Source organism: Juglans regia, chromosome 13, assembly GCF_001411555.2.
Source record: "Juglans regia cultivar Chandler chromosome 13, Walnut 2.0, whole genome shotgun sequence".
Lineage (NCBI taxonomy): Eukaryota > Viridiplantae > Streptophyta > Magnoliopsida > Fagales > Juglandaceae > Juglans > Juglans regia.
In genome coordinates, this window is record NC_049913.1 from 5995873 (window position 1) to 6114664 (window position 118792).

The 118792-nt window shown below is 37.3% G+C and overlaps 14 protein-coding genes across 17 annotated transcripts; 8 read left to right on the plus strand and 6 right to left on the minus strand.

Annotated features, from left to right (window-relative positions):
• Positions 1–3164: 3164 nt before the first annotated feature.
• Positions 3165–3980, minus strand: LOC108986931 (aquaporin PIP-type-like). The gene has a single exon (XM_035684154.1). The coding sequence runs from the start codon at positions 3975–3977 to the stop codon at positions 3165–3167; it is 813 nt and encodes a 270-aa protein (XP_035540047.1). The 5' UTR covers positions 3978–3980.
• A 4071-nt stretch (positions 3981–8051) lies between these two features.
• Positions 8052–9686, minus strand: LOC108987002 (aquaporin-like). Of its 2 annotated transcripts, none has more exons than XM_035684734.1 (3): positions 9561–9686; positions 9305–9398; positions 8052–9136 (listed from the first exon to the last, which is right to left on the minus strand). In XM_035684734.1, the coding sequence occupies exons 1-3, from the start codon at positions 9620–9622 to the stop codon at positions 8324–8326; spliced, it is 969 nt and encodes a 322-aa protein (XP_035540627.1). In that variant the 5' UTR covers positions 9623–9686; the 3' UTR covers positions 8052–8323. The 2 variants fall into 2 exon arrangements, with proteins under 2 accessions (XP_035540627.1, XP_018815377.1); XM_018959832.2 differs by having other exon boundaries at positions 8053–9136; positions 9565–9686.
• A 9806-nt stretch (positions 9687–19492) lies between these two features.
• On the plus strand, positions 19493–24860 carry LOC108986981 (5'-methylthioadenosine nucleosidase-like). The gene is made up of 8 exons (XM_018959799.2): positions 19493–19813; positions 19974–20034; positions 20577–20668; positions 21255–21361; positions 21743–21817; positions 22079–22153; positions 23122–23214; positions 24483–24860. Exons 1-8 carry the CDS (start codon positions 19729–19731, stop codon positions 24678–24680), a joined length of 786 nt encoding a protein of 261 aa, XP_018815344.1. The 5' UTR covers positions 19493–19728; the 3' UTR covers positions 24681–24860.
• Positions 24861–25041: 181 nt separating this feature from the next.
• Positions 25042–27260, plus strand: LOC108986980 (type III polyketide synthase B-like). The gene is made up of 2 exons (XM_018959798.2): positions 25042–25699; positions 25944–27260. Exons 1-2 carry the CDS (start codon positions 25516–25518, stop codon positions 26939–26941), a joined length of 1182 nt encoding a protein of 393 aa, XP_018815343.1. The 5' UTR covers positions 25042–25515; the 3' UTR covers positions 26942–27260.
• Positions 27261–28212: 952 nt separating this feature from the next.
• On the minus strand, positions 28213–32260 carry LOC108986989 (ER lumen protein-retaining receptor erd-2.2-like). The gene is made up of 6 exons (XM_018959812.2): positions 31820–32260; positions 30412–30611; positions 29247–29387; positions 29074–29154; positions 28590–28714; positions 28213–28472 (listed from the first exon to the last, which is right to left on the minus strand). Exons 1-6 carry the CDS (start codon positions 32040–32042, stop codon positions 28424–28426), a joined length of 819 nt encoding a protein of 272 aa, XP_018815357.1. The 5' UTR covers positions 32043–32260; the 3' UTR covers positions 28213–28423.
• Positions 32261–33318: 1058 nt separating this feature from the next.
• Positions 33319–37968, minus strand: LOC108986996 (probable alkaline/neutral invertase B). 3 transcript variants are annotated; one of them, XM_018959821.2, is made up of 6 exons: positions 37574–37926; positions 37350–37362; positions 36658–37141; positions 35787–36218; positions 34429–34987; positions 33387–33872 (listed from the first exon to the last, which is right to left on the minus strand). In XM_018959821.2, exons 3-6 carry the CDS (start codon positions 37084–37086, stop codon positions 33577–33579), a joined length of 1716 nt encoding a protein of 571 aa, XP_018815366.1. In that variant the 5' UTR covers positions 37087–37141; positions 37350–37362; positions 37574–37926; the 3' UTR covers positions 33387–33576. The 3 variants fall into 3 exon arrangements, with proteins under 3 accessions (XP_018815365.1, XP_018815366.1, XP_035540597.1); XM_035684704.1 differs by lacking the exon at positions 37350–37362 and adding an exon at positions 37363–37449; XM_018959820.2 differs by lacking the exon at positions 37350–37362 and having other exon boundaries at positions 33319–33872; positions 37574–37968.
• A 5640-nt stretch (positions 37969–43608) lies between these two features.
• On the minus strand, positions 43609–45381 carry LOC118344173 (protein FAR1-RELATED SEQUENCE 5-like). Its single transcript, XM_035684156.1, has 4 exons — positions 45308–45381; positions 45018–45216; positions 43816–44916; positions 43609–43734 (listed from the first exon to the last, which is right to left on the minus strand). The coding sequence occupies exons 1-4, from the start codon at positions 45379–45381 to the stop codon at positions 43609–43611; spliced, it is 1500 nt and encodes a 499-aa protein (XP_035540049.1).
• A 2345-nt stretch (positions 45382–47726) lies between these two features.
• LOC108993358 lies at positions 47727–58728 on the plus strand. Its single transcript, XM_018968245.2, has 10 exons — positions 47727–48076; positions 48323–49970; positions 50311–51762; positions 51900–52285; positions 52370–54132; positions 55776–56217; positions 56702–56864; positions 57685–57788; positions 58113–58204; positions 58288–58728. The coding sequence occupies exons 1-10, from the start codon at positions 47814–47816 to the stop codon at positions 58362–58364; spliced, it is 6390 nt and encodes a 2129-aa protein (XP_018823790.1). The 5' UTR covers positions 47727–47813; the 3' UTR covers positions 58365–58728.
• A 16471-nt stretch (positions 58729–75199) lies between these two features.
• Positions 75200–75946, plus strand: LOC108993360. Its single transcript, XM_018968247.1, has one exon. It carries the CDS (start codon positions 75311–75313, stop codon positions 75701–75703), a length of 393 nt encoding a protein of 130 aa, XP_018823792.1. The 5' UTR covers positions 75200–75310; the 3' UTR covers positions 75704–75946.
• A 3406-nt stretch (positions 75947–79352) lies between these two features.
• LOC108993359 (triosephosphate isomerase, chloroplastic) lies at positions 79353–83703 on the minus strand. Its single transcript, XM_018968246.2, has 9 exons — positions 83406–83703; positions 82413–82439; positions 82084–82153; positions 81587–81710; positions 81148–81232; positions 80904–81036; positions 80613–80786; positions 79822–79904; positions 79353–79730 (listed from the first exon to the last, which is right to left on the minus strand). Exons 1-9 carry the CDS (start codon positions 83589–83591, stop codon positions 79674–79676), a joined length of 939 nt encoding a protein of 312 aa, XP_018823791.1. The 5' UTR covers positions 83592–83703; the 3' UTR covers positions 79353–79673.
• Positions 83704–90103: 6400 nt separating this feature from the next.
• On the plus strand, positions 90104–94838 carry LOC108993434 (protein XAP5 CIRCADIAN TIMEKEEPER-like). The gene is made up of 12 exons (XM_018968356.2): positions 90104–90351; positions 90504–90569; positions 90672–90736; positions 91149–91261; positions 92101–92179; positions 92271–92347; positions 92433–92494; positions 92612–92743; positions 92852–92905; positions 93579–93644; positions 94012–94086; positions 94447–94838. The coding sequence occupies exons 1-12, from the start codon at positions 90181–90183 to the stop codon at positions 94495–94497; spliced, it is 1011 nt and encodes a 336-aa protein (XP_018823901.1). The 5' UTR covers positions 90104–90180; the 3' UTR covers positions 94498–94838.
• A 906-nt stretch (positions 94839–95744) lies between these two features.
• LOC108993420 (translocon-associated protein subunit alpha-like) lies at positions 95745–100754 on the plus strand. The gene is made up of 8 exons (XM_018968334.2): positions 95745–96035; positions 96872–97036; positions 97127–97177; positions 97331–97419; positions 99079–99156; positions 99314–99517; positions 99934–100005; positions 100388–100754. Exons 1-8 carry the CDS (start codon positions 95969–95971, stop codon positions 100436–100438), a joined length of 777 nt encoding a protein of 258 aa, XP_018823879.1. The 5' UTR covers positions 95745–95968; the 3' UTR covers positions 100439–100754.
• A 7396-nt stretch (positions 100755–108150) lies between these two features.
• On the plus strand, positions 108151–110628 carry LOC108993369 (proline-rich protein 4-like). The gene is made up of 2 exons (XM_018968255.2): positions 108151–108427; positions 108914–110628. Exons 1-2 carry the CDS (start codon positions 108262–108264, stop codon positions 110266–110268), a joined length of 1521 nt encoding a protein of 506 aa, XP_018823800.2. The 5' UTR covers positions 108151–108261; the 3' UTR covers positions 110269–110628.
• A 5272-nt stretch (positions 110629–115900) lies between these two features.
• On the plus strand, positions 115901–116810 carry LOC108993371 (peptidyl-prolyl cis-trans isomerase). Its single transcript, XM_018968258.2, has one exon. It carries the CDS (start codon positions 115996–115998, stop codon positions 116518–116520), a length of 525 nt encoding a protein of 174 aa, XP_018823803.2. The 5' UTR covers positions 115901–115995; the 3' UTR covers positions 116521–116810.
• Positions 116811–118792: the final 1982 nt, after the last annotated feature.

A 118792-nucleotide genomic window follows, 5' to 3' on the forward strand; every position in this document is an offset into this window, starting at 1 on the left:
CGAGACCGCTCGATTGAGCTCACTGTCGAGCGGTCTTGAGCTCACTCTTTGACTTGCATTTGCTCGAGCTCACTGTTGAGCAGTCTTAAACGAACTCTCTAACTTGTACACTATAAGGTTCAGCACTTTTACCAGCGATTATGTATCGCTGGCATACATGTACCCCAGCGATTTATAAGTCGCTGGAAGATCGCCGGTATTAAAGCCCCACTTTACATCTAGTCCAACGGAACCCAAAACTCGCCGCCATAAGTCGCTGGAAGATGCGCATCTGCTCGAGTGGTGTGGACCAAACTCCACAGTACTTAACACATCATCACACATTTGATTACTAGAAAATCCATATAATTATATAGAAGCATAGGCAAGAGTTATAGTACCCTTGATTGTTACCATGAAACTCATAAAAACTCCTGCTCGATGAAGAGAAGAAGAATCGAAGAAGAAGATCCTTGGTCATTGATAAATTGTTAAAAATTACATAATTAAGTTGCTAAATGAATGATTTGTTTAACAAAAAAATGAAGTAAGCACTTAATTATATAATAAATTTTAATACTTGACTCAATGTTAAATTCTGATTAATATCTCAAATTTTATTCTGATATTTTGTTAATGTTGCAGGGCATTGTGAGAAAAATGTTAAAAATATATGGGTATTCTTGGAATTACCCAACTGACACGGCAACTACAAAGAATGTTCTGAAAACTCACGCAAAACACTAGTGACTTGAGGGGCAGACATGCGGATGGTGGCTTCCAATAGATGCAGCACGCAGGATGAACCTGGGCTGGATCGAGCTGCTCAAAGTGCACTGCAGAGGCTAGAATGGTGCAGGGCACTCACGCGTAAGAGGAGCAACTTGAGACGCGAATTGCAGTTGAGGATTGGAGTCAAAACGCAAGGGGCTGAGGATGAAACACGGATCTGTGCTAGGCTGAGACGTGCGCACTGCAGGACGAAACGCGCAGCAGAAATGGAGAAGTGGAACGCGAGCGGGCTGGAGCAAAACGCACGCAGAGGTGACCACTCACGTGAACCTGGACCGCACGTCAAAACGCACGAAAATGGATGCGAAACAGCATGGCACTGCAGGACGAAACGCGCAGCTGAGAAGGCTTAGACGCAAAACAGAGGGTATAAAAAGAAAAAGAATTTTCGTGCGCCGGCTAGTTTTTTTTTGGGAGTTTTCGTCTGTGTGTTTTTTTTTCTTCGGCATTTTTACTCGGAGACATTTTTTTTTCTTTTCTGGTTTTATTTCCTTCGGCTTGTTCTTCTTCTTCAGCACTTTGGTTTTCAGCAAGTTTTGCATTACAGCATATTTCTTTTCCTGCAATTTTCGTTCAGTAAAGTAGTTAAAGATGTTTGAATTTAATCTTTTTGAGTATTTTGTTAATCTAGAGATGATAGGCTAAATTTTTAGCTTGGAATTCAATGAGTAACTCATGACTATTTGGGATTGGATTTTCTTAAATATCTAGTGCTTTTGATGATTAACTTGATGGATTATATTTCAATGTGCATCTAGAAAAGATTAGAGTTCTTTGTTCTTGGTTTAGATCAATTGTATACGTAAAGGCACAATTGATACTTGAACAAGTAACATGACTTTGATGTTTTTCTTTCACTTTTCTATGATTGTCATATAATTTGTCAAGTAGTTTTATTATAATAAAATTGTGGTTCATTGCTATATTATCCGACCATGATTTCTAGGAATGAGAGAATGGTTGAGAGAAAATGAAAAGAGAAGTAAATCCATCACCAAATTTGTGGGCGAAAATTACATCCCAAGTGTTTGTTTAATTGTTTCTTACAAGTTTAAGTCAACTTCCACACGATTTCTTTAAATCTCTTTAATCTTAGCAATTTTAGAAAAATAGATTCTCTTTTATTTTCAGCATTACTTATGCTTGAACGTCCCGACAATTTCACTCATAATTCATTCCACACTCCCTTAGTAAATAGCCCCATTTAGGTGTCAATATTGTTAGTGGTTAAGTTTAGAAATTTATTTCTCTTTGCTTATTATTTTTGTTCATTACTAGCTCATTTAGTTTACTCTTTTCTTATCATTTTAAACTTTCGTGTCACTCCAAACGGTAATATGTGGTCTTGCAAAAATGAAATGTTTGCTGAATTCTCATTGTCCTTGTGAATTCGATCTTGGGATTTACCCTTGTATTACTTTGACAGCTTCTACGTTTGGAAGTCGAAATTATAAGCTGATCAGTCATCTGGCTGAAGGCATTTTATACATCTATTTACACATGCCCGTCATTGTGTGTGTAAGGAAGTCTTCCCTTCCCACTTGCGCCACTCATGTTGATGCTTTGAAGCTTGTCACCTAACTGTCGTGTCCCCTACTCATAATGTGGCTTGGTGGCTAGGCCTATATTGGACTTTATTGTTTTTACCCCCTCACAAGAAGAAAATTTGAAGATACAGCCAACACCAGACTAATTGGCTACTTTTCGATGTTTTAGAGCAGTGGAGGTGGCCGCTGCCAACTGGCCGTGCTCGTTTCTGGCATTTCCAGACTGAATATATATATGCTTCATTATCCAACTGATTTTCTAATGCCTCGCAGAAGTCGAAATAATGTGTAAAACCAAGCTTTGCTGGCAAGAATATTCATGAACAAGGAATTCTGTTTTTAGGTAAAAGAAATGGGTTTAATAAGCCGAAAAGACGGCCGGCAATTTCACGACAAACTCATAGTTTGGACATGATACACTATTATTAAAACATCAAGATTTGTTTCGATGGATGTAATTAGAAGTTAATGAAGCATTTTACCCCAAAATGCTATCTTTGAACTGATCCCGTGTGCATAATTTTGAATTGGATAATCACCCATGGTTCAAGTACTGCATATACATGCATATGTATGCATGAGAAATTAGTCATGCGCGCATATCCGCACAAACGCTCAAATTAACACATGCATGATGCATTCTAGGAAGACAACCTCCAATTAAGTAGGCAGTAATTAAGGTCGACCCTCAAATACCGAGTCTGCATAACTCAAATTAGTTGAAAGCAAATTATATTTTTACGAATCTATTTTTATTTTATTCATTTTTCAGCCTATGTTGCAGCCATTTCCCATGATATATATAAACTTCATAATGCTATTGGAAATTACACACGCATAACCTAATTAAACTTTCGCTTGAGAATAAGTACTGGGACTGCCACTTCCCCCCAAAAAAGTCCCAGCTAACCTTAAAATGTCATGCTCCCCCTCTACCCATACCAAACCCTCCTTTGGCAAGTTCACGGAGTAACCATAATAAACAATACAGGCCAAAAATGGCCCAACCCAGAAAACCCAGTGCCCATCCCACAAATGGCCTCCTTGAAACAGTGCTGCGCCCAGGCACCTTGCAGGGTTCAGACCCACACCTGCATAACCAGCATGTCCGGTAACCGTTACTGATACAAACACCGCTAGTGCCATGGCCCCTGCCACCACCACACAGACCAGTGGCAAGCCAAGTTCCTTGCACCTTTTCTTGTCAAATGCTACTGTCACGCCCACAAAGAGTACCACAAATGTGCAGAAAAACTCTAAGATTAATGCAGTCTCTCGGCTGAGTGCAGACATTGCTCCATTTCCGGCAATTGTGCAGCCCCCTAAGGAATATTTCTGAGCTGTTTGAGCGTCCATGACATGTTTAATTACAAGAAAAGCCGTTATTGAGCCAAGACATTGGGCAAAGAGATAGACGGAAGCACGAGCAAGAGTTACAACACCCTTGAGAGCTGCAATGAATGTGAAAACCGGGCTCATGTGACCACCGGATAGAGGAACTGTCGCCATGAGGAATAGGAAGGCTATGATGAAGACGGCGAGCGGGACAAGAAGCTTGGGATCGACCTCGTGTGATTCCAAGCATGCGATAATGGTAGTGGTAAGGGAGAACACTAGGGCGGCAGTTGCTACTAACTCTGTAAGGGCTGCCCTCCACATCTGAAAGATTGAATCAAAATTACAAAAAAAATGCTGGAGATGTCATATATATTTTGATATAAAAAACAATAATAATTAGCATGCAAGAGCTACCTCCGGAGAGAAGAATTCGTGGGCACCTATGAAAATAAGAACTTTTGTTCTTAAAGAGTTCCTTCCAAGATTAGTTTCCTCACTTTTCTCATATTTTCTTGGGAATTCCTGATCAGCTTCTTTGGAGACAACCATATCCATGATTTAAACTATTCCTAGAGACAGTGATCGAGACCAGCCTGAATCAAAACTTATAGAAGAGATGGGAAGTCGTACGTAGCTGCCAAAGCCAAACTTGGCTACTTCCAGATCATGTAAGTTTTGGAAGTACTGAAGATGGTTTAATTTCTTCCCGTCGTTTCCGGAAGACTGTACTAGTTAGCTAGGAGCATATATTGTGTTATATGCTTTATAAAACATATCTTTCAATGGACGTACGTGGAAGTCGTCGAAATAAAGAATAAAACTAAGCTCTGCAATTAAGAATATCCATTCTACATGAACAAGGCCGGATGCCTATGTTAGAATGGGAATTCATAGTATGATTTTAAATAAATTAATGCGCACAGATAATCGTTGCATTGGTAACATGCATGGTAACCTAATAATTCTATCGTATAATTAATTATATATACTACAAGAAAACTGTTTATTTGCGACCAGTTAATTCCAGCGAAATGACTATTTGCAACTAAAATTAGTTGCGAAAAATATTTTGATGGCAATAAATTAGTCACAAAAGCCTGTTTTTCTTGTAGCTATAATGACACTTGTGAGCGGTTGATATAACTATATATATAAGAATAATGCTACTATAACTTCTCAATAGGGCTGCACAACACACCAGAAAATTGACCGGAATCGACTCGGACTGGCCGGCAGAGCTCGGAACCTGCCGAAACCGGTGGAGAACCAGTCGGCGTATGGTACAAAATTGAGAAAACTGATATCAGCCGATTCGGCGTCGATTCGAACCTGATTCAAACCGCAGAACTGGCCAACTAAAGAAATTAATTTTTTTTATATACTCTGTACTTAAAACGACACCGTTCTACTTAAGTTTAAGGGGAACGACGTCGCTTAATCCTATAGTTGTGTTTTAAACACAACTGAAACGACGCCGTTTTATTTATAACGTATTAAAACAAATAAGTAGACGTCGTTTCAATATCAATCTGTCTTCTTCCTCGTGTCTTCTTCTTCGCGTCTCAATTCTCATCCTCTCTCTCTCTCTCTCTAGTCTCTACTCTCTCAGACGAAGCTCGGTCTGAGAACCAACCATGAACTGCCATAGAAATGAAGCATCGATTGGCGTCGGTGTTTCTCCTTCCCACCGATCGGCTTTGGCCTGTTTTCTCCCCCAAAACTTAAGTGTCAGTCGGCGTCAGTTTTGCCCAAAAACCGAGTCAAAGGGGTTGGGTTTCACCCGTACTTCTCAATTTGCTCATGATTTTAACTGTTCATGCATTTAATTTTTTTTATTTTTTTAATAATTAAGAAAGTGACTATTAGTGTATTTTTTTTTTTTTTTAATTTTTTATATATGTTTAAAAAATGTTTGAATTAAAAAGTAAAAAAAAAAATACAATTTGCACTAAGAAGCACATAAAATGGACACCTACAAGCAACAGAGTGGCACCACTCTATATATAATGTACGTGCTTCGCTTTGCATGCATTTGAAAGAGATGAGAGATAAACGAAACATCTATTTCCTTTCTAGCAATAAGTACTAGGAATCCGGCTACGAATCAGCCGCACTCTCTGCACACTGTGATTGTTTTTTTTTTAAAAAAAAAACTCAACACATTCAGTGTGTTGAGGATTACATCAACAGTAGGCTGATGTACGTAATTTCTCTAAGTACTAGATTTCTTTCAATCTCTAGTACTATTGTTAATTAATTTTCAAAGTCAATGTTTATGATATTGCCACATCAAATTATAATATGGTAAAATATAGTAAGATAATTAATAAAGGTTAGGAGGTTGTTTGTATAATTAAATGATAAATTAATGTTGAATATTTGGCAAAATCGAAGACCATAGAATTAGTGTTTTAATTTCCCCCCTAAAACGTCTATTGAATTAAGCTTAAAATAATGATTCGAAGAGTAGGTTTATAAATTTCTTTTGCTTAAGAATATCCTCATTCCCTTAAAGATAGTCTCTACTTATCCGCGAATAAGAATATGAATAAATCATATTTTTAACAGATTGAGAATAAGGAATGTGTATTCCTATTTTTAATGAAATGGACGTTTGATCGATTCCTGTACTATCCTCAAGGAATAACAATTAATATATAGATATTCCTATTCTTTTGTTTAGGGACAATCATTATGTATTAATTGGAATTAAATCAGAATTTCTAAAATACAACACCTTCAACTTTTTTCTCAAAAAACAGTCCAAATTATGGTTTAAAAAAAATTTTAAAAAAAATGGTAGTCGGACGTATACGTACGTACTAGTGGGAGGGGCCCAAGCTAGCCACCTTGATATGGCAAGGATGGTGTGGACCATCCGGCCTAGAGGTACTTCTTCGGGGTACTGGGCGACCTTTGAAAATGTCCGGTGGCCGCCGGAAACCATGCAGTTTTTTAAAAATATATATTTTTTTTAATATTTTGTTTTCGACTTTTTTTATTACTTTATTTGAAAAGAAAAATCTAACGGGGATTTTCAATATTTTTAGTATTTATATATATATATAGTAATGTTAGATACAAGTTTCAAATAGATAAATTTTATATAAATCTTTTATAAAATAATAGATCTCCCTAATAAAAAAATAATTTTTTTTTATATCTTTTTAAGATGGAGTTCATTTTTTTATAAGAATTTGTATGAGACTTGTACAAATCATTTCTCATATATATATTACAATATTATTCCAAGATTTTATCAAGTGAACCAAATGTAGCTCAAGAAATCATGAACTAAGAACTAATTATATGTTACAATTTATAAATTATTTTACCCCGTGATCATGGCACGTTATATATATATATATAATCAAAATATAAAATATTGTACCTGATCTATGGAGAAAAATTCATGGGCACCTATGCAGGGAGGCGGACCTACATTGATGCTTGATAGCCCTCCAAAAATTTTTAAAAACTTGTTTTAATATATGATTTTTTAAAGATGTCCTAATATATAGATAATTTGTCCCCTCCCAAAACATTTTTAAACATCTTATTTAGTATTTAATTGTCTAGGTTTCTTTTAGTTTTTCAACAATTTTTCATACTCATATCTATTTTTTGTTATTAATAAAATCTCACATTCTCATTTTTTTTCACATCTCATAAAAGATAAGAAAATATCTTAATTTATTTTTATAATCTATTTGATAAATCTACAACCTCATTTTTCTTATTTATTTATATTTTTATTTTCAAGTCTTCCACTAGCTAATTTATTAATTTGGATTAGTTAATTTGTTAGTAAGTACATATGTACTACTAATTAACAATTAAAAATGAAGACAAAGATAAAAGTACATAACAAATTTTTATCGTTTGTTTACTTAATTTTTATCGTTTATTTACTTAATTTGTTAGTTGCCTCATGTTTCCAACGATCAAATGGTGTCGGAAATTCCTGATCATGATCAGCTTAATTTCTAATTAATTATCTGGACACAACATGATTAATTAATTAATATCCATGACGGCCTTAATTAATTTTTTTTCTCTCTCTCTCTCTCTCTCTCTCTCTCTCTCTCTCTCTCTCTCTCTCTCTCTCTCTCTATATATATATAAATATCGCGCGCGCAGACATATAGTACTGCCAAGTACTACTCCGACCTAATTAATTTGCTGCTGACTCCCGATCGATGTTGCTTGCATGATAATATTTCTGGTGTTTCCCAGCACGACACAGTTTTTGGATTGTGTTATATGCCTCATGATCGAACCTATTTTTTTAATGCCCAAAGACAAAGGGACGTGGAAGCCTACCATACCATGTCAGCATCGAGATCATAAATAATTTTATTTTCCCTAAATTATTTCCTACAGAGTTAATCTTCTGATGGGATTAATATATATATATATAAGCGGAATCTCAACTTATTACATCCACATCATATACAGATTTATTTCCCCACATTCTTTTTTCACTAGAAACGAAGTTATAATCATGAAAAATACATGCTAGCTGAACCTTGCGAGTCCATCCCACACGTACGTACACGATATGATGAGGCCTCAAACACAAAGAGCTATCAGTGCCTGCGGCTGCCTTTGTTTAAGAACCTTCAGAACATGTTCTTTTCTCAAGGTAACTAACAATCCATTTGATCTCACTTCCTGTTAACACGGTCTGATGGAAAGAGAGCCTTCAAAATGTTCAAGAAATCGTGTTTGTATTCATGTGCATGGAAATGCTGAGGTGGAATAACCTTAGTGTACAGATAAAATGCCACGCAAGCAATACCAGGCCCAGCCCAAAACACCCAGTGCCCATTCCAGAGGTGGCCCCCTCGAACAAGTGCCGGGCCCAAACACCTTGCCGGGTTCATTCCTGCCCCAGCATAACCCTTGGCGGCAGTGACGGAGGTCGACACAAACACAAGGAGGCCCACCACTATTCCGATGATAGAGAAAATTTTAACACGGCCCAGATTTCTGGCTTGGCGAAGATCAAAAGCCATCCATATCGAAGTAAAAAGAAACACAAATGTACATATTATCTCGAGCCAAAGGGCCTGGCTTGTTTCGAGGCCAATCACAATGGGGCCATTTGGACCTGGTGCAATGACAGTGAGAGTGCAGCCTCCAAGGGAAAATGTTTTTTCAATGGTGCTGTTCACCACGGCTTTGAGTGCTAGTGCACCAAGCACAGCACCCGCACACTGTGCTAAAATGTATATGGCAGCCCTTGAAAGGGAAATGAGGCCGATAAGGGCAGCGGCTAAGGTGATGATGGGGTTAATGTGGCCGCCGGAAACTGGATTAGTGGCAAGGAGGAGAATTGCGATAATGATAGCGATAAGGATCGACATTAGAAGCTTTGGAGCTTTTATTTCAGCATCGTAGGAGGAGATAACTATGGTGTCAATTGCAAAAACAAAAATTGCTGTGCCAATCAGCTCTCCCAAAGATGCTCGCCACACCTGATCAGCTAATTCAACGTCATGATTTCGTTACTCTATATATATATATATATATATATATATATATATATTTATATCAAACCCCAAACCCCAAAAGAAATAGCAATATTAATGATGGCAATCTTATTAATTGAGTACTACATGATAAGCATGTAATATCATACTAACATTCAAAGAGAACAACTCCTCCAAGCCCAAAATCTCGCTCAATTTAGACGTATCATTGCGTCTGTTCCCTCCCTCGAACTTCTCTTGCTCCGACCTGCATGCAAAAATTATAAAAAGAAATTAGGAAAATGATGAGATATATATATATATATATATATATGTCACCCTGATCAGTTAATTAATTATATAAATTACCACTAGAATTTAGAAGTGGGAATTAGGGAATGAATGAATCATGATGCAGCATGTGGAGTACTTGCATTGGTGTAGAGGCCGAGAAAGGTTGGACTTTGCTCCCACCATACACATTTTCTTCATCCTCTACGACTGCCGGCACATAATTTTCAGCCATCTCTAATTAACCGCCAAATACTAATTGTTAGCTAGCTTTCTTGGTAATTACTCTCATCTTTGTAATCTATATATTTATATATAAATATATATGGCCGGTCAGCTTTGATCATGTTGGGGAGTTGGTCGTTTACTCATAATGCCTGCCCGTGCCCATACTAGTCGTGCATGCCATCAATTTCAACTGTTTTTCTTTTCCAACTACATTATCGGCTACTGCTTCCTACTTTCTTTTCTATAAATTGGGGTCCAAAAATCAACTTTAATATTATATTACAAGATATTAATTAATTTAGGACTCAGTCGTTTTCTATATATAGCAATAAATGAATGTATCAAAAAAGGAGACGATATCTTGTCGTAAAGGGCATGCCACGTTCATCTAGTGATCATCTAAGACATAAAAGTTTCACGAGTGTGCATGGCTCCCACACCTAGCTAACGTTACGTGTTACATGATTATAAGATATTGATCATCTCGATCGCATATATATATTTTATCGTGGCATAAATTAATTAACGTCAAAAGCTTTATATATATATATATATGCATGTCTATCATTAATTCGAGTAGTCTAGTATGGTAAAGAAAACGTAAACAGCACCATGCATGCATAGCACTGGAATTACTACTGTTTGTATCGACGTACATGATGCGTGCAGTAAAGCGTGAATGGTATGTGATGATCATAATGAATGGTATGGTGTTGCATGTAGCTAGGAATGGAACTGAAAGCTGGGCTTTATTAATTGGGCTGTCAAGTTGGAGAGTGTAATAAATTAGGGGCGGTACTCCGTCAACGTCGAGCAGCTAGCTAGCTAGCTAACTATATATTCTATACACTGCTGTAGATCAGCCATTGGCCCATTAAAGACATCCATTAGCCAATACATTATTTAAATTGTATTATGTTAATACATTTGAGATTAGACGGAATTGCTCCCATGGACCACTAATACGTAAATATTACCATAAGGCGGAAGCTATGGCAATCCAGAAAATATTGCTGTAAAATTATACGTTTAGGGTGTGTTTGGAAATACAACTATTTTTAGACTACTTCAGTATTATTATTCATAAACAGTGAATTATTATTTATTAACAATTTTTTATTATTTATAAACTATTTATTACTATTCACAAATAATATGAGATATTCTAAACATAAAAAACGGAGTCTTATGAAATATATATTGAGATGTAAATGCAAGACAAAATGCATGCATGCATGCATGCATTGGGCTTCAAATTAAAGGAAATGTATAGTTGCCTGTATATATATAGCCAATATTTATTGTGGGAACTGATGTAAGTACGTACGTGGGGCGCGCGGCCGCGCGGGTAGTAGGGGCCCTACTGTAGGGCGGCACTGACTATTGTAAAACAATAAACCATCAGCATTATGACCAAACTATCTTAATTATTATATAACAGTTTTACTTCGTACAATCGGCATGCACAAACGGGATGCAACCGGCTGTACGTGACAAAATTAATGTAAAAGAAAGAAAACAAAAAATAAAAACAAAAAACAAAAAATAAATAGAACAGAGATCCTACAAATAAGAAACTCATGCATATTTCCACCATGAACTCATGCATATTTCCACCATGAAAACACAGGTAAATACCTTCTAAAGTATTTTATGTGTTTCTGTGTTTCCTAGCTTTTCTTTATTCCTTTTGTTTTTCTTTTAAGCCATAATGTGTTGCTTCTTGTATCTTGAAGACCTCAACTCTAGTTCTGAGATCCTCACACTAGGACTCACAGCCATAAAGTTCAATCTTGAAAACCCGTTGACTCAATTTTCATGAACCTAAAACCCACTTTCCTTTTTATCGGAAGAGAATAGGCAAACGTAAAATGAAGGATTCATGGAGACCAGATCTAAGTGGAAAAAAGAAGGAATTAGTCTGAGTGGAGATGATGAAGGGGGCTTCGACGGTGGCTTCGTGGAGACTAGGTCTGGAGGGAAGGGTTGGCTTCGTGGAGAAGACGTGCGCATGAGAATTCGAATGAAACGGTGTGTTTCAACTCCACGTGGGCAGTGGTTCCCCAACGGTTCCCAAGGACGGTTGCATACCTCATTTTTCATTATATATATGGTTTAAACTCTTAAGACAAGAATGATCCAAAAATCAAGACGAGGGTGGGAAAAAAATATCATGAATCAACCAACTTAAGCTACGTTTGGATGTTGAACTGAGTTGAGTTGAGTTAAATTGGGTTGAGATAATAAAAAATTGTTAGAATATTAATTTTTAATATTATTATTATTTTGAAATTTGAAAAAGTTGAATTATTTATTATATTTTGTATTAGAATTTGAAAAAGTTGTAATGATGAGTTGAGATGAGTTTAGATAGGTTTAGGAACCAAACGAAGCCTTAAAATTAGCTATGGATCAAGCAATCCATAGGATTAGGTTTAACATGTGGCTATGACTAACAACATAGCAAGAAGTCTCCAAAAAGTAGCAAAATCTATCTTAGACTGTGTTTAGATGTTGAGTTGAATTCAGTTCTTTATGAATAGTAGTGAGTTAAGTAGTGGAGGGAGTTACGTAGGGCCCATCAAAACTGAGTTTAAAGTGTGTTTAGATGTTAGGATGAGTTTAGTACTTTTTATGGGAAGTTGAAAAAGGTTGTGGATTCTATATATAAAAATGTGTTAAGTTGAAAAAAGTTGTGGGTCCTATATGTAAGGGGGTTTTGAGTTGATATAAGTTTAGTAATTTGAAAGTTTGGTATTTGGATGTTAGACTTAGTTTAAAATTAAACTAAGCTGAATCTTGCAACCAAACCTTAGTTTCTCAATCAAAGAGAGAGGAACAAAAATACTATAATACAAACACGCACAGACATTGATACATAAAGATACATAGATGGGAATTCTTACACTCTAAGAAGGGAAAGGCCAAACCTCCGTTCTAATACTTGGATCAACACCCTGCATCAGAGCATAAGGAATCAGATCTTCACAGCAGTAACAAATACAGGATAAAAATCAGAGGAAACTAAAAAAAATAAAATAGATTTTGAAAAAAGAAAACAAGGTGGTCTGAGAAAATTCGATTGCTTACCCCACCACGAGCTTTCTTAAAAAATTTGACCCCACCATCACTGAGATTTCCATCTGGTGTAAAGAAACTCCTCCATTGTTTTGGCAGAAGTGTATGTTTTCTTCTTCTACGCGACCAAGGCGATTTAAGACTAACCAAGTGAAGGAGAAACTGAGGCACAAAACATTTATCTCCACCTAAAAACAAATAAGGTTCATATCAAAAGCAAATGTATGACAGTCATAAAAATCCCCATTTGCAGGCATAGTAATGATAAACAGGAAGTTGTAAAACTAATCCACCACGGTACTCATTTAGAACGAGTAAAATAAACTTCTACAAGATTGCACAAGTAATAATTTTGCCACAAAAGCTGATGAGCATGAAAAACATATTGAATCTGTAAGGTTCAAGCTGCTGAATTCTTGAACCAGCACCAGGAAACCGTAACAATACCTCAGAAACAATCAACACACAGAATAGACTAAACAAGATTTCATTCATAAACCTTGTAGAGAATTTTCGAGGAATTCTCAACCTCCCAAACAGACTCTCAAGATTATTCAATACCTTTTCATCCTACTTATCTCTGCTTTTATAGAAGCAGATGTCTAACAACCTTCTAAACAATCGCAAGAAAGCAAATGTAAAACGCAACTATCAGTTTACATCATGAAATGCAACGTTTCACTAAACTCTAAACGTAGTTGCTAAGAAATTAAAACGCAACACTTCCGTAAGAATTAAAACGATTCGTTTCATTAAACCTCAGTTTCCCTAACGGCTAAAACTGCTGCAACTAACTTCCTAACAACCTCATAACAGACTTCCTCCAAGCCTTACTGATCTGCACCACTTCAAGGCCTCTGCCAAGCCCCCGTGACAGAATCCCAAAGCATTTTTTTTTTTTTTTTTTTTTGCGACTTTTTCATGACAGTCGGAGCAGAAAACCTACTCAGAAATTCTGATTTTGAAATCCAAACAGTTAATTATTAGATATAAATAGTAATAATGAGGGGTTTTGTGAACAAATTCATAATCAAACAGCGAGTTCATTTCTATCATTTTTAGTTATCAGCCTAAGATTTTTGTAAAAATGAGGAAAACAAAGACTGAAAAGGAAAAGCTTACCAATATACTATCAAACTTAAATTGCTGTTTTCAAGGATATTTGTAAATTCTATTCTTTTCCTTTCAACATCATCCTGATTCTACCTAAACAAGAACCCTTTTTAATCTTTTGAAGACATGCAAGAGTCACAAGCAACTGAGCATACCTATAATTAGTCAGGGGGATAAAGTTAGCAAGTTTCCCAGAATCCAAGTCATCCTCAAGATTCTATGTGTCAAGAGCAGCCATTCATACTTCTCCGTCATGCCACACGACAAAATCAATGACAGGCCCCTCGTCATCAAAGCTCTAAAACATAGAAACATCCCAACTTAGTAACAAAGGAAACTCAAAAAATATAAAAAGAATAAGACACTTATGACTTACTTCTGCTTGCTTTTGTAGAATGTCAATTATGTTTTGGAGGTCTTCGAGGGCCCTTTTCGGGACTCCCGTGAAAATTAAAGGAAGTGGCTTGATCTGAAGAAAATAAGTGACCCGAGTCATGATCACACCCACTCATGGATGACACATTTCTTGCATGTTTTGATATGGCATAATCATCTATTGCATGTTTTCTAAATCTGATAATTAAAAATTTCACAGATAACGCTTCATATTCTTGTTGGGTTCACAGTGCTGTAGTGGGCTTTTGTTTTGTTTCTTGAAACTACTGGCTATTTTATGGATTCTATTGTTGCTCTCAAGGCATGTAATGCGATCTACACTTTCTTCAAACACGTTCTTGCACATAATAAATCATCAAAACAGAGTTTTATTGGCATGTTTACTAGTTGTTTCTGGGTTAGCTTTGGGCATACAATAGAATAAACAGAGTGATATATAATAGAGTACTCATGGGCAGAGATCTCATTTTAAGGAGATCAAAAGCTCCCCAACAGAATAAAGATAAGGATAACATGAAAGTAATCATTCTCATGTATTTTTTTTAGAGTTTGATCTAAAATTGAACTTTACTAATGTTGATTAGGAATGACTCAAATACTTTGAGCTTCTCAAGTGTATTGTATAGCTAGCCTGCTTGGTGGTATGACTCCCATCTCACTCCTTAGTACTCTCTATGTTTCTGTCATGATCTTCAGCACTTTTCCCACTACTTTCATTTTATTATTTTTTTTGCCCCAAGTGTGATGACTACAGATGAGACCTTTGATCTTATTGTAAACGTTGGCATATTTTCTGGTTTGTGAGGATATCTTTATAAAGAAGGGGATAGATTAATGCTCTTACTTCTGGTGGTTGTGGGGATTTGCTTCTATTGTTTGTAGTACTGTTGGTTGGTGGGTCGACTTTTAGTGCTAACATCGTTTGTGGTTGTGGCTGCCGGCTGGGTCCCCTGTCTCCTAGCATATATGGATGTACTCTCTTTATTGATGGCAAACTTCTGGCTAGTTTTTAGTGTAGCATTATGGTGTTCGTGCTGGAAAAGGTATTGTTGTGGAAGTGTTAGCCTGCCGTGTTGATGGTGGAAATGGTTCCATTTCTTCTGCATAATTTGTGTTTTTCTCTACTGAAACACATTATTTCTCCTCAGTTTGGGTGGCTATAGAGAATAGACTAGAAATTCAATGTGACGGTTGTCTTCAGTTTGGATAGCTACAGAGAACAATCTTGAAGGCTATTTGGACTGATTAAATCACTGATGGAAGACCATGTTATTGATATGTAACTCATATCTTGTAATTTTATATTTTGTAATGTAATGTATATAATACAAAATAATGTAATATGTAGTAGATTGTGTAGTATGTTGCATGCATTTTATATGATGAATATTGGAATTTTTTTTTTTAAATGCATTTAGTTAAAAAGGTAACTAGTTGTTTCTAGCTTTATTTATTTTTTGACATCAAATTTAATTTTTCATTTTTAATATATTTTTATTATTATAGACAATGTTCAATGTATTAGTAATATGGTTTTCAACATGACTTCTTGAAAACAATTTAGTAAAATATAGGCTTTTATGTGTAAAAAAAAAAAAAAATTATGCTTTTTAACAACTTTTTTTTCTTAAACAAATTGTAATGAAATATAGGTTTTTAGATTAAAAATAAATAAAATTATGCTTTCCAGTTTCCAATACCATTTGTGAAAAAAAAAAAAAAAAAGAAACTGGTATTGCTCGAAACCGAGATTTTTGAGTTTTCATAACTCGGTTTTATTTGGGTGGGTCATAATCGGGTTAACCCGGTATGGATTCCGAACCGAGTTTGAAATCCGAATTTCAGATTGGGTATAATCAGCTATCGAGTTTGGATGAACAGTCCTATTCAGTGGATTGCAAGCTCAAATTGGATCGACAGACATTGACATGTTAGACAAAGGCCCCAATCAATAACAGCCTTATGGACTGAAGCTACCCTTCATCACTGCTTGGACCATCATATTGGGCTAAAAACATCTATTGGATCATCTTAACTAATAGTCAATGTCTTCAAACGTTGATCTTATCCACGACACTATTAAGTAAAAAAAAAAACAAACAGAAGAATTATGGCAGAGCACATGGTTTCAGCCTCTGGACAGAAATTGTTGTCTAATGTAGAAGCCTTTGAAACCTCTGCTGCAGCCTTTATGCGCACACAATGATCATACTGCTTTGAACTGTTTCTTTTTCGTCTTTGAAGGTTGGGATACTGTTTGGAATGCATGTGCTGATCGGCCCTGATCAAACTCGTATGCCACCACCTGTTCTTTTTCGGAAAAATTATAGTCTATACTGTAAATTGTTTTAATAATAATTCTAACCTTTTTTAATTGTTTTTCTGATATTTGGGATGGTAATTTACATTTCAATAATATTTTTCTTTTTAGTATTAATCATGTTTACATTTAGAGAAATATTTTAGCAGACAATTTCGCTATTTAGAGCACTCTCATTGGATTAACTAAAAGCTAAATCTAATGAAAATTTAGCTATTGAACCATTAAATGTATCACATTATAATAGTTATATTCCAAATATTTAGAATATAGCTACAATAACATCTAAAATAATTTATAAATTTGAAACACACTGTTTATTCATCAAATTTATTTTATATCATTTATTTCTCTCTCCCAAAGTTTACATCAACTACGAAAGTTGCCATTTTCCATTTCCCACGGTTTTATCCCTTCCCTCTCAAAACCCAGACACCATTCGCACCAAGACCCCGAGTATTTCATCTTCGACCATAAAGACCCACCACCACTCCACGTCTCGTCGGCAACAATTACACAGAACCACCGCGCCACCGCACTCCTACTCTCGATAGAAACGACTAAAACCCCTCTTTCTCTTGCCGATCTGCTTCTCCGAAACTCAAGTAATCTCTTTCCATGTATAAGATTCGATTCTCTTGATGATCCCTAACTTTATTCCACACCTCGCCGTCCCTCGCATTCCTCTTCTCCAAACCCTACTATTTGATTGTGGATGGGTTTAGCTGTTTGTGTATATTGAATTCCGTCTCTGTTTATGATTGAGGGATTGCATGTAAATCTGTTTCTGTGAGGATCATCTGTTTGTGTATTGCGAGAAAAATTTAGAATTTATACAAATCTGTTTGTGTAAAAATTATCTACTCTGTTTCTATTTGTGTATATAAAGAAAAAGTAAAAATTTATATAAATCTGTTTGTGTATATTTCTCTACTCTATTTTTGTGAGGATTACACATAATTTATACAAGACCTATTGTAATAGAATATCAATAATTTAAATTTCAAGTTTACATTTGAATAAACTACAACTACGATAGTTTCTCTACTTTGAAATTTAAAGTTTGTGATATTTCTCTACGGTAAACTTGCTTGTTTGGTTGCTATTGCATTGCATGGAATGCTACCTCTAGGTTAGGGAAAAAAAAAATAGATTCTTCTATCCATTCGTATATGAAAATAAGAACTTGTCCATTGCATCACTAATGTCACTAAACAGTTCTCCAACTGAGCTGGAACTGAGCATGCCATGAAGATAAGCCACTCGACCATTGTAAATCTGCAAATTGTAAGTTACACATGCAGTTACTAGTTTGTAGATAAGACCTGAATGTATTTTGTGGGAATGTGGATAAGACCTGAATGCATTTTGTGGAAATACAAAGTCCTACCAATGTATTTTGTGGATGTAAGATCAGAATGTTTTTTGTGGAAATACAAAGCTATATTTTGTGTATTTTGTGGATAAAGCTAGATTTAATATTTGAAGTTGTACAGATAGAGAGATATTCTATTATTTGCTTGAAATGAAGAAGTTGTACAAACTTGAAAAGAAAAAAAAAAAAACAAAAAGAAAGTTTGGATAGAAGAAAGTTTGGCAAAAAAATATTGTTGAATGGAAAATAGAGTACATATGGTTGTTTGATAGAAGAAAGTTTGGTAAAAGAAGATGGTTGGATGAAAAATTTAGTACATATGATTATTAGATAGAAGAAAATTTGATAAAAAAACTATATGGTAGAAGAAATTTTGGTAAAAAAAAAATATAGTTGGATGGAAAATATTGGATTGGTTTGTAAATTAAGACAATTATATAGAATTTTAGATAAGTTTAATTAGACGTTTGTGGTTATAGCATTAAATGACAATTGAAAAAATAATATTTTTTTAATCCATAATTTAATTAGAATATGATTACTAATTAATATATAATATTATGAATAGTAAAGTATGATAAAATAAAATAATTTCATAATTAAAAAAATAAAAATATTTTTGAAAAATTATTAATTATTCATGAATAAATGGATAATTCAATGTAGAGATTTAATGTGAATAGCCAAAGCCAAATTTATCTTTTATTATTTTATTGTCATATAATAAAAAAATGACTATTCTAATGTAAAAATTTATGTGAATGAAATAGTTAAAAATTAAATTCATCTTATATTTATAATAAATATACTTTAATTTTAACTAATCTAATAAAAGTGCTCTTAGAGCTTATGATCGTACATCAAGTTTTTCCTCTATTTTTGAGCTTCCCAAACATATGGCAGCCTTTTCGTTTTGAATTGTGAAGGTATTCCTAATTTTTACATTAATTTGTAATTTTTGTTTTTTAGTTATTAATGATTTTCTGTTGTATCTATTCAGCTATTTTCTCTAATAATATTTTTTTCTAAGAGCTTAGTTTTGAGATAATTTTTTTTATGATTAATTTTATATTATATACAATCGTGAAATATATAAACATTACATAATTATTTTGAAAAAAAGTGAAATTTATTATTAAAAAAATTAAATTTTTTTATATGAGTCTCATATTTTATTCACTTTTTTCAAAATGATTACGTGACAGTTGTACAATTTACAATTATAAATATATTTTCTTTTTTTTTACACAGAATATTCATTCGTCCCAAGTAAGTGTTTATCAATAAATTTTGGATATAATATTCTCTTTTTAAAAAAATTACAATTATTGAATGAAGTTGCATTCTCTTTCTAGTTTTTACAATATAATCTTCATCAAGTGTAGTGAGTATAAATAATTAAGATTTTCTATTATATTTTTATTTCAATGGATTTTTAAATTTAGACTTTGTTATATTCAAAACCAGAAATTATAGACAGTTTTTTAAAAAATTATAAAAAAATATTTGGATGAGAAAATCAGGAAACATCTTCGTCTCACGTTTGTGTTTGAAAAACTCTACAGGCAGTAATTCTTATATCTGAGTACAAGGTCTTTGTTCAACCAAAATATCAGGGCATTGAATTTACTTTTGCCTTGTCTTCTATTTATCGGCCACAAGGTTACACTACAAACAAACGAGCAAACACTCGAACGTACAAAAGTATCTTTCCAATCTTCGCTACCCGAGATTTTCCCAAGAAAACGCAAGAAAATTGAATTGGCCACAGATTCTCGAGAGACTCAAACGGCGGTTATGACTCCTTCTGGTGACCAATTGGAGGACGCCGTCGTTTCGCATATAGAAGACCGGCCCATTTCCTCCATTCTCATCATCATCGGTGCTTCAATATTCTCTTGCTTACACACAACGCACACACATATGCATGCATATAAGTTTTGCTTTTTTTCTTTTTGTTCTCTTTGGATTTTGTTATCATTGCTGCTTGTGGGTTTGTTTATTATTATTATATATTTCGTTTTTCAATTTTGGGATACCAGCTATGCAAGCAGAGGCGCTTCCTTTAGTAAACAAGTTCCAGCTTACCGAGGAACTCTCCATGTGAGTTTCTTATTCTTTTTGTTTTTAATCTATTTGTTTATTTTTAAATTTCAGCATACACTCACTAATAAGGGCTTAGGATCACAAACTCGGGTTTTACGTTGTTGATGTGATCCACAGAGCTACTGAATGCGTTTTCAGTAGTCTCCCCTTGCGGAAGAAAGAAAGAAAAGAAACGCATCATTTTTGGGTGATTTTATTTGCCTAGGCTTGTGCCTACTTTTAGCAGGTTTCGAACTTGATAAAACAAAAAAAAAACTTTCTTTACGAGTTCAATCCCTGATTTGATTGGGGTTTTGGGATGCTCTTTGTATTTCCTAAAGCAATTTTCTTTTTTTTTTTTTTGTCCGTGAAGGCTGATCGTTGACACTTGACGTGTGTATGGTGAAGTGGGTTTCAGTAGCCGTTAGTGATAGTTCATCGACTGCTATTTGACGTTTTGATATGTGTAAAAATGGACGGTTATCATATTCTTTGGCATACAACTTGAGTACGATAGATATTGATTGTTGGGTCGTAATTGTCAATGTGCAACGGTGCAGGTTACCAAAGGGGGTTCCTTGGGTATGTTATCGTGGTATTTACAAGAATCTTAACATCAATTTGATCTGGCCAGGGAAAGATTTATCTTTGGGTAGGTATTTGATTCTTGTATGTGTGTATGTCTGTTTTGTATTATGTTTTCTCAAACACATGATTATGGCTATGTTGTGTATATGCTTTTCTGTGATTTTTCATCACCTCTTGCAAACTGCTTTTAGCAAGAGGAAAGCAAAAGGGCTAAAATAATGATGGACACTAAGTGCTTATCGAACAAACTCTCCTTCTTACCATTATATTTTGACATTCAAAGGTTTTGTATTAGTTAAATTGTGGTTCAAGCCATATTGTAGGATTATTTGATTTTGCTAGGCACTTATTTTGATTCAGGCAGCCTGGACCATGTTAAGAAAATGTACTTTTCTGTCTAGTCCATTTACCCACCAAAATATGAAACTTAAGCAATTCTAACACAACTTCATCCCCGTTATGGTCATTGATGCAACTGTATCCATCAGGCTTAGCCCACCTATTGACCTGATTCAGCTCACCTAGGAAGTATACTTAGTTCAAGGCCACTTTAAGGTCAAAAGTGCCCCCGTTAAAGCATGACGTTGACACAGGTCTGTATTTTTATCAGTTTTCTGTTACTGATCCTTAAACTGCGAACCCTTTTTCAGGGGTTGATAGTGTAGGTACAGTGTCGGCTTCTCTTGTAACCTATGCATCTATCCAAGCATTAAAGCCGGACCTAATTATAAATGCAGGCACTGCCGGTGGCTTTAAGGTATGTGTTTGTGGCAAGATTATTTTGACTGCTTTGCGTTTTATTTTTTTAAGGCCTGAAATTCTCCAGGGGTTATCAATTTTTATCTGCTCATTTGTTGATTAAATGATTGCCTGCTGCACCGAAATTTTTGCTTTTGTGTTCATTGTTAAAGGTGAATGATTTTGACATTTGATAGTGTGGAAGGGGGGCATCCGCTAGAAAAGGTCACTAAAATGTTGCACATCTTTATTGCACTATACAAAAATTAATGACAGACAAATTAACTTACGGTGGGAACAGAAATACACACACTCACGCATCCACGAACATATGTTTATTTACAAAGCATGAAAGATATAATTTTAGTTAAACTTATAAATAATTCTTGGATGCTTTCAGGCCAAAGGAGCAAGTGTTGGTGATGTGTTTCTTGCATCTGCTTGTGCTTTCCATGATAGAAGAATACCTATACCTGTAAGCATACCGTACTTTACAGACAGAAAAGGGAAAAAATGTGCTGTACTCTCTTCTCATGTTTGGTGAAGGAGATCAGCAGTGGCTTACATGTTTATTCATTAGTTAATGATTTTATTCTCTCATTTTCGTGGCATGTAATTGGGCAGTTAATGAATTAGTTCCAATCATTTGATTGACAAGTAAGCGAGTTAACTGCAAATGTTCGTTCATTTTTTGTTTTTGCATTTAAATTTTATTTGCCTTAAATGTCTTCTGCAGGTGTTTGATATGTATGGAATTGGTTTACGCCAGGCCTTCTCCTCTCCCAATCTTCTTAAGGAGCTTAATCTAAAGGTGATTACTATATAGTAGAGTGCTAAGAGTTATGATTATTGAACATCTCAAACCTTTCTTTGCTTGCTTGATGATGTTTACAGTCATCCTAAATTAATCATATTCTTTCATTGTGAACATTGACTATGATCTTGTGGAAGGAAGAAGAACTGAAAACAAATGCATTCATGTCAGAGGAAGGGATTTTGTTTATCCTATGTGATAAGCCAATGGGATGATCCTGTAAAAGTAAGAAGAAGAAGTAACTGAAAACTAAAGCATTCATGTTGGTGGAAGAGATTTTGTATATACTATGGGTAATCCAATGGGACTAAGCTATTGATTATGGATGCACATGCGAGGGTTGACATTGGAAAAACAACTTTTTCCTCTCTATACAGATAAAAGTTACAATAAGAGCATCATCGTAGGACAGGAGCAATTGTTTTCTTTTGTGATGTCTGGAAATTATATATCAGTATTTTTGGGAGTATACATATCATCTTCTTAGGAGGTACATATGATTTTATTTTTCCCAGCATTATAACATCTTATGTGCATGAGCTTATGGCTGCTGATGTGAATCTTTTCCCAGCATTTCTGTTTTCTATTGTGGCTACAATTTTGTCCATATTGCTTTAGTTGGTAATCTGTAAGTTGAAAATATTGAATCTCTGGTCATAACGAGTTTATAATAGGTTGGAACTGACCATTACGCCATTTGAAGTCCAATACTCAAGTATATGTTCACCTTAGCATCTGCAAGCAATGAGCACATTGAATTTAGTTGTGGACGCTCCACAACCATGCATCTGTGCATGTTGTGTGCATATGTTGGTGTCTATTAATGCATGCCAGTATGCTTGCATAGATAGTTTTTGGTAGATATTCTCAATATAATATAAGATGAGGCTGTCTTTTCCATATTGTTTTAATTTAACAAGACCTAAGATCTTTACACTCGAGAAATCCCTTTCTACATGTTTCAGGTTGGGAAATTGTCGACTGGTGACTCTCTAGATATGTCCCCACAAGATGAAGCATCTATCGTTGCAAATGATGCTACAATTAAAGACATGGAGGTAAACTTTTACTCTTAAATGATCTTGTTGGTGAATTAGGTGGGGCATCCTTGCGCATCCGTACGGACTTTGGTATCCATTGACCTTTTCTCAACAGGAGTCACAGGATAGATATTTTTGGCCTTATTGCATGATGATGATACTGTTGTTTTCATGGAAGGCAACTAATTAACTGGCAGTCTAAGTGAGCACGTGCGTTGCTTTGTTTTATCCTGAAATGAACGACTCTGAGATTAGAGTAAAAAATATTTTCTCTCCGTCCCCTGCCTCGAAAGACCGTGTAGTGAGATGCATGATAATTCTCTGGACTGTGATCTTCAAGAAACTTGAATTTCCAATCCTGACTCGTGTATGTAGACTATTCCTTTTTGAATCTAGTGATTTGGAGGCATAAGGCAGTTGGAGGTATAAGGCAGTACTTGGCATTTCATCCTCCTTATATGCTTGGAAAACAAAACATCAAAATCCATGTGGCCCGGTATACTCACCAAACATTGTATGCGAAATACAGGTGTTGAGCAGGTTTCAAAGTCCATGAGGGGATAGACTTTACAACTGAAGTCGTTCCAAACTATTAAGGAATCATAGATTGCAATCATGGTTCATGTCCAATCAATCCCCATTGGCCTGTGTCTCTGTGTATTTGTCTGTCTCTTAGACTGCACTATTTGTCATCCTTCTCATGGCCAGTGCCACTGGACATATGCCCGCCAGATTTTGTAATGCATTGTATTAGTTGCCCTGTGTGGAGCACGTGGTAAAGGAGTGGCATGGGTAGAAAACTAAAATTATTAATGAAAATGATTTGATGCCCCAGTTTGTGCTCTTTTGGCCTCTTTGTACTTTAATCATCAATTATCGTTATCTCTATTTTGTTGCCTAACATGATTTGAATAAAACAACACATTTAAAATGAAAAGGAAACTTTTTGATTCTCAATTTCTCAGTCTGCTTGAATCAAATATTTTTTCATTAGGCTTTATGTAATTTTTTTTTTAATTATTATTATCCTTTGGGGTGAATTTTAAGGTCATTAAGATTTGATGACATTATGTTTTTGAAATCCTCAAGAAAGTCATGCTTGTTGGCAGTATGGTTGATCCAAGAGAAATCGAGTGGAGCATTTTTTTTCCCTTAATTTGTGGGACCTGTAATTATGCTTCAAAGATTAATAAATTCAAGCGTTCATAACCATTTCTGGGATCTAATTATAAATTAGAAATACTATGTTTCATTAACGCATTTTTGCTTTGAAATTTGGGTTTCAGGGAGCCGCTGTTGCCTATGTGGCTGATCTTTTGAAAGTCCCTGCAATTTTTGTAAAAGCTGTGACTGACATAGTGGATGGTGAGAAACCAACTGCAGAGGAATTCTTGCAGAATTTGGTTGCTGTGACTGCTGCACTTGATCAAGCAGTCACTCAGGTTCTTGATTTCATCAACGGAAAATGCCTCTCTCAACTTTGACGCTTGTTGTCCTCAAGTTCATAACGGACCAGATTTGATTGGAGTGTGTGCTTTTATACCCAAAATAGCAATGGTTTATAGTCAAGACTTTCGAATGGGTTTCATTTTTGTGTGCATAAACATATTGAATTGCGTTATTTATTTATTTATTTATACTTCAAATCAGCGTTTACACCTTAACCTTGTCTAGAGCGGAGTTTTAACTTTTTCCTGTGCCAAATAATAGTGGTTGGTGACCATTCACGTCTTAAGAAAATGCTTTCGGACACCAAGTTTTATTTTTATATTACAAAATCCAGTGGAATAGAAAGAGCCTTTTCATGGAGTGACGTATATCTTTAACCAGACATGCAAACACAGTACTTTGTTTGGTTTGACACCATAAAGTATACTGAAGCAATGCTTAACCAAGGGATTGGAGTTTCAGTGACAAATTGGGAATTTGCACCAACATATTCTGAAGTCTCGAGAATACTGAGACAACAACTAGAGGAGGCCCAAACCCTACACCAAACCTCTACCGAACACCTCTAAACATTGACTCCATGAATGGCTTGCTCTTCAACTAATCGATTACTCTAATATATAATAAGTAGCACACTTCATGTCTCTCCCTTCTCTGAAACTCTGACAATAGTCATCTTGTTCATAAAAAATTGGCTCAGTGGTAATGTTAACCAATTGAACCTCATTAAGCTTGCTTTGATGGGTTAAGTGTGCGGTTGAACTGTATAAATGTGGGTAGTCCGGTACTTGATTCACTTGCAACAACGTAAAAGGGTCTTCGTACGTTACAACCAATTCTACTAGCATATTTATCAGCATCTCCTCTTGGATGGGAACTGTGGGTGTTGCAGGAGGAGGTTCCACAAAAGTGGCCAACCCAGGCAAAGCTACAATTTTGGCTCTTGGAAAGGCATTCCCTCACCAGCTTGTTATGCAAGATTATCTCGTTGATGGGTACTTTAGAGACACCAACTGTGACGATCCTGTCCTCAAGCAGAAGCTTACTCGACTCTGTAACTCACAATAACTTATGCTCATATTATTTGCTGCTATTGTTTCTATTCATTGTCAGTGTAAATGTGCAGTGCAGTAAAAGATTGTTGTGCTGTTGGGACGATCTAAGTTATTGTTGTAGAATGCATCGATGGTGTCAGGAATGGCTTATCGGAAAAGTTGACAGTTGCTTCAGGTGGTATATGTAGTTCTGCAGATATCCTGACTATTACTATTTTTTGTTGTTTATTGAAAAATCTACAGGCAAGACAACGACAGTTAAAACGAGGTATGTTGTGATGTCAGAAGAGATCCTAAAGAAGTACCCGGAGCTTGCCGTTGAAGGCTTACCCACTGTAAAGCAAAGGCTAGATATCTGTAATGATGCCGTCACAAGAATGGCTGTCGAAGCTTCGCAGGCTTGCCTCAAGAATTGGGGCAGGTCTCCTTCAGATATAACGCACTTAGTGTATGTCTCATCAAGTGAAGCTCGGCTACCCGGCGGAGACCTTTACCTAGCAAAAGGCCTCGGGCTTAGTCCTGAGACTCAAAGGGTCATGCTGTATTTTGTGGGCTGCTCTGGAGGGGTTGCTGGCCTTCGAGTTGCAAAAGACATTGCTGAAAACAACCCTGGGAGCCGGGTTTTGCTTGCAACTTCTGAAACTACCATTATAGGGTTCAAGCCGCCAAGTGCAGAGAGACCATATGATCTGGTTGGTGTTGCACTCTTTGGAGATGGTGCAGGAGCCATGATCATTGGCTCAGACCCAGTTTTAGGCTATGAAAAACCTCTCTTTGAACTGCATACAGCAATACAACAATTCCTACCAAACACCGAGAAAACAATTGATGGACGGCTGACAGAAGAGGGGATCAGCTTCAAACTAGCAAGGGAGCTTCCTCAAATAATTGAAGATAACATTGAAGGATTTTGTAAGAAGTTGATGGAAGTTGATGGGTTTCCTGACAAGGAATACAATAAGATGTTTTGGGCAGTTCATCCGGGTGGACCTGCAATCTTGAATCGGATGGAAAAGCGGCTTGACTTGTCACCAGAGAAGCTAAATGCAAGTAGACGAGCTCTAATGGATTATGGCAATGCTAGCAGCAATACCATTGTGTATGTGCTGGAGTACATGATAGAAGAGAGCCTTAAGATGAAGAAGGAAAACCAAGGGGATGATGATGAATGGGGCCTGATACTGGCTTTTGGACCTGGGATTTCCTTTGAGGGAGTTCTAGCAAGGAACCTCACTGGCTAGTGTGAGAATATTGCCGTTTCTCACAGATCACTTGAAACTTCCATTTTAACAGGTTATTGTATTCCAAAATCTATAGATCCATATTCTCCAGCAAAATAAGATTTGTTAATTTAATGAGTTACTTAATCTAAGACATGCAGTGCTACTACTGGAACCAGTGAATCACTCCCTTAAAAGAAATCAAGTTAATTCTGAAATTTACTTTCAACAAGACATGAATCTCAAGCAGCAATGAATTCCAACTCTTTTAATGGCAGTTCCTACACCTATTACCTTCATTTATATGGGAGAAGACGAGGAATAAACTGATGTGTCTGTGATAATTCGTTCTTCTTCCTCCGTTATATCTATCGAGCACACAACAAAAAATATTAACCAACATCCTTCCAAAAGAAAGAAAAATGGAAAAAACACTTCATTCTTTCTATTTTTCTCTAAATAGCTAAATAGAAAGAGTAGGAGGAGGGGGCACTGGAAATAACTCCCCTATCTGCGCCTGACCATAATAACACCTACTCATTGGAAACTGGACAAGAAGGACTTGAACGGCAGGAAATTGCAACCGCTCTCTCAAAGGTAATATCTATAGTCTAATGTGAACTTATATTCAGATTCAATCCTAAGAATTAATAGATGCCATGTTATTTGAAAGTAGCCTAAAAACATTGAGCAGCACGCTAAACGGTGGAAAATAGCTGCAACAAAGGCAGCAGAAGAAAGAGTAAAATACAATGGCATTTATAACGGGCATAAAAGACTGATGAAATCATGTCGTCACTGGCGGAGAAAACTAAAGGGAGAATGAGGACGTTAATTGTGAGATGAAACGATCGACATATATGAAGGTGATTCGTTTATTCCTTTCTTTCTTCTATTTTTTTTCCCAACCAAATGAATTTTGTTTATCTAACTGGGGAATAAATAAAAAAACCAAAGACGCTGACTGAAATTATATATTCACCATGCAAGTTGAGAAAGAAAAGAGTCGCATACTCTTACTATGCATGAGAAAAATTATTATTTTTTTAATTATATTTATAGCTTGATTGTGGAGTTGTTCATACATGACCTTATTCAATCAACAATGCTAATAAATCAAATACAAACAGAATAAGATGAAGTATCATAGATAAAATAAGATAGTTCTAACAGAAAACGTGACTCAACTGATTAAAACATAGTGTGATGACTTTGGAATCATCTAAGTGATTGATAAAGGCAAGAAAATGGCTTTATTAATCTAAGTTTTCTGCATATTAGAAGAATTAACATGAAACATAAACCAACCATGAGAATCATTTCTTAATATATATAAATATCAAAGTTTTCTGCATCCCCCCGTCTTTACAGCCAACCCTTTTGTCAAATAGTAATAACAGGGAGAAGAAAACATATGAAGACAAAAATCCGTGACTTAAACTAGAATAACCCGCCGCATTGGCTGATTAAGTTAAAATGGACTGCGAGTATTCATAATCCCGATCATACCACCCCAGAGGGAAGGCGGAGGACAAGCTGCCCACCAAATACACTGCCAAGCATAGAACAAAGTTTACGATAATTTGAGAGAACACACAAATTATACATATAAGGTAAATCATCGCATGTAATTATTCGAGGAAAAATACATAAAAGTGTGCAAACCAACCTTTTGACATAGTAGTAACAGAAGTCTGCTAAGATGAAAGTTTGAACAATTTCTGAGATAAGAACCATAGAAGGCCATAATCCATAACCCAGCGCTACCAGCAAGTGTCCACGACTATCTAAAACCTGTTGAAAGCAATAGCAACAACACATGACAGCTTAGATATCCGAGTAGTGCACACCCCAAAGAGAAACATTTTTGTAACTTAAAGAAGCCACAGTTTGGCAACAATGCTGAATGCCATCTAAAAATAAATCTAGAATTTTAACATCGGTGGCACATGTGAACCCATATAATATAGCTTATTGCTCTACTAGAGAAATTCCTGGAATAGTGATGTTGTTCACCTATAACAGAGAAAATCATTTACCACCAAATGTGATAGGGAGGTAGGGAGGGAATAATAAAAGCGGACCTCATTAAAAATCACCAACAAAGTATAAACCTAACTCAGACATAAAAATTCAGCTTTTCAAGATCAAACCTGGAGAACCCAATGGGCACAGCTCAAGAACCTTGCCACACCTAAAGCAAACACGTAGTGAGCAGTGAATGGTTCAACAATCTGAACGGACAGAAATAAGATGAATTTTAGAGGCTGTAACATCTGTTTATATGTAAAACCTAAAAACACATCCCAATCGTAAAAAAATGTACCTTTGTATTCTGCATTACCCGCAACTGGGGTAGCACTGAAACGGCCTCCAGATAGACACAGAATGCCCAGAAGATCCGGTTCAGTAAATGGTGAGAAGTTGATGGATGAATGAACAAAGCTAACACGACACAGGGTACCGCCTACATCCAAATTAAAAGGCAAGGATACTGTGTTTACAAGAAAGGTTAAAAAAAAAAACGTTCCAAAACAGTGTATCAAGCTGGGCATAAAAGAAGACAATTCAATAGAGAACCAACCACACTTGGTTCTATTTCAAGCAATAAACTCATAGAAATTAGAAAGTTGGTATGGGAGAAAGGCGTTCGGCCATTTCACTCCTTTTTTTAATCCCTGGGCATTGATTAGCATAGAACCTAAGCCCTTTTGGTCTCAAGGCATGCATCTAACTCGGCAGAAGCACAACATAGATCGTCTAAGCCGCCACGGATTGCCTTGCAAGCTGGATGTCTGTTACAACTACAATGGTGGAGAAAAAAAAGCCAATAAAGCACCAGAATTGCTGAAAGTGCACAGTTCCGGAGGAACCAACCACTGAACTTCTAGGGGAAGGTCTAAAATAGTGGGAGGGTAACAAAATGGCGATTACCACTCAACAGAAAAAGGAATCGAAAAATTTTTCAAGTCAGAAACCTCAAAAGAAATCCACAAAGTACTCTCTTGAAAATGGGGACAATTTTGCAGTGTCTACAAGAAACTTCCAGGAGTATATACACATGCATATATTGAAGTGCTGCTGGATGCTGGAGTCCATTCCAGAAAAATATAATCAGTGTACAAGGAAATCAAATAATTTGCCTCCATATGCATTCTCAATATGTCTAAGATCTAAGGGGAATGTTTCCAATAAAAAAATTTTGCTATTGCAAGGGGAATGTTTCCAATAAAAAAAATTTGCTATTGCATATCTCTTCTTTTTTTTCCCCAAATTGTTATCAATAGAAATTCACAGGTACATATCCTAACATGACCATCATATCCTTGCTTTATACACAACCATGACTCTCACAAATTGTTGCCATATTTAAGAAAGTATTGAAAAGGGGAGAAATGGGACTTGGATCTAACCCCCTAAAAAAATATAGGATCAGTGCTTCAGAGATAGAGCTTAAAAATGAGATGATATAGAAATTATGGAAAACATACCACAAAATATATTGCAAAATTGTCTTTGTCTTCCATGTAACTAGACTTTAATTTAAAGCGGATCATATAAATAACCCACAGGGTTGTTGCCAATGTAGCCAAATCAAGCAGGGTGTGTATATCATATTCCATAACAAAACTGCAGTAGAGCCTAACAGCTAAAAAAATAGCTGTTAATTCCTGGGATTTGAGCGATAGTCCTGCACATCATTAAAAGGTGATATATCATAAGGCCCTAAGAGCAGACAGAGAAACAAAAGATGTGCAGTATCAGGAAAACCTTTTAACACCCAATTCCTAAGAAATATAGCATTCTACAAGTTGAAATAAATAGGATTTTACATATAGTTTATTGTAAAAGGTGTATAGCTATTATTAAAAATGATGAAAAAAAGGGACCAACTTGCCTCCTATCAACTACTACTCGCAAGTAAGCAACATTTACTTTGAAGCATGAAATAGTTCATATGGAAAAAAATAGCAAGGTACGAAAATTTCTTGTTACTCTGCAAACAAGCCGTGTTTTCAGAATGAATCTCTGAGTGTTTGAGTTTGGTCCAATTCAAAATATAAAAGCTTGAGATTAATGGACATTCATCGAATGAAGATCTGTTAGGAACCTAACTGGTTGAGTGGGGGTAAGGGATGAAGTGAAGTTGTTGCAGTGGTCTGTCGAAGGATAGAAAATGGAGATGAATTGTAGAAGTCTTGCAACACGGCACCGTTCCAAGCTTCTCTAAACTCTCTCGTTATGAAGCCGAGATATGATCTCCCAGCTCACGTTTCCCTTCATTTCTTCTTCCTCTATCCTTCAACAGACCACTGCAACAACTTCACTTCATCCCTTACCCCCACTCAACCAGTTAGGTTCCGAACAAGATCCGGTCCTCAAGCTCGACTTCCGTGACAACTTTGAAGGCAAGAAAAAAGAAATCCAGCCTGACTCGACTCAACCATCAATCTAATCCACAAGAAATTCGGAAATAAAAGAAAGAGCCTCTCTTTTATATCTAAATTTACCATTAATGAACTCTGAAATAAATAACCAAAACCAGAGCCCACTAACTGAACCATTAGAAAAATATTCGGAGCTCTCAGCTGAATCGGGAAAGTTATGAGAAAGAAAAACAACAATTTTTCCATATGGAACTCCAGTTCATCAACCCGAATATACCCAATTCCAAAAATAGAAAACGGAAACTAATCAAACGCCAAACAATCCGGCTCGTAAAATCGCCAACCGGAAAATAGTCAAAAAAAAAAAAAAAAGAGAAAAGAAGAAAACCTAGCATTAGCAAACACTCATCTTTATCCAGGCAAGACTAAAATTAAAACCCTAGATTTACCACCAATTACACAAAAACCAAAACGTAACAAAACCCCCCAAGGAAAAAGTTCGAAACTTTACCAGCGCAAGAGTTCTCCTTCATGAGCTTGTAGATGAGTACGGATATTCCGATGGAGTGGACGGCCTCGGCGGCCACAAAGAGGTTGTCGTGGTCGTGGACAATGAATCGAAGCAGGACCAGCGCCGCCATGCCCGAGACCACGGCCAAGAAGGCCTTCACTTTGGGAGGCTGTCGCCGCACCCATGTCGACACGGCGTGGATCGGCTTTCGTTGCGCCCTCATGAGGGTTTCGCCAACCAGTTAGTTCCCAGGAAAGGTGTGGGCGAGAAAACGTGGGGAAAGCGAAGGAAAACAATATTAATGGACGTAGTTTCGGACTGTTGATTTGGATTGATGATCGAATTTGCTTGGTCTTTTGCCTTTTCGAAGTGGAAGGCCGGAAGCATCGTGCCACCGAAGTGGAAGGAACGTTGTTGGGCTCCGTGACGTGTTTCGGGCGTGTTACTTTTTTCATCTTAATGCTATTTGTATTTTTTAATTATTTTTTTTTAACTTATCCAGAAATTATTGTAATTTCTGGAAAAAAAAAATTATCATTTCCAATAGTGTTTTCTAATGTTTTGAAAAAATAAAAAACTAAAAAATGAGATATGCTGACTTGAATTTTAGTGTTAAAATAGTTTTTAGAGTGAAAATTCAAACTTAGGACTTCCTTTTATATAATGTTAAATAATTATTTATTATAAAAATTTTAATTTATGAAACAAAATAAACTTAGTTATTTAATTTATATTTTTAAAAAATGTATTGTTAACATTTTTTTTAGAGAAATGTTTTAGCAGCAAAGAAATTATATAAAAGTAAATTCATAAACTGATATAGTAATTTGATAATCTAACATACCGTATCAAATCACGACAATCTGTCTATTTATTTTTATACAATCTCTTTATAATTATATCATTTTTTTTTAATCAGGATACTGCTATTATTATGTATCTTTATATATAAACATATATATATATTTTTTTTTTCTGTTTTGCAAGAGCATAATCAAACGCGCAATGAAATTCACACATCTAGTTTTTATGTAAAAAAGAAAGGGAAAAAAAACCCGTTGTCCCTCTTTAGGAGTAGAAACAATTTAAAGGGACATCAGCAAAATATTCACATATCGTCCAGTGAATGGAGAAAGAAAATGCTCCAAAGGACTTCGAATTCTTACATTCTTAAAGGTTTTCCTTTTCTTGCTCTTAATCGAGATTAACTGAGGCTGTAACTCTAAATAAAATCCTAATGAAATATGAAGAGAGTGTGTAGTTAGAACATGTGAAACGTTTATAATTAGCTTGATCAACAACACCCGTGGCTTCACAGAGTCCAACAGTACTGGTTTAAAAACTGGAGAGCTGTTAACTATTCGCCCAAAAGAAGCTTTATGTATTGGTATAGGCTTGAATTTGCCTAGTTAAGGTCCTTCATTCTTTATCTCTAAAAGACATCTTGGCTGATATTTTGAAAGATTAAAAAAAAAAAAAAAATCGTCAGAAGGATCTCCTTTTTTCCAAAACAAAACACAGCTAAACTACAACTACTTAAATGTCCACCAGAGAGAGAGATGAAGAAGAAAGAACTAACATACCATTGCAGTTATGAACAAGCAAAGAAAGAACACATGATACGTACTACAAATGGCTTATTGGTAGGAATCTGAAAGCTAAAAGGAAAAGGTGGTCAGCTTCAATTAGCTCTGTCCCTCCATCATTACAGAACAGGCCTTCAGTGGATAAACTCGAAAAAAAAACGATAAATGGCATCAGAATGTCCATGAATTTGATCTTCTGAGCAGGGGCTTCGTCTGCTTGTCTTCTTCAAGGGCTACCATACCCAAATGAGATGGATCTTCAAGCATCATCCTTGCAACCAAGTAACCAGCAATGGACCAGGTCTGGGATTTACGGGCTTGCTTCCCAATATATCGACCAAGCTTCCCGTCATAATATTCGGGCCAGTTATCCTTTAGCAACCTGCTTTCAGCAAGTTCAATGGCACGTCTGGCAATCTGGGGGCGCCCAGTCTTGATACATGCCGCAGTCAAAAGCCATAAAAGCACTGTACACATTTGACAACCACAAGATATCATCTAGAGGAAAACCTCTCAGCTGGAAAGTCCAATAAAACTAAAAGAGGAAAAAAAAAGTTAGGCACTTAAATTTTCATATCATGATTGTTTCAAGGAGTTACTGTTCCTGAATTATCATGATGAAAAGCCTGATAAAGTACGTATGTGGGATAGTTGGGTTTGAAAAGCTTAAACGAAAGAATATAGCAATTTTGTGAACTATTAATTCCTCCTAAACTTTAGTAGCAGATATTCATGAACTACAAAAATGACGGATTCAAGACTGCTAGACTTGGGAAATTACAAAGTATTGTCAGGTGGTCTGGACTTTTATCTTTTCTTTTTCTTCAGAAATTTTGTGAGGGCAGAATCATGTCCTTACTTCCAACGTCTTCAGTTAAGGCATCAAGGAGTTTATTTGCATTGTATATAGACTATAGTTTCACTAGCATCATATGAAGTGTGGCACAGTTTGTAGTTTGTGTTCTCTCATGAATTCATGCAGAGGTCAACTGTATAGAGGTCAATTACAATGCAAAAGCATACCTGGCCAAGATCCACCGTTGTGGTAACTCCATCTCGTATTTTTCGGGTCACATCCTGTTACAATCCGCCATTCATGGCCTTCTATTGCTGGATAACAAACCTTCAGTGGCATTTCTCCAACCAATTCTTCCCATCGTGATTCTATAAGATCCATAATTGCGGTGGACTGTTCAGGGGTTGCCAAGGATGACAGGATTGCAATGCAATTGCCCATGCAAAACCAACGAAAATCCATTCTTGCAGGACTGACATTCCCAATGAAGTAACCGCCACGACTTGGCATAAAATCAAAAATCCATTCTGGAAGAGAATCAGGTATTACATTAAACTTGTTGACAGCAGTGTGAGAATATTCTTCTGTTTTATATCGATATATATCATTAAGCTGCTTCAAATCTATCCAAAAATAACTTCTCATGTGAAAGCTTAAGGCATGAAGGCGTTTCACGATTCGTTCTACAACCTCCTTCCCTTCATCATCTTGCTTGAGTAAAAGCAAAGCACATCTTAAAGCCATGAAGAAAAGTGCTTGAATTTCAATAGGATATCCATAAACACCCTGAAAACATGCATAATCGACAATGAAGTCAAATGAAGGAAGTTTACCGATAGGTTCAGGACAAAAGCAATTTAATCCAACATGTCTTTAAAGAGAAAATGTTACCACTAGATACTAGCAAACATCAGGAGAACCTGGAAGAGAAGTTTCTTTATCATGTCAATCACCAGAAATTCCATAAAGCAGTTGGTTCATTCCCTTTTTCTTAATTAAAAATAGAAATTTGTTTATGGGGCAGATAGAATTCTCAAATTCCAAGAACATTTGAACTCCTTAACCCAATGGAGCCATAAGCCCCACAATAGAGGGGTTGACCACACGAATCCACTTTCACTTCTTGAAGAGGAAAATAATTTGGAACATTCATTATGGCTGGCATGTTGATTGTAAGCAACTTATCTGGTCACTTATGCCCTAACTTACCCTTCATGCATGAACCATCATGCTTAATGACAAGAAAGTGTTAATGCTATACTGAATTTACGTGCAAGAAGGTGTTTAGAGAAGATTCTGTAATATTCAAAGTTCCCTTTTCTTTAGCACTGAAACAGAGGCACTACGGGTGAAAAATAAGCCCTACTGAATTGAAATAAAAGGGTATGAAAGGTACTGAAGTTTTATTTGCCCTTTCATCCATTTTGCAGTTTGAAGTTAAGTTAATGATATTTTTCCAATAACAAATACAAATCTTAGATGAATTTTCCTGACAGAATTAAGAAAATCATACTAGTGCCGCATGCTTAAATTCTGGTCCTTTACTGATTATTAGAAGGCATAAACATAAATTTTAAGAACTGACCATTCTACGATCAATCATGCAGCATCCATCAGCACAGAGAAGAGTTGGGAAAGTGTCAAACCCCTCTGAAAGACATAAACTCAGAATTAAGCGCATGCCCTTCTGGCATTCGGGCAGCTCAGCCAAGGAAGTGTCTCCTGTAGATTTTGTGTATGCCCGAAGCAATATAATCCACCAGAATCCAGAATCAACTGGAGCAACTCTTCCAATTGCACTCTCACCAAAATCTGCCATCAAAGTCTCATTGTTCCTGACTGGATCGTGTAATACTTTGAAACTGGCAGGCATTACTCCTTCTCCTAGATGGAATCTATCAATCTTTTTCTCCCATGACTGAAGGCGCAGAGTCTTCAAAAGAAAATTTTTCACTATCTCGGGCTCCCCATTCATCAAAAAAGCCAATGCACTAGGGACAAAGTCTCTCACAAACACCTAGACATATAAAGAATGGTGCCGGACATCAACTAATTAAATAGTAATCATGAATATATTAGACAAAATATCAAAAGGCAGCACATGATTGACAGACTTACACAAATGGGATTAAACCCATGGCATTCACAAATATAATATAATGGCTCATAGATAGCTAGCATGTGTAGAAGTATCGACTATCAAGAGTCTATGTGATGCATCATGAAGCATCAAATGTTTATTGCAATAACATGCTTTGATAACCAGAAGATTGAGCAAAAGTAGATAGATCAATAAACAAGATGACTTCAAGTAATGAATCTTTAGTTTCTGCCCAAATCACAAGTAGCACTACTTCATAGCTTGTGTCTTAATGCTTGAAAAATTGAGTTGGTGTCTAGTAGCACCACTTGTGATTGAATTATAAAAAAAACAACTTCGTATAAAGAATATTCACCTGATCATAGTTGATTTTTTCTTCAGAATTATCCAATGCAGCAATTGTCCCAACTGGTTGACCACGGAAGTGCACCAATGATCGCCTCAAAGCATCCCAAGCTTCAGCAACCATTGGATGTGGTTCGAAGCCAAAGAGTGACCTTGGGGTATTATAGCCTGATCTCCTACCCGGTGAAAATGAATATTCAAGATGGTCGGTTATTCGGGAAGGGTACTCATCAGTTCTAGATAAGGGCCCTGGGGACAAGCCACTAGTTAATTCGTGGAGCGACCTTTCGTCATATGATCTCTGTCTCTCCATATTCAAAGGCCTTGGCCTGTCTAACAGTTTTGAGAAATCAAATTCTTCAATTCCACCAACGCTAGATAAGGTATCAGTGGTTTTTATATGCCCATTCTGAGATAGGTCCACGTTGGGAGTAGACATTTTCAAAGATCTCAAATGCAAAATAAGGGAGGCACTATGTTGAGTTCAGCACACCCTGCAGTTAATTAGCAGAAAGTAGTGACAACAAATTCTTTGATGATCAATAAAAGGCTATTGAGACATGGTAGAATTAGCCCTTCTAACCGATTACACAACAGGAACAGATAAAAGAATCAATCTCCAGTTTCAAAGGAAAAAATCAAGAATCCTATACATTCTTCATGTATTACCACTCCATAAATGACAAGAAAACACGTACGAACCTCTGAATCGAACCTGTTACAAGCATATGCATAGGTTTAGGTGGGTTTCCCATTTTCTTGATTCTCTTTCCTCTTGATGAAATCCAAACAAACACGGGTTCTTGCCAATTCAAACGAAAATAAAACAGAAGAAAAAAAAATGCGCGAATGTTCATGCAGATTGCATACTAAATCTGCCACTAATAAAAGAAAAATCACCTAACAAGAAAAATTAAAGAACCAACCTCAGAGTCGGTCGCTCAAAGATTAAACCACCTCCAGGGATCGAACAGTAATGAAAGAAACCACCTCACTTTCTGAGTGTTCAGAGTCTTTAGACTCGTGAATTCTTTGTCTGATACTATAATAAGTGGGGGCCAGAGCCAGTACTCAAAACCCAACAAATCCCATGACGTATCATATGGGAAGATGGTGACCGTCTAGTACCAGAGCCCCTGAGCGTCGTCACTCGTCACGGTGACTTCTGGGAAAAGAGAATGCGACTCTTGGGGAAGATCAATCTGTCTTTTGGCTTTGCCTATTGCCACGCGGGACGTTGGGTGTGACTGAGAGTTGCAGGTGGAGGCAGATGCTCGTAAATAATATGATACTGTTAATTAAAGTTTGTATCTTACTCAAACTTCAACTCTATATTTTTATCAGGAATACTCTATATTAAAGTTTGATCGAATAATCTCTCCTACACGTGACAATATTAGTATCAATATAATATTAATAATTAAAATTTATATTATCGGTAAATTTATCGTGCGTTTAGATGTTAAGATAATTTTAAATAATTTAAATTGATTTATAAATAATAATATTTTATAAATAATTGATATGTATTTAAATGTATAAAATATGTTGACATAAATTAAAAATTTTTTTTTTATAAAAATTTAAAAAATAATACATCTTGTCAATAATTAATTTAAAAAATATAAATTGAAACGAATTTGTTGATTTCAAACCAAACACACCCTAACCACTTCTAGATTCCAAAATGGCGGAAAGGGACGCTTGCGAGCATGATTGCAGGGCCACGTTATGAGCTATGAAACAGTCAGAGAGAGCGCCTTGGGACCTCGACTCACGAGCTCTTAGAGAACGACCAAGTGGACCGTCGTGTAGCAACAACAATAATGCAGGTGTTTCTGCTGCTGCAGGGGAATCTGTCTCTTTGTCCACGTGTACGGTCACTAGATCCCATGGAGCTAGGGAGGGTGGGAAGGATCATGGATGCTTCAGCTCCACCTTTGTTTCTTTTTGCCTGCCAAAGTCTGTCAATACAGTAAACGACTTGTAGTCTGAGTTAGAGTTTCGTGACATCACACTTTCACACCTTCTCGTAGTTGGGACTAAAAGGTAAAAGGTATATAGGATAAAGAAGATATAATGAATAGAAAAGTTACTCTAATCCTGATTAAAGTATTGGAAAGTGATAAAAATGCAAGGAATCTTCGAGTTTGGACTGAATCCTTTTTCTTTTGAACCCAAAAAGGCCATAAAGTTGGTAAAATATAGAGAGACAGGGAAAGACAGAAACAAGTGCAGAGATGAGCCAGAATAATGATGTGGGGTTGGGAAGAGATTCCATCACAGATTCGCAAAGTATTTTAAAAGCTCCAAAGGAAGGGTTCAAGCAATCACTCGTAAGACTAATGACATAATTAATATAACGAAAAAGTTTGTTGCAAGCGCCCCTATGCAAGCGGCGTGCAAGCGGGGCCTACGTGGCATAAACAAAACGAATCGTTTTGTTTTTGACTGTGTTTTCGTCTCCTCAGTTCCCCTCATTTCCCTCCCACCCTCTCTTTTCCCTCAATCAATTCCCTCCCTCCCTCCCTCTCTCTTTGTTCCCTCAATACCCGCACTCCCTCCATCTCTCTCTGTCATACACCCACACAAAGCTTCCTTCCTCGACTCGTCGGCGCGAAGCGGCTACCTCGGGTAGACGTCCCTCCCCATCTGGGCCATCCCTCAGCAGGTCTATCCTCGGTTCGTCTCCCGCAGAATCGATTCCACCGCGGCTCTCGTCTCCCACGAATGTGAGATTCTGGTAAGTTTCCCTATCTCAAACCCTAACCCACCCTAAGCCGCCTCAATCTCACCCATCCCGAAACCCTAACCCGCCTCCCAAAACCCTAACCTTAGCCAAAGCCCTCCCCAATCTCGATCACCCAGAAACCGTAGCCCTAGCCCGCCCCGATCTCGTTCATCCAGAAACCCTAGCCATAGCCCTCCCCAATCTCGTTCATCCAGAAACCCTAGCCATAGCCCTCCCCAATCTCGTTCACCCAAAAACCCTAGCCCGTGCCCGCCCCGACCTCGTTCATCCAGAAACCCTAGCCCGCCCCTTCCTGTTCATCCCGAAACCTAATCCAAGCGGTAATATTGTTAGGTCAGAGGTAATATTGATATTGAATTTATGATTGGTTGTCGAATCTTTGATGGGGCAGATGAGATTCTGATATTCCTATGGTAATTGTTAGGTCAGAGGATAGATTGAGATTGAATTTTTGTACTGTTGTCGAATTTTTCATGGGGCAGATTTTGTATTTACGCTGTGAAGTTCTTTACTTTATTGTTTTTGAACCCGTAAGGGTAATACTGACAGGTAATATTGAACACGTATGAGTGAATCAGTTTATTATAAGTTTTTGTTCCTATGGTAATTGCTAGGTCAGAAGTAATATCTCTTGATTGAATTTATTTATTTGTTGTTGTCCAATTTATCATGGGGTGGCTTAACGTGGATTTATTCTTTGACCAAGTTATCTAGTTTATTGTATTTGAACAAGTATTGAGACTATTGTAATGAAATTATTTTTTGTTTAAAGTGACTATTGTAAGTATGAGACTACTCTGCCTCATGGGGCAGACTATTGTTTTTTGTTCATTAGACTAAGGTAACAAGTAAGTTGTCCTCTAATTTCTGTGAAGTTATCCTCTAATGTTTGTTCAATATATTTTCTGGATTTTGATCCTCACCCCAGCTTCTGTTTGTTTGTTCTCCTGTTTATTGCCTGTCTATTGTAATGTTGACAGTTATGCTGGAATTTAAACTCTGTCCTTCTGTTATTTTACTTATTCAAATGAACAAAAATTCTGGCAGCTTAGATTACAGAAGTTGGGGTTTTTTTTTTCTCCTTCTAATGCTATGGTAGGCTAGGTATAACTACAACAGGCAGTAACACCATTGGTTTCAGTGACCCTTAAGTTTTCATAAATATGTATCTTTTGATATGTGTGCCTTTCCACTGTGCTTATTGTTGAATGTTAGAATGTCGTCATCAACTCTATCTTCTTCATCCTCTGGTATACGTACTTGTCAGCCATTGTGCTTCTGCGATCTTCAAGCTACATTCAGATACTCAAATACTCCCAGAAATCCAAGACGATCATTCTTTGGTTGTCCAAATTATAACACGAAGGTAACTACATCACTTGTAATGTAACATGTTTAATAAATTGTTTGCAAATTAAAAACATCTAACATTTTTTTATATATGTTTGCAAATATCAGGGATTACCATATTGCAAGTTTTTCAAGTGGGTAGATGGTGATCAATACATGCAGCTGGAATTACAAGATAGAAAAAATGAACTATTAAGGAAGGAGAAAGAGGTCGATGAGAGACTTCGCGATATTGAGAAGACGGAGATTGAGCTCCGGAAGAGGGAGGATGAGATTGAGAAGAGAGAGATGGTGCAAGATGGTCGAGATGAGGAGTTTAAAAAGAAGGAGTTGATGCTCATTGAGAAAGAAGCTGGAATAACACGTTCATGGAAGCTTCTTCGGCTGTCTTGGACTTTTTTAGTTGTTGTTTGTTGTTGCTTAGTGAGTTGGTAGTGGTTTTTGTTGTTTCTTAGTTTGAATGTGTAATTTAAGTGTTAGAAGTCATTTTCATTGTATGATGAAAAGTTTGTGAATGTGCTCTTTATATGAGTGCACCTGCTGTTAGGTAATATTTACTCCATTTGGCTTGTATATTCTATTATTATGTTGATATTGTTAGGTAATATTTATATGAGTGCACCTGCTGTTAGGTAATTTATTTTATGGTATTAGTGTTGATATTGTCCTAGGCCTTGTATAAAACGTGTTGTTCCACTTGAGATGTGGATGCTCTATTAGTGTTAATGGATCTTTGGGGTTCACTGAATAATTTGATTTAGGTTCCACCTCATGTATTCATGCATGCGAACACTTTCTTTTCTGTCAATGGCAGCACGTGTTATATGGTATTATATTAGGATCCCTTTTTATCCTCCAATTCTGATAATCTAATTCTACTTATAAAAAAAAATCTGATAATCCTTTTCTCTTCTTTTATTGACTATTTAAAATAGTCACTAGTCACTTCTCTGTTTCAGAGTTCAATGCATTTGATATTTAAATTTGTCATAATTCATTCCATACCAAACATAGTCTATGGACATAATATTCCAAAATTATGTGATAAACATTGACAATAGCTCCTGATATTATGTAATGTTGGACTAGGACCCAAAACATTGACAATAGCTCCTGATTCCAAAATTCAAGTGTTCAATCTGTATACAAACAATCTAGCAGCCCCTATCATGTTTTCAAAGATCCATATTAACAACGTTTTTTTAATGAATAAGAAAATAAGATCCATATCAACAACTTCATCATGTATCACGTTGCAATGACAATATTTGATTTGAGAAATCTTTGTTTTCTCCTGTCACTAGTACAGGATAACTACATTACTTGGCACAAGGACATTGGTGTTTAATCACCAACAAGCATCAAGATACTAAACAACCAGTACATCTGCATAAGCATGTTTGCATTCAAGTAACATCACCAAAATCAGAAGTATGTTTACAACATCACCAACAGGACACTATGATGTTCTTACATTTACACCAAATCCCAACACATACTATAATAACATTAACTAATTCTACATTTACACAAAAATGCCCATTTAATTAATCCAGTTGCTCAAGTTGTGATCCATCGAACCCATGTTGTACCGGTTGATCTCCATCCAACCCAAACTGTATCTGTAAAGATTTGTACGCAAAATGTGAAAAGTGAAACTAACTCAAAATGTGAAAAGTGCAAAACTGAAATTATTAAGTGAAAATATTTGAAATTATTACACTTTCTTGACTTGCAATCACTGTTTCCTGGAGCTGGGTTCCACTGTCTCGAACAGGCTGTTGATTAATAACAAAATGGTATATTATTAATCTATTTTTTTGCATTTACTTCTTCCATAGGCAAACTAAAATATAATAAAATATAACTTCTAATTAATATACCTGCATTTGTCTAGGACTGGTGATATCTACATCTGATAGGCGAAATAAATTTCTACACACATCCGGGAGTGGTGTATCTCCTTCATCTCGCTAATGGACATAACCATGTAATTACGTTATAAATCTAATGTACATAACCATGTATATATGTAATACCATTAATATTAAGACATGCACCTGTTTACGTTTCCCTTTGACTGGTGCTTTTTTTTGCTTGGCTTTAACCTTCCGCATGTCTTTCTCCATCCTGGATGCTCTCCTTAGAGATGGAGGTCTTCCTTTCCCTCGCACAACATTTGGACTTAGTACGGGTTTTGAACTACCACCAGCATTTGTGTCCAGTGTTGTAAAACCAGCATTTGAACCTGCCAAGGGCGTAGAATTGTTAAATATGACATACTATGAAGAACTACTTAAAATAAATAAACTGTAAAAATTCGCATACGAACCTGTTTGGGTCATAGATGGGGGGGTGTTGATTCTCACGATAGAGGTCAATCATTGAATATAACTTCTTTTTTGCATCTTCAAACTGCTCACTGGATCCCGCTGCATAAGTTATCATCTGATAACATATATTTAACAAACTTGAATATCTATTACCATCTGGCCTCTGATCCCTAGCATCATAGCTACTGTGGATTAACGTGTATCTCCTCTTGATGTCCTTTCTCCATCGATCTAAAATGTACCGGTCTGGTAATAACTTTATACCGTTAGCTTTGAAGATGGCTAAAATATGCCTACACAATATCCCTTTCATCTCGAATAACCCACATGAACACTTTCCATCGCAGTCTTCCACATTGAAGTTAACTGTATAGGACACAAGCTTAGTGAACTCTTCAACACGAACTTCATCTTCCACCAGATATGTTTTCATTACACCATCCTCACTGAGTAGACAAGGATCCATATCGAGCACACCCATTACTTGCTGCTGGACTTCCCTAAATTTAGAATTCGTGTACAACTCTTAAAATCTCTTCTCAATTGGAGATCTAGATATACAGGGAATGGTGACACTAAATGTGTGGAAGTCTGCATTGTTTTCATTCTCAATTTTCTTCCTCAGCGCACTGTCAAACTGGTCGACAAACTCCTTCAAGTTTGTCCTCACATGAACATAACCATCAAAAAAAGCATTCATACTTTCACTGCGCTGGGTTGTACTCATTCCAACCCAGAAGTGCTCTTTCAAGAATACTGGTACCCAATGGTGACGCTCATCATATAAACTTTTCAACCAGACATTCTCATGTAAATCATATGTGTTAAGTAACCCATCCCAACATTTCTCAAACTCCTCAATTGTTTGAGTGTCGTACACAGATTTCATTAGGTGACTTTTTAGTCCACTTTTGTAAGCAGCATATGACCCAAGCTTCTCGAGAACTTTTTTCAGTATATGCCATAAACAGAATCTATGCCGACTTTCTGGAAAGACTATAGCAATTGCGTTTTTCATTGCTCTATCTTGATCAGTAATAATAGCTTTTGGAGGTATACCATCCATACACTGCAACCAGGTCTGGAATAACCATGTAAAGGTCTCTGTATCCTCACTTGAAATCAACCCCGCTCCCAAAAGAATGGATTGTCCGTGGTGGTTGACACCAACAAATGGTGCAAATGGCATCCCATATCTATTCGTGAGATATGTGGTGTCGAATGTGACGACATCACCGAAATACTGGTAGGCCGCCCTACTGCGTGGATCTGCCCAAAATACTTTCTTTAGCCTCCCATCATCACTTAAGTCCATCGATGTAAAAAAACCATTATCCTTGTACTGCATCCTCAAAAAATAATCTCGAAGTGCTCCAGCACCACCTGCACCAAGTCGTAGATGACGTGCCTTGTCTATATAATTGCGACAATCCTTTTCCAAAAACGGGAGGTTCTCGAAGCCACCTACACCAACGACAAGAGATCCGAAACTCTTATTCATCCGGATCCCAGCCAAGTCGTTTGTATCTAGGACTCTTTTTACAGTCTCACTCACTTCTCTGTTACAACGAAAGAAGCGAGATTTCTTTGGACTGAGGCCGTGATTATGTGTATTATGGACTGTTGTCAACCGCATCTTTCCATCAACCTTTAAGGCATTAATCCTTGCCTTACAATCCGTCTTTCCCGTCGGGCGTGGTGCTGCGACGTTGAAACTCTTAACCCGGGCCTTCCCTCCACGGGCACAACCAAGAGTGACATATCTGATACTTTGATCATCTCCCCTCTCACTCTTTTGTGTCATCACCCCAAACCCGCTTTTCTTAGCATAATCCTTATAATAGATATGTAAATCTTCAAAAGAATTGAATTACATCCCCGACCTTGGCTCCTCAATTATATCATCACCATCCGTTTGCACTAACTGTGGTGAACCAGTAGTGCAACCGTCGGTTTCCCGTGATTCGGGTCTATCCTCTTGACTTTCTTCATCAACCATTGAGTTTGTACATGGCACTTCAGTTTCCCTACAATCGGGTCTATTATCTGAACAACCCCTTGCGCTCGTTGTGGAGCTTGTAGCGATGTGAGGAGTCGGAGGCCCAAACCCATATTGAAATGGGTAACCAACATTCTGAAAAAAAAAAAAATAATAATAATACAAGAGCAATTAAACTCTAAAAAACCCCAACTTACATAACAAACAAACAGACGTTGAAAACCACCTGAATGTTACTGGGATATTGGCTGCCATCTGGATATGGCAGAAAAGCTGGTGACCATGTAGGCACTGGTCCATAGTAACTGTGCATGTGATTTGGATTTGGAAAGTTTGCTAAACCCGTTTGAGGGATGTCCTAACATAAAAATAATAATGATAATTCGGATAAAAAACATTGAGTAGACCATTTCCAATAAGTTTTTGAAATATAAAATAACATACTGAGGTATGGGTGTTTGCGTGAGATGGTGTTAGCGGGTTTGAGTGTTCTTCCCCTTTTTCAATGCCCTGTACAAATTGTTCAATATCCAATGTCACTCTTTGGGAAGAATACTACAACTTCTGACATGCTAGGGTCCAAACCAATGTTTCTTCTATATAGAAATCAAATACCAAGTTTCATGCCCCAATTCCACAACATTGTAAATTTGTATTTAGAGGCACCCTTCCTTTAAAGGGTTTGTTCCTATTAATCTTTCTGATTGACTGAATCAAGTGCTTCGATGGGCTCCGAGTTCTGTGGAAATTATTCTCAACAGACACTGCCCCAAATGGTATGGCTATGGTCGCAGGCTTAAATGGTTAGAGAGATTCGCATATCTGAACACCACCAGCTTGCAGGTCTTGTATTTGGCTTAAAAATATTTTATGGTGAATATTTAAATTTGCAGTAGGAGTTCACATTTCCACAATTAACATGACATGCATTATTTTATTTTACCTCTTAAAACAAAGTAACATGGCATGCATTCATTATTTTGGGATAGCGAGATTTACAGAGCAGTGATTTATTGGGAAAGGAATGCATGCTTTTCACAACCTTCACACAAATGCTCATCATATAAACTTTGTGAACACACGAATATTATGCGTTTTTTTTTTTACTCAGAACATGAATTTCATTCACATGAATATACATTTCTACGGCATAAACACATCTTCATTCATCTTCCTGGGTTTTCAAACACACACAAACAGAAGTTGCTTTACCCAACTTTCACACAAATGCTCATCATATAAACTTTGTCCACACACGAACATTATGCATTTTTTTTTTTTTACTCAGAACATGAATTTCATTCACATGAATATCTACGGCATAAACACATCTTCATCTTCCTGGGTTTCCAATCACACACAAACGGAAGCTGCTTTACCCAACTTTCACACAAATGATCATCATATAAACTTTGTCCACACACACGAATATTATGCGTTTTTTTTTTTTACTCAGAACATGAATTTCATTCACATGAATATACATTTCTACGGCATAAACACATCTTCAACTTCCTGGGTTTCCAAACACACACAAACAGAAGCTGCTTTACCATTGCGCACCGAGCCCAGTTGATATCCACCGTGCTGGACCAGTTACTCACAGCTCGACTTGAAGACCACGAAATCCCAGAGTAATCGAGAGAGTCGATTTGAAGCCGAAGACCCCAGAGCTTTCGAGAGAGTCGATTTGAAGCCGAAGACTGTTAGACCTCCCTAACTCCTGCAAACAAACAACACAAAAATGTAAGACCTGACCCAAGAAGATGAAGAACGTGCGACAAAGACACCCACGCCGAGCAAACCCAGGAAGATGAAGAACTTGCGACACAGACACCCACCCACGCCTCAGATCACCCACGCCGAAAATCACCCACGCCAAATCACCTACGCCGAAGACAACACAAGCTGATCTGAAGGAAAAATACCAGCCGAAGATCTTTGTTTCGACGTCGACCACCGAAGCGGGAATCTCTTCACACCAGCCGAAGGCGAAGACGAGAGAGGTCGAGCGGGAATCCAAAACAAACGAAAGAGAAATGAAACCAGTGTTCTGTTTTCTTTCTTTCTTTCTTTTTTTTTTTTTTTTTTTTAATCGGCTGACGTGGCATAATACCACGTCAGCCGTTTGCACGCCGCTTGCATTCGGCGACTGTGCCTAGAAGAAGTGTTAATATAATATGTGAATTATGCTGCGTTAAGGGCCCGTTTGGATATAGAGGTGCGATATAACTCATCTCATCTAATTTTAATTAATAATTTTATTATTATTTATAAACTATCTCAAATCATCTCATTTCACTATCCAAACGAACCTTAAATATTATATTAAATATTGTACACATTTTATATTAAAGAGATTGAGGTATTGTATCAATTTTTATTTGAATTGAACAAGATATTTGGGTCCAAAGATTATAATAGATCTTGGTCCAAGTGGACAGGCCCAAGTAAGGGCGGCAAGTTCGGACAGAGCTTTGTATTGGGTATGAGGTTTCTGGGTCGGTGGGGAGACTGGTGCTTGAGTTTCCTGTTGGGTTCTTCGACTACCATTGGGTAATAATATCTGGGCCTCTGGCCCCTGCTTCCCTACACCCAGTAAATACCACCCTGAAATAGTCCCTCCCCAAAACACGACCCAAAAGTCTAAAACCCTACTGGGAACGGCCAAAACCCTTCCTCTGAAACAATATCCGAGACACCTCTCTCTCTGAAGAACGAATTTTTCAGGAATGGCTGATTCGGAAGCAAAATCCAAGGAGGGAAATATGAAGAAAAACAAAAAGCGGAAGCTAAGTAGTCCCGAAGAAGCCGAAATACCTCCCAAAACGCAACGTATAGTACTCTCAGAGAATCGCAGAGAACAAACAGATGTAGAGCGTGCCGAAGAGTTGGAGCAGAGAGACCCGAATCAGGAGCTCATAGAAGAAGGTTCCCCGTGGAGGAACCTGCAATTGATTTTATCGTTACAGAACAAAGAGCTCGATCTTCATAAGTTAGTCCTTCCTCTTGTCTTTTTATATGTAGCAGTCTGTTTGGTTTCCGAGAACTGGGAAAAGAAAGAAACTTGAAATTTGGGAAATTTACTTACCCAAAAAAGAAAGAAACTTGAAATTCGGTATCGCATTTATGTTTATGTTATTGGTTTTAAATCATAAAAAGTCCGTCCGAAATATGAGGACTCTATTTGTTTCATGTAGCATTTAGTATTTGTGTAACAAATGATGGAATTTCAATGCAGGAAACTGGAATTAGCTTCTAGTTTTGTGAAAACGAGGGTCGCGGAAAAAGGCAACAGTGCTGACCAAGATTACGAACCTGTAAAATTATCCCGTTTGGTAGTTTTCCTTAATGATTGGACCCAATCAGTGTTGATTTCTTCAGAAAAGAAAATGAGGGGTGACGGGCAGAAACCTCAGGATGAAGTTATCGAGACGTGTCTAGATTTTAGATGCTGGGAGATTTTCAAATTTTGTTTGGAGGAGTCGTCGAGACTACAAGTTCCTTTAAATTTTTCGCGGAACCTATTACGGCCTATTCTTTATATCGCAAAAGATGCAGTGTCTCTAATGAATAATACGTTGTCCTGGTCACGAAAATCTGTTTTTTTCGACGCAAGGTTTAAACTGTACATTGCCGTACTTGATTGTATTTCTTTGGTCTTCTCATCCCATGATGGCTTGTCGAATGAAAATTTAGACTTGTGGATGTCAACGGTTGATGCAGTGCTCGAGCTTGTCTTCAAATTTTACACCAAGAATCTTGATGGCGACAATATGGGTGTTTTTGCCCTCCGGTTTTCGTGCTCAGTGCTTGAGCCATTTGCCATGTTCCTGAGGGCCCACCCAACTCGGAAAACAGGATTTCATGATTTTATAGATAAACTTCTTGAGCCACTGATGCATTTGCTGGCTGTCTTGCACCTACAAATTGGCGGAAGTAATTCTCATTGGACAGGAAACTTACTGAATTTGGTTGAAGATGTTTTGTCTAATGGGCTGTTTCATCCAATCCATATTGATGGGTTTCTGAGCTTGCACAGTACAGATAAGTATGCCACATCTCATGATGGGAAATCAAATAACAAAAAAACTGTCATTAAGAGTTATCATAGACACTTATTTGATAAATTGGAAAGAACTCTGACAGAAAAGGTATCAGCAATGGGTAGCATTGGAGAACTGTTCCACTTGCTTGTTAATCGTGTGAAGTTGTTAAAAAAATCTTCAGTGCTTTCTTCAGGTACCAAGATGAGAGCAAGGCACTTGGAGGATAACTCATTGAGTCATGCCTCTAAGATGTCTTTTGATAGTAGTAGCTTGCTTATAAACAATAGCTATTACTCGGGGAGATTTAATGCAGACACACGAAAGTCTCTTTTTGATTTTTTTGTACAGATTATGGAGCCTCTTTTGCTCAAGCTCAGTGTCTATCTTCAAGATAAACTGGAAGTGGAACCTGAGTTGTCGCAGGTTCATGGAATACTCCAATCTATTAATAATTTACTTGCCAGCTTTATGCATGAAAAGATATATGTAAGAACAGAGGACACATCTGAAGGAGCTTGCCTTTATTTCTTGAAGAAGGTTTATGATATGGTTATTTCATCATTCACCTACTTAAACCGGTTGTCGAAGTTTGATTTGGATAACCATAGACACATTGACATGTTAACTTTATCAGTCAATGAGGTACTTGTTGCCGTGGGTTATCTTCTGGAAATTGAGTATGAGGTTACAGGGAATGACTTGGTAAGCTTGTGGCTTATAATCTTTTCTTACTCAACAATTGGCCTGTATTTGGCGGGTATGTTGGATCAAAGCTCATTATTTTCCAAGATAGAAGCTCTTGGATGCCAACTGATTAATCTCTATGGTCAGCTACGCCAGGTTTGTAGATATCCTTCCCTGATCTCATCTGATCACATTCTATTTTCTTCTCTTTTTTTTTTAAAATGTATATACTTGAAACTTCTGGCATTACATGTGGTTTAAGTGATGGGAGTGTGCGTGCGCGCTCGTGTGCACGTGAGTACCTTTTTTTCGGTTTGTAGGAGTTGCAAAGTGCCATGGGGCCATCATATTTTTTGGGAAATGGTTTTGCCCCTCATACTATTCTATCACGATCTGTTTCTTTCTGTTCTTCTTTTTTTACCTCAAAATATGGTACAACTTATATCTGGTTTTGCATTGAGTGGTTTCAAGCCTTGTTCTTATACATTTGATGTAGGTGAATAGCTGTGTCTTTGCACTGTGTAAAGCATTAAGGCTTGTAATATCACGAGTTGATGACGGTGAAATAAATTGTACTAGATTTGTTGCTGATTTACCTACTGAAGCTTATGCAAGATCAGTGGGAATGCTATTATGCTCCCAAGAGTTTAAATGTACCATTCGTAATGCCATTAAATCTATTCCAGAAGGGCAAGCGAGTGCATGTATCAAGCAATTAACAGCAGACGTATCAGAAACCCTGGGATGGATGAAATTTAATTGTTCAGAGGCCAAGGGAAAAGAAGTTGGCAAACTGAAAGTAGATAGTGTGCAGAATCCACCAGCAGAACTTTTGGGGAGGGGATTGTCTGAATTGTATGCTCTAGTTCTAGATTCGGTGACTGTCACAACGGGTAACAGTAACCTCCTCGGGGTTTCTATCAAGGACTTGATGATGCTACTAGAACCTTGCATGAATAGCCTTGTTGCAATACAGCCAGATACCATCAACATGTTTATTTCTTCTGTCACAGGAATAATTTTTGATAATAGGGCTGTTGGGAGTGAAGGTGATTTACCGAAATTTGGTCTCCCCACTTGTTGGATCTTTATATTCTTCTTTCAGTTGTACATGTCCTGCCGAAGCTTATATAGGCAGGCAATAAGCCTTGTGCCTCCAGATTTATCAAGAAAGATGTCAGTTGTAATGGGGGATTCATTCACAGCATACTCTGGAAAGGAGTGGATGGAGAGGACTGATTGGGATGATAAAGGCTATTTTTCTTGGATTGTCCAGCCTTCAGCTTCTCTTGATGTTGTTATACAATCGGTTTCAAATATTTATCTTCAGAATAGTACTGAAGATTGCTCTCCTTTAATTTATGTATTGCATGCTATGGCTCTCCAGAGGCTTGTTGATTTGAATAGGCAGATAAAGTCCCTCGAGTATTTGCAGCAGAGTAATGATAAGCTGCTGGAAAATAAGTTGGTTGACGCTGCTGGATTGTCATTATTTCGTAAAAGAAGTAGAAAGTGGGAAAGGCACATCTCAGTTTTGAGGCAAGAGGCAGCAAATCTTACTGATTTCATAATGGGACATCTACCTTTAGTTGCAAAAGATCAACAATCGATCTCTTCTGATGTCGCCACTTGTATGGATACACCTACCCAAGCTGTGCATGAAACTGAAGAGTGGGATTTTGGGATTTCCTCTGTGAACAAGAAGTCATTGCCCACTGCTCTTTGGTGGATTGTATGCCAAAATATTGATATTTGGTGCACTCATGCTGCTAAAAAGAAGTTGAAAATGTTCCTTTCAATTTTAATTTGTACGTCCATTCCTTCTTTAACAAGCAACTTTCTGAAGGTTGGGAAACAGTGCATCAATGAATCTAGCCAGCCGAAGAAAGTGACTATGCATCAAATCTCTTCAGCACTTCTGAGGGACTCAATTTTGTATGAACATAAAGTAAGATGCTTATGGAATAACCCTATTATTATGTAAATATAATATTATTTTCTTCAAATTTTCCCTTCCTGCCTGATGTGCTTATGCTTCAGTTTGCTTGGTGTAAATTTTTGCTTTCATTTGATCTGTTGCATTAGTTTGTTTGCAGGTATTTTGCATCAAGATTTTGCCGTGTATTGGAGAAATCGGTGTCACCGTTACTTAGAGATTTTTCATCTAGCAATGTTGATTTGAATTCATCTCCTCATTGGCCGGAGGTTCTTGGTGCACTTGACAAGTTACCAGTAAATATTTCCAGCAAGGAACATGTTACATATGATCATTTGTCAGATTCAAAACTGATTGCCCATTCATCTGATAAGCTGCCTACCAAAATCTGCAGTGGAAAAAATGATTTACCTTCCACGAATGTGAACTTTACTGCTTGTCAAAGTTTGCTTAATCTTCTGTGTTGGATGCCAAAAGGATATTTAAATTCTAGATCATTATTACTTTATGCAACTTATATACTCAACCTTGAAAGGTACACTGTCTTCCCTGCATGATTGATCCTTATATGTTATGATGTGGGGTGATTTTATGTAATGATTGGGCAATCATGTTTCAGGCTTGTCGTTGGCGGCTTGTTGGAATGCCAGGGTAGGTTGTGCTCACACAGCCAGCGTGATCTTTTCAGATTGTTTGTTTCTTGCCGGAAGGCCTTGAAATATATAATTGTAGCGGCTTCTGAAAAGAAGATAGAAACTAGTCAATCCTTATTTACTCCTATATTCCCTGAGGATTCATTTTCTGCTTTATGGCTTTTCAAGTCAGTATCTGCAGTGGTCGAGCTTCAACAGGCAGTGTCAGAAGATAGCACAAGTCAATTTAATGATTTAGTATTTTCATTGATGGATCACACATCATATGTCTTCTTGACATTAAGTAGATATCAATTTAGTCATGTTGTTCATCTCCTTTTAGATGCAGAGAAGCCTTCGAACGAGCAGTCCTTTTCTGGCAATACCAATCAACAGAATGACTTGATTGAATCTGATGCTTGTTTGGATTCCACCAACTGTATTGAGGCCTGGAAAAGTGCCTGCCTCGTTGCCAAGATTTTGAAAAAAGAGATGCAATGCTTTGTTCTCTCTTTGAAGGATGCTCTTCATAGTGAAAAAGTGGGTCTCGGTGTCAATGTTGTAGATTTGACTAGATTTTCTCCTATAGTTTCTTGCTTTAGTGGGTTTTTATGGGGTCTAGTGTCTGCAATCAATGATAGAGCTGCAAGATACAGCGATAATAGAGGAAAACTATTATGGTGGAAATGTGAACCTCACTCAGAACTCAACTTTTGTATAAATGTGTTTGAAGAGTTCATTAATCTTTTCTTGCGCATGTTTCTCCTTGATGATCAACAGCACACAAATTTCTATGATGCTCAAAATCATAAAAAGTCAGACTATAGCCCAGATTTGTTGGGCACAGAGGATATTTCACTGAAAGGCACTGGTGACTGTGCTGAAATTTCAAGTGGTATACATCAGCAAAAATCGGGTGCTGCAGTGACCTTCCCTGTGTCGTCTGACATTGATGATGACCCTGTAAGTGCTAGTGTTAAAGGGTCGTGGTTGAAAGATGCAAACTTTGCTGCCAGTATTTTGAATGAGGTTGATTCTTTTGACTCCCAATGCATAAACAGGCCTTTGTTGCATAGGTTGCTCAATGGGGATTATCCTGGAGCAGCTTTTTCACTCAGGCAACTATTAATTGCTTCTTCAGCTTTATTGAGGCTAAAATTGCAGATCAATAGGAGTTCATCATTCCCAAGCTTGGTACCAATCTTTGTTGGCATCTCACAAGTCTTGTTACTGGAATTCGTGCATATAGTTGAAATACCACAACCACATTCTTTTGTTTGGTTGGATGGTGTTCTGAAGTATCTGGAAGAGTTGGGAAATTATTTTCCTTCTACTAATCCTACCTTATCCAGAAATATGTATGCTAAGTTAATAGAATTACATTTAAGGGCTATAGGAAAATGCATAACTTTGCAAGGAAAAAGAGCTACACTAGCATCTCATGAGACAGAATCAAGCACGAAGACACTCCCTGGTCACATGGGATTGTCTGAAGCATCTTATTCTCCTGCACCATATTGCTTGGATGAATTTAAAGCTAGGTTAAGGATGTCGTTCAAAACGTTCATAAAGAAACCATCAGAATTGCATCTCTTATCTGCAATTCAGGCTATAGAGAGAGCACTAGTGGGGGTCCGGGAAGGATGTACAATGAACTATGACATAACTGTCGGAGCAGATGGTGGAAAGGTTTCCTCACTTGTTGCAGCTGGTGTTGATTGCTTTGATTTGGTTCTTGAATTTGTTTCAGGTAATGTTGCACATTCAATTTGGACAATTATGGAAATTAATTGTATTGATCCATTCTTTAGCATGTCTGTAAGTGGGCTCGCTTGTTTTTGGCATCTACCGTAGGGTTCAGCTATTTGCATTTAAATAGCTACTTCCAGAGTGAGTAAAACCTTTCAAATGCTAGGGGTAAGAATGGAAGATAATCCCTTTATGTTGCGTTTAAAATGGATTTTATAAGAGAAGATCAAGTAATTTCTGCCACGTTCTAGTGCTTTTCTTCAATGGTATAACTGCTTCTTATGGAAAAGAAAATTGAAAAAGAAAACACAAATATGCTGTGTTTGGTAAAAGATTTCTTTTTAATTGTAATTTTTTGGAATTATTTATGCTTTTTTCTTGCTTGGGTTAATATGAAAGTTATTCTGAAGCTATGACTAATATGTCATTATGAAAATTCACTAACATTACCATTGTCATACCACCTTTCCATCCCTCTTTAAACTGTCACTACTGCCGTAGTTGCTACTACTGCTGCCACTGCCACTACTAGCACATGCCACTGCAAGTTCCACCATCACCACCACTGTTACTGACACTACAGCCACCACCACGACCATCAACAACATACCATTGTGACCTCTACATTATTGCCACACCATCACTATATCGTTATAAATTCTTAATTTGAAAATATACGTCCAAACATTTGAAATTTAAATTGATAAGATTAAAGACCTCATCAATCCAAATCTCTTCATTTTGAGAATGCTTAGAAATTTTCAAATTCTTCTTTTCATGAATACAACTCTATAATTCTGTCAAAATCTCATCTTGGTATTGCAAAGGTCATTTTTAAAAGAACTCTGGAAACTTATTGGGAAAAAAGCTTAGAATTGGGAAAAAAGCTTAGAAGTTAGCTATGGGTTCCAGATTTTTTTTTGGAATTTTTTTTGGAATTTTTTTTATAAGTAAGAAAATATTTTATTGATACAGAAATAGGCATAGCCCAAGTATACATAAAGTATACATGTCATTACACCTAGTTAGGAACTAGAAATGGTTTCAAGGAAATCATGAAAGTGGAGACCATTAAAGTCTATAACAATGGCCCACATAAATAAAGTCTTCTAGGAAAAAAAAAAAAAAACTCAAAAACTCATCCAAGGAGTGCTCTCGATCCTCGAAATTTCGGTTAGTCCTTTCACTCCAAATGCACCAAGTAGACAAATGGGAGCCATCTTCCACACAGTTGCAATCTGCGGTATCCCCGTGATCCCTCTCCAACTAACTAGTAGGTCAACCACCCTCCCTGGCATAACCCATGCTAATCCCAGTTTGCTGAAAAAGTAATTTCATGAGGCCCTTGCAAACTCACAATGTAGAAGTAAATGATCTACTGTTTTGCCACTATTTCTGAACATACAGCACCTGTCAATGAGGAGAAGCCCACGTTTCCTTAGATTGTCAATGGTCAGAATCTTCCCTAGGGATGCTGTCCAAACAAATTTGGAATTTCTTCACAACATATTTTAATGTTGTCCTACTCACATCCTAGAATTTGTACTTTTGCAGTACCAAAATATGAAGTACATCCACAATTTTATTGAATTTCCACTTTAGGGCTCTCTATCAATCCGTTCTGACCTTTGACTTCCTCTTCAGGACGCAAACGTTTGAGTGTTGTGAAAAGACACATCCAGAGCCTAATTGCAGGCTTGTTCAACATAATTCTGCACTTGCAGAATCCTTTAATCTTCTATGGCAGATTTATGCGTAGTGAAGGTGACAGTAATCCGGATCCAGGATCAGTCATTCTTATGTGTGTTGAAGTACTTATAAGAGTTTCTGGAAAACATGCCCTTTTCCAAATGGATGCCTGGCATATAGCAGCGTCTTTACGTATACCTGCTGCACTTTTTCAAGATTTCTGTCAGCTTAAAGATTCTGAAGCTCCCATTTCATCTCATCCTTCATTGGTCTCGGATAACCAAGTCGCCGATCCACTTGCAAGCATGAATGTTTGTGTTGTAGATCGGTACTTCTCAATTGACCTATTTGCTGCATGTTGTAGATTATTGTATACCATTCTCAAGCATCACAAAAGGTATGGTCTCTCTCTCTCTCTCTCTCTCTCTCTCTCTCTCTCTCTTCTCTCTCTCTCTCTCTCTCAGGTACACAAAAAACTTGGTTATAGTGGTTTGTAATTTTTTACAAGTAAATGACCCAAAAAAATGGAAGTGGAAAACAGCAAACTATAAAAAATAAGGGTACTAAACCCTTTGCGTCTTTCTTGCAATTTTGTATTGAAGGGCTTCTGATAGTCTATACAACAGTATTAACTAGTGTTGACATATTGATGCTCTAGTGACTAGTTGATTAAGGTCAGAATATCTGCAGTTTTATTTGCATTAACCCCTGCTTTAGTTTGATCAATGCCCACTTAATCTGTACCTATATTTGAAAAAAAAAAAAAAAAATCTCACTTAGTCTGTATGAACTGTCCTGCTTTTTTTTTGCCCCCACCCCATCACTGGTGGATGAAAGTAGGCGTTATATGTGATTATGCTGATTGTTCTCATTACTTCTAGTGAATGCGAGCGGTGTATTGCTCTACTTGAAGCTTCTGTTTCTGTTCTTCTTCATTGTTTGGAGACTGTGGATACTGATTCAGTCACTAGAAAAGGATATTTTTCATGGGACTTGGAAGAGGGAGTAAAATGTGCTTGTTTTCTCAGAAGGATTTACGAAGAGGTATGTGATGTTTGTGTTGACATGTATTACAATTGAAATGCATCTGAATTTGGGATATCACAGAGGAAACCTTACTTCATGGCCTTAATTCTTTTCATGCATAGCAAAAACTGCCTCCTGTCAGGGTGAGTTTTTGAGACATGGTGACCGAGTTGGCTCATTTAGCAATGCCATTGATGTTGAGATAAGTTCATCTGGTCACTATTCTTGGGACTTGGAATATGGGAGTGCATCATTATTCCCTACTCAAATCACTTTTCACTATACCCATTAAAGAAGAAAGAACAAGGAGATACATGCATTTGATATGTTATATAATGAATTGTGGTTCTTACGTTGCAAGAAGTTTAAACATTCTTGTGATGTTTATTAGTGCAAAGGGATCATTCAAGCAATCAAAGTACTTGAACCTACCATTCTGTACTTTATGTCAATGCGTTTTACAGCTAGTTTGAAATAGTGGACCCAATATCCTTGTCAGGACTTTTCTTTGGTGAATGGGGTCACTAAAGGCTTTAAATCAGAGCTTATCTTGGGATAAAGCGTTTAGTGCTCAGGAACTGCCCACAAGCTCAGCTTGCTTGTTCAGTAAACCTTACACGTCCGTAAAACTTGTTCCCCATCTAAAGTTCGATCCATTGGGTTTGGCTTTAGTACGCAAAGACTAGGTGGCAATTTTCACCATACATTTTTTAATAGGTATTTTGTCATTTATGCTTTAACATGGTCCTCGGATAAAATGTCATCTATTTCTCACACAAAGAAGATCTTACCCTTAATGATTCTCATCCCCCTGGTTTAATTTTCACATTTATGGCAGATAAGACAGCAAAAGGACATCCTTGGCCGCCATTGTTCCCAGTTTTTGTCCAATTACATATGGGTTTTTGTGGGATATGGCTCTAGCAAAACTGGCATCAAAAGGTAATTTTTTTATATCCTTAAATCTGATTGATCTCATTATGAAGAAGTGCAAATTTGTTTCTGTTTAAACTACTACTTCTGTCGTATAATTCCAAAACGCTTTTTTATTTCTAAAGATGGTGCATCTTTCCTTGCTGGCCAAAATGTCCCCTCTAAAGATCTTATTTCCCTCTTTCCGTAGTTTAGAGTTAAACCATGGGAGGAAAATATTGGAGAAATGAGCCAACCTTAAAAAGTTGGCTCTTCTGAGAGGAGAAGCTGAGTGGGGGATAAGAATCTGCTCTCGTGCTATAGTAGCTGAACCCTTTTATTGTGAATCTGCAGGGAAATAGATGAAGCTCTAAGACCAGGTATATATGCTTTGATCGATGCCTGCTCAGGGGATGATCTTCAATATCTTCATACTGTATTTGGAGGTAAGGGAATCTCAACTTGATATAAAAAATTATTTTTAGAAAGAAATGCTCCATTCTCACTTAATCTCTTATCACTTGTGTAGAGGGTCCTTGCAGAACCACACTTGCAACTTTGCAACATGATTACAAACTGAATTTCCAGTATGAAGGAAAAGTCTAGTCGAAATATTTTGCCGTCTGGATATGATTCATCTAATCGATACAATACAAGTCCTACCGGTGTTCTAAAAAAATATCATAAAGGAAGCACAATCATGTAAGTAGGAGATAAAGGCAGCCATAGGTTTTATAATGTTGTATAATGCAAATTGTTTTTTCTTTCTTTCGCCCCACACCTTAGATTCCTAAATTGTAGTTTGTTTGAAGTGTACATATGAACCAAATTTGCTTTCAGGATATCTTGGTTCCGCTGTTGTCTTTCAGTTATAATGGCTTCACCAGTGTTGTAAATTGCAACCTTTTTTAAAAGCATTTCCAAATTTTAATCGGTACTTTCTCAATAATATGCTGAATTGTTCTGTTAAGAGCCCTATCATTGGATTAGCTATTCAAAGTAAAAATTTGGCAAATATGTGACTTTTTGGCATTTGACTAATTACTCAAAACTTGAACTCTAGATTGAATTAGCAATCTCATTTTCTATAATAACAAAATATTATTAATTTTTAAATATATTTTTTTATACAATTTTTTTATTTGTTTAAATACTTTATTTTTATTTTAATAATCTCCAACTCTCCCCAACAAACTCTAACAATTATTTTCATTTTTATTTTCACAACTCTCCCCAACAAGCATTTCTAGTTGAGCAATAAATTGTGCTGCTACTACTATAATTTAAGCACTACCACCGGTGTTCATAATCCAACAATCTATACTTTTAGCTAGGGTTGTACAGAATTCGGTCCGGATCGAAAAAATCGACCGAATTGAAAATTTCGGTCAGACTAGACTAAATATTGTATTTGTATTGGTCGGTCTCGATCCTAAAAATTGTGGACTAAAGGAATTTGGTCTGGTCTCAGGGTTTATAAATTTTAGACCAGATTGAACTCCTATATATATTTAAAATATTATTAATAATTAAAATATTATTTTTATATAGTAATTATATAAGTTAATGATGTAATTTTCATCTAATTATTATCATTGACTATATAAAATATTAAATAATATATGATACCAATTAATAATAAATTATAAATCATGTGATAATTTGTCATTATATGTAAATAGTTAATACATCATACATTTATACATATTCTACTATTTACACTTAATTAAAGTAATTAGGTAATTTTTTTTTAAATACCTAAGTTGCAAGGAGGCATGAATAATCTACGTACAATGAAATTATTTGATATTCATTAACCATATATAAAATGTATGACATTATTAATAATTATGCATCATAAATATAACTATAGTTAAATAATTTTTTAATGAGTTAGTTACATAATTCACATTAATAATTCTTTTAATTTTAATTTTAGTAATTTAAATAATCTTTTATTAATTTACTTGAAAAAATAAATAAATAAAATAATTGGGCGGGACCGAATGGACCAGATCAGATCGAATTGGACTAGACTGATAGACTACCAGTCTAGTCCCTATGGGTGTTCGGCCCAGGAAAATGGTGGACTAAAATTTCGGTCCATCACCTCCCGAACCGGATCAAATCAATTTACACCCCTATAGTTTCAACACTATCGCTATTGTTGCCCAAAACTTACAAATTAAATAAAATCACAACTACAAATAGACTACTCAAGACAACTACAAATCAAATCACAAGTTTTACAAAGAAAGAAAAAGAACATGTAAGGATATAGTTGAGTTGCTGCCCAAAATTTATACAAATTATCACAAAATGTTGTTGCCCATATATAACAGTAACACATAGTTGCTGCCTACATATTATCACAAAAAACACAGGAGCATATAGTTACTGTCCAAAATTACACAAATTATCACAAAACCAAGACGAGCTAGCCATGGAGTTGTTTATGGTGATGAGGACTTGTCTTGGACATAGTTGTTTATGGAGATGGGGACGAGCTAGAGAGAAAAAACACATTTTTTAAATAAGAAATGTGTGAGAAAAAAGAAATGTAAAGACCCATTTTTTAACATCAAATACTTGGTCCAACTGGGATAAGAGAGAAAGAGAACAGGTGGGATGAGAGAGAAAGAGGAGAGGGCGGTGCGGTGGTGTCTTCAAGACTAGATGAAACAATCGTGTGTGGGCAGTGGTGATGTTCAATCAGATATGTTGCCTGAAATGAGGGCAGAGGAAGGGCTCCGTTGAAGGGACGCCGATGACAGAGGTGATACTGGTAGAGTTGAAGTTGAACCAATGATGATGAATGATGATACTGCCAAGGGAGCTAATGTTGGCAAATGGTGCCTCTGGTTGGGGAGAAAATGGTGAAATTTCTAATGCATGGGAAAGAAACTGAAGTGGAGAGATAGAGGAGAAGTCTGTGGGAAAGAAACGAAGTGAAGAGAGATGAGAAGTGGGTTTGGTTGGAGAAATATTCACTAAAAAATAAGATGACCCAACTACAGTTTAAGTCATATTTGAAGAACAATTGTAGATGAAAACTCGGATAATCTTGTTATGGCTAATCCAATGCTAGCAGACTTAACCTCAAATTCATCATATTTGACTAAGCATTGGCATTTGGCTAAGCCAATGCCAATGCTTAGATGATGTTTGTATAATTTTTGTTTTTTCCTCTTCTAGAAAGAGAAACTGTCTCGTCTCTCTAGAAAGTTTACTAATCCTTTCCGATCAGTGTTTTCATCATCCTCTCCATTCCTTTTCTAGTACCTTTTGTGTACAAGTTTTTCAACTAGTGTTTTTAGTCCCTCCTCTCCAATTTAGTTTCTTTCCCATGCATTCGAAATTTCACCTTTCCATTTTCTAATGCGTGGGAAAGAAATTGAAGTGGAGAGATAGAGGAGAAGTGTGTGGGAAAGAAACAAAGTGAAGAGAGATGAGAGGGTTTGGTTGGAAAAATATTTATTAAAAAATAAGATGACCCAGCTACAATTTAAGTCATATTTGAAGAACAACTGTAGATGAAAACTCGAATGATCTTGTTATGGCTAATCCAATGCTAGCAAACTTAACCTCAAATTCATCATATTTGACTAAGCATTGGCATTTGGCTAAGTCAATGCCAGTGCTTAGATGATGTTTGCATAATTTTTATTTTTTTCTCTTCTAGAAAGAGAAATTGTCTCGTCTCTCTAGAAAGTTTACTAATCCTTTTCGATCAGTGTTTCCGTCGTTCTCTCTGTTCCTTTTCCGGTACCTTTTGTGTACAAGTTTTTCAGCTAGTGTTTTTAGTCCCTCCTCTCCACCGATTCAGTTTTGATTAGATCTACTGCATTTTGGCAACTGACGGCCTACACACGCCCCACCATGCAATCCCCATCCGCAGATCTACCGAGACGAAGCGAAACCGCAGCAAAAATTTTTGCGCATGAGGCTCACGTAAGGCTTGTTCCTCGTGTGGTCCTCATGCCCCACTGCGACAAAACCCGTTTGGTAGCTACACATGCTACCACAGGTGAGCTGAAGAAACTTGGTCCGCTGCAGTCCACCCCATTCAATACTGGTCTCCTTACTATGTTTCTGCTTTCTCTAATCGATGATCTTAAGGAATGGAATATAGGTTTATTTAAGAAACATATCAGGACAACAAATTGCAGTGCACTTTCAACATCCACCGCCTCCAGCGGTGGCATCATAGTTTGCACAACTATGTGAACTGTAAATAACCATCATTTAAGACAGCGTCCTCTTTTACAAGGTACGGTTGGTGATCAGGTTTTTTGTCCCAAAATCCGATTTCTTTTTCAGCTTTATGTTGCGGTTATTATAATGGAGTGTTTGTTGAGAAACTCACGTCCTCTTCATGTATCTCGCTTTCCTATTTTTTAATTTTAAAGCAACATCTTACTCTCTCTAAGATGCTTTTGGACAGAAGGAAAGAAGTTTGGCAGTACTTCGTTTGGAGATTAGGGAGGTTAAGTTATGACAAGCTCATTATATATGTCCAGTTTCTTGGTTTCGGATTACAAAAATGATAGCTAGTCCTCTATTTGACAATGAAACTTGATTGAATTATTGTGGTACTCCTGTTTTATCACTCGCCGATTGTTAGCTTTTATTATTATTATTTCATTTTAGAATTGTTTTCATTTCCGAGCTAACTCTCTTCTTTTCATTAATGACGTTGTGGTAGTGAGTTGGCATTATCACAGCCATTTGCTCAAAATTTAATTTTCAAAGCGAACCTTTTGTACAGTTTTAGGGTATACTGTATACAAGTCCCATGTACATAATTTGTAAAAATTGGATAAATTTAAAATCTATATAAAAAATTATATTTTTAACTATAGACTCCATTTTTTTCCCAATAAAAATAAGCAAAGCTTGTATATCTTAAAATTAAATCTAACATTAATATTGGCATTGTTGTTATCAGTTGGCTAGTGGAAGTTGATGCATTTATGTTACAGGTTTTAAAGGTTGTTTGGTTGTTAAACTAAACTCAACTCATCTCAAACCAATCATTGATGAGACTTACTATTTTTCAAATTTCTCATAAAAAAAGTAAAATCATCTCAACCTACTTCATACATTTTAACCTAAAAAGTTAAACTATCTCAATGGGACCCTTAAAATACTACTATTCACAACTCAACTCATCTCAATATCCAACGTAGTAACATGATCAGTGATAAATCTAAATTGAAGTATGATTTTGTGATGGAACATAGAGTTGAGACCTTTTGTTTTGCAATGTAAACTGACTTTGTGTGGAGAAAATTAAATGATTGGTTTTTCCATATTGAATTATGGTGATTAAGATGTAGTTTGGATAGTAAGTTAAGATGAAAGTTAAGAATTAAATAAAATATTATTATAATATTATTTTTTAATATTATTATTGTTTTAGAATTTGAAAAAGTTGAATTATTTATTATATTTTGTATGGAGATTTTATAAAATTTTAATAATAAAATGAAATAAAACATTTTTTGTATCCAAACCGAACCTGTTGAAAAAAAATAGGATCTTATTGGTATAATAAAGCATAGCTATTATCTAATTATAGCCTACAAGGTTAAGATGAATGTGTGTTATCCATCTGCCATCATAATAATAACTAATCGTTTTAGAATACAGTTCTGCTTTGGAGCGGTAAGGCTATTTTCAACCTTATAACAGCACCCAATCAAAAACTGACATCTCAACATTACACAAAGTAAAACTATGAGGATGACTACATAAAATTTCTACCTAAAATTTAAAACCCTAAAAAGTATTTTCCATTTCCTCTTTGTTGCTACCCCGACGTTGTACCTCTTTATTCCCTTCACCACCTGTCGTTGCCACCTGCCAGTCCGACGCTAGGCAGCCCGCCACCACTACCACTAGCCAATTCGACGCCAGGCAGCTCGCCGCCACCAGCCAGTCCAACGCAGCCACCACCATCGTCCTCCATGGATTGTTTTCATGGTTTGTTTTGAATATGCATTTTCATTTCAGAGTCATCCTCACCAATAACATTAAGATTTTGCTCCGATGATGCAGCCCATGGATTTCGAGTCATCTTCATTTCGGAGTCATCTTCATTTTTAGGGTGTTCGCCAAAAACTAAATTACATTTTTAGCATACCTTTGAAGATGCATTTTTCATTTTGAACACAATTTTCCAGTATACCCATGTCCAATTGAACAAGATTTTCAATAATGCAGTACTCTTTAATTAATAATGCATTTCACCTTTCGAAGTCAATCTGGGCAAAGGACTTTCATATGGAAGAGAGGTATGGGCTATTTGGGCGAGGAGAGAAGACGCACTGTTTTTAGAGGAGAGGAATTTTCATTCTACTATATCGCGCATCCACTATTAATTCATGGGTATTGTTGATGTCGAGTTTCACAGCCTGGACAACTCTACACTGCTAAGCTCGGTCTGGATCTTGTTGAGATAGAGAATGGGGGGCTTGGGGCACCGTGGTACCTTCGATGCCTAAATCAGTTGTTGGGAGAGAATGGCAAAGTAAGTAAAAAAGAGAAGTATCCAATCAGAGAGCGAGCCCCCCCAGAGGGTATGTGGGGGTATTTATATACTTGGCCAAAGTGATCTTCTGACGAAGGGATTCTAAGTGGTGTCGTCTATACCTGTCAGCTGGGTCATGGGGGCGTTGCCCATATCTCCTTTTGTCGCGTTTCGTGTCAACCTTTCGTCAGGTGGCAGGGCCCCATGCCTAATCATGGCGACCACTAACACCTCAATCTCGGTCATGCCGTGCTTGGCGTTGTCTTCCATTTAATGTAGCATGGCCATGGTCAAGAGAGCTCACCGTCAGTACTCGAGTGCAGGGGTTGTCCTTAACACCTTGCTTCTGAGTTGTCGGCGCCTCCGTCTGTGCTGCTTTCAAGGTCCGGGGTGTCAAGGTCCTGCCTGACACCTCGATTTGGCCCTGGCGCCTTGATCGTGGGCGGTCAGGGGCAACCCAGGGCCCTACGCAAGGCACGTCTTCTACCTTTTCCCGCCATGGGCCTTCTGGGTCGATCAGACCCTCCTCGGTCTAGTTTTGGCCCATGTTGCTCAAGTAACCTGGGCTAAGCCCGTTCAGTCCAGCTCAAGTCTAGGGGATTACTCCCCTCACAGTACCCTGCGAATTCCTAGCATATTTGTAGAGTAGGAATTGAAAAGAAAAGAAAAGAAATGTTAGGGTTCTCTCATACCCGCGACTGTCCTTTTGCAGTATTAAATTCTTGGCGGCGTAACCGTTGCTTCCTGTCCACATGTGGAGTCAGGGTGGGAGTGTAGCATCCACGTGCGTGTCTCCCCGCTGTTGATTTCCTAAGGGGTGTCAGCGGTTTAGGGCACTCGAAACGACCCCGCGACGTTTTGGCTGCCCTATACAGATTTGGAAGGGGGTTACTCCCACTCTTCTACTCGAAGTTGTCTCATCGGCGAACTTCCTGCCAGCGTAAAGTGCTCGAGATTGGGCCATGCCAAGCACTCACCCAACTGGCAGTAGTTGGTGCCATCAAGTCACCTCATTCATTTCTTGAGAATTGTCATGTCCCTTCAATTTCTAACCCACGGTCTCTTCATTGCCTGCCGAACACCAACTGTCACCCACTCCCTTATTTAAGCCTTCGTTCCCCATTTGTTCCTTCCATTTCTACCTCTGCACTCTCGAAATCCTCATGTTTCTTCTTCTTCAAGCTTTCCTCAGAGCCTCTTTCTCTTCCTTGCTCCCATATCTTCTTCGAGTGCCTTGCCATGGCTGCACCTAAAGAACCCGAAGGCCGTATTCTCTCCTTCACTAGGAGGAATTAGGAGTCGATCGTCACAGCCAACAACCTTTGTGCGTGGCGAAGGTCGTACGCCATTCATCCTGAGGTGGTCATGGAGATTCCTGGCCGCCATGTTCCCGCTGTGGATGCAGATGGGATGGCGACACAAGTGACCCTCTTCCTGTTGATGATTTCTAAAGGGTTGCGCTTGCCAGTCTGCCGCTCCATCCTTGACTCCTTGAAGTTGGCCCCCTGCATAACTCCACCCCAACACTTGGCAAATCATGGTTGCGAGTTGCATAATCTTTCAGCAAGTGTTGAGCGAGGGCCTGGAAGACTATCCTGACTTGACTGCTCGTGAGTTCTTGTTAGTCTATCAAATCTTGCGCCTTAATGAGAGTTTGTGCAGTTTCCAAGCTCAAGCCCTGGGAAGCACTTTGTCACTCTGGAGAGGCGCTTTTCTTCCATCAAGGAATGGCAACGGCGCTTCTTCTTCGTCTTCGGCTCGAGCTAGGAGTATCCCCAGGGAGAGCAAGTTCACCAGGAATTTCCCGTCTGGGCCAACGAACTACAGAGTCAATCTCTCTTGATCAAACTGTCCGAGAGAGAGGAGCTCAGGGTTGCAACTGTTTTGTCTTGGGTGGCCGCCCACCCAGTCGTCTCTGAGATGGATGCGCTGTTGACAAAGCTTAACATCAGGCGGCACCTACTTCTTCCTGATCGATCCTTTGTGCTCGATTGGGAGCTTCAGTTTGTTCCCCTTTCTTCTCCGGGGATGAAACACCAACCTTCCCTTCGTGCGGTTGATGATCCAGGCAAACGACGTCGGACCAACGATAGTGATGCTGGGGTCGCCTCTGGGTTGGGGGCTCGGGCCCTCGTTTTCACCCCTCCAACTCTTCTCGCTCCATTCCACTGAGCTCCTCTGGTGAGGCTTTGGTCAGTTCATCCAGTCAACCTCCACCAGGATCTCCATTCAGCAGTTCTATGCTACTTCCCGAACAGCTCCGTCGGGAGTTCCTCACGGTACCTCTCGCAGCTCCTTTAGCCTGGCCCCGACGAGGTCTGCTCGAAACACCTTTGGCAGTATTTCTTCCCCAGCTTCGGCGGGCACCTTCCATTGTGGCTCGTCCAGCTCTTCTCGGCAAGTCCTGGCCACCGATGCAACTCACCCTTCATCCATAAAACTTGTGGTCCCACCGTCACTCTCTGCTTTTGGTGATGATGAAGATGAGGAGGACGACCTCACCCTCAACGCCATCTTTATCAATGCCTTCATGAATCCCATTCCTCGCGAGGCAGTCGAGTCCCTGCCCTCTTTCGAAGATACTCTTGCCGAAGAGGAAGCTGCCCATGCCATGCCTCCGGCCAGGCCCTCAATACTTCTGATCCCTGCTCACCATGGGGAGCCTGAGCCAGGCTCCCCCCAAGCACCGGAGCGCAGCGACGACTAGGTCTCCATCACCTCACCCTCATTGGGGCTCTCTCCCGAGCTCGCTGTTGAGTCCTACTTGGTCTTGGACGACCAAGTGCCACAACCCCCCTCTCAGGATCCGACGAGCCCCCGAGTAGGAGGGGTTGTTCCTCCCGTCGACGAAACTTTTTTAGTCGTGGTGGTGACCTCCTCCTCGACATCCATCGTTAACGAGAAGGGCGCGACCCCGAGTGGTTCGGAAGATCTCTTAATGGGGTCGTTCGCCCAAGTCAAGCCAAAGGTTGAAAGAGCCTTCCTCTCCCCGTGCGCTCAAGGTCTAAAAGGGCTTGTTCCTGCTGGTGGAGTTCAAGTGAGCCTGAGCTCGGTTTCTCCTGAAACTGTTCTCGGGGCGCTTTTGCCTCTTCCGATGCTGACCAATGAGAGAGTGCCCAGGCAACGGGCCCGAGTACTTTAGTTTTTCTTCTTGTTGTCTTTCCTCTAATCATTGTTTACAAATTTTAGGCCCCAGATCGATTGGCAGTTAGGATCGTGGGCGAACGGGAAGCCCTCGAGAAGGAGAAGCAGGCACTTCGCTCCCTATCCCTTCTAACTTGCCTAGAGATTTGCAAGGCGAACAAAGAAATAACTGATCTGACCTTAGTGCGCAAAGATTTGATGGAGGACCTGGACATGCTGAGGGAGTCCAACAAACTCCTGCGCTCGGAGAACAAGGGGCTTTGCAAGGATTAGAAGTCGAAGGATAAGGAGCTGGGCTCAACGAGGAAGGAAATTTTGTAGCTCATGAGGGAGATCCAACGCCTTGGTGAGGAGAAAGGTCAGGCTGGAGGGAAAATTCAAAGGTTGGAGAGCGAGCTGCAGTCTGTTCAGAGGAGCCTTCAGAGGTTCTGGCGTGCGAGGGCTTCAGAGGTCGCACAGCGTACGCGGCTGCTTCTCCGTTACTTCACACTTACGCGGTCCGTCCGCAGGCTAGGGGCCGTAACGCAGCGATGCTGGGACTGAATCCATTCCTTGAAAGGGGATCTGATCTGGGTGATGGATACTATCTCAGCTCGGGACCTCACAATTTCGACCTTGCAGGTTGCCGAGAAGGCTTTCAGGTTCCATATTCAAAGTGCGCTAACTATTTGGGATGAGGCTTAAGGGTATGGATATAAAGAAGGCCTCGAGCATCTAAGAGACAACCAAAAGGAGAACCCCTCGGTGGACCTCAATGCTCTCTAGCTTTCTTCCCTCGCACCCGACTGCTAAGCCTACCGGTTTGTCAAGAACCTAGGAATGAAGCAGATGTTGCTGGCGTTCCATGATGCTCCTCCTCCCCCTTGATTCAATTGTCTTTCTTTGTTTTGTACTTTTCATGCCCGCTAGGACCATTAATGTAAAAGAACAATGATATATAGTAACTTTATGTTTTTGGTGCCATCGCATTTCCTTTACTCTTGCGCATTTTTCTCTTCTTCTTCATTTCTCTTGCTTGTAGCACGAAGGTCGACAGCACTACTGGTTGTTAGTGGGGTAGAGCTCAGGAGGTTCTGGCCCTAGCCATACTTCACGGCGAATCCAGAGACTCGGCTTGTAGTACAAAAGTCGGCAAGTCGAGGAACTTGTGTCTGACTGGTCGTGTGGGTGAGCCCTAAGAGCTCTGGCCCTAACCAATACATCATGGCGAGTACAGAAACTTAGCCTTTAGCACGAAGGTCGGCAAGTAGGGGGACTTGTGTCCGATTGACTGTAGGTGGGGTAGAGCTCGGGAGGTTGTAGCACTACTGGCTGTGGGTGGGACAGGGCTTGGGAGGCTCTGGCCCTAGCCATACTTCGCAGCAAATCCAGATACTCGACTTGTAGCACGAAGGTCGGCAGGTCAAGAGACTTGTGTCCGATTGGTTGTGTGGGGGAGCCTTGGAGACTCTGGCCCTAAACAATGCACCAATTGGCTGGACTATGTCTCCAATGAAGCCTTTGAGGGGCATTGGGGCAGGGCGCAACCGGTCGGGTGTGATTCCCATTCAGACGAAGGCTTTCCAAAATAGGATATCAGTAGAATTGTTGTTGTCAATTAGGACCCTTCTCGTCATGTAGTTGGCAATCTGCACAGTCACTACTAAAGCGTCGTTGTGAGGGTGAAGGATGCCCTCCTCATCATTCTCACTGAAAGTTATGATCGTTCCCCTGAGTGGCTCTTAGAGCTTAGGACCACCCTGCCAATGGTGAACACTTCTTCATAACGGGCCCTTCTGGTGTGGGCCCTCCGAGCTGAGGAGGTGGTCCCTCCCCTGGCATATCCTCCAGCGATCGTGTGGATTTCACCCATAGAATCATTTCTTCTGGCCAGACTTCTTCGGTGCAAACTTACTTTGAGGTATCCTCCCACCCTTCGCCTCGCTGGACTTTCACTTCTCCGTTGCCGCACGCGACCATCGGGTTTTTGGGTACGCCGCTTGTCACCCCGTTGGTCTAGAAGGGTTTCTAATTCTTCAATTTTTTGCCTTCTGGTGAAGTAGTCTTCTGTTCTGTGGTTGTCAGTGCAGTGGTAGGTGCAGTATTTAGGGTGGGTCGGGCCCTATTGTTGTTCTTCCCACGGGCTTGGGTTTCTTTTGGCCTCCATGGCCATGCTGGAGTGTGTGTGGTCCAACCCGCCCGCGTGCAGGCTGCTCTTCCTTGCTCTTGGCCTCACATGTCTTCTTCCTATTACATTCTCGGCTAGCACTGCTGCTCTACCCGGTGTCTCTATTGTCTGCTCGTTCCAACTCAGTCTTTCGGGGGGCCGTCAGCGCCCAAAATGTATCTTCGGCGTTGATGAAATGGTTGGCTAGGTCCATGAACTCCCTTAACGAAGTGGGAGTCTTCCACGCGATCTCAGTCATAAAGGGGTTACGGGGACAAACCCCCTAGCAGAGCTGCCAGAGTGATCTTTTCATCTTGGTCATCTATTGTCATGTGCTCTCTGTTGAACCAAGAGAGATATGACTTCAGGCTTTCATCGTCCCGCTACTTCACAATCAAGAGATAGGCAGCAGGATGCCTCCTTCTCCTGTTTGCCATGAACTACATCAAGAAAAGAAGAGCGAGCTCGACAAAGCTGTCGATGGTACCAGGCGTCAAGGACTCGAACCATGCTCTCGTCGTCCCTTTTAAAGTGAGAGGAAACGCCTTGCACGCGACTTCTCTCGAGAACCCTTGCAGGGTAATATGGGTTTTACATGTTTTCAGATGTTCCAGGGGGTCCCTGGACCCGTCGTACGCATCTATCTGCGAAACTTTGAATATTTGGGGAAGAGGGACCGCCATAACCTCAGCACTATATGGCACGTCCGTGCTAGTGAGCAACTAGTCCAACGTGGACGTTGTGCCCATCCATTTGCCCATCTCGACGTATCTGTCCTCAAGTTCACAGAGCTCAAGGTGCATACTGTGCCGCTCTTCTTCGGCTGCCATTACCTCAAGTACTCAACAAGGCTCAGAGTGGGGGAGAGAAGTGTTCAATCAGAGAGCGAGCCCTCTAGAGGGTGTGTGGGGGTATTTATATACCTGGTCAATGTGATCTTCTAACGAAGGGATTCTAGGTGGTGTCGTCTGTACCTATCAGTCGGGTCGTGGGGGTGTTGCCCATATCTCCTCCTGCCATGTTCTGTGTCAGTCTTTCGTCAGGTGGCAGGGCCCCATGCCTGATCGTAACGACCACTGACACCTCAGTCCAAGCCATGCTGAGCTTGGCATTGTCTTCCATTTAATGTGGCGTGGCCATGGTCAGGTGAGCTCGTCGTCAATACTCGAGTGCAGGGATTGTCCCTGACACGTTGCTTCTGAGTTGTTGGTGCTTCCGTCTGCGCTACTTTCAGTGCTCGGGGTGTCAGGGTCCTGCCTGACACCTCGATTTGGCTATGGTGCCTTGATCGTTGGTGGTCAGGGGCAACCCATACTTCTTACTAGGCCCTATGCAAGGTGCGTCTTTTACCTTTTTTCGCTATGGACCTTCTGGGTCGGTCTGGCCCTCTTCGGTCTAGTCTTGACCTATGTTACTCAAGCGACCTGAGTTAGATCCATTCGGTTCAACTCAAGTCTAGGAAATTACACCTCTCATAGGTGGACTACGTGGCAAAATATTATTAAAAGTTGTTTTGAGCCCTTTATCTCCATATCCGGTGAGAATATATTGTCTTAAGCAATATGTCGGCAGCTGAAGTAATAGCAGTGGCGAATAGGCCAACTAATTATGAGTCATGACTATGGAGAGGACCACCAAAACAGCCAAAGGTTAATCATAATTTTTTGTGTGAAACGAGTGGCCCACCCTAAAGTGTGTTTGGTAGAGAGGAAAAGTGGAGAGGAATCAATTCTCAAAAGATATCATTATGCTAATGGACGACGTTGATGGGACAACCACCGAATACGTGGATTGAAAAATACTTTTGTGGTCGCGATTAATCTAAGATATGATTTTGTTATTTATTCCACCTTCTTGATATGTGCAAATTATTTCTTATAAAAAAAAAAACAAATTTAAGAGTTACATTCAAAATTCACGTTTTAACGATGGAAGGTGATAATTATAATTATGAATGCCTGAGCGTCATATAATTATTTAAAAAAATAAATAAATATATAATTAATATTAAAAAAATTAATTTATTAATTATAAATTTTATTTTTTTAAATAATTAAATGACACTTGCATATTCAATAATTATATATATTATTACTCCCTAATAATAAATCTCATAATATCTAAAAAAAAATGAGTAAAATTTGTACCTCAAAAAATTAGATTTAACATTACTCAATTTTAAGAGTAGAGCCACTCGAGCAAAGTTTATAAAATCTGTCACCACTAACATATAAAGACAAGAATAAAGAAATGGAAGATCAAGATTTTTAAGATCAATATATTAAAATTCATTTAGATGTTGGATTGAATTGAGTTAAAATAATAAAATATTATTAAAATATTATTTTTTAAATATTATTATTATTATTTTTTAATTTAAAAAATTGAATTATTTATTATATTTTATATTAAAATTAAAAAAAAATTATAATGATAAAATGAGATAAATTTAAGTTTCCGAAACTATTCTTTAGCCAGTACTGTTCATTTACCCCCCGAAAAGAAAAAAGGAACATTCATCTTTAAATTTGTTGAGAAATTTTGCAGCAGTCTCTCTCTCTCTCTCTCTCAGAGAACACAAAGGTCCTTGATGGCCTGCTGTAGAGGCTGCAGACCCACCCCCGTATATGATGATTTTCCCCGTCTTCTACTAATCTTGGCAGTGATCTTAATCCTCCTATGCATACCCAGGTTATTGCCTGTTATTGAACTTCCAACAAAGGAACCCATAAATTGGGCACTTTTAGTAGTACCATTGTTGTTGCTTGCCATCGTGCATTGGTTATCGTCGATGACAAGTCCGGATATCTATTGTGCAGCTCCACCGTGCAAACGCAGTCACCGGTGCCCCTGCAAAAGATGCTTGCCGTGGGGCGTGCCTTGTTGATTATGCTGTGTTGTCAGCATACGTTTTCCCGAGACCTGGTTTGTCAAGACCCTGTTTCCATTGATACATTATGTGTATTTAAATAAGCTGAACTTATCCCAAAAAAAACAACCCAGTCTCTTTTCTCTTTCTTTCTTTCTTTCTTTTTTCCCTGTGTGTCTGAGAGCTGAGAGTTGTTTGTATTAGAGAAACAGTTGGGTAGTTATGCATGTGTTATGATTATATGAACATCAAGCAATGCTGCTGTGTAATGGTTATGGTTCTTGTGTTTTTATAGATTCGGCCAGATGTTCATGAGGTTCAGTGTTTCGGTCGGAAAGAATTAGTTCTGTTATGGTATAGTGAGTTAATTTTAATTGCTTTAAGCTCAAGGTTCATATATTATTTTCTACTTATGCCCAAAACTTGGTTCACATATAATTTTTACCCGTAAAAGATGTTAAAGCTCAAGACTTTCATTTGATGAAGGAATTGGGTAGACGATTCCATACCCAGACTCTAAGTTCTCTTTTTCTTTCTGTATCTTTCCCTTCAAAGGATGAGAATTTTGGAAGATATCTGTCTAAAATCATTGACTATTGTACCAACTAAAATTGATTTGCGTGATTGGATAAGGCCGCAATCATGGAGCCCAATCCCCTTTGTATGTAACCCCCAAAAAAACGCCACACTCGTGAATCACTTGAAAAAATAATCTATAATATATTACCGTGCATGCAAAGTCATTGGCCGAGATGTTTACTTTGATGCTCCATCTTAATAAAGTTGTCAATACACGACAGAATATAAAGTAGGCTATTATCTGTTGAAAAATAACATTAAAGGTCGACTCAAACTGCAGAGGTCACCAAGGTGGTGTCATCTTGATCTACAATTTGGCCATAATAAGGCTGGAGAACAGGCCAAGTTCGATCCTGGCAGTTGCAGCCTTGAGAAACCGGAGCAGAGAATAATGACAGAATCTGCAAAAAACACGGAACAATATGTCAGGAGAAGGCAGAGCTATTTATTTGACTGTTTCCCAGTTGGATCCTCTTAACATGCTGGACTGAAGCTTGCATCACATCTAATGTGATGGATCATTCATGCCGTTCATTTAAGAAGTCATAGTTCAACTAGCCTGACCTCAGTGACTGCAAAAAACTCGGTTTCTGAATTTAAGATCTGGTCAGACTTAAAGAAAGGAGTGAAGGACCATGTCGAGAAAGCCAAACTGCCATAAAGAAAACGACATGATGCAGAGCTGGAAACATTAATATAGTAGATGTTATCCACCGTCAACCACAGAAACAAATCAAAAACTGCTGCATCAAAGTGGTTTACCTGCAGGCCGACTGTTCTAAATACACTACTGTTGAGAAAGATCGGTGGTAAACTTTGCCAAGCTTGAGAGTTAACGCATAGAAGTGGTTAAGCAATTGTACCACCTCTATAAATTTGATCATCAAGATGCGAAATTCGTGTGGGTTCGTGGTGTATGTTGAAATATCATGTTTTTCGGTTAAGAAGTAGGTTGATCCTAATTAGATAAGTACTGGAGAGGAAAAAAATTCAAATTTTCAAGCTTGACAGTTAACAATTAGCTTAGGGAGAAAATATATGGGTTTAAAGCAGTAGGGATTAGAGTAATCAAGATCTTTTTATTTTATGTTTTTAAAGAAGATGACGGTATCTTAAATTTTATTGAAAGCCCTCATTTTATAAGGAATACATGCATCAAATCAGCAAGTATCAAGCCAAGCATCAAGTCAGATTGTTAAATTACAGTACCATATGTATATAGTCAGCTGTTAGTCCTTTATAGGAAAGTCCATGCTGTTTTATTTTTCTCATTGATCTCAGCTCATACTTATTCATTTACTTGTGTATAGTTTCCTTAGATAACATATTGTAATTTCCTATATATGTTAATAATATACACCCTCTCTCTCAATGCATGAGATAGTTTTCATCTCAATATTTCTTCATGGTACTTGGGAGATACTTGGGAGATACAATTTTTGAAGAAAACCCAAACCCAGGCATTAAAAAACCTAAAGCTACCAGCCACGATACAAAAAAATCTAAAAGGAACAAATACTTCAAAAGATAAACCTGCAAGGCAAACAAGAAAATAAGTACATAAACCAAATGATAAACCCGATACAACTTACCAAGAACAAACACTACGAAATTCGTAAGTAAGAAATACCAATTTTATTCATGCATAAAAAACCTCTTAAATTATTGGGCAACCTATCTGGAGTAATCAGGAGCTTAGAAAGGGGAAGAAACAAAGAGCCTCAACCATGTATGGCTGTGTAGCCCAGAAAGGAAAAAAAAAGGGGTGTAAAGTTGGGCCTGCTGCCCCCATATCATTGCAATTATTGTCCATACTGCATTGTTTTTCATATTTGGACTCCGTCTCTTTCGGCATTACCATTTTTTAATATCAATGAGCTCCTCAGTGGACAATATTTTATATAAGTTGGACTGTGATGTAATTCAAGTTTAAGACGACTTTGGTCGATTGAAATAGATGACAATGATCTTATCACTTGCACCTACTCTAGACAAGTTTCATCTTCCAATACAGTGTTTGAAATTAAAACTACATACATATATACATACATGCATACATATGTGTGTTGTCTTTATTTCCGTAGAGGGGCCCATTAGCGACTATTTGAGAAAGCAATCAATTTGAAATCCACGATCCAGTGTCACTCGGCATAAATTAGTAATTTAGTATTTCAAATTACAATAGACCCCACGTTTTGCAACGAGTAATTCTCTGCCTCAATTTCCCAGATCCTTTTAAATTTGTCAAACCTCAAACACTTCTCATACCTAGAAGACCCTCAATGGCCTACTACAGAAGAAGCACAGCCTCCTCTATCTTAGATGTTTTCAGTCTGAATCCTCTTCCATACCCAGTTCTGCTAATTCTAGCAGTGATCTCAATCTTTCTTGGCATGTCCTGGTACTTCTCTTATGAGGAAGCTGTGGAAAGTGTTGAAGAACAAATGAGTTGGCTACTTTTGGCCACGCCTGTAGTGTTGGTGATCATTGTCCGGTGGTTGTCGTCACTGGAAAACCCAGAAAGGCTCTTTTCCATGTCGCCCTGGGATCAGCGCCGGCGGACCCACCACAGGCCCTCGGAGGGGAGCTCTCCATGGGGTGTGGCAGCTTGGATTGTGCTGTTGCTTATTATGGTGCAATACCGTTCTATATTTGTTGATAGCTGGTTAGTTTAGATTTTTATATAATATTTAAGATGAGAAATCTTTGGCCTTGTGGTTGGTTTTATAATATCCAAGCTAGTGGTAGTCTGACGAAATGGTTTTGTGTTTGTTGGAGCAAAGACAATCTTAATTAATACTGAAAACATACATGGTTATTGTACAAAGTAAAGGCTTATGTCTGTAACTGGTTTGGATTTCTGTTGGCTATAGATAATTTTGAGATGTTTTTCTTCTCCATTTATTTTGGTTTGAGAATCTTGATTCTTAAAGTAGCAATGATCCATGATCGATCTAATTATTCACAGCAAAGTTCTTAAGGGTTTAGATTTTATTTCTGTTTCTTCATTTTATACGATTTGCTGTGTCATAAATGAATTGTAGTTTGAGGGAAAGGGCTGTTTGTTACATAAAGATAAGAGAAACATGTAATATCTGTGACTACTGAATATGGTAAAAGATGACGCAGTGTAATCGGAGAGATTTGAGACTCCAAGGACTTGATTCTCCTTTCTGCCTATATGTAACTGATATGGTTGTTTTTAATAATCTAAACTAAGATTCTGCAATAGGGTTCAGAATATTGCATCCTTGGCCGGGTATAGTTGCCCCCCATGTTTGGTTGCCACGAAAATTAGAGGGAACGAAAAGGGAAGTGTGACTGCAAAGGGTATAAGGGTCACGGAAGATCCTACCTAAACTTGGCTTGATATTTGTTTTGGTTTCCTCCAACCACAAGGAATGAATATCAAGGATTCATAATTCTAATTTGTTGTCTTGTGCCGTATAAATCACTTTGAAGGGACCAATCACATCCTTGCACATAACCTCAAGGCACTGCATCAGCATCCTTGACTTGTGATGGCGACCCACCGACACTGATTTTCTGTTCAATACAACCAAAGCCTATTGCAACTCGGTGTATGTTGTGGCAATTCCCCTCAATTTAAAGAAAAGTATAGTTTTCAATAAATTGTTGGGTCATTCAGTAGGTTGCACTAGCTGAATAAACTCAAATGGTACAAGGCAATCATGCTGAACATCCTATTTAATTGCACCAATCAAGGAAGATAAAAATTACACACACGAATATATGTATGTATGAATGTGTGAAAGTATTATTTATTTTAAAAGTTTAAGTTGATTGAAAGATATAGATTTTATTTTATATCTTAATACTTATTTTTACGTGTGGATTAGATACTTTCTCAATAAATAAGTCTAATACATAATATTTAATTAAATGAGATATAGTACAGAGTAAAGATTTAAGGTTTAAATTTAAAATTTTTGCTACGATACAATATGAAATTATGATTTATTTTAAAATTTTAAAATTAATAAAAAGATATAGATTTTATTTTATATCTTAAGAATATATATAGAGAGAGGGTGAGAGAGAGAATATTAATGATTGTGGGACACTTTATCAATCTTGACAAGTCTTTACATTTTCATTGGGTAGACTTTTTTAATAAAAAAATTCTTTCCATTAATCATTATTTTATATTATATATCTTATAAAAAATATCTCTATATTTTATATAAAAAAATTATAAATATAGAATGTAAAAATGAATAGTAATTTATGTATATAATTTTTCTTTTTAACAATTCAAATTTTAATCGAAGGTACAAATTAGAAAATGTCAATAGTTTAGAGTGTAAATTAAAATATTTTTTGGATGCAAGGTGAAAAATAATTTAAAAGAAAGCTGGTATTATTTGAGAGAGAGAGAGAGAGAGAGAGAGATGGCTTCAACCTCTTATTGAATGATGGTTAGTTTTTCAACGATATTGCATGAGTGAATATGGACAACCGAGAATGAGGTGTAAAACACTGTTAATTATGTAAGAATTATGTCAATATCAGTTGTCGATTCCCTTGTCTCAATGTGTCGCAGCATAGGTATGTGTCAATAGCATACTGGTTCTAAATTCCAATAATCTAAACCTACCCCCGGCCTCCTCTGGTCCACTGTCAATTAACCCTACACTCATGACTCATCCATCTGGAATGCTCTGGCTGCTTGGTGGGGGCATAGTCCTTCAGGTGTCAAAAACTTTTTGATTGGGCATTGGCCCCCACACATCTCTCTCTCTTCTTTCGATTATTTTCCATTTTTTCATCTCCATTTTGTGTTGTTAAACAGTCTGCAAATAGTTTTATTGAGTAATTTCATATTATATAAATAATAAAAAAAATATTTATAATCCTAAATTATGTAATTATTGTATAATTATTTTTTAAAAAAATAAATAAAATATAAAATTTATATTAAAATAATAAATTTTATTCTTTTTCAAAACGATTACGCGACGTTTATATACTTCACGATTGTATATAGAATTATTTAATTAATTTTTTAATAATAGACTCTACTCTTTTTCAAAATGATTATATAATATTTATATATTTTATGATTATAAATAAAATTATTCAAAACAAAAATATAATTAAATGATTATATTTATATTTTTTTCATCAATTTAAATACTTAAGTAATGATTTGAAATGATGTCAAATAGAAGAAAGGGAAAAGAAAAACCAAAACAATTCCTTGATGGGCTTGGTAAAATGATATTGATTAATTGTACAAAATATAGATAGTATGGCGCTGCTACAGATAAAAATAAATAAATAAATAAATAGAATCACCAGAAAAACTAACGCACTGAAATAAAGCCACATTTTACAAGATGTTTCTTCTTCTAATTGCAATTACAGTCGGCCTCACCTCGAAAGAGGTCCAAACCACTTAGAATGAAAAGAAGATTGGAAAGAAAGCAACACCAATAGCAGCACCACCAAAATGGCAATACCCAAAGGCGAGCTCCCAGCTTGCTCAACTGAATCATGCTCCGAGCGCAAGAGAGGAAAGTTGAACCTCCAACTTGTTGAATTTGAAGCCACGACGAATACCAGTAGGATAGGCAACAAGAAAAAGAACAGCTGCATGTTGATTGCTGTGTATTTCAACTCGGCCTTATAGTCTGCGGATTTAGAAAACCATAGCAAGACAATGACAATGGCAAAAATGGTGAGCAAATGGAGTGGTGGGGTGGAAATGGAGCCGAGAGTCTGGCCCGTCCACCCTTGTTTCCATTCTGGACCTCTCCTCTTAGTGTAGAACCACTCCATTGTCTCTATCTTGTCTCCCTCCTTCTCTCCAAGAATGGCTTATATAAGAAGCAAAAGCCTGGATTGTCACACTTAGTAGGTTTGCTTTGGCATATATTCTTTGGGTGTAGAATCACTTCACTCTGTTGATTAGCAAAATGATATTCTTGCTTTTGGAGGAGTGCTTATTAAGTTCATCCATGGTGAATAAGTTTTAACATTTTGTTTCAGTTCACGAAACATAAATATTCACGAAATCAATTTCTCGCATCACGTGGCCATCAACAGCAAAAATATTCTGCGGAAACCAGTTTTAGAGGAGCATATAAAAAGCAACACGTCTTTAATCCGGTTAAGTTCAGCACCCGTATAACACATCCTCATCACACGGATAAGGCAACCCCGGACCAAAGAAGAGCATATGCATACTCTTGGAAAAAGTTGTCGTCCAACGCTTATTTTCCACTTTCCTTCTATTTGACTAAAGTGGCCACCATTGATGTGTATGGATAATTTGTACACAAATTCGAGAGAAGACCTGTGTCCACGGTAATACTGTCCATATGAAGTTCAGGCCATGCAAATCAAACTTCTAGAAAAAAGCTTAAAATTCTTGATACAGATGCCAGTCATTAATAACTTATGCCACCAAAACATGAATTGTATACCTCTAGTTATCCCCAGAAGAGAGGGTAGCCCACGGAAAACAAACGAACATATTTTCTACCTTAATAAGAAGCATAAAACTGAAATTGATCAAAAACCCATCCAAGAAAACTGGCACATGGTTTTATTAGACTATACTTCCAAACTGAAACAGCTTCTCCTCACCAATTATTGCTCTCGTTGCCAAAACCATCACAATCAAGCGGCAACTTTCTTGGATGTCACAGAATTGACAATGGTAGCAAATTCAGGGCCCTACATCAAGAAAAATCAAGTTGTTATCATCGCATCGCATCACTAATGGGAAAACATCAATGCCAGCAATACATCAATGCCAGCAATATACCTTTAAGGAAGCACCACCAACAAGAAAACCATCGATATCTTCTTGCTTGGAGAGCTCAGCTGAATTGCCTCCGTTTACAGACCCTGAAAAGAATTTTGATTTTAGTTTAATTGTAAGCAGAAGTCAAGTATCACTAGAGTTAGAAGGCTAAATATCCCAACTGACTGAGAACAGCTGATGAGTTTTAAACAAAAGAAACTGCTCAGAAGAGGCCAAAAGTCCCAAGCCGGTACTGAGTTCTGGTATTAATAACAACGTTGGCAGAATTTACTTGTCAATACTGTGTTCATTATTTACATCTTATTTTACAAGTATTAGACAATTTATATGTCAGGAATGATGCACAGATCGTAGCACACCAGGTTAGTCATATCTGTTTGCAGAGTCTAATGATGCATCTTGACGAGAATTAGCTTTGGGCCCAGAAGGACACTGTAGTATCCCATCTCCCTCATCCTACAAAGAAAACTGATCTCTCTCGTATAACATCTTTCTGTTGTTTGTATAACACCTCATAGAACAGTGAAGTAAAATACAAATGAAGCTCTAAGCCCCAGCAGCTTAAAAGTAACATCGTAGAGGTGAACACCTGCGGATCTATAAGCCTAACCCCGCCCCTCCCAAAAAAAACAAACCTCAAAAAACAAAAAATCAAACTAAAAAAAATTATCACAGAGAAGAGATGACTATGGAGTGTTGGCTGCTTTTACCGACAGATGGTTACAAAGTAAAACTTTCAAATGCAGTAACTTTAAACATATATGATCCAAAAGTTGCAGTGTTTAAACTACCTCCATAAATAATTCGTGTTTTAGATGCAACTTCTGCTGAGACATTCTTCCTTAGCCAATCACGAAGAGCTACATGTACTTCCTGTGCTTGGATGGGTGTAGCAACTTTACCGGTCCCAATGGCCCATACAGGCTCATAAGCAATAACCACATTTTCCCAACTAGGCACTGCATCTGCACATAATGAACATGACTAGTGTTATGGAACAGTCAACATAGTTTCTTTTAGCAACAGGATTCCAACAGTGACTACATATTTCCCAAAAAAGGTTATATCAGCAAGAAACATGCCTGCAAAAGCCTTCAGTTGCTGAAAACAGACATCAAAAGTTTTCCCTGACTCCCTTTCTTCTAACTTTTCCCCAACACAAGCAATTACTCCCAGGCCCTGGCTCAAAGCATAGGCAGCTTTCTTTCCTATAAACTGAAGTTAACAAAGTTCAAGTTAAATTCTTAACTCACAGGACCAATTAGCAATGCACAGTAATCATCTTTTCTTGGAAACCTGTCATAAAAATTTTCATTAAAACTTCACCTGGTCATCTTCACCAATGATATGTCTCCTCTCTGAATGTCCAAGAATAACCCACTTGCAGCCAATATCATTCAATTGTTCCACACTACAAAATGGAAAATGGTAAAGTCCTTACATAAAATTATAAAACGGAAAAAAATGGGCAGATAAAATATAAAATTGTATTTTTAAATTATCAAATTATTGCAATCACGTTCAAGAAATTTTGAATACTGATAAACAAAAAGTACATTGTTTTAAAAATGCAGTGCAAATTGAGCAATGCTCCCCAAAAGTTTCAACAACCATTCTACACAATTGGGAAAATAATTTTAAAAAACTTTCCAATCTAAATAAGGAAAAATTATTAAATTACTAAACAAATATTGTAATCCAGTAAAGGAGCAAAACACTACAAACCAATTAGAATCTTCTGTTAAAAAAGGACGAGCAAGCTCACCTGATTTCTCCAGTGAACGCTCCTCCTTTTCCAACCCAAGAGTTCTGACCAGATATCTCGATCCGAGCATTTAATGTGTTTTTTACCTGATCGATGTAAATAAAGGGAGGTGCTACAACAACATCTGTACGTCTCACAAGAAAACAAAATTTATAAATTTCCAAATTTTGACTTGGATAAAATAATATCAAATTAAACAAACTTTTGTAATGCAAAACAACATGTCTAAGACTTGTTTGAACACTAAACAAAAGTCCATCTTAAGTTAAATTCATACTACTGTTCAAGAATGCACATTTTCTCAAGGATTACATAATGCTTCACTGTGAGGCTATTCAGACAGTCACAAACTTGATTTGCAATTTTACAGACGTTATTATCTTTGCATCCAAGTTTTTGCGTAGTGGTCACGGGTATAGTCAGAAAGAAGCTCGTTATAATGTCTGTGGGGAATTGAAAGAACCATATACTAAGTCCAATGCCGGAAATTATCTTACCAACATCAGCCTCCAATTTTGCACTGTTCAAGTCAGAGACAAGCTTAGTGATAGACTCTTTTGTCCCATTCTGTAAAGAAAACATTCAATATGAAGAATTTCAAACCACAAACGCAAAAATAGAAAGAGGAAAAATATCTATATTGCATCTGCAACATCCAACAGAATGGCAAGATTTTATAAAATAGAGAAATATAACGGAATGACGGAAAATTTTAAGAAATAACAGGCTATAATTTATGCAAACAAATAATATGGATCACATAAGAACCAGATTTGAGATAATAACAGTTCAAAGATAACATTTTCAAGAAAAATTAAAAACTTACACACTTCCAGTTTCCACCAACGAAGAACTGCAAGCACAAACAAGGAAAGACCAATTAGTATAAGGCCAAACGGGGGAATCAATAATACCAACCTAAGAAAAATGAATGTGGTAAAATTGCTGTTCAATGGTAGAGACTCTATTGAGAAAGGGTGTTGCCCTTTAGCCCATAAAACCATTATGAAGGAAAACTAAGCAATACGGACAAAAATAAATAAGACGAGAAAATAAGAGGAAGATTATGAAGCTAAGCCACAAATCTTCACTTCCTAAAACCACATTTTACAAGCAGAAGATAATAATAGGACCAGATTTAAATAAGCACAAAAAGGGTTTAAAGACGCGGTTTTGATCTCTTGATAGAGCTGCATGGTCTCGCCACAATGGATAAGATAATAGAGACCAAGATAACAAAGATCAGTCATGATGGTAAGCCCATCACCCCGAGGTTTCATGAGCATTGCAAGTCCAGATACCAAGTTACCAACAAGAAGGTTGAGTCTAACAAGTAATAAGACTGCCATATAAAAATAAACTGGTTATACTGCAGCTGATTAGAAAAAAGATCAATTGTTCGTTAAATGTTGGTCAAAAGCTCCATAAAGCTTCATTAATTAACCATTGCTGGAGCTCTTCTCAGGAAACATGTACATTTTTTTCCCACTTGGGAAACCCTGGGATTAACATATGGCTTTCTCATGGTGGTTTCCTTTGTTACGGTTTAATTTTAAGTTCAAATGCGTTTGGGGTTTATTACTTTCACTTGCTTATCCTTTTCTTTTCTTTTAAATTTTTATATCTTCATCAAGATTAATTTTTTCTACCATCTTAAATATATGAATACTCTAAAACAATCGCAAATAACAAATGGAAAAAGATAAGAATTTAAAAATAAAACCAAAGAAAAGAGAGCATTCGCTATCTTTCATGATAAAACAAAGATAACTTGTTCAAGCTTAGATCTAGAACATTATTGAGAGGCTCAGTGCGCTACCTTTCCAGTGCCGGCCATGGAGACAACACCGCGGGAGCCTTTACGAGAGGAAGAGAGGCGGATATGGGAGTGGACTTGTTGGAATAAGGAGTGAGAGTGAGAGTGGTCGAGCTTGGGGCAGGATCGGCGGAGGCCGGAGAACTGGGCCGATAGTTGGGATGCCAGGGATGTCGAGGCGACGGCCATCTTACGCGAGAAAGTGAGCGAGAGATTGAGTTCTCTTTGTTGTGGTGGTGGTGTGGTGTCGATGTTGTTAGCAGTTCACCTGGGTTGGCTTCTTTTGATGGTCTCTTCTCCTCGTGTCAATGTGTTTTATGGTAAAAATTCGCAGGTAAGTGGAGAACAGAGCTTCACGCGACTGCGCTGGACGTCGACCCCACGCTTGAATTGGATGATGATAAATTGGTTCGATTGGACTATCATACTCTCATATTTTGTCGAGTAGCCCTATTTCATGATACGTGGATAATCCACGGTGGATTCAAGACATTTATGATTTTTTGAGTGTTTTTTTATAATCTTTTAAATCATAATTTTTTTTTAGTGGACAAAATCAAGACTTATGTCTCGTGTTGGTGCAATTTTCCGGCATGATCCGAGTTAATATTTACATAAAATAAATAATAAAAAAAATTACAAATATCATTAAATAATAAAACAGCATGTCAAATTCAAATTTTTTTTTTATTCAACAAAAGGGTTTATATATGTCATGACGTTTAATCTCCTGACATAATATCATTAAACAACAAAATCACACATTATTTCTAAATGAATGAGTTATTTTCAAAATCCTTGTCTTCTTGACTCTTTGTTTTCATAAATTTTAATTTTTTTTTTAAAAAAAAACTAGTTTGAAACAGTTTAAAAATAGGCTTAAAAAATGTCCAAAAGTTACCCAATATTCTTTGTATTTCGAAAAAGGTATTGGGGAAATCTAAACCAGACAACTCAAAGGCGATATTTTTACAGGTATGCAACGAGTGGTGGGGAGAGTCTTAACGCGCTTTGAAAGGCGCTGATGATACCAAAGACTTACAAGATTGTAGTTGTCGCTGTCCTTCAACGAGAAGACATTTTGGCATGGTAATCTCCCTCCAACGACGACGTCGTTCAACTACTCTCTATGCAATTTTGCCTTTGTTTTCTGAACGGTAGGATAATATGTTAGGTCTACTTCATCTTGCCACGTGGCTAAACCGAGGAACAGGATGTGGATTAATAGTGGTGTGATGGATAGGTAAGATACGTGGACGGTCAGTGGAGCCTTTCTCACCTATCCATCATATCCGAAACAAAAAGAACACTATCTTGAAAATCCTTCTGGGTTTTTGAAAACATTTTGTGTTTTATACAGACCAAAAAAAATATGGCTAGGAAAAGGAAATTGAGGGTCAAAATTCAAATCCTTGTTGAGTAGGTAGTGGGTACCTGACTAACTAAATTGCTTCACAACCAAGGATCCATGCTGTTGATCAGTAGGTGTACCACCAAACCTCAGGGTTTAGTTGATGGATATGAAGGTTTCTTGAAAAGATAAGAGACAATTCAAAAAATAGTAATCCTCTGCCAGTTTCATGTCCTGTATTGTGTCGATCATGCTCTCTTAATACTCAAAATGGTTCAAAGTTTTTGCTGAGAGTCGATGTTTTTTTCTGTGCAAAATGCAGACACAAGAAGCAGTTGAGACGGTTGAGAACAATGGATCACCATATCGACTTGTTGTTTTGTCTTTTTTCACCTCCTTCACCTCATCCTTCCATAAATATCCTCACTTGTGGCCTCTGCTGACATCTCCATTGCGCCCATAAATATCATAATCAGCCATATAGTTGGTTAGAATAATGTCTGTTTCAGCATTAAAGTCCTTTGGAAATTGTGACCAGCAGTTGTCATGACTTGATTAGACCTATTGTTCGGCTTCTTTTTCCTCTGGTTTTTCGGTGGTAGTAGGTTATATCGTTCAGCACAAACTCATCCTATTGGATCCCATAGTTACCTCCCAATTCTAAAGGGTAGAAGCATCATTTGACCACAAAGATAAGAGTTACCTCTCTTAATGATCATTGTAAATTCCACACGAAACACCACAATTTAGCAATCTCAGTGTACCATCCAATCTGACAGCCTCTTTAGAGTTACATCTGCAGACTGCCCGGGTGTGTTGAAGAATATGGTAGTGATCTGCTCCTTTATAGATTACTTTTCTTTCGTCCCGGTATCAAGTCATTTCTCTGCATACATATGGAACAATCTAGCCATCCAAGCCCTGCACATGCCAAGATCGTTGGTTAGTAAAATTCGCACGTCTGTGTGTATATGTATGATATCCTAGCATTCAAAATGATAACACTAACAATATCCACCAAAAGGACCACAACAATACTTTGTTGTTATATCTTGTGAAAATGGGCAGATAAAGTCGTTTACTAGTTAATGTATAAGGGCATGGTATGCATCGTTGTTTTGTATGATCCACCTACAAAAACCCGAGTTAAATCATAAAATAGTGATTTTTTAACACATTAAGAGTTTCATTCATGTCAACAATGAACAAATATACTACAAGAAATGGATTACAAATAGACCAATCTACCGAGGTTTTCATCAATATGTTGGACTTTGAATAAAATTGGAGAACTCCAAAATCTCTTGTCAAATCCATGTAGAAAATATAATAAAAGTGCATACCTGTAGCCATGATGGAAGAGCGCAGCGGTATGATCTCTCACGTCCAATATTAACTCTCTGGTAAAAACTCACAATGATGATATGTGTAAAGTAAAAAGTAAATCTGAAGTGGGGAACATAACCTTATATATATAACACCTAGAATTTCAGTTTTGTCCATCGTAAAACAATAGAATTACATGGGTCCTTAATGGGTCTCTACACATGAATTGGGCCCGTACCACTTTACGCTCATGAACTGCCAAAATCATGAGCTTCAAGAGATGTGTTGGCCTAGTTATGTCACTTTATTGATTACATTTATTTAGTCTTACAAACATTATCCAAACTTTATATTAGGCAATTATACAATATTGTGAAATTCCTAATCTATGTAAGTCCATTAATATAAATAATGCTAACACAATAAACTAAACAAACAAGCTTTAAGGCACTTCCCTTGCCCAGAAGAAGAGGACAGCGAAGAGGACAGCAGAGACTACATACCTCCTCTATATTTGTATGGTGCATCATGAGAACCCAACTTCGATATTGCTGAATTGCTTTAAAGAGAATTGCATCTGCCTCCGTTACTTTGAAAGTAATTCAGCTCCGAAACATATTAGGTAATGAGTGCCTGGAAAACAGTTCCAATCCTAGAAAGAATTTCTTTTGTTGTTGGGAGGTGTCTTTCATTTTGGACTGGCCGGCTCCGTTTCTTTTCCTTAAGCAATATTGGGGATAAGAGGATAATTCGTATCCAGGTTCTCATCGAGGTTGGTGCTATTTGGGCCAAAGACCACTGGTTTGGACGAGCTTTCGACAGAAATATACTGCTGGTGGAACCTTTGCAGAAGTTCTGGGGTAGTGCTCCAACACACATTTGTAGGGTTTCCTGATGCACATGTTGAAAGGAATTGAGCAAAGTTGTATCAGAAAGATGTTGAGATTATTTTAATCCCATTCATATATGGTGAAAATTTTAAATCCCCTCACACCATGGGCAAAGGCAATCTTGTCAGAACCACGTTTAGTCAATCCATCTCAATTTTGTGCCTGTTGGTTTCTTATGACGTTGGAATCAGACAAAATGGTAGCAGAGAAAACTACATTATAAAGTAAGAAAGAAAACATATTTATATTGCAACCTCAAATTACCTTTAATGTGCAACCTCAACTACCAAAATCATTAATGTGCACCCTAAACTATTGGCAATTTGCAACCTTGGTGTTAATGCTAAAAATTGCACAACAGATTGGAAGAGAGGAAATAGTCATTCCCGATCCACGAGATGATTCAGATGTCGATACGGTACTTTTCGCATTCATCCATGAAATAAATAACAAATAAATAAATAAAAATAAATAAAAAATAAACACATAGATTTACGTGACTCCTCATAAAAGCTTACGTACACAAGTTGTTTAGAGGCAAAATCCACTATAATAGGTGAAGATTTTACAATGTCTCATGACCTCATATATTGCTCAATACAATGAATTAAATTAGTCTCAGGAGTGTCCCTCTAGAGAATTGGTAGAGAGTGCATGGAGAGAGAGTCTGTCTGATTTGTGGGAGAGCTACTCCTTATATAAAAGTTATTTCTTTTGAGTGATAGAGTCCAACTTGACATATAATATATTTTTCCTTTTAGGAATCTGAGCCAACTTATTTGCCTTATCTCTTACCTGTCTTATCTCTTGAATTTATCTATTCTCTTTATAATAGATTTCCAAAGGGTTTGATCAGTTAATTTAATCCCTAACACTTGGTTAAGATACTACCTTTAAGATTGTGTCATGAGTCTCATCTGCATCGTTTTGAACGTTGAGAGATTGACAGTTTGATGGTCTATATATAGTGTAGATCGAAGAAACAATGATGGTTCAAGGTGCAGATTATATGGGCTTTTTTTAAATAAATGTTCTACTGTTAATTTGCATATTATGACGGTGGTAATTAGATATTAATTCGGTGGCATCAAACAATAAATAAAGAGAGAAGTATTATTACCAACGACATTTCCCAACTCCACAAACTGCTTGTTTAGCCGATCCCTCCTCAATTTCTCTCGGCCAGCTTTCTGATTTTTTCTTGCGGATATGCAATCCTGGAGTTTCACTTCAGATCACCTTTCGACTGCAAATACATAGATAAATACACGAAAGCAATTGTTGGATAAAGGGCATTTTCTTGATTCAGTTCAAACATGGCAGAAGACAAACGAGTGCGAGAAGTAGCACTTCCAATGGAGTAACGAATATTGTAGTAGTGATTGCAGAAAAACTTCATTGTATTGCTCATAAATAGAATCACTTCCAAGGATGCATCTTTTCACACGAACACGTTAAAAAGCTTAAGAATAAAAGCTAGCTCAAATTCCAGAAAATCAGAATTGATATTAACCTGGAGAGGATGGAGTTGCATGGGGTAGGGGTGGTTTGGATGAATTCCATATACCATATTTGGCAAGAGAGAGGGAGGAAAAAAAAAAAAGACATTTTGTTGTTTATATAATTATTTTGAAAATTATTAAAATAAGGTAGAGCTAACGTCTCCTCTCTCTCTCTCTCTCTCTCTCTCTCTCTCTCTTTTTTTTTTTTTTTTTTTTTTCTGAAAAACGGTAGAGCTAACTTGACGTGTATATTTTTTAAGAAAAATTCTATACACTATATTATCATTCCATTTTTATCTTACTAAGTATGATGTGGCATATTTATCACCATTAAATGATCATTTATTGTATACTTTTTTATCTTCTATGATAATGAATGTGTCACATACCACTTAATATAATTAAAATAGGATGAGAGTGTGGTGTATGACATTACTCTTTTTTTAATACTTACGCAACAAATGTGAGCAATCAGTCTCCCGTCTGAATTTAATTATCACTTACATACAAGAGCAAAAAAAATCTGAAGATCAAGAGCAGTCATTGTGTATAGAGGGGATATTGGGGTCCTTTTTGTACTAGGTCCATGACTGATAAGCAGGTCTAACTTTTCATTTTGATCTGAGTAATACTATACATCACACTCTCGCTCTATTTTAGTCATACTAAATAGTATGTGGCATATTCATCACTATTAGATGATAAATAAGTATGTAATAAATGGTCATTTATTACCATTAAATAATTATTTATTGCATACTTCTTTATCATCTAATGGTAATAAATGTATTACATCTTACTTAGTGGGATGAAAGTAAGATGATAGTATGATGTATAAAGTTTTCCTTTTGACCTACAAGGTCTGCAGCCCAAGGGCCCACGGGAGCTTGATATCAATAAGCGGGCAACATCATTCGCAAGGAGCTAACGCCCCAAGATGAAGAAAGTTATCTTGAGATAGATAACCCCTATAAATCAGAACAATTATCCTCACATTCTTTGTTAAAGGATAATTAGAGATAAATGTAAGGAACAGATGGTTATCGACTCTCTAGACATGCCCATGCATCTCTATAAAATAGTATATTAATGTAACAAATGTTCTCTTGAGTATTATTGAGAAACTTAAGCATTAGAATTTATCTTGGGCAACAAGTGTCGTTGGGTTCTTCAATGCAGATTGTTTGAGTGGCTGATGATGTGAAACATTTTCTTTACAGTGTAAGGGTTTAGAATTTTATTTTTTAATGCTTACTCATCAATTATAATTAATTTTAATATAATTTATTTTCATGACTTTGTGTCTTTATCTATTATCTATTTATTTATTTATTTATTTTTGTTAAATTAAATGAATTATTTTATTCATTATCTATATACTACATATTTGATAAGAAAAAAAATAAAAATAATTATATATAATATGTAGTATAAAAATAATAAGTAAAAATTTTCACATAAATAACGCTACACTCCGACCTTTGTCTATTTTATACTTAATAAAATTTTGTTTCCCGATAAAAGAAAAATTATCACGTACACATTTCATTAACAAAAATGGTGGGCGTGACAAGGTCTAGTATTACTGTAGGCCGCGTACTATCGTAGCACTGTCTCCTCTTTCTTATACGAGTTGGATTGGCGATTCCTCGTAAGTTCACTTTCCAATTAGACGGAGAGAGGAAGAGAGGAACCAAAGGAGAGGAGAAATGTCGGGTATGGGAGACGGGTACGTGGGCACGGCCCAAGACGCCGTTAGGATCCGCAAGCTCGAGAAGCAGAGAGAAGCCGAGCGCCGCAAAATTCAGGAGCTCAAGGACAAGTCCGCTTCCGCCAAAGGCCAGCCGGGCCTCCTCCAGTTCGGTAAAAGTCGGGCCGAGGTGTGTACTCGATCATTCCACTCCAAACTAAATTTCGGCTATCTAGGGTTTCTAATTGCTTCTTATATCTATTCCAATTATGTATCTATATCGATTTTTGTTGTTGCTATTATTGTAATTTGATTGTATTTTTTTCGAAATGCGTATTTCAGATTCTTGAGCATGCGTTCAAGAAAGAAACTGTGGGTTTGGTTACAAGGGAAGAGTATGTTGAGAAGGTATTGTAATATATTTCCAGTCCAAAATATTGAAGTCTGATTGCTGTTTATTGTTGATATGAAACATTGCGTAAATTCTGGTACATGTGCACTTTGTTGTAGAGAATTAATATACGGAACAAAATCGAAGAGGAAGAGAAGGAGAAACTTCAGAAGCAACAGCAAGAGTGAGTTCGTGTCCCTTTTTTAATATCAAATTTCGTGGAAATTAGTCTAATTTTTGCTAGGACCCTTTTCTTTTTACTGTATATTTAATTTGAATTAATCAACCCATCGCCACTATTTACTACCCTACACCCCGCATGAAGGAAGCACAATGAGAGAGAGCTTGAGGAGAGAGATGTCAGAGAGAGAGAGCTTGAGGAGAGAGAGATCGAAGAGAGAGAGAGGTCAGAGATAGAGAGAGAGCTTGAGGAGAGAGAGAGGTCGGAGACAGAGAGAGCTTGATGAGAAAGAGAGAGAGGTCAAGAGTGATGTGTCTAAAAAAAAAGAAAGAAAGCTGCCATGTGTGGGGTGTGGGGTGAATAGTGGTTGATGTATAGCAAAACTCATTTAATTTTCTTGTTCCTCATGTTATAGAGAGGAAGAGCTCCAATTGAAAAAGCGTAAACAGAGGAAGCCAAAAGGGAATTCTCGGTTATCGTTTGCGGATGATATCGAGAATGGCAGTGAAGAGGAGGATTGTGAAAATGGTAAGTCCTTGTTTGTTTTCCCAACTCTTATCAACTCATTTAATCTCATCTGATCATTACAATTTTTTCGAATTTCCATACAAAATAAAATAAACAATTCAACTTTCAATTTTGATCTTAACTCATTTCATCTCATCTGCAAAAACAAATGCAAGTCTATATTCTTGACTTAAGATATGAAGCTTTCTGGTTCTCCGATTACTACGATTTGCTCCCGAAATTAATAATGTTTCACGTTATTGTCCTTTTTACTGGCATGATAAGGCGGGAATTTTTTTATTATTATCTGCAGTAATTTTTCTGCCTTCACTATGACGTCCCCTTCTATCACTTCTGATTTTGAGGCCTAGTTATTATTATCATTATTGTGAAGTTATGCTGCATAACGATTTCCTGGGTCTGTGCTTAGCCATCTTAAAATATGCGTAGTTTAGTTTACCAAAACAGAGAGGACTTTTCTTAACTCCTTCCAACATCTTTATGAAGACCATATTGCAGGAAAATTTTTTTAAGGTACTCTATACTCTTGTCAAAAAGTTTCAACTAAATGTCATATCTTAGGATGACAGCTGTATAGGGGAATGTGTTTGTTAAATAAGCTTGTTGGGAATGGAGCCATATACAAAAATACAGTGAAACCATAGTAAAGTTGACTTTTTAAAAAAAAAATTATATTTGAAGTTGGATTATTAGAATTGCATTAGTTATTTCTGAAAGTGGTTCATTTTGTTTTTTTCTTTTTTAAAAATTAAAAGTTGGATCGATGCAAGCGTCAGAAACCTCGTTGCTGTTGTCTTCTTGACTATATTAAAGTAAGTTTTAATCTTATTTTTTTGTAGAAACTTTGCAATCAAAGAGACTTCGGCATGGCAAACTTGGTAAAGATCCAACAGTGGAAACTAGCTTTCTGCCAGATAGGTGTGTCTCTCTCTCTCCCTCCCCCCCCCCCCATTCTCTGTGGTAGTGGGACTAACGTTTGATCATAGTGGTGATGAGGGTGCTATTTCAGTGAGCGGGAGGCAGAGGAACAAGCTGAGCGTGAAAGGTTGCAGAGACAGTGGTTTCTTGAGCAGGAGCAGATTCGAAGTATCTCTGTGTTCTGAGCTGGTAAATTTTGTACAACTGCATGGAAACAAAATTTTAACTGAATCCATATTTTCATGCATTTCAGATGAGCCTCTTCAAATCACTTACAGCTATTGGGATGGAGCTGGCCATAGGCGGGTGATTCAGGTGAGTAGTAGTCAGCTGAACTCCATATATACTGTCTTTTGTTCTGAACTTTGAGGTTTCGGTTTACTTTTTTTTTTTTAATATCCTTGTCCCTGGTTACTTTTCCCATTATTTAAGGTACGCAAGGGGGATAAGATAGGAGAGTTTCTTCGGTCTGTTCAGCAGCAACTTGCACCTGAATTTCGAGAAATTCGAACCACTTCAGTTGAGAATTTGATTTATGTGAAAGAAGATGTTATCATTCCCCACGTAAGATCTTGTTGTAAACAAGTGTTTAAAGTATGAATTTGATATTTAACTGTTGAGTATGTGTTAAATAATTTCTCTTCATTTGTTTCCATGATTGTGGGATTGCAGCAGCATAGCTTTTATGAGCTAATCATTAACAAGGCTAGGGGCAAAAGTGGACCGGTAATGTTCGATTTTAAAATTCGGTTTTATCATTTGCTCTGTGTGCACGTGTGTACTGGAGGAAAGGAAGGTGTGGTGGCCCTGGTGGGATGTGTTTTCTTGCTTATTTTAACCATGGTCCAATTGGTAGCCGAATCCTCAAAAAAAGAGGTAGAAAAATTAAAGAGAAGAAAAGAAGAGATTAGTATTTGATGTTTCTGTTGATTGGTTATCTTGCAAATGACAAAAATCGAGTTGGCTATGCCTTACTTGGAGTTGTCGGCTAGTCCTGCTTTCACCTCTTGGTTTTGAGTTGGATTTTCCCTTTCTTGATTACCAAAAGGAGAAAAAATATGTTCTGTGAAATTTGAGGAAGATGAAGTTGAAGTTATCCTGTATACCCCTGATCTATAAAAAGTCTATGTAATCTATTGATTGCTACTGCCCTACATTCTTCCATGTTTCACCTCTGCTTACACTCAGTTCTTTGTTGCCACTTCCAAGGGTTTTGTTAGCGAATCCTGCTTCAATTGCATATGACCAAGAAATTGGGTCCTTTCAGTCAAACAAGTGGCCTTTTTCCCTTTTAATTCTCTCTCTCTCTCTCTCTCTCTCTCTCTCTCTCTCTCATGCTGTAAGAGCATGTATTCTGTCTTTATTCAAGGTGACTTATTATGTTTTTTGTTCCACGCAGCTCTTCCACTTTGATGTGCATGAGGATGTGCGAACAATTGCAGATGCAACCATAGAAAAGGATGAGGTATATTTCCTTCCTGCCTATTCATTATGGATCTCTTTTTATATCAACATCAAAAGACAGGCACAACCGAGCCTGAAATATTACTTTTCATGCTTCTTAAAATGTGGCACATGCTAATGGTGTATGACTTAATTTAGGCCCAAAATGCTAATGTTGGGATTTTAGGATCTTGACCTCTAAAGCGAAGCTACCTGTATATTAAGAACTGGGCTGTAGGCTGAATGGCACTTTTTTACCCAATTTTAAACTATGCGGTGGTAGGCAGGCTGGGGGTTCTAATTCTGAATATTCCTGTTACACGCATAATTTAAATTTCTAGCATCTCTTTCTAACCGTATGTCTATGTTTTCCTTGAATCTTCTGACAGTCTCATGCTGGGAAAGTTGTCGAGAGGCACTGGTATGAAAAGAACAAGCATATTTTCCCTGCTTCAAGATGGGAGGTGTGTTACTCTCTCTGTCTGTGCATGAGCTTCCGCACGTACATACTTTAGATTGACCTAACCCCTATGTTTATGGCACCGGTAGCTATCAATCCAGATTTTCTATAATGCCATGGCATCTCGGCTTACATTTCAGCTTAGGTGCTTCAGAAACATCCACTTGAATGCTTTTCTCTGTTTAGAAACTTGGACATGAGTGCTATATAATAACCCTCTTGGAGTTCTTTGCTTGTCTGATGTGACAGACTGCATATTTGCTGTTTTTGTAGCTGCTTGTTTTGGAAGAGCAATGGAGAGTTGTTATGATGTTCTACAGTATAACTTCTAATCACACTTTCTATCTATTGTTGGTTTTGGCAGATATATGACCCAACAAAGAAATGGGAGCGTTATACCATCCATGGGGACTGATTCATCATCGCACATGTACAGGATACAGAATTTTGTGCTTAGTTTTAAAAGCAGTGTAACCTGATTTCATTGACAGTTGCTCCGGCTCATTTTTCGTTTTGTTCTTCCATGTCATAAGTTAAGTTAAAAGGAGAACTGGAGTTGGGAATTCCTTCACTATTTAACGAAACAGTTGATGGAAATGTTTGTGATAGATTGGAGAGACTATTTCTGTGGTAATTGCAGCACCCATTTTCTCCGACTTTCTATTTTTAGTTGTCCTTTTACCATACATTTTTGGTATTGGAATGCAAAGAATGTTATATGCAATGATTATGATAAATGAAGTGATGTTGATTCTCCTTTTGGATCCCCACAGCTACAACCTATTTTCAATTTAATGAGGAATAGGATCGTCAATCTTACATGCTTGCAGATGTGATTCTTTGTTCAAATTACATTTTTTTAGATCTAATTAATTTTAATAATTAATTTCTAATCTTATCATTTAAAACCAGTCAATTGTATAAATTAGTGTTTGAGTAGCAACAAAACGACGCCATTTTGGTTTCATTACGCTTATTTTGTGCTCGCAATCAAGTAGTACGTAAAATATAAAGATGCAATTTTTACGACACTTTTAGAGCATTCTCATTGGAATAGTTAAATTAAAGTACATTTTTTATGAATGTAAGATAAATTTAACTTTTAGCTATTCTATTTATATAAATCTCCACATTGGAATAGTTATTTTTTCATTATATGACAATAAAATAATATAAGATGAATTTAATTTTAACTATTCACATCAAATCTCCAAATTGAATTATCCATTTATTCATTATATAGTAATGAGTAATTAATAATTTTGAAAATTTTTTAATTTTTTTAATTATAAATTTATTTTATTTTATCATATTTTACTATTCATAATATTATATATTAATTTGTAATTGTATTCTAATTATATTTTTTTAATTGTCATTTAAAATGGAGAGAGAAATAATTAATATTAAAAGGAGAGAGAAAGAAATAATATAAAAAGGATTTGATGAATGAATAGTGTGTTCCAAATTTAGAAATTAGTTTGGATATTACTGTAGCTATATTCTAAATATTTGGAATATAGCTAATTCAATATGAGCAATTTATTGACCTAATAGCTAAATTCTCATTGAATTTAATTTTTAACTAATCTAATAAGAATGCTCTTACACGGCGGCTTTCTACCCAGAAACTTAAAAAAAAAAACTAATAAAAAAAAAACCACGTAGTACGTAACGTTACAACCAGTTATGTTTGACCCGCGGACCAAAACCTGTTCTGCTCTGCTCTCCTCTCTCTCTCTCTCTCTCTGGCATTCTGTGTTTTTATAACCCAACCCGTACCTCACTCTGAATTCCCAATTCCACACAGGCAACCACCAAAATTAAAAAAAAAAGAAAAAAGAACCGCATAACAATCTCTCCTTCCCATTCTAAGCCCCCCAACCATGGCCTTGAAGAACGTTAGGGTATTCTTCCTCGCCCTCCTCCTCCTCGCCTCTCCTTTCGTCCAAGGTTAGGCTCCAGATCTACATCCCACTCGCTCATCCACTCATTCGGTTGCATACGTCTGTGTCTTTTTCGTTTTTAATTCGTTTCGTATTTTAAAATTTTGATCTTGCATGTTATAAAAGTCATTCATTTGGGTTTGATGTTTGCATGCGCGACGCCATTGCGATGATCTATTAGAAAGAGATCTGGCCCGATTTAGATTCTGCCGCTGTTTCAGTTTTGCGCTTTGATTTCATCCTATACTTCATTTCTCTTAGCTTCTGATGCGATGTTCAATTTTATATTTTCCGCGGTGTATGTACCCCCTGACTCTGTTTACTATGACATCGGTTGGTAACTTATTTCTATTGCTTTTATTGCTTTGGGAAACGAAATTTGACTTGATTATATTTTCTCACAGTAAAACTTAAAGTGATTATATCTGTTTTTGGTAAGTAAAAGTGATTATATCTTTTAGGAGAATAAAGAGAGATGTACTTTTCAAATATTAATGTCGGAAACACTCCCTTTTGGGGAAAATTTTTTCCTTCATTTTTTTTTTTTCAGGAAATGATGAAAAGTAGTTTTGGATTGCCAATTAAATAGTTTCTAACTGAAGTGTCGTGGATATTTGATTGATTAACCGTTTTTCATGGTGAACTAGTATGGCTTGCACCAGTTTCTCAACTGTTAGCAGACCATTTAAATCAGCTTGAGTTCTAGATTTTGATCAAAATGCTTGGTGAATTGGGTTTGGAGGTGTTGGGGCTAATATCTGGTTGAATGCCCGAGTTCAATTACAAGACATGATATAATTTTTCCGTGGCTCTTTCATAATTGCCAGATCTTTTATATGATAGTTGCTAGGTGTCAATCGGATTCGGAAGTGGAATCTACTGAGGCTGTTGAAGAAGTGGGTGATCTTGGGATCGTAGGTGAGGACGTCCAAGATTTTGGTGATGAGAATTTCAGTCCAGCTCCTGGAGTTAGTACAATCTGTGTTTTCCCAAAGAATAGTGCTCGAGGTAAGTCTTATCTGTTATGTGCATACAAGTGCCTTATTTTGTTGTTGTAGAAGATGTCTGTGTTTGATTGGATTCATTTCCTTCTTGTAGTGGTGCCAGCTGGAGAAGAGACTGAGCTGCTGGTTGGAATGAAAAACGATGGTAATTAGTTCCCTGTTTTGTTGTTATTATCTATGTGTTGAAATGCATTGGCAGTTGTCATGTTATGATGTTTAGTCTTTTCACTGCAACTTTCTTTTAATTATTGTTTAATGCTCAGTGCTTAGCTCATTTGTCTATTTGGATGAAAAACAGGGGAGTCAACTGTGAATGTCATTGCAATCAAGGCCAGCATTCATCTTCCTTTTGATCATCAGCTTCTGGTTCAAAATCTTACTGCACAGGTAATTCTAGGTAACTTAAAATTTGTTTGGATTTCTGATGTATACATGATCGCTAAATAAGCTAGTTAGTGTTTTTATGTAAGCCTATGTTGCATATCTTGTTTTTGATGACATGGCCTTGTGCATTGAATTGGTATTTTGATATTTGCAGTTGTGTGCTTGTTCCAGAATCATTTTTTTATAAGTAATATATATTTATTAGTAAGGACAATGGCGCAACCCAAGTACACAGCTATGTACATAAGAGACACCTAGTTAGTAGAAGAAGCTTGTTCCGGAATCATATGGGTCACTTCCATATGATTTTAGGGGATTTAATCATACCTGGTGTATTGCATCAAAGTTAACTTTGCGTGTCAAAATACCTTTTATGTTAGCAACAACTACCGGGGAAGTGTGTTATGCCTTTTGTGTTCTCAGTAATGTTATTGTTTGAGTAGTGCTAATGGAGGGAAGGGAACAATTGGAATTTTGAAGATTATAAAAAGACAGTGGCAAAGTCAAGGATCTTTTGTTCAGAGTCCTATACAATTGGATGGCTGCTCAATTTTGTTTTCCTATTTTTAGTTTTTAGGATTTTTCTATTACTTTCCTTTTTTATTTATGATTAGTTGTATATCATGTGTGCTCCTTGTATACCTATATACCACCTTTTTTATTATCAATAAAGTGCTGACTTGTAAAAAAATATTAATGTTTGAGTTTCCATGTGTTTTGGTATTTCTTTTTTTGGCATATATATCAACTTTTCATCGTTTGACATATGTTTTCTGTCTTTTTTGGTTGTGATTCTCCCACTGTAATAACTCATATTTAATAACTGAGGGTGGTGAATGAGATCCTACATTGTTTAGGAGGGAGAATATATATATATTTTTTTTATAAGTAATCAAGAAGTTTTTTTCATAATTATAGGCAAAGCCCAAGTACACAGTAAGTATACATGAGAAATACCTATCTATAATGTACAGGAGAGAAAAATCCATATAGTTTATTATGAGCCCAATGAACTCCAATTGTAACATCAACCAGTCCTTTTGGAGAATAACTACAAATGTGGCTTGAACTTTTCTTATGTGGTTACAAATGTTATTAGAGTCAATCCTAACCAAAAGGATGAGACTGGAGAGATGTCATCTTTAACAGAATGGCTTGACGAGGACATCAAGGACATAGATTTAAGAGGGGAGATTGTAATATCGTGGATTTAGAATGAGAGGATGTGAATGAAATCTCATATTGCTTGGGAGGATAAGTTTTTGCAGTTTATAATGATTCCAAGAAGAATCCAATTGTAAGATTGACTAGTCATTTCGGATTATAAGCCCAAATGTGGCTCGAACTTTCTTTGGATCATTGCACCCACGTCTTTATGTTTCCTATTATTTTGTTGCAGAAAAATCGTTTTGTATTGTTTAAAATTCTTAAGCTTTATAAATTTCTGCCTTGGTGCACTTGTTGGGGTGGTGCTCTTTCAGTTGATGTGTTTGCTGGGGTTTTCATTATTATATCTCAGCGTGCGCGTGGTTGGGTGGGGGGCAGAACTGTTTTCCATACTTTGTTTCTTCTATTTATGAACAAAGCCTTCTAGATTTCTTGTTTGGTTGGTTTCAATATGTTATTTCCTTGTTTACATATATGTTGGTGTTGAAATCATAGGCTTTCAACAACGCTTCAGTACCAGCTTCAGCCCAGTCTACATTCCCATACATATTTGCAGTCAGCAAGTTCTTGCAGGTATTGTGTTGCTTTGAACGTTGTGTTCCCAATAATCATCATTGGAAGTTACTCCATTTAGCATGGGTTTTTCTAAAAATAAAAAATAAAAACCATGCAAATTGATGAAAAGAAGAACCTTTTACTTGATCTTACGCTTTTCATTCTTTTTGTGCAGCCTGGAACCTTTGACCTTGTGGGCACCATTGTATATGAAATTGACCAGAATCCTTACCAGAACACCTTCTATAATGGTACCATTGAAGTTGTTGAGGCTGGTAATCTTCTCAGCATCGAGTCTGTTTTCCTTGTTACGCTTGGAATTGCACTTCTTGTCCTCCTTGGGGTATGGGTTCGTGGTCAAATAAAGAACCTTTCCAAGGTATGTACTTTCAGCACTGCAGTTTGTATTACTAGATCCTCCATCAACTATGTATCTGAGAATAAATATAATAGGTCATTAATTTGTTTCCATTGCTAGGGTCCAATAAGCTTATGTTAAAAATGTCCTGATACAAACATGCAATTAATGTGCACTATCAATATTAGTAATTTTTTAGGATTGGAAATTTGATTGGAAAGTGATTTCCTGACCTTTCGCTGCTTGTATTTTGAACTCTTGTGTGAGAAAGTGTGGCAATTCTTCAGTTATGATCTATACATAATAAAGTGAAAGGGAAAGGGACTGGCAGCTCATTAGATGTTTGCCTTTTATCTCTTCATGGCTACACATTGTATGTCTCTTTCATTGTTTCCTCCTTGTAATATTTCCCTATTTGTCTGCATGTACTTGATCAGAAAACTAAAAGGGCTCCCAAGGTGGAAGTTGGAACTAAGACTACAGATGCCTCAATGGATGAGTGGCTTCAGGTGAGGGTTTATGCTTTACCATGACACTGAATGTTAACACAAGTTTTTTTTTTTTTTTTTTTAAATTATAAGCAAATGTTAACAGAAATTGTTGTCCTGTTGTTTGTAAGTATTAGTGGCTGAGTGTTGCTATCATTATTTTTTGGGGGGTTCATTCAAACTAATCTGGGTACATACTCCCCTATAATCAATATCGAGAGCATTAAATGGAAATGGGAAACACAAAAAAAGGCTAGTCAACGTCTTTGTAGATTCTGGTCTCTAGTATGGCATATAGAATTACAAAGATCTTTTTTTTTTGCGCACACTTTTACTGTCCATTTGATGAAATGGTGATGACTAATGTTGATATATCCTATTTCTGGCTTATTCCAACGCTCAGGGAACTGCATACACTCAGTCATTGTCCAGCAAATCAAAGAAGAAAAAGTAGATAAGCATTCTCATCTGGTTCCACTGCACAGGCGACTTCACTAAAGTGCAGACTCCAGTGACTCTCTAGGCATTTGGAGATTTTCAGAGAGCTCAAAAAATTGTAGTCTTGAAAATCAGACCAGAAAAGACTTGTCTTGCTGTTTGTAGTTTGTCAAAGAAAATTTTTAATTTAAAGTTTCTTGGAGATGAAGTTGAGCATTTTTTAGTTAAAACTAACACGGATTGAGTTAGGAAGGATACAATTTTTCTTTGAAACTAGAGAATTTTTCTTAGATGATATGGCTTTTTAATATTACAATTTTAGCTTGGTAGCTTCTTGTGGGTGCATCCGGGGTTGTGTTTCGTTTCTAGTCCAAGGACTACTGTGATGTAGGGCGTGATGAGTTATCATTTTGAAGAAATTGGTGCAGCACATTCTGCATTGGTTTTGTCAAGATGCTAAGGTTTCTTTGCCAAATGAATACTCTGAAGTGATGACAGTTGGCCTCAAATTGTTCACATTTGGAGATCAAAGGAATGTGACAGATGTTGTTCCAACTTCTGGGCGGTTAATACTCTTCTTGGGTGTCCCTCATTCAATGAAAGCTTATTCCTATTTCTTGATTATCAAACTAGATTTTCTGCGAGAGTGCTGTAATGGGCCCTTACTGAATGTGAATTACAGGAACTTAGAGAGAGAGAAAATAGAGTAGAAGAATGCGAGGGAATTTCTGTTAAAATTCATCTTATTCCTTTCCACTGTGTTCCAATCTGTTTTTATAGTTGAACATTAATAGCACGACACCGTTTCAGGCTTTCTATACATTTTACATTCACCCCACGACATCGTCGTGTAATCACTCTATTAAACAAAACTCACACACGACTTGTCGTATTACCACACTAACAGAATTAACAGAACTAACAACTTTAACTACTCTGGATTCAACTTACGAATCTTCACTCATTCTTCTCACGAGCCTTCAACACTAACTGCTTCTGCACACAACCACTTTTAACATTGCTCAACCTCTGGACCCTTACATACCCCTCCCCTTCAAAGCACCTTGCACACAAGGTGAGGAAAACTGTTCCTTAACTGCCAATAAGGCTCCCAAGTGGCTTGATCAGCATCAGTGCCTTCCCACTGGACCAAAACTTCTACCACTGCTCGGTTGTTCACTTTTCTGCTACGACGCTGTAGAATAATCTGAGGCTCAGGTGTAAGCTCACCTTGAATATCCACTGGAGGTAATGTTGCCAAAGGAGAAATATGATGCCCAATCTTTTTCTTTAAACAAGAAACATGGAAAACAGGATGTAATTGTGACTGTGGAGGTAATGCAAGATGATAAGCCACCTGTCCAATCCTTTCCAATATTTGGAAAGGACCAAAAAATTTAGGTGACAGTTTCATGTTTCTCCTTACTGCCAAGGACTTCTGTCTATAGGGCTGGAGCCGTAAATAAACCCAATCTCCCACTATAAAAGCTCTCTCAGTATGCTGTTTATCATACTGAAACTTCATTCTTTCTTGTGCCAACAATATATTAGTCTTCAAAATGTCTAAAATCTGTTCCCGAGACTTCAACAGTTCTTCCACAGCTTGATTAGAGGAAAGTCCTGGAACATAACTTCTGAGAGGAGTAGGTGGGACACCATAAACTGCTTCATAGGGAGTGATCTTAGTAGAGGTGTGGAAACTGGTATTGTACCACCACTCAGCTAAAGCCAACCAATCAGACCACTGCCTTGGTTTATCACCTGAAAAACACCTTAAAAATTGTTCTAAACATTTGTTTACAGCCTCGGTTTGGCCATCACTTTGAGGATGGTATGCTGAAGAATAGGCCAAATTTACACCTTGTAACTTGAAAAACTCCTTCCAGAAAGAACTGAGGAAAGTGGAACCACGATCTGACACAATGGATTTTGGCATGCCATGTAATTTAAAAACATGGTCCAAGAAAACTGAGGCAACTTTAACTGCTGTGAAGGGATGTTTTAAAGGCAAAAAATGAGCATATTTCGAAAGCCTATCAACAATTACCATAATAACTGAGTAACCCCTAGACAATGGCAATCCTTCCACAAAATCCATTGAGATATCAGTCCAAACTGCTTGAGGAATTTTTAAGGGCTGAAGTAACCCAGCTGGGTGAACATTTTCAACTTTATTTATCTGGCATACTTCACACTCCTTGATGAATTTCTTTATCTCGGTTTTCATACCAGGCCAGTAGAAGTCAGATCTTGCCCTCTGTAGGGACTTATGAAAACCTGAGTGACCTGCAGCAGGGCTTGCATGAATATAATGCAAGATTCTGATTTTCAAGTCAGTGCAGTCAGGAATATATAACCTCCATTTCTTAAACAAAATTCCTCCTCGAACAGAAAATGAAGAACTTGTTGTAGGGTTCTCCTGCAAAGTCACCAACTGTTGCTGTACCACCTGGTCTTCAACATATGCTCTTTTTATCTCCTCTAACCAGATAGGGTTTGGGACAGATATGGCTAACACAGAATGGCCATTCTCACACTGGTCTTTCCTAGACAAAGCATCTGCCACCTTGTTTTCCACTCCCTTTTTGTATTCTACTGAGAAGTCATATCCAAGCAATTTAGAGAGCCACTTATGTTGAACAGGTGTGCCAACCTTCTGTTCCAACAAGTATTTTAGGCTATGATGATCAGTTCTAATGATGAATGAGCCTCCCAGCAAGTAAGGCCTCCACTTCTTGACTGCCAATACCAAGGCCAAAAATTCCTTTTCATATGTTGACAATTGTAGGTTTTTTCCTTTTAAAGCTTGGCTCAAGAAAGCCAAAGGTCTTTGTTCTTGCATCAATACTGCCCCTACACCACTCCCACATGCATCACATTCAATCACAAACCTTTTAGAAAAATCTGGCAAGGCCAAAACAGGAGGCTGTGTCACGGCTTGTTTCAAGTCAGCAAAGGCTTTAGTTGCCTCCTCAGACCACTTAAAGGCTTCCTTCTTCAACAAGGCTGTTAATGGAGCAGCTATGATGCCATAATCTCGAATAAACTTCCTGTAATAGCCAGTCAATCCCAAGAATCCTCTCAAGGATTTAACAGATTTAGGAAGTGGCCAGTTAATCATTGATTCTATCTTTTTTGGATCTGCCATGACTCCCTCCTTAGAAATGAGATGTCCCAAGTATTCAATCTCACCGCAGGCAAAGTGACATTTAGATTTCTTAGCATACAATTGATGGTCTTGTAAGGTATGCAAAACAGTGGCTAAGTGCTTCAAATGTGAGTGTAAATCTCTACTATATATCAGTATATCATCAAAGAAAACAATGACAAATTTTCTTAAAAATAGTCTAAAGACATCATTCATAAGACCTTGAAATGTAGAGGGTGCATTAGTGAGTCCAAAGGGCATTACAAGGAACTCATAATGACCCTCATGTGTTCGAAAAGCTGTTTTGGAAATGTCATCCTCTTTCATGCGAATCTGATGGTAGCCTGACCTTAAATCAAGCTTGGAAAAAACAGTGGCCCCAAAAAGTTCATCAAGCAATTCATCCACTACTGGTATAGGGTATTTAGCTTTGATTGTGGCCTCATTAAGTGCTCTATAGTCTATGCACATTCGCCAAGAACCATCACCCTTCCTCACTAAAAGGACAGGTGAAGAAAATAGTGATTGACTTGGCCTGATGACACCAGATTCTAACAATTCTTTAACTATTTTTTCAATTTCAGCCTTTTGGTAGTATGGATATCGATATGGCCTCACACTTACTGGTGTAGAGTCTGTTTTCAGAAGTATCTGATGGTCCTGAGACCTTTGTGGAGGCAAGCCTCGTGGTTCATCAAAAACTATCTGAAAGCTGTCTAACAGTTTCAAAACATCCTGAGGTACATTATGCAGCACTGCTTGAGACTGAACTGCAGTGATTTGTAAAAATAATCCTTTGTTCTCCATAGAAGAGATTTTTGTAACCTCCACATCATCCACAAGGTTGCTGGAAGTGGAAGTTAAGGCCTTTAAACAGGTCAAAACTCCTTTGTAAGTGAACTGCATGCTTAACTTTCCAAAATCCCAAAGGATAGGGCCCAATGACAGCAACCATTGGACTCCTAAGACTATGTCACAACCACCCAATTTCAAGGTAAGTAAGTCAGAGAGAAATGTCGTACCTTGTATAAGTAGTGGCACATTACAGCATTTCCCTTCACTAGCCACCAGATCACCATTTGCAATTCTGACTTGCAAGGGTTCAGATTGTTGTATTGCCAGTCCACATTTACTTGCTACTGCAGTATCCACGAAATTATGGGTACTGCCAGAATCTATTAAGATGGTTAACCTTCTCTTCTTGATATGGCCAAGAACCCTCATTGTTTTGGGACTTGGTGTTCCCACCAAGGCTTGAACTGAGATGGCAGCCACACCAGCACCCCCTTTCATTTGTTGATCATCATTTTCCTCTGACTGTTCAGGTTCTTCTTCTGATTCGCATGGCTCCATGTGAGATAAGTCCATACCTTCTAATACATATACTCTTGGTTTTGCACACTTGTGGCCTTGATAATATTTCTCTTCACAAAAGTAACAAAGCCCCTTCTTCCTCCTTTCTTGCATCTGATTTTCTGAGATCCTTTGAAAGGGCATTTTTGAAACAGCCTGCCCTCGAGGAGGTGCTCCCAAGATTGAAGGAGCCTGTATTGGTTTCTGCATACTAGTCCCCGGACCATAGGAGGTGTTCTGCCACACCTTCCTAGTGCTCCAAATGTTTTGTTCTTGAATCTTGGCCAATCCAAACGCCTCATTTAAGTTCTTAGGATTAAACATCTTAACAGCGAATCTTACCTCATCTTTTAAGCCACTTATAAAGCAACTTAGCTTATTCTTCTCAGAGATTCCCTTAAGTCTATTAGAAATCAATTCAAATTCTGTCTTATAGGCTGTTACTGTACTTACTTGCTTCAACCTTGTAAGAGCCTCCATTGGGTCGTCATAAACAGATAATCCAAATCTTACCTGCAATGCTTGAGTAAACTCATCCCAAGAACGGAATAAACCTGCTTCAGATGAGTTCTGAAACCACACCAAGGCCTCTTCCTCCATATAGAAGGAAGCAAAGAATATTCTTTGTCCGGGAGGTACTTGATGGTACAAAAAATATTGATTAGCCTTATACACCCATGCCACTGGATTTCCACCAGAAAATCTTAGAAACTCCACTTTGATGTTTCTAAAAAATCCTCTATCAACATGGTCACGGGCAGGTACCTCTTCACTGTCATCATGCATGTCTTCCTGTGCGTTGGATCCAGTGATTGATATTTTCGAAATTTGTTGTAATACTTCTGCAAACCTTTTATCTTGATTTTCTCTGTCAATTCTTGCATTTTCTTGTTGCTGTAACAGAACAGCAATTGTATCTTCGAGCTGCTTCTGATGGCGATCTTGTTGCTCTCGTAGACTAGTCAAGGAATCCACCACTTGTGAATAGGATCGCGTTCCCTCAGCCATGACTACTGATACCAATTGTAATGGGCCCTTACTGAATGTGAATTACAGGAACTTAGAGAGAGAGAAAATAGAGTAGAAGAATGCGAGGGAATTTCTGTTAAAATTCATCTTATTCCTTTCCACTGCGTTCCAATCTGTTTTTATAGTTGAACATTAATAGCACGACATCATTTCAGGCTTTCTATACATTTTACATTCACCCCACCACATCGTCGTGTAATCACTCTATTAAACAAAACTCACACACGACTTGTCGTATTACCACACTAACAGAATTAACAGAACTAACAACTTTAACTACTCTGGATTCAACTCACGAATCTTCACTCATTCTTCTCACGAGCCTTCAACATTAACTGCTTCTGCACACAACCACTTTTAACATTGCTCAACCTCTGGACCCTTACAAGTGCTTGGTCTTCTGTCAAAACATAAACCTACGTGAACGGGCTAGTCAATAAGCTTTCGGACCCCAAAAAAAAAAGAACCAAACTTATCATTTGTGTTAACAGCAAATTGCATATCCCGCAGATGATTTATCTGATCCATGTAATATGGGTGCGTTACACGGATTTGGTGTTTTACTTGATAAAAGAACGTATTTGCGTAATTTCTTGAGTTGCTCGTCCTTTTTTTTGGAAAAAAATAAATTAATTATGATGTCCAATTTGCATAGGTATATATTATAACCATGGTATTTTTGGCCTCCATCATCACTTGAAATTGTGCAGTATTTCTTTGTTATACATAAAAAGTTATCAATAAAATTAGACTACCGTCATTTTCTCTAAAAAAAAATTATAAAATGTATTGATTCTCTTTTATAAATTGTCCGCCGTGAGACCATTTATTATAATCCGACTATACCGCGAGAAGGACCTTCCATTTAAAGGCTGCCATGTGTTTCAATTGCGATCACGCTTGGCATTGGTGATTTGAAGCATTTGCATTTATCGATTTTTTTGGCAGCAAATGATTAAGTTGACAAATTTGCATATTGGAACTTTTTTAAGATTTCTTAAATGATTTTCAGTCAACTATATGTCGTAGATAATCGCTGTCGGTATAGACTGATTGAGGCGTCAGGTGTTCTAACACCCATTTGTGAATGACACTTGAATCAGTGTATCAGCTAGAGTATGATTCTAGAAATCCTTGTCTATTTGCATCTTAATGATTTCCAAACAGGGAGCACATGCACATGGTTGTTCTTGTTGGGAAGATGAACACTAGAGAGATATCTGTTTTGGTACAAGATTTGCTTAGTTTAGTGTCTTTGTCATGGTTCACCTTCTTTGGCTTTTGTGGGTTTCTAGTTTCTACCTTATGCTTATAAAGTTTTCGACAGAAGTCTTGATTGGACACTAAAAACTTGAGCCTAGCTATGCTATACATTTGACTCAATTTTGTTTTACTGGTCTTTCCTAGATGTGAAATGTGATTACCATCAATGTCAATTCAACAAATCATAACTTCTACTCAAGGAAAATGAGTTGGATGCATAATTGCTGCTTTCAGATGCCCCGGAAGCATAAAGCTTGTGTCAAATACTCGGTATAGACTACCATCAATTCCATTGTTGCTTATCCCAAGTTCAGTTTTTTTCCCTTGTTTCAAATTTTTTATTATGGGTATTTCTCAACTAAAATCCACCGCATCGCCCTTCATATGCCTCTATGATAGCTTGGTCAATCCAAGTTAATCTGCATCCACCTCGAAGTTCATTAGATTCTGAAGACATGATGGTCCTTCTACAAGTTGTTATAATTATTCTGACCTTGCTATAGAATTGGTTGCGATATGTAGGTGATTCACGTGAAGTTATGCACCTCAATTATGCCAATACATTTAATATACCGTCACTTTTGAGGCTTCCTAACTGTATGAGGGCTCAAGAATCAATTGCAGTGACATTGCCGGTTTTGCAAGGCATGAAATTTTCAGGAGTCCAACCCCATGTTCTTTAAAAAGAAACATTATTTATGACAGCTTTACAAGTAGGTTGAGAAAAAGAGAGAGAGAGAGCACAGAAAGATTTAGCTGTGCATGCAGTTGAGAGCTCATTCAATGGGGAGATAATCGGCACTGGTGACAAAGCTAGAAGACATCGTGACTGTCTTTCTCATATTGAAAAACTGATCTTAATAGGTCCCTATCCTCATGTGAAGCCCTTAAAGTGTGGTGTCGGTGTGTCACTATAAAACAAGGCTTATGGGACTCGATCATCAAAGAAGCATATAGCTTCTCAGCGAGCTAAGTTGCCTTCTAAGTTATTTTCTTCCTCTCCTTCTATTTATTTATTTTATTGGGAGCTGAAGTTGCGCTTTCAGATGCGAAGTTTTCCTTTGTGCCGAGGAGTACTTTTGTGCTGCTCGGTGATCTTGCTTTGTACAATAAGGTTCTGCTATGGTAACGACCAGACCGTCGAGGTAGTTGGTTTTGGAGAATGTGCAGACTGTGAACAGAGTAACATTAAGAGTAGTCATGCCTTTTCAGGTAATATTTTATTTACTCCCCCTGAACAATCATAACTATTGTTGATTTTAAATTTGTAGGCACATTGTTTGTCTTTTTGTTCTTCTTATGATGGGTGCACTGTTTTTTCACAAGTCAAAGTTGATTTTGCCATCATGCCATGCATTGCCAAAATGCAGTGCTGCATGGTTTGACCAGATATACTCTTTGCCCTGACTGCTTTCTGAAGGGCCTCGAAATATGTACTTCCCAATCATTTATACTGTACTGTTATTATGCATTATTACCTGAAAAGGGTAAGAAAAGTAACCAACCGATTTAGGAGAACTACAGCTCCAAGTGATTGGATTCAGGGTAACCATACTCAATCAGATCTGAAACTGTCTGATATTCTTAATTTATTTTGTTTGGCTGAAAAATGGTCAATGAAGAGCTTTAGGCTCAACCAAATAGCACATATGGACCTTTTTCTTGCATGACCTAAGATTTCCTTTCATTGCTGTGCAGGGCTTCGCGTAACAGTTGATTGTAAGCCAGCAGCAGGACACTTCAAAACAAGAGGGATCGGGGAGCTCGATGAAGAAGGAAAGTTCCAAGTGTCTCTTCCTCAGGAGCTCCAAAAAGACGGAAAACTGAAGGAAGAATGCTATGTGCAGCTTCACAGTGCATCTGATGCACCATGCTCTGCCCTCAATGGCCTAGAATCCTCAAAAGTAATATTCAAGTCCAAAGCCAATGGAAAACACACCTTCGGGCTGGCTGGTAAACTCAATTTCTCCCCTGCGACATGCACTTCAGCCTTATTGTGGACTCAGTTCAATTACCCATCACTACCCAAATTGCCACCTTGGCCAAAGTTGCCATCCTTTCCTAAGTTCCCCCATGCATATTTCAAGAACTTCGGTCATCCATTCCCTTTCCCTCCTAAGGTCTTCCCCCCACTACCACCAAAGTTTTGCCCTCCCATTTATAAGAAGCCTCTCCCTCCTCCGGTTCCAATCTTCAAGGAACCACTTCCTCCTCCAGTACCTATATTCAAGAAACCGCTTCCTCCACCAGTTCCCATATACAAGAAGCCACTTCCTCCTCCGGTACCTATGTTTAAGAAGCCGCTTCCTCCACCGGTTCCCATATACAAGAAACCGCTTCCTCCACCAGTTCCCATATACAAGAAGCCACTTCCTCCTCTGGTACCTATCTTCAAGAAACCACTTCCTCCACCAGTTCCCATTTACAAGAAACCACTTCCTCCTCCGGTACCTACGTTTAAGAAGCCACTTCCTCCACCGGTTCCCATATACAAGAAGCCGCTTCCTCCTCCAGCTCCAAAGTACAAAAAGCAGTGTCCTCCACCAACTCCAAACTACAAGGAGCCGCTTCCACCTCCAGCTCCTAAGAAGCAATTTCCTCCACCAATTCCAATATACAATAAGCCGCTTCCTCCATCAATTCCTATATACAAGAAGCCACTTCCTCCACCTGTTCCTATATTCAAGAAGCCGCTACCACCACCTGTCCCTATTTCAAAAAAACCGCTTCCACCACCCATTCCAATGGTCAAGCCAAAACCACCAATTTTCAAGCCGCCTTCAATTCCAAAGATCTTCCCTCCACCCCTACCAATATTCAAAAAGCCACTTCCACCTCCCCTTCCAATCTACAAACCAAAACCACCAATATTCTTTAAACCATTTCCTCCAATCCCAAAGATCCCACCATTTTATAAGAAGCCATGCCCACCCATTCCTATAGTTCCTCTTCTTCCTAAGCTTCCTCCCATTCCCAAGCTGCATTCTAAGTATTTCCCCCACCCCAAATTTGGAAAGTTACCTCCCTTGCCACCTTTTCCTCCTCATCCTTAGGCTACAGCAGCGTTTGTCCCAGATGTAAGGGAAATGATGTCGCTTTATGTAATGAAGGCCAGTTTGAAAATTTATTGCTGCAATAAAGCCTTCAAAGAGGAGAGATGATCCAAATGATTGGAGAGACAGAGAAAGGTGAAGGTTTATTTATTAAGTGTTGAAGTTAGAGGTGTTGGACTCGAAAGGGCTAGAAGTGTATGGATTATTCTTGTTACATCGTTAATAGGGGACTTCTATAGAGGTCCAAATGCATTTGACCATTGTAATAATTTTATTTTCCGTCTAGCTAGGAGTTATTAATCCTCCGGTTGTGATCGCTTGTATTTGATATATTTCTATAATTAAATCACGTTCAGATTGCAAATTGTGCAAAAACAAGTCCATCTTCTTCAAATACTACTTGCCTGTTAGCGGAAGCGTGAATGAATGCATTCTGACTTGGGGTATGAGTCATCCCATACCCCAAGTCAGAGTCTTGGTTCGAAGTAGAGGGAGAGAGGGATACCATTATTCCGTAGAATTCATATTATTTTGGGAATTTTAAGATTATTTGGATTAGCTTGCAACATTTCTTTTTCCTTTACAAAACATGTTTCACATTTTTGCTACAGTTCAAAGATTGTGACACTTGTTGAACCTTTGACAAGGCCTTGGTGATTTAGCTATTGGACTTCAAACTCAACTATTCCTCTACTACCCATTTTCTGCAACTTCATTACTAATTCTGAGGATTGCACTTTCTCCCCGACGATAATGGACTTCATGCTAAGAAGTTTCTTGATGCTGAACACTTGGTTCTTGTCAGTTGTCTGATGTGCAAGACACATACTAACGATGAAAATCAAAATAAACAAGCACACGATCAAGCAAACACAACACATAATTTATGTGATTCGGTAATTTGTCTACGTCTATAGAGCTGCATAAATCTTATTAATCAGAGGAGATTATAATCACTCAATCTCAACTCACTTTTTCTAGAATTTTTATTCTCTCACACAATATACACTCACTTGACTATTATTTTCTATAAAAAAATATGTTAAAAAACATATACAATAAGTCAAATATTAGGGGTGACAATATGTGACACAACCCGTTAATCCAACATGAACACGACACGATAATAGCGGGTTTGAGTTTAGTCTTAACGAGTTCAAGTCAAAACGGATTGACCCGTTAAGTCATGATTGCTTAACGGGTCAACCCGTTTTGACCCGTTATAACATGTTATGGCCCGTTAATAACTTGTAGTTAGTTTTATATTTTTTATAAATATTGTGATTTTAAAATTTATATAAAATTATGCTAAATTTAATCAAGTCAAACGGGTTAGTTTTAGGTCTGTTCAACCCATTTACATAAACGGATTGAAAAAGATCGAGTCGTGTCGTGTTAATCTATTTCGTAATATTCACTAACGGGTCAAAACGAGTTGACACAACACGAATATGACTCATTAATACGATTTGACACCCCTATCAAATATTACATATTTATAGTAAATGACACTGAAAATCCTAATATGGCAAATATACGTCATTCGCTCGAGCAGAGTGTCAAGCGCGCCTCCATTGAACAACCAACAATTATTGGCTCGAGCGAGGTATCAAGCATGGCTCGAGCGAACACTATAATTTGTGTCTCGCTCGAGCCCAGTGCCGAGCGACAATTGAGCGAATTCACGAGTTGAGCTTCGCTCGAGCGCTAAGTCGAGTGACAGTTGAGCTAATTTTTTATTTCTCGATTTTCAGCTCTAAAACCAATCTCTACCCCAACATTATCATCATACAGAATCATCTACAGTTGCAGAATGCTACTCTGAAGCTCTAAGGATACGTTTGGATTCGAAGATGAGTTGAGATAGATTGTGAATAATAATGAAATAAGTTGTGAATAGTAGTGAGATTTGTGAGTTAAAATTGTTGAATAGTAATGAGATGAGTTGAGATGAGCTATGAATACAAATGTCTCCTAAGATAAAACATTTTGCGTCCAATCCAATAACATTGAAGTTCCTTCTGACGCTGGAACAAAATAGATAGTGAGGGAATTAGGACTCTCCAATCCATCTGACAAAATCGAATAGCCTCAACACATGTGGGGACTTGGCTTGTCAGTGGTTACGCAAGCTGGGGGCTGCTAAAAGAGCAGGGGAGTTGGGTTTTGTCGATCTTGCTCATTTTCTTGAGCTATCAATGCCTACAATTTTACTTGGTTTACGGCTACGGCAGCGATATGCCTTGTTTTATTAGCATTATCGCCTATTTCAAGAATCAAGATAATGGGATGCCAAAGAAAGAGGTACAAGTATTTTCAACCTACTGGCAATCTGATTACCCGATGTTTGGTTGCATGTGATAACTTCGCCTCACTGTTCATATTATGCAGCAACAGAAGTCCATGCTTTTCTCAAAGGAAAATGCTTGGGTTGGGGGACCGATGAATTGTACCTCCAAACGGATTCTTTTTTTTGTATTTAATAGGTAAGAAAATGTTTATCAATGAATTGGTGTTTTTAAAAAAAATAAATTTAAAGATATTTAAAAAGTATGTAAAAGAAAAATAAAAACAAAACAAAGCACGATTATCAGTCAAGCTGATAGTACCGGTAGCAAGATCTTTTCTGAATATACTTCATACATCCAAACAACTCAAAATACTCTCAATTGGACCCACAAACTCACTACAATCTCTACTCATAACTATTCACAAATATTCTCAACACTTCTCAACACTTTTCAACACCCAAACGTACCCTTAGGCTTAGTTTGTTTACTAAACATCTCTCAACTCATCTCAATTCATCATTATAATTTTTTCAAATCTTAACATAAAATATAATAAATAATTCAACTTTTTCAAATCTTAAAATAATAATAATATTAAAAAATAATATTTTAATAATAATTTATCATCTTAACTCAACTCAACTCAATTCACTTCAACATCCAAACACAATCTTAATTTCCTGCTTTAAAACTTATAAAAATAAATTAATATAAGTTTTAAATAGGTAAATTTTATATAAATCTTTACAAAAAAAAAAAAAAAAGTCAATCTTATTTAAAAAAGAAAGTGAAAAAAATTATTTTTTATTAATAGAATTTACTCTTTTTTTTACAAAAAAACAAAAATTTATTTGAGGCTTTTATCTTGTACCGATGGTCCGATAATGTCACTTTTATGATACTGTTGGATCCTGTGGTCCTAGAACGACAGAAAAGAGAGAGAGAGAGAGTGAGTTATAACATTTTGTAAAAAGGTCGTGACAGGGTAGGGTTTTTCTATTTATATGTATTTAATTTTTTTTTATATTTTGTCAAGTGTTTTTTTAAGATCTTTAATCATTATAAAATTTTTAAAAATATATAATTTTACTAATTATCATTTCTTTTAAATTTAAAAAAAATAAATATAAAAAAATAATAAATAAGTAGTAAGATAATAGTAAATAGGTAAGAGCACTCATAATAGCTCTTGTAAAATATATATTTTTTAAATATAAATAAAAATGTCCAAAAGTCTATTCCATTGGATCATCTAGTAAATCCTCTACAAGTAGAGATAACTATTCATTCATCTAAATAATTTTTTATTATTTCTCTCTCATTTCATCCTACCATTTTATCACTTTTACACAAGTCCCACTCTATTATCTCTCATCTACTCTATAACCTTTCGTTTATAATCCTTCCGACTTTTATGTATATAGAAATTTTGATATTGTTAATAATAAAGGTAGATATTTTTTTTTATCATTTTACTTATTTTTTTAGTAATTTAAAATATTATATTATACATAAAAAAAATTACAAATATCAAAATATATGATGTATAAAGAAATATTTGAAATATATACTATGTAGAGAATATAATATTTGAAATAAATAAAAAAATTAAAAAATATAATATTTAAAATGATATAAAAAAAATAGATAAATTAATATATGACGTATTGTAAAAGTTAATATATAAAATAAATAAAATATATTTTAAAAAATAAAATAAAAATTTCATTAGAAGTGATCTACTAGCCATTGCTCACGACATCACATCTGTTGCCAATGCCAATGCCAATGCCACATTCGAGAAAGGCCACTCCATTCGGCCCACCTTATAATTTTGTCTCTGCACGTGATTGTCGGCAACTTATCGAGAATGGAATTTTTTTCCTGTAATTGTGTTGCGTTCTCAACTTTTTTCAGAACTGACGTTTTGCTTTTTCTTTTTCCTCAAAAGTGCATATATTACTATTTTTTATCATGTGGATAACTCATTAATTGCCATCACGCTCAGGCATATTTGAGAAATACCACAAGCTCATAATAATAAAATTATAATTTTTAAATAAAATTTAAATGAATTATACAGATTAATCTGTTATTAACATGTTTATTAATTATATTTTAATGGTCAAACCGTTTTAATCATCCAAAATCATTTATATCAAACTTAAATCTTCTAATTTTATATCGTGTAGTTGATACATACACATATTTTTATTACGTATAAATAGCAAAAAATACATGGGGATTCTTGGATAAGTCTGGGTTTTTCCCTTTCAGACTTTCAGTTTTCATGCAGTGGTCGAATCCTTGGGTTGAAAGAAAGTGGAGTATAGATCATAAGTTGAAATTTTTCGTTCAGGTGTAACACCATACTTATGGTTCTGTTTCGCTCTAAATTCTAGCCCGTTTCGATCTGTTTCAACCATTCTATCAAATTTTATTCTATTAATGTATATTCGTGTATACATGATGCACACTTACATATACATGTATTTATTCTATTAATTGTTAGTTTATATATTTATATATAATGATACACCATTGATTAAATATATATATTTATAATATAGTTAATCCCAAAATGATACAATATATTTATTTTTAAGAGACGTTTAGATTCGAAAATGACTTGAGATGAATTGAGATGAATTGTGTATAGGAATGAGATGAGTTATCAATAGTAGTGAGATTTGTAAGTTAAAGTTGCTGAATAATAATGAATAATAGCGAGATGAGTTGAGATAAACTGAGATGAGTTGTGAATACAAACATCTCCTAATATTTTCCAATTATTTTAGTTATTTTAAGAAAAAAAACTAAAATTATGAAAAATTGGAGAATTTCAGAATTTACCTCAAAGATCTCCGTTTTTCTTTTTGTGGAAAAAACATGACTCATTTAAATTAGATAAAACTCGAATTTAGTCTAATTGACGGTGCGAAGGAAAATGGGAGATATATTTGTTTATGGAAGGTTACACCTATAGCAATGGATAAGGTAAAAGATCAAATCGACGGCAACTTTTAATTCATGACAACTGTTGTACTCTTTATCCAGGCACCATAAACCCACATACACCAAACGTCGTCGTTTAAAAGGGACCGTATAGTCCACGCTCCTACGGTCTACCCCCCGAATAACGACACAAATCATCTCTCTTCCAAAAAAAAAAAAAAAAAAAGGACACAGCATATACCACCGTAGAGCCTAGGATCCCTCATTAACCCTAGTCAACTTCTAGTCCAACCATGGTTACTCATGTCACCGTCCCGATACTCCCACGTTTCTCCATCCAACGGTTCAACACAACCTTCCTGGCTTCCACAGCTTTTTCCCCCCTATATAGTCAGCCGCATTGCCCCTCTCGAACCCTAACCATCATCTACTTCTTTAGTTCTTCCTAAAACAATCTCTTCAAGATTTCTGCTCTGCTTCGATGGCGGCCTCAAACCCCAAGGTTTTCTTCGACATGGCCATCGGCGGCCAACCTGTCGGCCGTGTCGTTATTGAGCTCTATGCCGACACCACTCCTAGAACCGCGGAGAACTTCAGGGCCCTTTGCACCGGTGAGAAGGGTACGGGTCGAAGTGGCAAGCCCCTTCACTACAAGGGTTCGTCCTTCCACCGCGTGATCCCGGGGTTCATGTGCCAGGGCGGTGACTTCACCGCTGGGAACGGAACCGGTGGAGAGTCCATCTACGGCGCCAAGTTCGCCGACGAGAACTTCATCAAGAAGCACACCGGCCCCGGAATCCTATCCATGGCTAATGCTGGGCCCGGCACCAATGGGTCCCAGTTCTTCATCTGTACCGCCAAGACCGAGTGGCTCGACGGCAAGCACGTCGTGTTCGGGAAGGGGATCGAGGGTCTGGATGTTGTGAAGGCGATCGAGAAGGTTGGGTCCAGCTCTGGAAGGACCTCGAAGCCCGTGGTCGTTCAGGACTGTGGTCAACTCTCTTAGATCTAACTATTATCTAATAATAATATGATCAAGGTCTTTTTTTTCTTTTGTTTATCTATTGGGGTGTCGGTTTAACATGGTCTAGTGTCGTTTTGGTGTCATCGAGTTTATGGTTATGTTCATGGTTCTTGCTATGGAACTGGTCTTATGGAACTGGGTTTTTGTGACCCATTCCACTGGTAGATCAATTAAGACTTTTTTACTATGATGTGATGAAAAATGAGGTACCTTTTTAAATAAGACACTTATCTTTGTGAACGTTTGAAGTGATGGATGGGTTTCTGTTTGTCTGTCTGATTCTTCCTTTGCAGCTGATATAATAGTTTGTAGGAATGCTGATTTACTCCTTATTGACATGCATCTTCCTTTACAGCTAATGGTTTGTGGATATGATGCTTATCTAGATATTGTTTTCAGTGTGAAGAGAAATGATGTTAAATAAGTATTTGATATCTAGCGGTAGAAATGTAAAACAGAGGGATTAAACGATGGGGGTGGAAAGGTGATGGCTTGACTGGAAAGATTCTCAGGTGTTTAGGGGGGGCTGGTTCTTGAGGAAGAGAGGGTGTGGCAGATAAAATGTTATAATGTCGGAGGTGAAGAAGACGACAAAAGCAAGGGAGGGATAAGTATGGACTCGTGGGTGATAGTGATGTCTACGACTTTTTGTTTGAAGTCCCCAGTGCTGTTGATAATACGTGTATATAATTTTAGATATATATATATATATATATATATAGCGTTGTGCTCAAGTTATTGTGATCATTCATTATCGATGATATTCGATATGTTTATGTTTAACATGATTCATCAAAAAATTTATGTTTAACATGATTCTTTTCTAAAATTATGATGATCCTTTTCTACCCTAGCCTGATTCTTTTGATAAAGCCTTTGGGATGTGGCGCCGCACCACTGCATTGTTGATGCCTGATGTATTGTGGAGTACGGGGTCCATAGGCCCAAAAATTTTCCATTTCTTTTTAAAAATCGCCTTCGAAAATATCGTCAACCTGTGATTTTCCATATTTTTTTTTAGATATAAACATCTCAAAAGTTTTTGGAGGGAATATTTGGTGACAGAAGAAGAAGCTTTCTAAATTTAGGTCTCGTTAGATTCCTCATCTTAATGAGATATTTTATTGTTATAATTTTTATATTGAATAAAATATTCTTATAATATAATTTTTATTTTAAAATTTAAAAAAATTAATTTGTTTATTATATTTTGAATGAATTAAAAAAAATTATAATGATTATATGTAGGAAAACAAAATCAAATAAGCCCTTTGAGGGAAAGTGTGGATGTCCAACGAAATTTCCTTCCAAACATGTCGCAATACTCTGGCAATTTTTATAAACCCTCTAGAAAATGGAACACAACAATGATATTTTTGTCAACATGGGCATAGACAAGAGCTTACTAAATAATCTATAATTCTATATCTTCATAATTTGGGTATGCCTCAAGAAATTTTCTGGCATTGTAATGAACTCCGTCTCCCTCTTACCCAAGACATCGTGCCGAGTATGGAGTGGCTGGAGGATGTTCCAAAGGAAGTTTTTCCCCAACTCCCAAGCGACCATGAAACAAGGGTAGCGGCCATGAAACAAGGGAAGCGGCCTTTTCACTTTTATTATGTGTTCTTGTTGAAAGCTGATTGGACTTCTCCGTTACCATCTCTATTAACAGTATTGATTTTTCTACGTGCATCTTTAAAAATTGATTTTGTATATTAAAAAAAATTTTAAATTAGATTATCCATCTTTGAATCAAATAATAAAAAAATATTTTTATTTTTTATTTTTTTTCATAAAATTATTATTATTTTTATATATTTTACAATTAACACCATGTGTTAAAAAATACTAATTTTATATATATTTAAATATTACCAAATTCATATATCAAAATGACTAATTTTATCAATAAATATTAATATATACTAAAAAATATTTTATATCAACTTAATACAAATTTCATATATTAAAATTATCTTAATACAAATTTTATAAAATTAATTTTAATAGATACGAGAGAGAGAAAACATTAAAAATAATGTTTGGAAAAATTTGAAGTACTATTTATAGCTATGTAAAAATTTAGAAATACATAAGTCAATATAGAATAATTTAAACACAGTACACAAACATGAACATGAAGATAAAAATAAATAAATCATTGCTAGTGCTCTAAGCCAAGTTAACTATCATCAGGAAATGGTATGATACAATTTAGGCGTAGGAAAATAATAGTCTTGTTAATGCCTAA

What these genes read in the sequence shown, in the direction of transcription:
- LOC108993360 (XM_018968247.1), top strand. Translation starts at nt 75,311, where the DNA reads ATGGCCTACTACAGAAGAAGCACAGCCTCCTCTATCTTAGATGTTTTC.
- LOC108986980 (XM_018959798.2), top strand. Translation starts at nt 25,516, where the DNA reads ATGGGAACTGTGGGTGTTGCAGGAGGAGGTTCCACAAAAGTGGCCAAC. An exon ending in GCAGAAGCTTACTCGACTCT is followed by an intron (nt 25,700 to 25,943) that starts GTAACTCACAAT and finishes AAAAATCTACAG; the next exon opens with GCAAGACAACGACAGTTAAA.
- LOC108993434 (XM_018968356.2), top strand. Translation starts at nt 90,181, where the DNA reads ATGTCGGGTATGGGAGACGGGTACGTGGGCACGGCCCAAGACGCCGTT. An exon ending in GCCATAGGCGGGTGATTCAG is followed by an intron (nt 92,495 to 92,611) that starts GTGAGTAGTAGT and finishes CCATTATTTAAG; the next exon opens with GTACGCAAGGGGGATAAGAT. An exon ending in AAGATGTTATCATTCCCCAC is followed by an intron (nt 92,744 to 92,851) that starts GTAAGATCTTGT and finishes GTGGGATTGCAG; the next exon opens with CAGCATAGCTTTTATGAGCT.
- LOC108993369 (XM_018968255.2), top strand. Translation starts at nt 108,262, where the DNA reads ATGCGAAGTTTTCCTTTGTGCCGAGGAGTACTTTTGTGCTGCTCGGTG. An exon ending in GAGTAGTCATGCCTTTTCAG is followed by an intron (nt 108,428 to 108,913) that starts GTAATATTTTAT and finishes ATTGCTGTGCAG; the next exon opens with GGCTTCGCGTAACAGTTGAT.
- LOC108993359 (XM_018968246.2), bottom strand. Translation starts at nt 83,591, where the DNA reads ATGGCCGTCGCCTCGACATCCCTGGCATCCCAACTATCGGCCCAGTTC. An exon ending in GCAACTGAAGGCTTTTGCAG is followed by an intron (nt 80,787 to 80,903) that starts GCATGTTTCTTG and finishes CATTATGTGCAG; the next exon opens with ATGCAGTGCCTAGTTGGGAA. An exon ending in AACACGAATTATTTATGGAG is followed by an intron (nt 79,905 to 80,612) that starts GTAGTTTAAACA and finishes AATTCTTTTCAG; the next exon opens with GGTCTGTAAACGGAGGCAAT.
- LOC108993358 (XM_018968245.2), top strand. Translation starts at nt 47,814, where the DNA reads ATGGCTGATTCGGAAGCAAAATCCAAGGAGGGAAATATGAAGAAAAAC. An exon ending in TCTATGGTCAGCTACGCCAG is followed by an intron (nt 49,971 to 50,310) that starts GTTTGTAGATAT and finishes CATTTGATGTAG; the next exon opens with GTGAATAGCTGTGTCTTTGC. An exon ending in ATTCTCAAGCATCACAAAAG is followed by an intron (nt 56,218 to 56,701) that starts GTATGGTCTCTC and finishes CATTACTTCTAG; the next exon opens with TGAATGCGAGCGGTGTATTG.
- LOC108993420 (XM_018968334.2), top strand. Translation starts at nt 95,969, where the DNA reads ATGGCCTTGAAGAACGTTAGGGTATTCTTCCTCGCCCTCCTCCTCCTC. An exon ending in CCCAAAGAATAGTGCTCGAG is followed by an intron (nt 97,037 to 97,126) that starts GTAAGTCTTATC and finishes TCCTTCTTGTAG; the next exon opens with TGGTGCCAGCTGGAGAAGAG. An exon ending in CAGTCAGCAAGTTCTTGCAG is followed by an intron (nt 99,157 to 99,313) that starts GTATTGTGTTGC and finishes CTTTTTGTGCAG; the next exon opens with CCTGGAACCTTTGACCTTGT.
- LOC108987002 (XM_018959832.2), bottom strand. Translation starts at nt 9,656, where the DNA reads ATGGCTGAAAATTATGTGCCGGCAGTCGTAGAGGATGAAGAAAATGTG. An exon ending in TTCTCGGCCTCTACACCAAT is followed by an intron (nt 9,399 to 9,564) that starts GCAAGTACTCCA and finishes TTTTGCATGCAG; the next exon opens with GTCGGAGCAAGAGAAGTTCG. An exon ending in AGGAGTTGTTCTCTTTGAAT is followed by an intron (nt 9,137 to 9,304) that starts GTTAGTATGATA and finishes TTAGCTGATCAG; the next exon opens with GTGTGGCGAGCATCTTTGGG.
- LOC108986996 (XM_018959820.2), bottom strand. Translation starts at nt 37,086, where the DNA reads ATGTCTACTCCCAACGTGGACCTATCTCAGAATGGGCATATAAAAACC. An exon ending in GCATGATTGATCGTAGAATG is followed by an intron (nt 34,988 to 35,786) that starts GTCAGTTCTTAA and finishes GCATGTTTTCAG; the next exon opens with GGTGTTTATGGATATCCTAT. An exon ending in CAACGGTGGATCTTGGCCAG is followed by an intron (nt 33,873 to 34,428) that starts GTATGCTTTTGC and finishes AAATGTGTACAG; the next exon opens with TGCTTTTATGGCTTTTGACT.
- LOC118344173 (XM_035684156.1), bottom strand. Translation starts at nt 45,381, where the DNA reads ATGGACCAGTGCCTACATGGTCACCAGCTTTTCTGCCATATCCAGATG. An exon ending in AACCGACGGTTGCACTACTG is followed by an intron (nt 44,917 to 45,017) that starts GTTCACCACAGT and finishes ATCTATTATAAG; the next exon opens with GATTATGCTAAGAAAAGCGG. An exon ending in TCTTGAAAGAGCACTTCTGG is followed by an intron (nt 43,735 to 43,815) that starts GTTGGAATGAGT and finishes ACAAACTTGAAG; the next exon opens with GAGTTTGTCGACCAGTTTGA.
- LOC108986931 (XM_035684154.1), bottom strand. Translation starts at nt 3,977, where the DNA reads ATGTGGAGGGCAGCCCTTACAGAGTTAGTAGCAACTGCCGCCCTAGTG.
- LOC108986981 (XM_018959799.2), top strand. Translation starts at nt 19,729, where the DNA reads ATGACTCCTTCTGGTGACCAATTGGAGGACGCCGTCGTTTCGCATATA. An exon ending in TTAAGGAGCTTAATCTAAAG is followed by an intron (nt 22,154 to 23,121) that starts GTGATTACTATA and finishes TACATGTTTCAG; the next exon opens with GTTGGGAAATTGTCGACTGG. An exon ending in CTACAATTAAAGACATGGAG is followed by an intron (nt 23,215 to 24,482) that starts GTAAACTTTTAC and finishes TTTGGGTTTCAG; the next exon opens with GGAGCCGCTGTTGCCTATGT.
- LOC108986989 (XM_018959812.2), bottom strand. Translation starts at nt 32,042, where the DNA reads ATGAGGGCGCAACGAAAGCCGATCCACGCCGTGTCGACATGGGTGCGG. An exon ending in ATTTTGCAATATATTTTGTG is followed by an intron (nt 29,388 to 30,411) that starts GTATGTTTTCCA and finishes ATTTGGATGTAG; the next exon opens with GCGGTACCCTGTGTCGTGTT. An exon ending in GGGTAATGCAGAATACAAAG is followed by an intron (nt 29,155 to 29,246) that starts GTACATTTTTTT and finishes CTGTCCGTTCAG; the next exon opens with ATTGTTGAACCATTCACTGC.
- LOC108993371 (XM_018968258.2), top strand. Translation starts at nt 115,996, where the DNA reads ATGGCGGCCTCAAACCCCAAGGTTTTCTTCGACATGGCCATCGGCGGC.